Genomic DNA, 144,179 nt, shown 5'->3' with positions numbered 1-144,179 from the left:
AAAATTTGACTTGTTAATATTTAAGACATGGATTCTTCTTCTAGATACTATACAAAGACAAAGACAAATGGCATCTATTTTCATAATTTAATGATATCAACTTTATTACATATTTCTTAGAAAATAATAAAGTCTCTCTATTACACACTAAAATTTAATTTGATGTTAGGTCAAATTAAATTGATTAAAAATGTCGTTTGACTATATGTGTATTGATGGTAGAGTTATTCACATGTTGAATTAAAAATATATTAATGCATGTTTTTTTTAAAAAATAATTAACACAAAATATCAATTATTTATATGAAAATCAATAATAATTACATAATTTAAATTGAAATTGTTAACTTTTTATTATATTATAAAATTTAGGTTTTTAAGATAATGTAAATTAAGCTCATTTAAATAAAATAATAATAAATATCACGTTATTTGACAGCTTCAAGTGTAATGTAGAGATCAAATAAAAATGTGTAGTATAAAGATTCTTTCTCAAAAGTCGTATGCCTTAATAACGAAATATTCTAAACTGGTATCTTCTTTTATTTTATATTTATAATTCAGAATAGACAGCTCACCTTATCTCTATAAAGAAAAAACAATAGCCATCCATAAAAGTGGAGATAAACACTGTATGTCTCCACGCGTTTCGAGAACTGTTTTTAGTTTTAATAAGTTTGCCATAATGTTCTCCTAACATTTAAAATAATTCAGGAAATTTTATTTTTTTTAAATATTTAAAATTAAAGAATTTGTATTACAAAGTCAAGATGGATACACAATTGAATTATTGTGAACTTAACTAGCATTTGCATTAGAAAGGGTGCAAGGATCATAGTGATAGGAAAATATTTGTAAGTTTTGATTAGATTAAATTGTCAGGTTTATCTATTCATAACCGCTAAAGCAAAGAAATCAAGGGTCTTACAATGGACTATGAAAATAAGATATGTCAAAATGAAATCAAGATGAAGACAAAATTTTGTGGAAGAAAGAATACAGGTGCATAATAATGGATGCTCCAAAATGGGAGAGGGGCTTTGCTTAAATAGGCATCCTCAGGTTGTGCACTAAGTGGAAAGAAAAAAGGCAGTATGAAATGATAAATAGTAAATGATATAGGTTTGGGGAGTTTTAGAAATGGATGAAGGGGATAATAGGATAATGGTCATAATAATATGATAAATGGGTTAAATACATGATATAGGATAATATGGAAATAATGAAAATGGGTTTTAATATTATTTAATGGATTAATATAATATAAAGTGGATATTAGGATGTAAAGAAGCCTATTAAATTAGGATTCAAGTATGGGTCGGAAGAATTAAATTAGGAGGATCATTGCTTTAGAAAAAAATTTAGTGTCTACAAATAATGTTTGAATTATTAAGAAATGTAAACTTATGTGTAGTAGCACATTTTCAAATGAAAATTTGGAAGATTAAAGTTGCTTGGAATGGTTCCAAGACAACTAACTCTTAGATATTGGATTCTCCTTAGGTGATAGATACTAACAAAAAAAACCCTTATTCAAATTCTGCTCAAAAAAAAATTGGGTGCCTAAATTTACAAGAATATATATGTACATTTTGTTTATGTGCCTTGACAAACAAGAATAACAATTTACTATAGATTCTAAATATTAAATTTATTTGACAATGAAATTAATTCTCTTAGAGTGTAATATCATAACATCAAGTTCAATTTCAAGACAAATTTCAACCACTAACTATCCTATGATGATCCATGTCATTGTTATCATAAACTATGGTAGATATATGTCAAGTAATTATACTAAGTTATATACTTAAAACTAAGTTGACTTCAATAACTTGGAAAATAAAAGACTAATAGATGATATTTGAAACTTTTGAGGACAATGAAAAATGAATAAATTGGTTAACTAAAATTCTTGATTATTTTCTAAAAAATCCACACAAATATGTGTGGCTCCTTCTCATTAGCTTCATTTCACCACAAATAATTATAATAATTTTGAAAACCATGTTATAAAAAATGAATAAGATATCTTTATCTAGAGTTCTATATACAATAGTTTATAGTAATTGTTTACATGTACATTTAAGTTGTGCCCAACAAGTTTGGAATCAGTTGTAGAGAAGACAACAAAGAAAAGAAAAATATAGGAATGTAACCTTATTCATGGGTTTTCATCTCAATCCATCAAATTTTTTTATGAGTTGTTGGATTGATTTTGTACTCACAATTTGAAATTGTCCACTTCATATAGTTGAATATTGATGGGTAATAGTTCCTAACTATTTTAATGGTATTAAACAAAAAACCTAAAATAGTGTACATTTTGTGTAAAAACTAGATAAAATAGCTGATTAATTACAATGTTTATTTAACATCTTACAATCTAAAATTTTAAATCATATTAGATTTTTAAATAATTATGATAAAATATAACCACATTTTAGAAAATTATTACAAACCCCAATATTTTCAAAAAATGTTTTAGCTACTTCAAAATTACTTTTTCCAACAACAAACAAATTTTGGGAGAACAATTGACTTCATTTAACAAATAACAGCAAAATTGTTTTAGATTGAAAAATAACAAAAACAAACTTGTCCTAAATTGATTGTCAACAATCTTTATGTAATATTTGTGATTCTTTAATGGGCGATCGAGAAACTGCTTGCTTATTTATAGTTTGAATGCTAAAATCATTGCAATGTTATGTATGACATGTGACTTACCTCAAGGTTTGCACAAATTATGTCTATCAATTATGCCAATGAGAAAAAGTGGGCAAAGTATGTAGAAAAAAATTACAAACCCCTACCAAATATAATCACCCTACAGTTGCTACTTCAAGATCTATCAACACTAAACTAAAAGTGGATCTATAAATATGAGAGTTTTATGACTTTATTCTATCATACCTCATACACATAAGATACACATAGGTAGGTGAAACCATTGCACCTCCTATTTTGAAACCAAACTTTTATGGCTAGTCTTAAACCACACACACTAAGCAACATATTAAGCCTAGAAAATGTCAGTCAACTCTAAGTGTTTAACACTTTTAAGCCTAGAAGTGTATTCTTAGTCTAACCACACACCTTATGCAACATATTAAGCCCAGAAAATGTTAGTCAACTCTAAGTGTTTAACACTTTTAAGCCTAGAAATGTAAGCTTAGAGTGTGTGATTTAAGTTGTTCCAACTTTTATCTTAGATTCTATGTTGAAAAGAATATGATTCTCTCTAATAAACTACTAATGTTTACCTAAACTAGGCTTTTAGCATTCATTATAAGACCATTCCAACACCTCCACCTGCTCATTGGTATAACAAACATACTTTCCAATCCAACAAAATGGTATAAACCACAAACACTGAGCTTACACTTTTAGGCTTAAAAGTGTTAAACAATTAGAGTTGACTAACATTTTCTAGACTTAATATGTTGCTTAATGTATGTGGTCACACGAAGAATATACTTCTAGACTTAAAAGTATTAAACCCTTAGAATTGACTAACATTCTCTAGACTTAATATGTTGCTTAGTGTGTAAGGTTTAAGACTGACCCTTGGATAGCATACAATAGTGAACTTTAGTTTTGGAGCTCTATAACTCAGATAAAGCCCAATCAAGTTCTTTGATTGTATGTTGATCCCCAACATAATGGAAAAGTCAACTAGTTGTAAAGATAGTAACAAGGAACTGTTGGATAGCCATAAAAGTTTGGTTTCAAAACAGGAGGTGCAATGGTTACGCCTAGGCTTAATATTTAGTATTTACTTAAGTAAATAATAACAATATTTACTTTTAAGTGCAAGCCGATCATTCTAAAAATTGATTTGTAACAATCTAGCCTACTCTTGTACAATCGTATCCTGCACTCGTAAAGGACTCGCCATATGAATTTTTTAGAGTGAAGATTAAAGGAAGAAAACATATTTGCAAGCAGGAAAATTTGTAATCATTGATACATAAAATCTAATTCAAAACTTGTCAAGAGATCATAGGAACACCCTTTTGACTGAAACCATATCCTTGCTTGGCTTCCTTCAGCAAATGTAAAAAGAGTGGATGATTTAAATCAAAAAAGGGAATTACAAAGTGCGTTTGCTCTTCTTTCATGGCTCCCATGTAAACAACAATGAAACCTTTTGGAACATCCTTTGGAGGGCAACTGTTCTTATTATTACTAAGCTTGTTGCCCTCCTTTCTCTGAAAATATTGGTGCTTTAGGGCTAACCAGTATGAGATCCGAATTGACTTGGAGATCTCAACATTAAATACAAGTCAGAAGGCATAAGACAATGAATGTTTCAAATTTGCAAGATTTTCCTCAAATTTGATATAAGAGGTTTACCAGGAACGATGTATGATTAATGATTGATTACTAGCGATGTTTACCTCATTATTCAGGCTGAAACCTAATAATATATAGCCTATTAGTTAAATATAAATTAAATTTATTTTTTATTGTGATAATTTACTTATTATTGTGATTGTTTATTTATTATAAATTTATTTTAAAAATTGTTATAAAAAAATGACTTTATATATGATGATTGTAATATATTCAAACAATTATTTATTTGTAATAATGTAATAGTTTCAATTGTATTGATTTATGTATTTGTCAATAATATTATAAGTATTTATAATAAAATCCAATTTACTATAATATTAAATCTACAATCATTAACTTTCTTAGAATTATGGAAAACGTGTGCAATTTGAAGGAGTGATGATGAGGATGTTTATAGTTTTATAAAAGAGAAGAGACCTGCATCTATTATTGTAAAACACACAAAGACCTTGTCATTTAAAAAAATAAAAAATGAAATGGCATCCAAATCAAACCATGTCATTTCACAATAATAACAAGCAATATATTAACAAGTAATATAAATTGAACCAACTAATACAAACTATGTATGTATGTATGTATGTATGTATGTATGTATGTATATATGAATATAATGTTAGTATAATTAATCTATTCATCTAATTTATCATGTTAAAATCATCTCAATGGAAAATTCAATTTCACATAATATTTGATCTATAAAGTTGTGTAACCTAATTATTTTTCTAGTTTCAAGGTCAACCTCGTAGCAAGAATCTTGCTATTTCCTAAAATTAATGTTAAAATTAATCATTTTATCTAATTAGTCCCATTTTAAATATTGATTCCAAACTAAGAAATTTTAATTGTTTTCAATTTGATGTCGTTTTATGTATAAATAAAAATTCACTAAAATTTATTTTACACCACCTAGAACTTCATATTTGATGAAATCTACATGTAATAATCTACTCAAATTCAATGAAAGTGTATTTTCTAGCATATCACACACACTTATCTTAATGACTACGAATTACCTAACAATTATTTCAAGTGTTCATGTGCATGTTCTATTTTTTGTTTAATTCATTTAAAATGGTATCTAAAGTGTGAACCCTTTAAAGAAAGCGTGGTCCACAATTTTAAAAAATTAACAATTTCATCTATAGATGAATATTTCTAAAAATGTCAAATTTATCCCTACAAAATGGGCTTGCAGATATGAATATGATTCATATTGATTATTTAAATATTTTAAGCCAAATCCAAAACCAAAAAAATAGAATAGTATTAAACCAGAAAAATACCAACAACTAAATGGTGACAAAAACAAGGGAGACTGTTGGGAATTAGTGTTCACATAGAGTGTGTGAGGTAAAGTGAGTTAAAGTAAAACTCACTTAATATTTATGAGTGTTAGGAATATTAAATATTTGTTAGGATAGTTAGTCGTATGTATAAAATTATTTTGGTGTTTGTTTGAGTTGTTAAAGCAACTCATATAGTTAGGGAGTGGTTCCTATAATGTAGGAATCAAAACTCCTATAAATATGTAGTGTATTGAAGGATAGATGAGAAATGTGAAATATCAAATCATATTATTATTATTTTGTGCTCTCTCTCTTTGAAAATTAATAGAGACACCCCATAGAGCCCAACAAACTACAACAACAAAACCCTGGCAAGCCAACCAAAAAGCTAACTAAGAGCTTCCATAAGCTCAAAAATTTTCTCAATTATATTTTTGTTTATGTCTTCAAGCTCCTCCATGAGGGTCCTCATGGCACTTTTCTCCCAGTTTTTGCTCCTCATCCTAGTAGAAGGTCCAATAGACACTTGCACGTCCACTCCATGAGGATTTATATCCAGATTTTTCTTTTTAGAATTGGCAACTGATGGCAAAATATTGTTGAGCAAATGGGATATGAACTACACTTTCTCATTCGAATTTTTAAGACCTTCTGCACTGTTGTTCATATCCTCTTTACTAATCTCCACCAAACCCCTAAGATTACCCTTTAGTTCATCCATACCTTTCTCTGAATTGGCTATTCTAGCTTCATGCTCTATTTTCATGACCCTCACATCTTCAATCAATTTTTGGGTCATTTTCAGGAGCTTATCGATTTTATCAAGAATTGGGTTCTCATTAAAGGTGTTGATAATATCTTTAATACCTTTTTTGATGAAGAGAATTTCGTTAATCACCCATCAGAAGCACTTTTCCTAACTAGTGGTCAAGTTAGCGAGGAGCATATCAATATCTGCTTCATCACTTTTTCTATCTCCAAGGTCCACTTGGTCCACATTGAGGGGAATATCCAATTTAATCTCATATTCCCCATTGCCTTTTGTCTCCACCACTTTCCCCACCTTCTATTTTTTAGAGCTATTATGACCCATTTCCTGGGGTTTGGAAGGAGGCCTTTTGTACTTTTTGGCTGCAAGTCTAGGGTGGGGTTCACTCTATCTGTTGTTGTTAGTGTTAGGAGTGGCCTTCTGGGGGGTCCCTCTTTCTCCAAGGGCCAATATTTTGTATCATCATCAAGCACATGAAGGTCCTGTAAATCCATTGCCATTTCACCCGACGCCATCTCATCTTCAGTTTCAGTGTCTGACACCACAAGCACATTAGGGACAGTCCAGGGTTTAGGGTTGCTTTCAATTTTGTTTGTGTATTGATGGTGTATTTAGTTCACATTTTTCAATCAAATATATAATTATAAGTTTATGTTTTTGTTTAAGCTGAAAGAGATAATCGATATATGTTCCAAATAAAAAATCTATAATTGCAAGTTCAAAATTTTTTTTTAATGATAGATTAAATGAATATGTTCTAGTCAAAAAATATATAATTGTAGGTTCAAACATTGTTCAATACTTTCAATTAAAAACATACAATATTAAATTATTTATAATAATTAATAAAAGAGCATATCAATAATCTAAATAAAAGCTCTAATAATTACATAACTTAAAATAAAATCATTACATTTATCATGTTATAAAGTTCAAATAAAAGAAAATTTTTGCCCAAATAAAACAATAAATATCAAACTATATGGCAATATCAAATGTAATCTAAAGAACAATTGAGTAAAAATACAAAGCACAGTCAGATTTTGACAATAAAATATTGAAGCAATAATTGTTGGTTATGTGAATTCCCTCCATTCACATGACTGTTGGCATTCTATATGAACGCTTATTAAAATTCATATGGATAATGTAACTATTCATGTTGTAGAGCTGAAGTAAGTTTGTTGTTGTATGAAAATAAATTATGATAATAATATAGAGTTTCTCCCCTACTTCAAAGTAGATGTAGCCAATTTAGTGAACTACTATGAATTCTATGTTTTGTGTCTCATTATATTTATGACATCTATTCTTTATTTTCAATCTTGTTTATTAATTTGTTCACACTTCATACATCAACAATTGGTATCAAAGATCGGTAAAGAAGCCAATTGGAAATTTGAGAAGAATTTCCAAAAAGAATGCACAAAGTCGATATATAAATACAAAATTGAAACATTCTCTGGGCATAATTTTGGATTATGAAAGATGCAAATGGAATTGTTAACTAATTAAAGGAGATTTATCACTTGCACTAGAAGGGAAAGCCAAGAAGCCAAATTTGATGTCTAATGAGGAGTGTGATAAATTGGACAAAAAGGTGAGAGCAACCATTATACTCTCTCTATCTAGCAACATCTTATTTAATGTCTCATCAGAGGCAAAATCAAAAGGATTGTGGTATAAACTATCTGATATGTATGAAATGGCTTCAGCTTTGAATAAAGTTTTCCTCATGAAAGATATCTAATTTGAAGATGAGAGAAGGGAGAAATATATTGAATCATCTACATGAATTTAATACCTTGATTATCCAATTGATTTTGGTAAGCATAAATCTAGGTGACAAAATCAAAGTTATTTTCTTGTTGTGCTCTCTACCGAATAGACAACAATAATGAAAGTCAATAATTTAGCCTCTAACAAGAACTGATTGAAATTTGATGTTGTTGCAAGCACTCTTCTTAGTGAAGACATGAGGAAAAAAAATCAAGGAACCTCATTAGTGGATCCCTTGATTTTTGGTAATATGGAAAACAAAGGGAAACCAACTTCTCAAAGGTCAGACGTGACAAGAAGACGGTGCCCCTAGAGCTCATGCATTCAAATATGTTTGGTCCTATGGAGGTAACCTCTATTGGAGGAGCTAATTATTTTAAAAATCAAAGGTGTTTAAAAAATTTAAAGTTTTCAAAGCCATTATTGAGAATCAAATTGGGCACAAAATAAAGTGTTTGAAAATAGAAAAATGAGGGAGAGTTATTCACTTTGGAATTTGATAGTTATTACGTAAAAAATGGCATCTAGCATATAAAAGTATTTTCATTCACCTTGTTGAAACAAACAATTTTAGAGAGGGTTGCAATTATTCTCTTTAATGCAAATCTGGGCAAAAAAGTTTATGCAAAGGTAGTTAATAGAGTAGTTGTTTGATTAATAAAGGATCCTCATCTCAATTGGATTTTAACATTTTGAATTAGAGATGGATAAGAAGAAAAATTTCCTATAGTCATCTATAGGTATTTGGTTGCTAAAATTTATGTCATGATCCCGTAGCATCGTAAATTGTACACCCTTGCTAGGGTGGTAAAATTCCACGCTTGGTTTGGCACCCGCCTTAGTGTGTTTTGCATATTGCATTTTTAATTCCCTTTAAGCATTTAATTAATTAATTTAATTAGATCTAAATTCATATTTCATCACTTCTTAAATTATAAATTTGGGTCCTTTTACTTTAAGTGTGCCCCTTTTATTTTATTCCTCCAATAAATCATTAAATCATAAACCCTAATTATGTCTTATTTTGACCTTTAAGGCCTGATTTTGCATGTCAAAAAACCTTGAAATCAGCTGTAAATTTGGGATTCACTCTAATATCATCATATCTAACGACCCTAAAAATTTGGTGAAAATTTGGTTGGACCATGCGTAAGTTATACACAGTCCTTGATATTTTTCCCAAAATTTTGGGAGCATAATTATATGATATTATAATGCTCAACCCCAAGAAATTGGTAGAAAATAAAAATATTAGGTCAGCCTAAAGATGAAATTAAGATCTAGGGTTTCATACATAAGAGCTCTCTTTCTTCATTTGAAGGCCTAAGAAGAGAAATTTTTTGGCTAAGTTTTCTAGTGATCATAAGGAGCCTTCTATGCAATGAAAGAGAAAATCTTTTAGAGTCTTGAATAAAATTCAACAACATCTATCAAGAATTCATCATGAATTCTTCCATAAATTGGGGGATTTTGAAGATGTAGGATAGGAGATCACCAACTAAAGATTGGCTTGTACCTCTCCCTTGGGGTTGGGTATGATTTCATATTGTTTCCATGTCTTTGTATGAGCTTTGTTACATCAATTTGTAGATTTACATTTATTCTTTAGATCACTTAGCATCATTGATATAGAGAATTTACTTTGTCAATTACAGGCATTTAGGGTTTACTCTTTAAAACATAGGGTTACTCTAGATTATTTGCATTCATCATTTTAGGGTCTTGCATACACACAAGATTCCTGCACACACTATTTTACTATACAAATAGGCTATTTGTTGAGGTGGAAATCACCAGAAAAGGGGTTTGGCTAAGGCAAAACCCCATATAGCTACCCAAAACCCCATTTTCAATTATAGGTGTAGGTACAGGATTTGATTGTCATTACAAATTTCAGGTCCAACAGAGCACACAAACACAGTCTCAAGGATCAAATTTGAGCAGAAATCACTGGGATGTGAGTATGGTGCCCTGGTCCTGCCCAAGATAGGGGTGTGGCACCATGGTCCTCTCAATTTTAGATGGATTTTGGCAGAGAAGCAGTTCAGAACCTTCAGATTCTAGTTTGTCGGTTGCAGCCTCCTATTTGTAGAATCAAGATAGGGGCGTGGCACCCTTGTCCCGAACACTCTGGCTCATATTTCTGGCACATGTGCACCTCTGAACTCACTTCTTAATCTATACTTTTTAGTTTTACATCAATTAGTTTCAGTTCTACATTTTCAAATTAGGGTTGCTTGTCTATACTTGCATTCTAGGTTGATTATTCAGATCTGCTCTTTGCATCATTTCTACTCCTCATTTACATCAAAGGAATAGAAACCATAAGAGGTAATCATTGACTCTCTCTTCCTCACAATAAGTAGCCAAAGTGCATTACCTCCCTAGGCTCTTTTGTATTCCACAGTGTGTACATGAGAGTGAGATTAGGACTTGTTTGCTTAGTCTCACCTTTTACCCTACACATTTTGGTGAACCCAATGTGAAACTAATCTTATTTTGATTGTATTGTATTATTAGATATAGATTTAGTATCTTTTATTTTCTTTATAAACATAGAATTCAAGGAAAAAAAAAGTGAAAAATTCAAGAAAAAAAAAAGATTTCCTCTATTTGTTTGCATTGTGTGTTTAAATTTCATTCAATTTCCATTTCAAAATGTCATGTTTTTATTTGCAAGATGTTCATACTTTTGATGATGTATGTAGTTATGTTGATTATGAGTTTACGAAGGATGAATTAGATGAAGCTCTAGATGAATTTTTGAATCCTAAGCCTTCTAAACCATCATTTTGCCAAAAATTAATTGACCTTATTACTATGCTATTTCATGGTGATGAGAAAGATAAGTTGAATAATTCCTCTCATGGGTACATTCCTATCAACTCCTCCACTAAATATAGCAGCATGGTTGTCTACAATGAGGAGATGTCTCCTTTTGAATCAAAGGTAAATCTTTCAACCAATATGACCATGCCTTGTTGGATGATGCTCTTGATGACTTTGTGTCTTTGTCAAAATCTTCAAACAAAAACAATACATCTAAAAGATTAATCAACATGATAAATGTGAATGAACATAGCAAGACTCTTTTTTTATTCCAAGGTGCTTATCCTTCTTCAACTTCCCAATGAACCCCTATTCACTTTTCAAGGTGGATATAGTCATGATTTCTTTAGTACTCCTAACAAACCTGTCATTACTGTGCGAGGAGGAAATCCCACTAAGAGTCCTTATAGTTATGCTAAACAACTAACTAAGGAGAATCATAATGTAGTTGCCCACACTTATAATACAATAAATAATAGGCAACCTAATCCTCCTCCGGCTATCCCAACTTCCCTTCCTAATCTTCAACCTACTCTTCCTCAAGCACCTCACATTTCATAAATGCTTGGTAAAGAATATGATCTTATTGAACAACTCAAAACTACCCTTACCAAGATATCCCTTTGGGATTTGATTTAAACCTCTTCAGCTCATCATGGAATGTTACAATATGCCTTGAAAACTTTGAATGTCCCACCTGCAGTGACATCCAATAATATGGCTTCCTTGACTGATTCTATAACATCTCCTAAGGCTCAAATTGTGTTTACACAAGATGAGTTACCTACTAGTGAAATCCAACATCAATATGATCCTTTAATGATTATGGTTATCATAAACAATAGTGTGATAAGATGAATACTAGTGGATAATGGCTCTAGCCTCAATGTTTGTAGCATTAACTTGTTGCATAAAATCAATGTCGATACATCTCTAATTAAGCCCAATTCTCGTACTATTGGAGGCTTTGATAATGTTGCTAAATCCTCATTAGGTAGCATTACCTTGCTTGTTAAGGTAGGTCCTGTTACTTTATCTTCACCTATTCATGTCATCTCTAAAAATTTGGCGTATAACATGTTATTAGGGAGACCTTGGATTCATAGCATGAAAGTTGTCCCCTCTACATTGCATAGGCAAGTTAAATTCATTTACAACAATAAGACATATACCTTGCTAGGTGATACCAATCTCCAACCTTGTTTACAAGCATCAACATCCAAATCCTCTTCAACTGATTCTTCCCCAACTATCTCATATGATTCTTCCAAAACCTCTCCTCTTACTAGTGTGTCTATTCCCTTAAGTATACCCCCTACCTCTAGTTCATCTCCCATTGATTCCTCAAATAGTCCTACTCTTTCAAATGAACCTAAGGTTCCTGAAGAAGAGATTTTTCAACCTAATTCTACCACTGAAGATGTCTTCTCTCTTGAAAAAATTCTTGTAGAAGATGATTGGGGATCCCTTAACTTTAATCCTACTTTCATAGGAGAATACAAAATTCCCCCTAGAGAACCCAAGGTTGAAAAGAAGAAAGAAGAAGAAGAACCTAAAAACAGCCCACTTTATCCAAGCCATTGAGTAATAACTTTGTGGCGGCTTCTCAGACTTCATCTCCCCTAGTTTCCAACTTAGAGTATTTTGATCCCTTACTTTATGAAAAAACCCCTTCTCTTTCAGAAATGGCTAACCTTTATGGTCCTAGTTGTCACATCCTAGCTAAGTGTGGATATAATGGTAATGGTTGCGGTTCCCAAGAACAAGGGATAAAAGTTCCCTTGGAAAATATCTTTCATGATATAACATTTGGACCTAGCTATGATCCTTTTGAAGCTTCAATGAGACCATCTATTAGTATTAATGTTATCTCTACTTCTCTCTCAATAAAATATCCATAGTATATTGACTATGATTCTTCTAGTGTCTTCGCTTTGGATGTTTTTCCCACTAATGATTCCTTAGCTTAATTCCTAGGAGCCTATGACAACCTTCCTCATTATCACCATAACCGTGGATTTTCCTATTGTCTAAATACATGAGCTTACTTTGGGAAAGAAAGAAATAATGCTGAGATAGTTAATGAATTTTCTCAGTTGAAAGAAACTCCTCAACAAAGAAATCTCCTCATAAGTGACACTATTGATATCAGAATGGATTCTTATATTGAAGACAAAGTGATTAAGATACGAAAATGCTTGGATGAAGAAGAACAAAAACAATATTCTGAATTATTACATGAGTTCCCTAAAATCTTTGCTTGGATATATTATGATATGCCTGGCATTGATCCTAAGATCATAACTCATAACAATGTCCTAGTTCCTGATGTTGAACATGTGAAACAAAAGATTTGAAAGATGAATCCCAAAATATCATTGCTTGTTAAGGTTGAGATTTAAAAATTATTGAATGTCAGATTCATCCATCTTATTGATTATTCCCCATAGATTTCAAACATTATGGTCATGGCTAAATCTGATACAAAATTAGTATGTGTACAGATTTTTGAGATCTCAATAAAGCTTCTTTGAAGGATGACTTCCCTCTCCCAAATATCGATATGATAGTGGATTCTATAGCAGGCCATGCTTTGTTATCCTTCATGGATGGTTTCTTAGGATATAATCAAATCTTTATTAATCCTCAAGATCAATTCAAAATTGCTTTCACCACCCCATGGGGCATGTTTTGTTGGGTTATGATGCCTTTTGGATTGAAAAATGTAGGCACTGCCTATCAACGTGCTACGACCCTCATCTTCTATGATTACATGCATAAAATCTTAGAAGATTGCATTGATGACATCTTACCTAAATCCATGCTTCACATAGATCATTTTAAGATCCTTCATCAAGTCTTTAAAATAATTCATAAGTACAACATGCACTTGAATCCTTGAACATGTGTTTTTGGTGTGGATAGTGGAAAACTATTAGGATTCATAGTCTCACATCATGGAATTGAGGTGGATACCTTGAAGATAGATGCTATTGTTAACATGCCACCTCCTAAAAATGCTTCCCAACTAAAATTTTTACAAGGAAAGATTCAAGCTATTCGTAGGTTTGTTTCCCAACTTGTGGATCATACCCTTCCCTTCACCCAATTACTTAAAAATAATATCACCTTCAATGGAATGAGGAATGTCCTCAAGTATTTGAAGACTTAAGAACATATTTGGCCAACCCTCCCATGCTTCAACCCATTGACCCTTCCAAACCTTTTCTTCTATACATAGATGCTTCCTTTGATGCTCTTGTAACATTATTGGCACAACATGATAAGGATGATAGAGAATGTCTGGTTTATTACATAAGTCATACTTTACTCAATTACGAAGTTCGGTATTCTGCAATAAAAGACAATGTCTTTCTTTAGTCTTCGCAACCCAAAAATTAAGGCATTATCTTTTGAATGTTGAAGTTCATGTTATCATTAAATCCAATCCTCTAAAGCATCTTTTCTCCAAAACTGACCTTTCAGAATGCTTAGCCAAGTGGGTTATGATGTTGACCAAGTTTGACCTTAAGTTTGTTTCACAGAAGGCAATAAAAGGCCAAGCATTGACCGACCACTTAGCCGATGCTCCTTCGCCTTTCTCCATACCTAACCAAGAGTCTTTTCCCAATGAATTCATTCTCTCTGCTAAGGTTGATGAAACTTGGGAGTTATATTTTGATGGCTCTAGGTGTCATATAGGATCAGGGGCAAGTGTTGTCTTAATCTCTCCTAAAAATAAACCTATCCCTTTATCATATTGTCTCAATTTCTTGTGTACTAATAACATTGTTGAATATGAGGCTCTTATAGCTCAAATTAAAGAAGCCTTAGCATTAAATGTGAAACATCTACATATCTATAGAGATTCTTAATTAATTATAAGACAAGTGATAGGGATTTACCAAGCTAAGCAAGATAAATTATCACAATATATCTTTATTGCAAAAATTGGATTCCTATACCATGGAGCCTATTCCTTGAAAAGATAATTGACATGCTGATGCAATGGCATGTGTGGCCTCTCTTGTCTCTTTAGAGGACCCCTTGGTAGATCTCAAAAATTTTGTTCACAACCACACTACCCCAGCTATTGCAGACAATCCTAGTGATGTGGCATATTGTTGTGTTATAGATTCTGATGAATGGTACTTGCATATCATGAGATATTTGAATGATGGTACCTTTCCCGACTCTAAAAAAAAGAATACTAGGGATAGGATTCACAAGTTGGTTGCTATATGCATTATCCTTTCTAATGTTACTTATATAAGGGGTTATAATAGTCTCCTCCTTCGATGTCTCAACAAAGCTAAAATCCCTATTGCTCTCGAGGAAGAACATTTAGATGCTTGTGGGGTCCATTTTGGGGGTAGATCCTTAGTTCAAAGGTTGCTCTGAATGGGATATTATTGGAAAACCATGGAAAAGGACTCCTTTGTGTTTGTTAAGAAATGTCATCAGTGTCAGCAACATAATAATTTGATCCATGCTCCTGCCCAAGAACTTTGATCTCAAGAAAACGTCTTGGCCCTTTTCTACATGGGGTTTGGATCTCATTGGTAAAATATCTCCTCCCTCATCTAAAGGACATACTTTCATCATAATCACTACTGATTACTTTACTAAGTGCATAGAAGCAGTTCCTCTTAAATCTACTACCACCGAAGTAATATATCAATTCATCTTAGATAACATCATTTCTCGATTTGGAATACCTTCTTCTTTGGTTTTGGATAATGGAACGTCATTAAAAAATAAAGACGTGAATAAATTTCTCAAGAAATATCATATTCAACTTCGATTCTCTACACCCTATTATCCTCAATCAAATGGTGAAGATGAATCTTCAAATAAAATAATTGAATAAATTCTTCGTAAGACTGTGAACAAGCATGGTAAGGATTGGCACACTCAGTTAATCTATGCTCTTTGGTCTTACCAAATGAGTGTACGTATTGCTACGAGTTCTACTTCTTATAATCTTGTTTATGGTGTTGATTCTATTATGCCTTTGGAGTTATAAACTCCATCTTTAAGAGTTTATCTTAAGGGTATAATGGATGTTGATTCCTATTGAGAACAAAGGCTCCAACAACCTGAGATGCTTGACGAACAATGCATAAACACTCTTCAGCATATTCAAGCATATCATAAAACTCTACAATGAAGTTACAATGATAAAGTCATTCAACGTTCCTTCTTAGTAGGTGATTTAGTATTTTATGAGAATCAACGCAATGTGAATGCCTTACCTGAGGAAAAAGGAAAATTCAGTCCTAATTGTCTTGGACCATACATCATTGTTGAAGTCTATGGATCAAGTGCTTACAAGATAGCAGATGTGGAAGGTATGCCTCTCAAAGAACCTATAAATGTTATGCACCTTCGTATATACTATTCCTAATCTCTCTCTCTCTCATTCTAGCTTATTCTCTCTCCCTGTGCCTTTTCTTTCTTCAAACTGGATAATATGTTAGCATATCTTTATTAAAGTATGTAGTATTAAATGATATTGTATTATTTAGTATACATTTCTTCATTCTTGACAAGCATGTTTCTTCACCTTATGGTTTGTCTTGGATTCATTTAGTAAATTATAATAGATTTACATTTTATATGTGCTAGCATGTTCTACAATTTCTTATGTGTTAAGTAGGATTATATCATGTTGTGTTTAATTAGAGTTAATTAAATCACATTAGTCATATAGTTCTTAAACTTAGCACATTTTCTTGTACATCACCAAGGTAGTATTTAATTAAATAATTAGTTATTTAATTAAATCACACATGTATCAATTTAATCATGAAGCATTGAGAAATCAATCATGTGAAAATTAAATTAGACATACATGTTTGTTACCAAATATGTTACTTTCAATCAAAGCAATGCATAAATTGTTTCAAGAATTAAAATAACATGTTTGAGATAAAAGAATAATCATATATAAATCAATGAGTGTAACAACATATACATCACTATATATCAAAAGGTGACCCATACTAGAAACATAATCATCTCCTGTCTCTAGGACTAGTAGCTGGAGGTTGGTGACTGCATGTCCCCTCCTGATGTGGTCATAGGGAAGGACCCATGGGTGTGTATCATGATGAGGAACATGAGTGACTTTGTGAGGAGATCCTATGCTCCCTATCCATCATGATCCTGCGATACATGGTCGCCTATGCCTATTTCACTGCTAGATCATGCTCTATCTGCTGCAATCTCCCTAGAAAACTATTCTCCCTCTGTCGACTAACCTCTATCTCCACCCGAAAGGGGGTGAACAGATCCTCATGATGCCCAACACTCATTTGAGGTCTATGTACTATTTGTGAGGAGCTAGGACTATGTGTGGTGATGATGATATCTATCACTGTATTCTGGATGAGGGAGCACCCCTCCTAAACACCAACTACAGAGATGAGAAGAGATTTTTCATCAGTAACATTGTATATCATCAAATCTAAACACTTAAATGTGTAAATTAAATAATCATAAAACACCTTACCTGTATCTCCCTCCTACCAGTATAGGTCATGAAAAGAGACTGCCTATGACTGGGAACCAATGGGCTCTCCACACTCATAATGTCTTTGTACAGTAGGCGCGGGATGGTGGGGACTAGAATTAGGACCCCTTCTAGGGTCCTTCTCTCCTCGAGATGGTACGATTGGTGCATCTAGGGATATGGTGTCATCTTTAGAGTGATGTGGAACTGCATTTGACTCATCCTCCTCATCTTCCTCATCCTCCTCATCCTCCTCCTCCTCCTCTCCATCCTTCTCATCATCTCCATCCTGATATCCCTCTCTTGCATCAACATCATCTCCATCTACACTAACATCCTATTTTCTTACATCATCCTTCTAATCATCTGTATCTACCACACTCAGGTCCTCAGATGTATCATAATCATTCTTGCCACCTGCATGTCTCCATGGTCCAAGGTTTCCTCTAGGGAAGTCTACAGGAAAGATGGCTCCAGGGTATACCCTACCCCACCATGTGATTTATTGTCGGTATGTGCCCACATTATCAATATAGTCGCACTAACACATTTGGGGTCATTTTCTAATGAACTATCATCGTAATTCTGACATATTAATTTCGTAGATCCAAGGAAATGGCAAAAATATTTTCATTTCTCAAATTTCATCGGGTTATTCAACTAATAGATTTTAGTCGCTCAAATTTTGTTAGGTTATTCAACTGATAGATTTTCATCGGAATTCATATTCCTTCATTGTCGAAAGTTGACACATAATGTGGCGGTCTAATTCATTGGAATTTTGACAAAGTCGCTAATCTTCTGATGAACCATGCCTTGGGGTTTTCGTCAGAATTACAACAAAAAAGGGCATTATGCTCCGACGAGAATGGTGCACCTACAACAAAAAATTTTGTTGTAGGTACAACATTCCCATTGGAGCATAGTACCCTTTTTATTCCCAATTCCATCAACAAATGCAAGGAAGCTCTGACGGGAATGGTACACCTGCAACGAAATTTTTTGTCATAGGTACAACATTCTTGTCGAAGCATAGTGCCCTTTGTTGTCAAAATTCTGACAAAAAATGCAAGGAAGCTTTGATGAGAGTGTTGTATCTATGATGAAATATTCCATCACAGATACAGTACTCTCATCGAGGCCTATGTTGGGTATGTCCATCAAAATTTCGATGAATAGGCTATATTTAAAAAAAAAAATTGCCATCAGGGAATATAAAGCATTGCAAATATGGAATATGATTTGATAATCTTTCATCGATCAGAACACTATTTATGTGTTATCCCGACTTTGTAAGTGTTAGTGAACAGATTTTGTCTTTCTTTTAATTGAATTAATTCAAAGCTCTGTTACCCTCTTTTAAAAATAAAAGTTCAACTAAACAGTTGGGCAAGTGTGACATACAGCACTTTCCTCTGAATTTTAGATAGGTACAGCTCCCTCCATTAGTTATTCAGAGAATAATCTAACTAAATAAAATTGATATGCTTTTAACCTGAAAGCACGTAAGGTTGCCTACTTCATTCTTAGATGAGAGGCCGATAATATGCAAATATTTTAGAAAAAAAAAAAAAAACTTTCTTCAAGATGCTTCACCGCAAAAATCAGAAGTAATCAAAGCAAAGTTCAATAACACTAATTTCAGCACTTCATAAAAATAAATAAGAGAAACAAAGTCTTTTTTCAACCAAATATCTTTCTAAACAACACAAAAAGGAGCTCCAGATTAATAATAGCATTCGCCATCAAAAAGATAATCACAGACAATTTGACTGGATTAATATTTGCAAATAAACATTACTACATGGATTCAAACTCAAAGATTTAAAACCTCAAAATGCATATGATCTTTATATGTATATTCCATGCAACAAAGACATAAAGATACACACATAAGTTCCTTCCAATTTTAGATTCTAGAAAAACTGATCACTTCCTTCAGACAAACAAAATTTTCTAATCTCTAAGTCTATTGTTCCAACCCATTCTAAATATTTTTCATCTAACTTATAGTAGTCTTTTTGAAGAATAGAGGAGGTCTCCTTGAAAACCTGACCTCCTCTGAAATAGTTATAAAACTAACAGAGTATTTAGGGGATAGATGTCCTGAAGTAATTGCAAGGTTTTTGAAAAGCATTTAAAAATAAAAACAAAGCATAAGCATCAAATTATGCTGAATCATAGACTGACTCGGATTCTTCATGACATTAGTTTTCACCTTTGCAGCTTCCTTTTTCCACCTGTGTTTTACCATTTTCTCGACATGTTTAGGTAACTAATCATTGCTAATGAATGTCATGGATTTAATTTGGGCAATCAATGTTATATCTTCAGAAGTAAAGTTTCCTTTGGCCCTAATTTTCTCCATGTGCAATTTAAATGCCTTTACCGTGTCCTATGTATTCAGCCCATAAAGTCCTAGTTGCCAATCATGATCTGGGTTAACAACTTTATTATCATTGACCAAGCTATATTGAAGTTCCTAGAGCTCATAAATGGAGGCTTTGGCATCAAAGATTACAACCTTGAATGTAATTACCCGTCACGCTATGGTTTTCTTCAACACAAAGAGCTGGCACTCATCAATTACCAATTTTATTGAGTTTTATGTTAAAAACTCAGTGGCTCCATATTTTTCTATCTTGGCGAACATGGGTAATACGTTTTCCCACTTATGCTCCTCCTTTTCCCATTGCACAACCTAATTTTGGATCTCTGCAATGAGGTTTTGAATATCATCGCATAGCTTCCTGGAATCTGTAATATATTTTTTGCCATCCTTGATCACCCCTTCAATCTATTTTTCTATGGCCCCTGTGATGCTCTTGGCTCGCTGCACTTGATTCATCAGTTTCTTGTTATCTAGTGAAGTGGGATCAAATTTTTCTGAGGCTTGTGATATAGAGAGTGCTCCAAAATAGCCTAGGCTATCAATGAATTGGGCTAAACCCTTGATGTGTTATTTCAGTTCCTTTTTCTCTTGTCCATTTTTCTCTGACCTAGTGAGAATTTTCTTAGCCGTCACATTGAAAAGGTGGTTATCAGAATCCTTGCTCATGTTTCCTAGATCTACTTTGGTGACTTCAAAATTTTTTGCATTTATTTCTTTACTTTCATCCTTGGGTTTATAGGAAGCAATTTCAGCAACCCATCTCCCGGTCTTTTCATCAGTGTCCAACCTGGTGGTTGTTTTGAACTTCTTCTATTTAGGACCTTTTTCCATGTATTTGATGACCATGTCTTGAATTGGGATAGACACTAGGGTCGAGCTCTATTTCTTAATTATTGAAGTAGTTAACCATTTGGGAGTTGTGCTTGAACTAGCTATTCTTCTAGTTACTTTAGGTGGTGGTGTCATGGCTACAGTGATTGTATCAGAATCCGTGATGTTGACAATATCACTATCAAGGTCCTCGACCTCAAAAATTTGAGGATTGAGGGTCTTGTCTTTCACCTTTGTGTCTCTAACCAGGTCCATTTTCTTCTATGCAACACTTCGTGACCTTGTAAATCGAGGAGCAGGATAGTTCAAAGCAAGATTAGGCTCGTGCTTGGTGTGAGATGACTTCTTATTTTGACCTGCATGAACAGGCATAGAAGTGGGGTTAGAAAAGCTTTTTGGAGAACATAGAGAACCACATTATCTCTTGCAAGACCAATCTCGATGCCTGATTTCATTTCTCTTTTCTTATTAACCCAATCTGCAGTTCTCTCCAAGACTCTTTTTGTTCTGAGATGTATATCATCTTCTTCTTCCACATCCCAATTAATAGAGGATGTTTCAGGTTTAGTTTGATCTATATACCCAGGTTCAAATAGCTCTAGATTATCTTCTTTGATCCCACTTACATCAAGTTTCACCTATAGTGAAACAATCTATTCCAAAACCATTCTCATATTTTCTCTCCTGAACACTTCAAGTTAATCATAGCAATCTTCCCAAAAGTCTTCCAAGTGTGGGATAGGAAGGTGCAACATCAAACCAAGGCCCCATGAAAAAACTTTATTATCAAAGCCATTCCTTTCTTGATACAGTTTGAAATTAAAATTCTTCAAGTCAACTCCTATGCTCAACACATCTGACATTGAACTACAAGATAAAGTGCCCAATTGAACAGGGAAATGATCTTCCCATTTATCTTTGGTTTGAGCTTTCTTAATTATAGTAGATAATTTTCTACAAATCTCAGCAAGGACAAAGCAATCTGAACAAAAATGAGGAAGTCTAAAAGGTTCTTCTTCGAAACCACCTACCCTTATATAACATAAATGAGGAAATTGAACAAAGAAGCTACCATATCTTTTCACCAAGGCCTGGGAATCTTTAGACATTCTTTTTGATTTCATGTTCTTCAATTCATAGCACAGGTCCCCCAAGAAAGCATTATGCACTCTCCTAAACTCTTGTAATGCATTATCTCTTTGCAACATGGGGTAAAAGTCATATACAGAAACATCCCCTTCAATAGGTTGCTTAGGAATTCCCATTATTTCTTTGATACATGTCAAACAATATATCAAATAAGAACACATGAAGAAATTTTGTTTGAACTTCTTTGCCATGCTCAGTTGTTCTCTCATAGAGTCAGCAATAAGCTCTACCCAGTCAAGGAACTGCTTTCCCTCCAACACCAGTTGCACATAATAGTAAATCCAGTCATCAAGGCTGTAGGCTTCAGCTGAACCTCTAACTCAGTGTAACAACAACATAACATCATGAATATGGGGAAGCATGTTATTTTTGTTGGGGTTTTTAGGTAGCCTAGAGCCACCTTTCTAAGGAGCTATCAACCAATGCTTCGCTATATTGTTCCGACGTCCACTCTTGTCTGTAATGAACTTGGTGATTGATTGGGTAGGGGAAAATTTTGAGAACTTGTAATCTAGAAATTTGAAAACAGAAGAAATGACGTCCCTATTAATCACAAGGAGGGTTTCACCATTGTCCCTCTTGATAGTTTCAGAAATAAGGTCATATCGCACAATGCACTCCATAACTAATTCTGGGCAAGGAATAGCAAGTGGGAAAGTTGTTGCCTCTATCAAGCCACTACTTAGAATTTATAGACCATCAATACCTTTAAACGTCCTTTCCTTCAAGGCTTCCAAATTCTCCCCTTTCAGGTCTGTGTCACTGACAATGGGTTCTATGCAAGCAAGAATGAAAATATTTTTGAAAAGATGTAGAGTGGACTTCATAGTTTATAACCAACAACCCTTATCCCTCCAAGCAATTTTATTACGAGAGAGAAAAACAACTAAAAATCACTAAAGAAGATAGGAATCAAAACTCACCTTCACGGCTGAAACCAATCAAATGACTACCAGCAGAAAAACCTTCGACCAGACACTCCATAGTAATGAAGAACAGGTTTCAAAAATAAATCACTTCATACCTTATAACAAATGAAGCACCAAAAGCTCATTTAGTGCATTAATTTTGGCCATCAACTCAAATGAGCTGAGCATTGGGATTTGACATCATGCATGTGTATTGAATGCACGATAGCACTTGTCAACATAACTGTCAATTCCCAAAAATGATTACTTGCCTTCAAAAATCGACTAGTTGACGTCACTTGAGATATGGCCAGATCTTCATCACACTTAGCAATAAATGCACCATCACATCATTTAGCCTTTTCTATGGGACCCACCTAATTTGAACATTCATGAACCATTTGAACTGACTTCATGAGGGTTCAAGTAGTTCAAAGCATATGCTACGCCAAGGAGATTTTCCTTTGGAAAAGATTAACTCTGTTGATTGTCATTGGTCCTTTGAACTTCATCGAACATTTTTAACATCACTGAACTATTTGAACTAGGTTCAAACAGTTCAAAGTCTGGAGAAAGAGGATATGAAACATCATCCGCAACCATGAAATAGAGTTGCTGCAAAACACTTGATGTGAACGTTAGCTTGAAAATGTCTTAGACACAACTTAGAACCTGCGGTACCTAAATGAACACTATGAACTCTTTTCAGGATGGTTCGAGGGTTTCATGAGGTTACAACAGACCATTGAAGCATAATGCTAAGGATTTAGAAATGATTTATAGGAGGATTAGGGATTGAACCAACAAACTTTTAACAAGATTTCAGAAAAAGAGGGAGAAAAGGACTCAACTAAAAATTTTGCAAGGCGACTCACTCTTGTTATGAGGGACGAATGACAAGGTAATAGTAAGTTATCCCGAACTCCTCCTAGATAATATGTATCGGCATTACTTTCATCATCAATAAAGAAAAAAGGTGTTATTCAGTCTTCACAAATTATACCGATAGAGGTTTTGTCCTTGAATTTTCTATAAGTTTACACAGTCTGGATAGCATTTTGTACCTACCTCGATCTTATATGGTATTATGATAGGGCCTGCATCGTTACAACCTACCCCTAGATGTGTGTCAGGATAGCTATACTCTATTAGGATTACAAAATATTACTATTCCACCTTTAGTGACTATTCTAATAGGCATTTCATCATTTGTGTTCAGTATAACTATGTCAATAGCCATGTTCAATATCGACTTATTAAATTGGGTTGGCTATCTCAATATATACATATAATGTTACTTAATGAGGGTTATTTTGGTGGTCTTTCTTAGGTCTATTAGGGATTATTCTTATATTATTTTAGTTATAGTATGGGAGGTCTTGTATTGAGTTAAATAAAACTTATGTAGCTTAAACCTTTTACTTATGCCAAATACAAAAGCTTGGTGATGATTGACATGCCAGGGGTATTAGGTATTGTTACTAGATTTTGGGATATCAATAGCAGGATAGAAAAATGAGGATGATGCCCCCTCTAGAGGGTACTCAAGAAAAAAATAACAAGAGTGGTCTTTTGAAAAGAAAAACAAAGATAAAATAGGATATAAGAGAAAAATGAGAATATTTGACAAGAAAAAAAGTTTGAAAAATAAATGAATCAAATGAGAAGAAGAGAAAAGCGGTAAAAATTATCAAGGGGAAGAGTTGTGGCTAGATTTATATAAATAGGGATTGGGCTATAAAATATTTTATTTTTACTCTTAGCCTTAAGATTTCATAAAGAAAATAAAAACAAGGAGCTAAGGAACAATGAATAATGAAAATAGCATGCCTAAAGTACAAAAGAAAAAAGTAATATGGAGTGATGTCAATATTTTGTCATAAGAGATATTTGATGCACAATCAATATAATATTGAAGCCCTCAAGAGTCATCACCATAAATCTAATAGGAGCTCTCAAATGAAAAGGCAACAAATAGTGATTTTTTTCATTATCAAAACACAATCCTCGGACCCAAGAAAATAAAAAAGTGTCTCTGTAGTGAGAAAAGATGAATAGAAGGTCCAATGACCAGCTAAAGTGATATTCAATAAATCATAATAAAAAATAGTCCCAAGCATCAAAGAGTTGATAGTAGAGACACTGATGTGTTAAGGCAAAATGAAGAATCCATAATAAGCTCCAACGAATTCAAAAGTTCGTACTACTCAAAGGACATAGATGAAGTCAAAATAAGAATAGTAAAAGCAGTTAACAACTTTACCCAAGTAAGCATTTGATCCAATGCCAAAATAGCCAAAGGCAGTTACAATGATTTAGGGTTAAAGGGGTATAAGGTTTAGATGAATGAGAACATGATAGTATCATAGCAGCAATATGAATAAATATTTGATAGTCCCAAAGTCTCGTAGACTTACAATACACAATCAAAATAGTAACATCATTTAAACAAAAGGACAATTCATAGTTATATAGACTATCAAGAGTATTAGTCACAACAGAATGCAACCATTGTCACAAAATCTCAAATATCAAGCTACATTGATAGTTTAAAGCCTCAACATAGAACCAATATAAGCATTAAAGTAATTAAGAGGTGTATGAGAAACTTTGGTAGTTAGGAAAGAAAAACACAAAACAATGTATAGCATCACAAAATGTAGTCATATGATAAAGGCATTAGGGACAAATTTCAACATCAATGAAGAAAATGCCTTATCAAGGGACAATTATATTCATAAGATTGATAGTAGTCACTAGGATGAAAAGGTGACCCTTGGAGTTACCAACTGAGTTGAACATCTAGTGAACATGATGGAACCAGTTCCTAAACAAGATAGACTGAAACCTAAGATTGAACCTAATATCACCTTTACCCAAAGTGGTAACTCAAAGCATACACCTGATGGACCAATATACATTACCGCTATAACTAATGATAAACCCACATGTAGGGTGCTTATTGATCCACTATGTATGGTTAATATGAATACAAAAGAATATATTTTCACATATGCATTATATCGAGACAATTATGATAAATACAAAGTCTTGATTAAGGTGCATGATGGTTTCACTTTTCCCACCATTGGTTCCATCGCCCTCAAGTTAAAGTTGAATTTAAAAGCTTAGATGTTCCTTTTACCATTATTTCTACCTTAGACAAATTTCATGTGAAGGCTCATTTTTTAAGGTAGTTCCCTAGGTATTCCATTAAAATGTTGAAGTTCTCAGTTCAAGGACAAGTGTAAACTATATTTCATAGTGGGTTCTAGTCCTTGTTTAGATGTGGCATTCTCGTATTTGTATCTTTATTCTTCTATATGTTATATACATGTTGTGTTATATATGTGCTTTTGTGTTATCTTTTGGTGATGATGCAAAGCGTTGATGCTTTTTGGTCTCTTCCATGTTGACGTAAAAGGACCCTTTGCTCCTCATGTATTCTTCCTCTAATAGTTTTCATCATCAAAGTTCAGGGATCCATGAACAAAAGATTCAAGAAGTTGCCTCAAGAGTATAGGAGATATCTGAGAAAAAAAACATGAAGGAATACAATTTGTAAAGTGACTGATTTTGTGTCTCAGACTGCTAAAGACAACAAGATTGCTAATCTTTGATCTCAGACTTAGACAACTATTTGGTGTATTTGGTGACTGCCCTTTTAAAAATTTAAATGAATATTTGCCTATGTAATCAACAATATTAATATAAACAACAAAATCTATTTTCTGTAATCAACAATATGAATATAAACAACAAACTCTTAATCAAGAACCTTACCTTTGACGATCTCCACTAAGTAACTTCGTGTGTTGTTGTTCATGTTGGCTCTATTGGATACTACAATTAAGATTCAATACATATTATTCAATAATATTAACAATGGAGCATAATGAAATATTTAAAATTGTGTTACCTTATTGAGCTTCTCTTTGTTTCAAGAATAGTTTAATAGTCTCTACTTTAACAGGGCCAACCACGTGAAGGTGGAAGCTCATTTCCCCCCCCCCCCCCCCAACATCACTCTAAATTCCCTGTTAACATATAACATTCTTTCATCCATTAATAAACTATAACATTCATTCATTATCACATAACATTCATTAACATGTAACATTCATCAATATTCATTAACACATATCACTCATTAACATTTATTAACATTCATTAACATTCATTAACAAATAATATGATTACAGTCATTTTATTTTTATTTTTATTTTTTTGAAGATAAGTAAAGACAAAGTGGAGCATCGTTTTCTTCATCATTTTTCCCCTCTTCAATTCTTGTGCCCTATGCTCATGATCTTAATGTATGCCTAGTCATGTACTCATGACGAGGACACCTAGGCAAAGGGGGGTCTGCTGCAATAACAAAGAAATTGGTTAAATTCATAAGATTTTTTATTATTGTTTCAGGTATTTCATTAATTAAAAGAACATTATAGGGGTGCTCTTTACTTGATGGGGCCACATCATCTTCCTGATCATTTTGTCTAGCCTCATCCTTAACATGTTGAACACCCTCTAAATCCTCTGGAGTTGAAACACAAAAGGTTACATTAATCAATGCACAAATTGCAATTAAATTCATTTAAAGGATTAATAGTGGTCCTCTTTACCTGATGGGAGCACATCACATTCCTGATGTTGTCTACCCTGATCATGCTCCACTTGTTCACCATGCTCTACATGCTCTAAAATAAAAACAAAAAAATTTACATTAATTACTAAACCAATTTCAATTAAAGATGTTTAATTGTATTAATAATTACATAAAAAAAATTGTATAGCACATGAATACCTTGAGTACCGAGATGCAAACCACGACCTTCATCATGTTCAGGTTGTGTTCCACCCTTAGCAGGCTACATTCCAATTCCATGTGCATTGTTATCATTGCTTGCTTATTTAAAACAAATATAGTCACTTTATGTTGGAAATTAACATTGAATTGATTATTGCTCAAATACTCAATTTTAAATAATTTTCATTTAGCTTATTTACATATGTGATGAATTCATCAGAATCTTGTGTTTGCCCACTCAATTCTCATAGGCATTCAGCCACGGCTCCATAGTCTTGCTGGAAGGTAATTTTCATGTCATCTTCTATGGGCACTCTATTGAATTGAGAGCTCTGCATCTTTGCTTAATATCATGAATTTTTCTTCTATTATTTGATTAAAAAAATTATTTGCAATTTATTATTTCGATGCGATATTTCATTTATTGATACTTACAATTCGTACGGTAAATTTCATATGACCACTAGAGCCAAGTTTGTGTTGCTCATTCTTTTCTAGTCTTTCCTTAGTTGCCTTCAATGTGTTAGGTAGCCTATGAAAAGTTTAAATATATTATATTATATAAACATAAAGAGTAATTAGTACATAATTACATTGTTAATAATATCACATACCTTCCTTCGTTTGGTGGTGTATGTTCTTTTCTCTTTTCATCTTTCTCTTTTCCATCTGAAACTAGGTCCTTCCACTCCCTCTCTAGAATCATGGGGGGATGCTTGTACTTTCTATTCTTTTCTAAATGTGTCCTATATTGGTCCCTCACATACTTTAGATATATGCCATCATTCTGAAGGACCTTCATTTTATTGAATGTGTCATTTCCGAACAACACAGCCAAATGGTTTATGAGTTCATCTTTTAAGTGTTGATTTTGGGCATTCCACCGTGTACATATGGTGGGCTCGAAGATATCCAATGTAATATCATATATATGTTTATAAAAAACATCATTGCCTACAAAAAAATCATGGGATCATTAGTCCAAAATGACTGATCAGTAACTAAATTACAATTGGTCTATATATAATGATAATTTTAAAGTACCTGGAACCTTCTCTATCTTTGTTGGAACAAGATCATCGATCACCACAAATGTGAGCAGCAACATTCCCTTACTAGTAATACGGGAAGATCTAGGAAATTCTACTAAAATATCACCACTACTAGCCTCTGCATCCCCAAGTACATGTCCTGCTGCACAGGTCAACGCAGTACTGGATGACTGTATGTTGCGTGTTGCCGATATTGTAGTTGGCAATATAGGTGTGGATGATGGGGTCGGATGAGGTGGTGAATGCAGAGGAACATGGACAACACCTGAAGATTAATACATTAAATATATGAGCAATAACACATTAATGGAAGGACAGGAACATGTAAAAATATGATTTGGTGTATGCACAAAACATCGTCATCACCTAAACTACCTGGAGTACCCTAATCATGGCCAGTAGCTTCATGAGGACTCGAAAATTCTTGTAAAAACAACAAGTATATATTTTAGTTCATGACAGAAAAAAGTACAAAATATAAATCATGAATGAACTTATGTTATAACTAAAGATTTCATAACTGCTTACTTGCAAGTTTTGTGCTCTCTCTATCAATTGTTTCACCCTCTCTTGTATCTCAACAGTTTGAGGAACTATGAATAACAATTTAAGAATTTATTTATTAATTTTTTTTTGTGTCTTTCTTATCATTTCAGCAGGGTTTGTGGAATATGTGATGGCATCATCGCATAACAGTGAGTCCGCCTCTCTATCAATGTTCTCAGATACTGCAAGTGCCTTTCCCTGAACATCCATTTGTGACAAGAATATTAGTAACATTATCAAAATTAATCCAAAACCCTAAAGAAAAGAACATAATAATATATTATTTTTCTTGTATCTAATTTGTACAATTACTATGAGGTTTACCTACTCGGTAGAAGTGCTCGGAGCTACATCTTGGTCTATGCTATGTGTCAGATCAATGTCGCGCTATGACAAAAATTAAATATAAAAAAACATTAAAGCGAAATGAAACCAATAGACTAACCAAAAAAACTTAATAATAAAATGGTATATTGGAGTCATTAATTGGAGGTTGGTTTAAATGGTATATATATGTACGTACCACCCCCATGATAGTAACTTTGTTTGTATCTATGTGATTCAAATTGTCATCAATTAGCAGCTCTTCCCCTGTACTTATTGATTTTATCGCACATACAAATACACAGTTTCCCTCGCGCACCTTGAATATGGAATTGGGTTGCCTATAAGTTGACTGAGGTCATGTACTATTTATAAAACCTACAATATTCCTTTTTTCTTTTGGCCTTCCATCAATCTTCATAGCCACTCTTTTATTTTGATCATTATCTTTTAGTTGTATATAATTTGCTAACAGTGCATACCTACGCATACTTTGTGTATATCGAACCAACTTCATCCAATTTTTGTAATTGTAACAGGGCCCAACATACTCCATCAGTTCAACAACTTTGTTGTAATAGACCTTTATGTTGTCCATGGAAAGTAGGCCAAAACCATGTAATGACGATGGTGCTATGCGATATATCCTCGCATTAACACAAAAATCAGTTTTTATTGGAGGAAGTTCCTTGGGTACCCATTGTTTTTGTAGATGTTTGTACCTCAAGGGCACCGTAATGTCTCCTATGCTCTTGTCATCATAAGAACATGACCCCCCTTGAGCAAGAAAAAATTCTATGTGTTTATGAAATTTTCTTCTAATATTTTGACCTCTAGTTGATCTCCCTCTTTTACACCTACTACATGTCTCACTTTCCTCTTCTCTTTCTGAATTTCACTCGAGGAAGACACATCTAACAAATACCTATTTGGGGGTACCTACACTCCATTAAATGATAGAGATAGTTGTGAGAGGGTCAATTGTTATTGTGAGAGGTTCACATAAATTTATGATTCCATGGAGAGAGACGACAAGAAGTTGTTATAGATGGTTCACCATATCTTATTGATTTTTTGCAAATGTTGCAAATAGATTTGAGGGAGGGTTGTGAAAGGTCCATTGCATAGATTGATAAGAATGGCTCATTCTTTTTCCCCAAATTCATCCTTGAGGGTAATGTTGATGAAGAAGTCGGCCCTAAAGTTGATGTTGAGATTTAAATTCAAATAAGACCAACTAGGGCATCAAGTGTTGATAATTGTATTAGAGTTGCCGCTAATGTGGAGGTTTCAAACACTGAGCAAGTTTGTTTTCTTGGTAATTTTTGAGTTTCAAAAACTCAGAAAAATAGTCTTCCTTGTCACTTAAAGAATATAGGAGGGCCGAGAAAGTAGAATGAGCTATACCATGTGGATGTCAAGGTGGTTTAGGTGAGAAAAAAAATCAAAGTTTTGACAAAATATAGTTGCTAAAACCTAGCTTATTATTAAACCACTCCAATATGGGTCTAAAGAGAAAGAAAGCAAATAAAAAAATGGTTTCTATAGGGTGTATTGACTTATACCTACCTATCCATGAGAAGAATCATTTCCTTTCCTTTATGTAGACTGTGCAGGATCCTTGTCAAAGGGGTTCAGGTTCCTGCATATGTAATTCATTTATCTTATGTTATCTTACATCTTATATGAAGGTCAATCATAATCATATTTACATAAGTCACATGATACATATGCTAAAAATTACATAGTAGACAACATGAATAGATTTATTTCTTGTTACAGTATGCAATCATCATAGTTTATACAAATACTAGAATGAATGGTAAAGAGTATTCTTCGGGACTGTAAAAAATCAATCATTTCATCACACTACACAATACACAATTAGGGGTAGGTAAAAGTAACTTATTTACTGATTAGAATCAGGTACACACAACTAAATACATATTTGTCTTAAGCATTTTATCAAATGGTTCACTACCTTACATAGACAAGGCAGCAAACTATTTGAAAAAATGTCTCAAAGAAATGTGTTCTCATGGTGATAGAATGTTATGACAATCAATAGTAATTTGACTGCCATGGCATTCCATCACCATCATTGCATTCCATCACCATCATACTGCATTTCTTTAAGGCATTTTTTCTGATAGTTCATTGCCTTTTCTATGTTACCACATTTTTCATACATTGCTTATATTAGTCAAATAGTGCAAAACATATATTCAACATAGCTTGGAAATGTTCATTCGGATCACAAATTCTCTAACTACATATAGAAATGTTTAATATCCCATAGGTCAATTTTGTTTTTTATATACAATTACATATAGAAATGATAGTATCCCATATAATATCCCATACCTTGGCAATGTTTACTTATAATTTCATATAAAAATGTTTAATATCCCATAGGTCAATTTTAATTTTTACATATAATTATAATATCCCGTTTAATTATAATTACCCATATAATGTCCCATTTAATATCCCATTTAATTATGCAATTGAAATATCCCATTTACATATAATTATAATATCCCATAGGTCAATTTCAGTTTCAAATTACCCTACAAAGCAAAAGACTTTGAAAAACTTCATTCCCGTAAGGCAAAGCAGAAGACCATTGGCGCGCGCAGGAGAGGAGATTCGTAGGGTTAGAGACAGTGATGAATGAAGACTTTATTCATGTGTGTAGGAGGAGGAAATCAGTTTATAGGTGAGCAATCACTTAGCTTCATCTTATGTGCATTTTATAATATATATGGGATATTATATGCGATATTTCAATTTCATAAACATATGTAGATGGGATATTCTAATTATAAGTAAATGGGATATTATATGGGATATTATAATTATATGTAAATGGGATATTTCAAAACACAATATATTTTGCTTTGTATAGTAATTATAAGTAAATGGGATGTTATAATTATATGTAAATGGGATATTTTAATTTCAATTTTTACATATAATTATAATATCCCATATAATAGTTCTTAATATAAATAGAACCCTTTTGAAAGAGTGCAACTCTTCATTATTTATGCCCTTTGAAAGAGACATAAAATTTCATGATCAAGTATGCCCTTCTTATTTAAATCAGATGTGCACTTCTCATTTCCATTTATGACTAGACACTAAGGAACTAGACAAGTGTACTCAGGAACAGAAGATTTAAGGACAAAGGATGAGCAGCTTTTTGAGGCAATCTTGAGTGAGGATTTGGAACAGATTCTAGTGGATGTCTATGAAGCCTCGTGGAGGCAAAAAAAAAGGCATTTGATAGGTATGACTAAGGGAGGGTATTGACCTAGATTCCAAACCACAAATTTGGATCTGGATTGACAGAGGTGATCATGATAGACAAAAACAAGGCTCTGATTACCATGAATGAAGGGACATTGGGAGAAGGTGGAAAGAGATTAGGAAACTTCAAATCCAAAGATGGTTTGGTTTTCACTGGATATCAGATTTCCTTCTCTTTTAGACAGAGCTCGTTGTTTGATAAGGATAGGAAAATTGCATCTTGAAAATAGAAAGATCTAATTAGTCTTTTTCAAGATTCTTGGCATTTAAAGGGATCATAAGGATGAGGTTAAATAGGAAGGCAGATCGAGCAATGAATGTAAGAGGAGATATGAGGGAAAATGGTCCATTACTTTGGGTTGAGTTGCCTATGTGCGGAGGAGACATTTCAGCAGCAATGCATGAGACTTTTTAACTCAAATGAGCTCACTTGGGATGCATTGTGGCATCTGGACAGGGGTATTTTGGGTGGGGATAGGAACTTGTGTGATGGTTTTATTTATGAGGTGATTATGTGCCCAATGGTAGACATCCTTGATTCCAAGGAAGCATGCATATATACAGATGATTGATGGCTTCGTAAGATTGGTTGATGGGCAGGTCGTAGCAAGTGTTATTCTGGACTTGGATTCGGGTGGCTAGACTAGTGTTCTAGACGTGTACTTCAATATAGAACATTACATACTGGATCCACCAAAGGAAGAGTCTAATTTGGAGGACGAGGATTCTTGGGAGGCTAGGGTTGTGCGAGAAAGGAAGAAGAATTTCATGGTAGAGGCTTGGGGGTTATTCCGAGTGGGTGTCAGAACCATGACTTGGGACCCTTTAGGATATTCCTGAACTCAAATGATAAATAGCTTAGTGTGGCCTTGGCTGTGAATGTGGTGGACATTGGTGAAAGGCTTGCTATAATTTTCTGTTATTTAGAATAGTTTTTTCCTATTTCTGCTACTATGTATCCTGCATATGGGATGTAAGGGAGCTATCCCCATTTGATAGCACTTAATAATAATAATTATTATTATGTAATTGCAATACATGTTTGAGTTCTAACGTTCTAGTACACTTAAGGTTCCTAGTGACAAGACATGTTGGTCGCCTCGCACATCACATATGATGTCTTCCCCTAACATTCAATTTACTGTTGATAAACATAATAAGTACTCGGCACAATCCCAACATTCAAAGAACATCCTTCAAACCCTTCATAAAGCATACAAACCCTTAGAATACCAAGAACAAGTCCCTAAAAAACCCTAGAAGATCATTGAAAAGGGAAAGAAATTTTTTATTATGTTTGAAATGCACATAAGATGAAGCTAAGTGATTGCTCACCTGTAGACTAATTTCCTCCTCCTGCGAATCTCCTCTAATGCGCACGAATGAACTCTTCATTCACCACTATCTACAAATCTCCTCTCTGACTTTGCCTTGCGGGAATGAAGTTTTTAAAAGTCTTTTACTTTGTCTGGTGGGAATGAAGTTTTTCGAAGTCCTTTTCTTTGCAGAGTAATTTGAAATTGAAATTGACCTATGGGATATTATAATTATATGTAAAAATGAGAATTGACCTATGGGATATTAAACATTTTTATATGAAATTATAAGTAAACATTGCCAAGGTATGGAATATTATATGGGATATTATACATTTCTATATGTAATTATATGTAAAAATCAAAATTGACCTATGGGATATTAAACATTTCTATATTAAAAATTATTTATGATATTTTTCAAAGGTCTATTGCTGACAACCTATTAGTAAATTGATGCAATATTTTGTACCAATTCAATACTTTTGGGATGCAAAAAGGTGGTGATATGTCTTAGTAGGTGTTGGTTCTCAAATCAACAGATTGGATTTGCAACTAGACCACTATCTTATTTCCTTTGGGAAATAGAGTTATTCATTTACAAAACCTACGTATAACTCTGAGAGATAGTTTTTTAAATCCCCTTTTTGATAGATCTGTAAGCTACCCAACCTCCAATGATATATAGCTAAATGATACTTTTCACAGTTAGTTTAGTTGAATTTTAACTTTCCTTTGAAAGACCAATTAAACAAGACACAACAGGGAAAATGATTCTCAGATGTATCTTGATAATCCAACCATGTAACATCACATAACTTCTTTACATGGAGATTTAGAGCAGCAATTATCAATCATAGATAATAATAGCAGAGAACTGTTTTGAAAATGAAAATCCATAGCACAATTCCAAATAAGAGAATTGGCTTTCTTTGTATTAACTTGAAATAAAGTCTTTGTCTTGAAATACAACAAATGGTTAAAACTTTTGAACTGTAACTATCTATCTTCCAACTATCATAACTTTTTTTCAAATGATTACATTGAATATCTTATAATATATCAAAGGGTCATTCCCTTTGATTGAAGTCTTTTGAAAATAGATTAAAACCTATAACTAATCATCTAGATAGGCATAAATGCACATTAGTTAAATGTGCTAGATACTCATTGTATCTGGTGTCACAATCATGGGTTGTGTCTTTGGCTTGCACTTCAATCAGAACCATGCTCTCCATGAGATCTACTACCTTGTCAATGTCTTAGTCCTCAATAACTTTCAATTCACTTTTGAGTATGTGCTGGCACTCACAGGTACAACCCATTTTTTCTTTTGTCCTCCATCTTTGTTGAGTAGGGGCGGGATGTTATTTGTGTTGTCACTAAGGAAATTTTATCCCTTTCCTCTTAAGTCTTCCAGATACCTTTTATGAGCCTTCATTAGTTTTTCACAGTTCTGCACTGCATCTAGATGTGCTTCATCTCCACTTTGCAATTCCTGGGACCTTTCCTACAATCGTTTATCCAATCGCTCATGTTCTTCAATGATAGTTTGATTCTTATTGTATATGTCCCAATACTTATCCATCCATGTCATCATATTGGTGAATCTCTTTTGTATCAACACTGATATGGTTTCACTCTTTGTTTTTCTTAATTGTACCTGCAGGTGATAATTTTCTTATTTCAATTTGCTAGCCTTGGTCTAAGGCTGTGAGCTTTCGCCCTGTATCAGTAATCTCTATGGCTCTTTTTGTTTTAACATTTCTTTCAACTGATCAATTTCTTTATTTAACTTGACAATTTCAAGTCTACTAGATTGACCTTTTTTAACCAAAAATTGAATTTGTGCTTTGTTCAATTTAGCAATATTCACCCCTAAATCAGTTGTCAGCATCAGGTCTGTTTCACCAACATTTAGGGTCATGATGTGTCCAAAGGCCTTTTATGTATCAATGACCATAGGCTTCTTATTTGGAGGGTATAGTGACCATATTAAAATAGAATATTTGTTAGGGTTGTACAGTGATCCAATGTATAATTGGGTCACACCCTCAAGAGACAATTTGTGTTTACCATCAATGTCGTGTAGAAAACTATCAAATACTAGAGCTGAATTCAGATCCCATCCTGGAAAGATTAACAAACCTGCATCTTTAAGTAGATTCCTTCCTTTGTCAGGAGTCACTAGGCTCAATTCTTGTGCTTCTTCATTCTCTAGGGTGGCTGACAATTGTTGTTCATTTGAGGTGTTTACCTCTCCAACACCCTCTCTGATTGCTTTACCTTTCACTCTATACAAGAAAGACATAAATTCAAGAGTCATTATAAAATTATCATCAAATACAAAATCATTGTAGGCCAATTACCTCGGGTCATCCTCCACAGAGATTCCTTCATCAGGATCCCTATCAGGTGACACCTGCTCTTCAATTAGTATCGTAGAGAATTGTTCAAATAAAATCTCTTCTAATAGCTCTTCTTCATCTGAGTATGATATTTCAATAGTTTGCTTTTCTCTATCTTTTTGTTCAATCTCCCTGTTATGATTGTCATTGGTCAGTTTGGCCTCCTTCTCATCCATATTCCTTATTAAATTGTCCCTTAAATATGGGATGTGCTCATAATCACCAAGTTTCTACTTGTTTTTTATAGAATGAATATATCCTTCTGGATCAAAGTTATTTCTTGGAGCACCCAACTTCATATTATAATGGAATAATTTGTTCCATACGAGCTCTTGTCCTTCTCTTCCATTCATAATGAATTCTCTAACACATAGGGTCTCAAGTAAAAAAGATTGTTTGTCATGGGAAGCTAGATGCATGTGATTTGATTCTCCCATCTGTCTTATGATCTCCAAATATGTTATCCTGTCAAGAACCATTACATTGGAGAAACAATACCAATCTTCCTAGTTGTGTTTGATACTATCAGGCCCTCCAAAACTTGCAGGCATTAAAAATCTCTTCACATCTTCTAAGAGTGCAAAGTTATAAGGGTGACCAAAAAATTTGTACATAGTTTTAACAAAGAAATCCTCAAAATAAATATAACCAGACCTAACAAATGTGTAGTCCCAGATTGAGGTCCATAGTTAAATTGGCAGAGGCTAGTTATCACCATCATATTTTCTTACCCTCATTTCCTTAGTCTAGAGCCCCAATCCTTGTATGTAAAATAGCACCATATGCATGAGTAAAGAATAATGTGCAAAGTGAATTTTGGAAGAGCCCCTCTAGATAGCAGAAAGTCCTACCCCAAGTTGCTTAGCTACAAACATAGAAAAATCAAATTCTCTGGCCTTTAGGGACTAAATGTCTACTGCAATGATCATGGATTCTATTATCATAAAATCCAGAGTGCTCAACCCTAGAACTTGACCAACTGAGCAGTATGTATAATTAAAATAGTCTTTAAACAAATTTACATGAAATGTCAGGCCCTCCCTTGTCTCTAATGGTGCCTTAGGATTAAGCAAATGAAAGGGCAATATCCATCCAACGTAAGTGGTATCTAATATGTGATACTCTTCAAGAAAATCCCCAAGGATAATGGGATGATCATAAACCTTGGGTAAATCAAAAACTTCTGAAATTGCCTCCCATGATATGAAGAAATAAGGATTTCCATCTCGGTCACATATCGCCCTCTTTTTTGGATGAAAGTTTTGTGCCAACAGCTTTAGTAGATCCACATTGACAAAGACATTGGGAACAACAAGTTTTCCCATGCTCAACTTCCATGGATTGCAGATTGGGTTAGGCTTCTCACGCCTGTGGTAATGAAATAGGAATAGCTCATAGCTTCTAATAGTTGTGTACACATCTCCCACTTTAGCATATTTATCTTCTAATTTCCACTTTGCAAACCTCTTAGGTTTGGGGGTGAAACTTGGCAATTGATCTAGCAGATCATGATTCAATTTCCTTTCTTCTACCCTAGTTTTTGGACTTGTTTCCATCATTTTCTATTTCTTCACCTTACCCTTGCTTGTCTCCCCTCTCTGCCTTTTTGCAAAACCACTAGGAGTTTCCATTTTACAAGCAATTAAATGTATTACTTTAAACAATCACAGAGAAATCAATCAAAGCACTTTCTTTCTTCCTTTGTATTTTCGGCCTGCTTCAATGTCTTCTTAATTCATCTACAATCCTAGTGCAAAAATCTCCTGGATGTGTTTCTCAGAGAATTTTGTTTGTGCAACAATAAATGTTTCAATCTATAAATCAATGAGCCATCATTTCAAAATTTGAATTATCTAATGACGTATGTCATCGGCTTAACTCTCCCTATCACTGCCTCTAAGTTTGGTGCCTTTCTAACAAATAATTTGTTGCGGATAAATATGGAGATATCAATAACTATTTCATTTTCACATCATTTCAGCCTAAGTTATACTGATAAGAATTTTTTATGACATCCATCGGTATTACTTCCACTATTGGCATATCCAAAGATTGTTTTCCGAACTTCACAAGTCATTCTGATAAGGGTCTCCTCATTTGTTCTCCTTTTATCACTATTGGTTTCTTAGTTTATAATTGTTAAATCGGGCTAGTTCTCCCGATAGTACTCTATTTGTAAATCATTGGGATAATTTCATCGATCGAAACACTATTGATGTGTTATCCCGACTTTGTAAGTTATCCTGAACTCCTCCTAGATAATGCATATCAACATTACTTTCATCATCGGCAAATCAAAAAAGTGTTATCCCGTCTTCACAAGTTATACCGATAGAGGTTTTGTCCTTGAATTCGCTATAAGTTTACACTATCTAGATAGCCTTTTACACCTACCCCAATCTTATATGTTATTTCGATAGGGTCTATATCATTACAACCTACCCCTAGATGTGTGTCGGGATAGCTATACTCTATTGGGATTACAAAATATTATTATTCCGCCTTTAGTGACTATTCTAATAGGTATCTCATCATTTGTGTTTGGTATAACTATGTCAATAGCCATGTTCAATATTGACTTATTAGATCAGGTTATCTATCCCGATATATACATAGAATGTTACTTAATAAGGGTTATTTTGTTGATCTTTCTTAGGTCTATCAGGGATTATTCTTATATGATTTTAGTTATAGTATGTGAGGTCTTGTATTGAGTTAAATAAAACTTTTGTAGCTTCAACCTTTCACTTATGTCAGATACAAAAGCTTAGTGATGACTGACATGCTAGGGGTATTAGGTATTGTTACTAGATTTTGGGGTATCAATAGTAGGAGAAAAAAATGAGGATGATGCCCCCTCTAGAGGGTGCTCGATAAAAAAATAACATGAGTGGTTTTTTGAAAATAAAAAAAAAGATAAAAGAGATAAGAGAAAAATGAGAAGATTTGAAAGAAAAAAAAGGTTGAAAAATAAATGAATCAAATGAGAAAAAGAGAAATGGGGTAAAAATTATCAAGGGGAAGAGTTGTGGCTAGATTTATATAAATCAGGATTGGGGAGTACACTCTATAAAATATTTTATATTTACTCTTAGCCTTAAGAGTTCATAGAGAAAATAAAGAAAAAGAGCTAAGGAATGCTGGCATATGATGAAGCAATGACAAAGTATGTTGTCATTGATGTCAATAAGTGCTCAAGCAGATACACCGCTATGCACCGGTATGAAGATTGGAAGTGGTTTTGGTCAACCGGGATGGAGTGGACCGGTGTCGGGGTTCACTAAGTGTAATTACCGATTGGTAGTCTTTGTTCAGCTTTGGGGTTTCCAGTATGGCCTGTGCAGTGCAACCGATGGTGTTTTTTAAATGTTAAGGATAAGGATCAGGATGCCACATCAGTTGTGTGTATGTGAAGGATTTCCTTGAGGATTTTGTGTGTGGAGATCAAATGCATTGAATTCCTACCTTGAGAATGCGTGATTTTCTGAGCGGTGTATGAAGAGTGCATGATGGGTTACCATTTTCCAGATGCGATGAAGATCGGATGATGCACAATGACTTGTGATCTATTTGAGATTGTTTCATTCTATGCAAAGTGTTTTGAACAATCAGGATTAGACAGCCTATAATTGTAAACCTATAATGTTTAGGGTTCAGGGTTTATGCTACCAACCTAATTGTTATCTATAAGGTCGATGATATTTGTTATTGTTGGTGTTGGCAAATGTTGTGTTTGTGTCTGCATGTTGAGATACTTGCCAAACCAGAGTGTGAAACATACAAAGTGTGATTGTAGAGGAGAGGAGTTGAATAAGATCTTCCTTAGCAAGTAGTGTTGTTATCAAATCAAAGCTTTACCTGTTGACTTCTAACCATTTCAATAGAAGGAAAATCCCTTGACCGGGTATCTTTAACAAGCTTGTTGTAAATCCTCTAACCAAGTGACTCAAGTTCATTGAGTTCTTTAAATCCTCTAGATAGGTAACCTTTAACAAGGTATATAGCCATCCCTTAACTAGGTGATCTTTAATAGGATCGGTTCCTAACAGAACCTTATTGTAAAGTCTTTAATTGAACTAGGCTCCTAATAGAGCGAACTTCAAAAGAGTTCAAAACAAGCTTGTGGGTATTCATCCCCACCATGGTTTCTTCCATTTGGGTTTCCACGTGAAAAATTAGTGTGTTATGAGTTATGCATTTTTCATGTCATGACTGAGTATTCTTTGTTTAGGTGATTATGTATACAGACCTAATAGTTATGGTATTACTGATACAACACATGCATGTGTATATTGGTGAAGTAGTTATCAAGTGTTGAATTATATTTGAAGTATTCAGTTTTACTGGTTTAGATGTCTGAAGTTTTACTGTGTTTAACTGGTATTGCCATGGTTAAGTTCAGTGATGAAGACAACCGGTTATCATTGTTTTAACGTGATAAGTTGTTGAGAAATTTTTATCTGTACTGATTCACCCCCGCCCTCTTAGTACCATAGGGTATTTATTGTTCATCATTATTCATCAAGGAACAATGAATAATGTACTATTTGATCATCATCAAGCAAAGTGATTGAGGCACTATAGGTGGCCAAAAAAAGTAGTATAACCTATATATGTGTTAAAATTTTGAGCTTTGGGTGCTTTTGAGGGTCACTAATGGAGTAGAAGAACTAGGAAAGTATGTGTACTAAACTATGAAATTCACTATTTAATAGGAGGGTGAAATGTATGTAAAGTATTTTAGTGTGTATGCCATGAAACATGTGCAAAGGGTAAACATGGGTAGTGTTGGTGTTCCCGACTAATTGTTTGATTGTCTCTATAAAGTAGTTATATTTGAAATTATTAAGACTCTTAGATTAGTTGTTAATGAAAATGAGGTTGTGGCTTGTTCTCCTTTGCACTTTAGGCTTTGGTAGACGTAGGGGGTATCCATTACTTAAATATCTAAAATATCAATCTCTACACACTGAGATATTGATTAGAGCATAATGTTCCCCCATTTATACTAAGAATTGAATTGATCCTACCTAATATTAGTTAAATCCTTAATATTTATCTTATTCAATACCTTGAGAACATGGAAAATTTTGAACACAAAAACAAAAAGTAAAATGTTTTTTTTTCTGATTTTAGGGTTTTAGAATCTATGTTTTGAATAAGAAGGTATCCTCGTCATGTACATCATCTTCTAGTTCTTCTATATCTTCTTCTTCCATGATATTATACTTTACCGGCCTTCCTCTAGGATCATGTCTAACAATAAATGACCAACCCATTTTATGTGGAACCTCTGAGTAAAATACCTGCTCACATTGGCTTGGAAGAACATAGGGCTCATTTCCAGCTCGCTCAAATGACCTTGTGACCATTGTAAATCCATTATCATGTTCAATAACAGTTCTGTCAGGATCATTTTTATTCAATCGTAGCCTATACCATTGGATGACAAAAAGAACTAATTTGAAGGACCCAAAGTCACACTCAAGTATATCATCCAAAATCCCATAGTATCAATTTTTTGAGACTTCAGGATGTATGTTGCTTCTAGATGAAACATTAGTCACCTAAAATACTATAGTTATCCTAGAATCACAAGTTTTCTTCGTGTCATCCAACTTTTTGATGTGAAATTTATGATCATTGCACCACATAGCCTTGTGGTGTTTCACCTACAATATGTCAAACATGTAAAAATTATTGCATCACCAGTTGATAAACATATTTATTCTTGGTCAAATTTATGCAAAAAACAACATATATATATACATCATTACAATTGAAAAAAAATTAAATAATATGGGTGATTAATATATTTATACATACCTGTTTATCTCTTAAACCATATGCCAAATCAATTTCCGTTGGTGTAACATTGCAATCTCCATTACCATGAGCTTCTTTAACCAATGAAGCCACACCTTCCCATGTTAATGCACAACCAAATTTTTGACATAGTTCAATCCATACTGTCATCCAATCAAGATTGTTTGCAACATACAAATGTAGAGCATCCCACTCTCGAGCATCTGTAAAAAAAATAACTAGAAATTTACAACTAATGTATATTGAAGATTAAGAATTAATTAACTACAATATATATAAAAACCAAATGTAAAATGTATTCAGATTAATGTCCATGAACATCCATTAATTACTTCTCACTTTCCTCAATCTACCTTTCCCCATCAGCTACTCCCCTTCGAATTTGGTAATGCAGTTGGGATCCCAAATGCTATCTACATGGATATTTGCCGCAAACTTAGGAAGATATTCAATAATGTACACCATAGTCTAGTATACCATATATCCCTCCACCATAGAACCCTCAGGATGTGTTCTTTGTCGAACCAAAAACTTCAAAAATTTCAAGTTCCTCTCAACCATCCACATTGACCTTGTGTGTATAGTTCCACATAATTCAATCTCCTCAACTTGGTGTATGAGGTAGTGTTCTTGTGCATTGAAAAATGTTGAAGGTAGACACTTTTTCATTTCACACATTAGATGAGGAATTTTTCTCTTTCAATATTTTATATCTTCTTTATGGATCTCTTTAGATGACAACCATCTACAAGCAATTCAAGATGCAAATATATTAACGAGAATTAACAAAATAATATACAATACATTACATAGCAAATAAAACAAATGGCAAACATAATATCTATACAACAAATTGAACAAATAACACTACTTACCTTGTGTATTTTCCAAGATCATATATATAACTATTGGCAATTGACACTCATTGGAATCATATGTTGTCATTGATGGCAACAAGATTCTATTGAAGGCATATACTGGCATTTGGAGGCATACACCAGTGGATACCGACATTAAGTATTCAAGGTCATCACTGGCACCGACACCAGCATCTAGCATTTCAGTGAAGCCGACATCAGTTTGGATTGGAAAGATTATATTGTAAAATTATTTTGTAATTATTGTATTGGGCGGATATTGTATATCTTTTGTATTGTAAGCCAACATAAGGCATATTATTTATAAGGGTATATAAGTCGGTCTATTAGGTCACTTTGAGGAAGAGACAATAGGACAATGTATATGACATGGTAGCAGAACTATGTGATGTGAAGGATATGTATGAAGGTCATTTTGTATGCAAATGTAATATCATGCTATGATCAGTAGATAGTTTGCAAATCATTCTTGGAGGAAGAGGAGATACAGGTAGAAGGTTTAGGGTTTATGAACCGGTACACAACAGAGCTTTAACCAAAACTCTTTTTGGCATTGCAAATGCATTTTGTGATTTCGCCAGTACTGTTTTATTTCAGCAGAAGCTTGTAGTCAGTGACTCTTTTGTGTTGAGTAGTGTGTTCTAGGCAGTGTTCCTTCTTGCATGTGCATGCCCCCATGTGTTGGTATTTTCATAATGTGTAGTTGTGATTGTCATTGATGGACACACACTTATTTGATGTATGAGTTATTCTCAACCAATAGTTGTTCCAACCAGTATTGTATGTCATTAAATGTATAGTCTTTGTTTGTAGAAGACTATCAGTGTTTTGCAGAAGATGCTTACCAATCAAAGAATGACCAAAGACCTCGAGCAGTATGAAGACCTCAAGTGGAATGAAGACCCTGAGTGACAGTTAATCTTTTTGATCGGAACACTATGTTCTAGTTTTCCAGTCTTCATTTGTTAACTGGTAATCAATATATTGTGTTAAACTGGTATAATTGTAAAGTGTGATGAGTTATCATCCACTGACACTTTGGTGGTGTTTTGGTGTCGTGTTACCAAATGTGTCTAGATACACTATACCTAGGAAATTGTAGTCTAATCTTATTGGACTGACATGAAATCAGGTTCCTATATGAGCACATCATGTCTAGGGTTTTAAAGTTGTTGATGTGTGCGAGTGTTGTGGAGAAGATTAGGTCTATGTGAGAAAAGGTGTCTCACGACAAAGATTGAGAGTGAAAAATATAGAAGATTGAAGTAATGCTAGAATGCATTAACAGAGAGTTGTCAAGGATCTAATCAAGCATTCTATGCTACTGTCTAGATCATTCACTTGTTGATTACTAATATCTTTGACAAGTTTGAAACCCTTAACTGGGTAGGCCCAGCCAAGCCTATTGTAAATCTTTTAACAAGGTGGTTCATAGTTGTGGATTTCAAATCCTCTAATAGGGTAGTCTTTAACAGGACTTATCTCCTAACAGAGATCTGGATTCCTAACAGGATCTTTTCTGGTGAACATTGTAGGGCCTTAACAAGTCTGACCTTAACCAGTCTGGTTACTATTCTGTAGATAGTTGACTTGTGAGTTTTACTCACTGTGGTTTTTCCCATTTGGGTTTCCACGTCAAAACATCTTGTGTTATGGTGATTGTGCTTCTGTGGGTGAAAGCTTTATTTTCTATTTGGCTTGTTTGTGTTTCAATCAGTTTATTATTTAATCTACTAAACTGGTTTGTAGTTAAACTGCTTAAGAGTTTGGTTCAATTTTTGGGTATACTAATTCACCCCCCTCTTAGTATTCATCAATTGGTATCAGAGCCAACCTTTCTATAAGTCTAACCACTTGGAAGGAGATATCAGGGAATACATCATGAGGGAACTCACTCACTGTCTTACTGAGTCTAAGAGAGCCTATGATGAACTCAAAATCAAGTATAAAGCCTCTTTAGCCAAGAGAAGAGAACTTGTTGAGCAATTGATGGAATTTATTGAAAATAGCTCTTCTAATGAAGCAAACATGGAAGCCCTAGTCAGAGAAGTGGAGAAACTAAATGAATCCAAACCTAAGGAGGGAGTTGGAAGGACTAACTATTAGGATGAGTCAGCAACTAGAAAATAGAAGAAAAATTGAAGATTTAGTGAAGGACAAGGAGCGTGAGATCTCTAAGTTGAAACAAGAGATTGGAACCATCACCGCTCATTTGCAAGAGGGTAATGAAGAGAAAGAAGAAATACAAGGAGACCTAAATGCTACTATCTCTTAGAATGAAACCCTGATGAAAACCAATGATGCTCTTTCCAAGGAACTTGCTGAATCAAAGGAGATACTTGCAAAGTTCAACCGGAGTGCTGCTAAGTTGGAAAAAAAGTTGGAATCGGTGAAGCCATCAAAGGATACCATTGGACTCGGTTTCTCTGGATATGAGGAAGGTGAGACCTCTGGAACCAAGAGTGATGCACCAAAGGAGCAATCGGAACCTAAGAACAACAGCAAGGGTAAAGGTAAGAAAAAGTTTAAACCTGTTTGCTTTAACTATCTTAAGGAAGGACATACTGCCAATGTATGTAGGAGAAAGGTTTACAATAACTTTCCTTACATGCAAAACAATGTGGCTCAAACTGGTAGATTTAATGATCACTGTTATGCATGCAACAAGTTTGGGCATAGAGATTTTGAGTGCAGGTCAGTTATGAACAACTCTGGAAGTTTTGTACCAAGATCTAAAGGAGTTGTCCCAGAACCTCCTATGAACCGGAACCCAAACCGGTACAAAACCTATGGCCATTGATAAAATGGTTATGGAGCGGAAAACAATTGGAGAGCAACCTATTTGATCTATTGTGATAGCGGTCACACTGGTGCAACATGTAGAAGGAAGAATGGAAATGTGAACATTAGACCATGGAGAACACCAGGAATGGTATGCTATCATTGCAATAAACCGGGACACACTGCTAGAGCATGCAGACTGAGAAAGAATCCATCGGGAGACATACCGATCAACCCAAAAGGGAAGATTGATGTTGAAACCATTCAGGCAGATATGGATAAAACTTGGAAAAATAAATCTGAAGAGAAGCCACAAGATGTACCAGTTTCCGCACCGAGTGTGTAGGCCCCTGAACTGGTAAACTGAGCTTCAAAAAGCTTAGCCGGAACATATCGGTAAAAAAAAAAAATTCAAACCCCCAGAATATATCAGTATTTGTTGCCTACCAATCGACAGAAGAAATGAAGCGGTAAAAGGTAAAATTAGGGTTTGATCCCTAATGGTGATGCATTTATTATAGTAGGTGGGAGAATTTTTAAAAGTGACTTTTGTCATCATTTTTACTTCCTATTTTCAAAGAAGAATTTTTTAGCTTGAGCAGCGCAACTAGAGCGATTCATCTTGTATTCGAAAGAATTCAAAAAGGAATCTTGCACAAGATTTTGCAGCCACTTCAAGCTATCAGTGTGGAAGCCAAAGTGGTAAAAAAACTTCTGAAGAAGTGTGTTGTGCTCGATATCAGAAAACCCTATTTCAGAGTGTAAAGGTATTTCTTGTTGAAACAATCTTGTCATTTGGAATCTTCTAGATATGGCTTCTACATCTAAAATCCCTTCTAGTTCTACTGAACCTGAGGAATTGCCCGAGTTTCTTAAAAAGAAGATGAAATATAATGCCCTATCTCAAATTCCCATCAGAGTCATTGTCAAAGGGGATGTTTCAGGATATATTGATTGCAAACTAGAAGACCTAGGGTCTCTAGTGATTCACTCCTAGCTGAGTCTATTCTGTGGAGACGATAAGAAGATTAAACCTGAATACAACATAATAGAGAAGAATAAATTACACAATGCAATATATTTTCTTGAAGAATTTATAGAAGAACACATCGGGATTATTCTAAGTAGGGTTCATGGTGATAAGATGTACCTTGAGTGAACCCATGATATTACACCAAAGGCAATTCATGACGTGACTAGTTTCTGCAATGTTGGGGAAGTCCCTGTTCTTCGCAAGATCACCAAAACCAAAATGATAGAGCTCACCGGTTCTATGAGCGACCAATGGGCAATGATAGTTAACACCATTAAAGATGAATTTGTGAAATATGCATGCATGGTAATTGGGTATAGAGTATTCTATGCTAGTAGAATGAATTTCGTTCCTAGAGTTGCGGTGCATGCCGCTTATAGGATGATCAAGGAGAATGTAGAATGTGACTTATGTACCTGCATGCAGAAACAACTCATGGAGGACCTGAAGTCCATCAAAGTGGACAAAACTCTGAGGTTTAAGTTTGGTCAATTGCTTGTCAGTTTATTTTTCTATTTTCAAGGATATTTTCTTGGGGTTGGTGATGTTCAATGGTCGAGTGACCTACCGGTTTCCAGACAAATAAAGGAGAGTATGCAAGTAGTGGGAACTACATATTCGGAGACTCTAAATAGGTATTTTGATGAGTTTAGACTAAAGATGAACCAGAGAATGAGAATATCTAGTGATTTAGTTAAAAAATATGAAGATGACATCTGTTTCACAATCAAAATAGATCACTGCATAATGGAAGTGGTTGAGCCCAGAGAAGATGAAGTTGAGCCTGTGTGCTATGAAGTGGTAAATGATATACTGACAAGGTATGCCTCTACCCTACTTGCTTCACCACTGGATCCCAACATGAAGAGGACCGATACTTACTTAGAATGGGTCAAACCTATTGAGGTACCAAAGTAGAAAAAGAGTAAAGTAGTGCCATCAACACCAACACCAGTTACATCTGCTACCAACCCTAAAGTGACCAAGAGGTCACTAGCTAAAGAGAAACCGGAGGCTATTCCACCAAAGGTATTCAAAAGGAAGGGGAAAACCAGGAATAACTCACCAGATTCAAAAGGAATTGAACCAAAGGTAGAAATGAAGAAGACAAGGCAATCAAGCAAGAAGATGAAGTCAATCGGTATTGTACCAACAACCTCTACACTGGTAAATATATATATTTCCTCTTACAAGCCTATGACACATTGTTAAAGGACCATAAAGAATATTAGAAGGAAAGTTTTTGATGATTTAAAATAATATTTTGATGATTTCAATGATAGTGAAAATGAGGATGTTGAACAAGAACTTATTAAATATTTATGTGTTAATGATTGGTCACCTTCTGATATTAAGTCAGTTACTTCTAAATCTTTGTATGATTCTTTGGACAATAAATGGTGCATTGCCATTGAAAAGGAACAAGACATCGGGGAGAAATTTTTGCTCAATATTATCCAGATGCCTCAAATTCAGAATTGTTTGAGATTATTGATAAGTACAAAGGCATATTCTTCATGAGAAGAAGAAGACTTCAGCTACTCGGTGGCAAAACTTTTGAAGTGGAAAAAGACACCCATTTGCAGGTTAACGCAACTGTCAAAATGCAAAAAGTATCCGAAGCTAATCGACTAGCTGAGCAAGAGCCTGACCTATCCACAACCAAACCAGATGAAGTATTTGATAGTCTGGGTGAAAGAATTGCAAAACAAAATGACCCCATTGATGTTGTTGCACTAGATATTGAGGACACCACTCTAGATAAGGAGAAAGTTGAAAAGGAGAGGATAAAGAAAGAAAAGGATGAGAAAGAGGAGAAAGAGAAATAGGAAAAAGAGAAAGTGGAGAAAGAAAAACAAGAGAAAGAGAAAGCGGAGAAATTGAAGAAGAAGGAAGAGGATAAAAAGAAGGAAGAACAGAAGAAGAGGAAGGAAGTAGAGAAGAAAAAGGAAGAAGAGAAAAAGAGAGAAGAAGAGTGAAAGAAAGAAGATGAGAAGAGGAGAGTGGAAGAGGAGAAAGAGAAGGCCGCCAAGGTATCCTAGGAAAAAGAAGAAGAGGAGAAGAAAAGACAAGAAGAGATCAAGGCAAAGGAAGGAGGACAGACTCCTAAGGCAACCAGAGATCAAGCCAAGCAGGTTGATCCCATCGGTCCCACCGATTTGACTCTTACCTATCTAACTCAATTAGTTGATGAGACTGAGCTACTATGGAGTATTCAACTAGCATAGGAGAGATTAGAAGAACTGAGGAAAAAGAAAGAACAAGATGTCATTCAATTTGTTGTTGACACCCTTTCCAATCTAATCCCCGATACTAACCTCCCCAGTTCCAATTCTTCGCTAGCCAAGCTCAAACTTCTTTGCACAGTAGTGGATGATCAGGTACAATGTTTGGAAGATGTTACCTAGGCCACTGCAAGGAAAAACCATGAAAAGGCACTCAAAGTTGCCTTAGTAAAAAAAATGGATGAAGATAGGATAAAACAGCTTAAGCAAAAGGATGATATAAGTTCAGCTATGGGTGAAGGTAACCTACTCTTGAGCAAAATCTACCAACCTCACCTATTTTGTGAAGATGCTCTGAAATAGAAGACTCAAATCCTATCAGAGTTACAAAAGTATATTGGAAAATTCAAATTGCCCTATGATCTATTTACAGTATATGGATAGATTGTTCATACTCACCAGCATCAGGTTTCAAAATTTGACTCAAAGATCTGCACTCAAACTCAAGATTTGCAAGAGCTCCAGTTGCTTCTATTACCAAAATTGCAGGTTCTTCAGAACTGCTTCCTGAACTTGGAAGCTATTACTGTAACATAGAAGATGAGCACCATCGATGCAATGGAAGAATTAGCCTTCCAGATGAAGACTGAGAGTGAAATTGCTGCCTCACTTCTTGAGTCATGGTCTTTAGACATGAAGAATTTTATGCAAAAATTTAAATCTCTTTTTGAGAAGTTTTACTCTTTATTGTCATGAACATATACTCTATTTTTATATTATGCAAAAAGGGAATATTTTGCATTACTTTATCATTGTTGACAAAGGGGGAGTAGTGTATATTAAAATTTTGGGGAGTAGTATTAAAAATTTCATGCACATACTTGTAATTTTTGCAAAGGGAATAGTGTATATGCTTAGGGGGAGTAATTTTGATTATGGCATTTGTTTTTGTTTTGTAAGCACTTAGATGTCAAAATTTTCCTAAGTGTTGCCATCAATGCCAAAGGGGGAGATTGTTGGTATTTTGATGATGTGTAGTTGTGATTGTCATTGATGGAGACACACTTATTTGATGTATGAGTTATTCTCAACCGGTAGTTGTTCCAACCGGTATTGTATGTCATTAAATGTATAGTCTTTGTTTGTAGAAGACTATCGGTGTTTTGCAAAAGATGCTTACTAGTCACAGCATGACTGAAGACCTCAAGTGGTATGAAGACCTCAAGCGGAATTAAGACCCTGAGCAGCAATTGATCTTTTCGATCACAACACTATGTTCCAGTTTTCTAGTCTTCATTTGTTAACTGGTAATTGGTCTATTGTGTTAAACTAGTATAATTGTAAAGTGTGATGAGTTATCATCCACCGATACTTTTGCGGTGTTTTTGTGTCGTGTTACCAAATGTGTCTAGATGCACTGTACCTAGGAAATTTTAGTCTAATCTTATTGGACCGACATGAAATCAGGTTCCTATATGAGGACATCATGTCTAGGGTTTTAAGGTTGTTGATGTGTGTGAGTGTTGGAGAGAAGATTAGGTCTATGCAAGAAAAGGTATCTCATGATAGAGATTGAGAGTGCAAAATATAGAAGACTAAAGTAATGTTGGAATACATTAATAGAGAGTTGTCAAGGATCTAATCAAGCATTATGTGCTACTGTCTAGATCATTCACTTGTTGATTACTAATATCTTCGACAAGTTTGAAACCCTTAACCGAGTAGGCACAGCCAAGCCTATTGTAAATCCTCTAACAAGGTGGTTAACAATTATGGATTTGAAATCCTCTGGTAGGGTAGTCTTTAACAAGACTTATCTCCTAATAAAGATTTCAATTCCTAACAGGATCTATTCTGGCGAAGAACATGGTAAGGCCTTAACCGGTCTAACCTTAACTGGTCTGGTTACTATTCTGCAAATAGTTGACTTGTGAGTTTTACTCACTGTGGTTTTTCCCATTTGGGTTTCCATGTCAAAACATCTTGTGTTATGGTGATTGTGCTTCTGTGGGTGAATGGTTTATTTGTTATTTGGCTTGTTTGTGTTTTAATCGGTTTATTGTTTAATCTGCTACACCAGTCTGTAGTTAAACTGTTTAAGAGTTTGGTTAAGTTTTTGGGTATACTAATTCACCCCCCCTCTTAGTATTCATCACCATGCTATGTAATATATTTCATATGGCTAGTAAATTGATATTGTGGGTCACAAATCCCATTGTGGTTTTTCCTCTTTGAGGTTTTCCACATATAAATTCAGTGTGTTATGGTGTTCATTCATGTGGCTGGTTTATTTACTTCATGTTATATGTTTTTTCATTTACTAGTCTATATGTGTATGTTATTAAAGTTTAAAATCTTATGCTACTAGTAGAACACTAATTCACCCCCCCTCTTAGTGTTCTTATGTTCATTGTATTCCAAAAATTGGTATCAGAGCTTGGTACCTTGGAGGAAGTTTAACAGCTTGAGGAAGATCCTGAAACTAAAATCATTGAACATGGCTATAGAGAAGCAACTTGAGATGGCACTTGAGGACTATGATGCGGAAAGGATGAAGAACTTGAAACTGCAAGATGAATTGAATCCTACTAATGAATTCATTCTTATTCTGCAAGAAAGGTTATCATTAGCTCAAGCTAAGAGAAAGGAACTTTTGCAAAACCAGGATGATAAAGAGAAAAATGCACTTAAGGAACAATGTCAGAAGTTGATTCAAGCTATCGTGCTCATGAAGAATGAAATACAAGACCTGACTATGAGGTGATCAAAAGATATTGAGGACAGAAAGAAGGAAGAAAATATTACTATATCTCTGAAAAACAAATTTGATGAATGTGGCAGATTGACTCATGAGAATAATTTGTTGAGAACTGATTTGGTACACTCCTAGAATAATGAGCAAGATATTGAAAGACAAATAACTACTCTAAGAGATGATCTGACTACTGCAAGTGAGTATAAAGAAAAATTTAGGATTAGAGCTGCATAGTTGGATGATTTATTGAAAAGACAAAGGTAGAGTGAAGATTCTAGAGGACTTGGATTTGTACAAGGTGAAAGCTCTGGTACTACAAATGAAGATCACACAACCAGTATGCAAAACTCATCAGACCAGAGGAAACTAGTAAGGCAATCTAATGCTTACAAATTCAATAATAGATGTTTTATTTGTAATAAATTTGGGCATATGGCTACACATTGTAGAAATAGAGCAAATCAAAAATACAATTCAGTTCCCGATCAATGCACAAATTGCAAGAAATATGGTCATCAGTTAGAAGATTGCAAAATGAATGTCAAATGTCATGCATGTGGAAAGTGTGGTCATTTGGCTAATCAATGTAGGTCAAGGAATGACACTAGATATGTCAAAGAAATTCAAAAGAACAATGTTACATGTTATGCATGCAACAAAATAGGTCATATTGCTAAGTACTGTAGAAGCAAGACTGCATCGGTTAGCAATGATAAAGAAAATGAGAAAGGAAAGAAGAAGGTAGATGAAATACAACAAGATCACACCAAGAGATGGGTTATAAAATCTGAAGAACCAAGTGGAGATGCAATTACATAGGTAACTACACCTGTAACTCCATCGGTAGACTAGAGCATTCCTACATGCAGGAAATTCAACTAGTAACTAAGGCATATGCCTTAGGGGTTGGAAAATTCATTGCAAATCTTGCATATTTCCTGAAAGAGATCTGGAAGAGATATAGAGAGTGGTATTAATCATTGATGGAAGTTTATCCGGCATGAAACTATGAAACTAACATCCAGTAGGGCACATCGCTAAGTATTTATGATAGTGATGAATTAGGGTTTACTCACTGATAAAAAGGGAAAATGAACTCATTTTCACTCACCCATCACTTGAGAAAACTAAAGCAAAGCAAAGTCGAATCATAGGTGATCAAGAGTGAGCAAAGGCATTCCAAAGAATTTCCAGTAGTCATCTGAGAAGTAATCAAAACCCTTCAACCAACAACTATTATCTAGGTATTTCTTTAAAATGGCATCCAGATCATCATCTACTCCTACTTTCATTGTGAATCCCACTGTTGTTGAGGTCAAGGATAGGCTTAGGCCTATTTTCAAGGAAGTTCCCCAAATTGCTATGAAGGAAGATTCTACTGCTGTGTTTTTGAGGGTTCCTGATGGCGTGGTCTATGTGGAAGATGTTAGGGCCTATATTCACTACACCTTGGAGGATTTAGGCACTGAGTAAATCAAGGGGATGTATCAATCTATGATACTAGACAGCTCCAGTACAATCAAACTGAAATATCAAATCATTGAGGATCTAGGGTTAACCAAAATCCTGTATATTCTGAAATTCAAGGATGAAGTGATCATATATGTTCTGAGTAGGGTCCATAATGAATTCATCTGGCTAGACCAGCCCCACATGATTACCAAAGAGTCTATTCAAGCGGTCACTGGCTTATCTAAAACTGGATAGGAACCAAGAAAGAATATCTCCACCACTGCAGTTGAGAAGCTCACCAGCGCAACCCATGATGGAAGATCTATGAGGGTCAGCACCATCAAAGACACTGATGTGAAATTTGCCAGCATGATAATCGGCTATAAGGTAACTCAATCAAGTTGATTGAACTTTGTTGCGAGTTCTTCCATCCATGCTTCTTATCAAATGATAAAGAATAATGAAAAGTATGATTTTTGTGAATGGTTTAGGAGTGAGTTAATGATTAATCTTGGCAAGATCAAAGGGGTTAAGAAAGGAACTTTCATGTTTGGCAATCTTATTGTCTTCTTGATGATATACTTCATGAATGAGCTACTGGGTTTAGGAAAGAAGCGTTGGGCTCATGACATACCAATAGGTATGCAGATCAAAGAAGCAATCATCGGCCTTGGTAGTAACGGGGATGAGAAGCTATGGGGCTACTTAAAAAAAAATTAGGAAAATATGAGACTGGGGGAGAGAATTTCCAAACACATTGTGGAGAAATACTCCACTGATATTTGCTTTATGGTAAAAATAGATGAGACACTGATGGAAGTAGTGGAACCTAGAACTATATGGATCACTGAATTGGGTTATGAGGTAGATGACAACATATTGGAATTATATGCTAAAGTGTTGATTGATTCTCCTTTGGATGATAAGGCTAAACACTTTGGCACTATAGAGGAGAAGGATTTTGAAGTTAAAACTAGTTTCAACAGGAAAAGAAGAGAAAAGAAGATAGACAAAATGTCTGCATTTGTTCAAGATTTAATGCATATGATAGATACAGAACTAGGTTCTGGATCTAAACCGGTAGAACAATCGACAACAGCTAGTGCTCCTGAGGTGAAGAAGCCCAAAAATTTCATTTCTTCTATCACTTCTGATTCTGATCTAGAGGATAATCAACCTCTTGCATTCAGAAGGGTACAGAGGAAGAAAGCTAACAAGCCTCTGGTAGAGGAGAAGAAGGTGGAACCAAGGAGGAAGCTAGTTAGAAAGATAACAACTGCACCCACACCTCCGGCAAAGAAGAGGTAGCCTTTTCCATCCACTCCAACAACCCCCAGAAAAAAGAAAAAGAGTGTGATAGATGAAGCAATTGAAACTGGTAATGTTGCCATCATCCCCCAATGATTTGTGCGTAATTGATTGATGAGATAACTAAAGATGGAATGTTGAAGAATGTGTCAAATTTCTATGAAGATTTAGAAGATAATGAGAAAAATAAAATAAAATAGAAGAAGCAATTTTGTTATATTTAGACATATATAAAAAGGCTTTGGTAGAGATTTTGAAGGAAATTCCCTTATCATTGTACAATAAGTTAGATGCAAGGAGATGAGATGTAATCAGGAGGGACAGAGAAATCAAAGAAGTTGAACTTTTAAATATGTGTGGCTCTATAAATAATGACGAAATGAAAAGATGTATAGATGTTTCTAATAGAACAATCTTTAGCAGCAAAGCCCGACAAATAGGCCTAATGATGGGTAGAGTCAATGAGATAGTAAATGAGACCAGAGATGGTTGGACTAAATTCTTCCAAAAGAATCTTGATTTTCTCACCTCTCGAAGAATTTTCTAAGGAAAAATTTCCCACCATTCTAGACAAATCTAAAGGGAAAGGAATTTTGGAAAGTTCAGTTCAAATTTTGAGTGAACCGGTAGTTAAACCCAAAACTGATGAGAGTGTACAGACTAAACTGGTAGAGACTACATTTGTACAATCTGGGCAAGGTAATATAGATAATGTACAAGTTACAGATAATATTCCACTGGTAGTAACTGATACTGCACCAAGTGGCAAAGCCATCGGTGCATTAGAGGAGGAGAAAAGAGATTCATCAATAGAGGATAAGGAAGATAAGGAAAAGGAGACTGAACCGACAGTAGTTTCCCCAGCAAAACCTTTGGCAATTGATACTTCTCAAGTTGAGAAGAAATCAATTACAAAGACTAGTCCCATAGAGCTAATGATGATGGCTACTCAAAAGCTAATGAAGGAGGGATCTATAGACAAAGGAATAATAGTTCATTCAATAACAATTTTGCATAAATTGAATCTTGATTGTATAATTGAAAATGAAGCAAGCCCTTCTGGCAAGCTTAAGGCACTAACAGAGCATATTGTAGGAAAATGAACACTCTAATGAGACATTGTAGGTGATTGAAGGTTTTTTCATTGATGGCAACCTTACAATCCTATGACACTGGAAAGGCAATCCACCGGCACTAGCAAGATCAAACTATGCATCGGTGCACAGACCACTGGCACTGGAAGTGAAAGGAAGCATACCGGCACAGAGGCCGACAGGAATTTTGTTTGTAATTTATTTTGTTTATTATTGTAAAATTATTGTAAGCCGACTTGGAAAATTATAAAATGACTCGTATATATAAGAGATCATTGTAGAACAATTAGGTAAGAATGGAGGAATGTAATTAGGCGAAATAAGGCAGAACTATTATGCGAATTATAGGTTAAGGGTTTATGTATGAAGCAAAGCTATAAACCGGTGCTGGATCTAGCATTGTAGATGCTATTTTGAAGCAGTACAAGACACTGGATTTATATAATCCATTTTGTAAGTCAATGAGACTTCCCATTTTGTAATTGAGCAGTGAGCTCTAGGCACTTGGCCTTCCTGCATGTGCAGGCCCCTATTGTAGCAGTAATATTCTCTTATTGGCTAGTAACTGAATATTGTGGGTCAAAAATCCCACTGAGGTTTTTACCACACCAGGTTTCCTCGTTAAAATATTGTGTTATGGTGTGATTTTCATGTGGTTGTTTTTATCTCTGTTTATTGCATTACTTTCTGTTTACCGATATGCAGTATTAATATGTTCTACATGTTTTAAGTTAAGAAAATCTCATAACCGGTTAGATATTGATTCACCCGCCCCCCTCTCAGTATTTGTGGGAATCCTAACAATTGGTATCAGAGCTTGGTCCTCTATTTTCAGAAGCCTAATAGCTTGAGGAAGATCTTGACACAGGTAGAGATGGATAACTTGATGAAGCAACTAGAGGGAGCTCTCTCAGACTATGATGTAGAAAAGGTGAAAAATATCAAACTTGAAGATGATCTAAAAGTTGCACAAGATATTATTTAAGCACTTCAGGAAAACCTTACCATTGCAAGAAACAAGAGAAGAGAACTTTGTGAAAAGATGCAATTTCAGAATGATGAAAAGGAAACTCTTAATGATCTAATAAACAAGTTGAAACAAGAGAACATGGCAACAAAGAATGAGATGCAGGATATGACTATGAGATTTTGTAAGGAAATTGAAGATAGAAAGAAGAATGAAAAAGATTTGACTAGAAGACTAAGTGATGCTACAAATGAGAACACAAGACTTAGTTATGAAAATGATTTGTTAAAGACAGATCTAATGCATACATAGAATGATTCAAATGAACTCATGAGACAGATTGAAATCTTGGAAGGAGAACTGAATGCTGCAAATCAACATAAAGAAAAATTCAAGAAAAGCTCAGAAGAACTTGGTGACTTATTAAAGAATCATAAACCTAATGGTGACACTAATGGCCTTGGCTTTGCAGTTGGTGAAAGCTTCGGTACTGCAAACACATAGGATCATAGCAAACCGGTAAGACAAACTAATGCTTACAAATTCAATGGCAAATGCTTTAACTGTAATAAGTATGGTCATAAAGCAAATCAATGTAGATCTAGAAATTATCAAAATACCATACACCCACTAGTCAATGTTCTAAATGCAACAAAGTTGGTCATAATTCTGAAAATTGCAGAATGAATGTAAGATGTTATGTTTTTAGAAGATTTGGACACTTATCTAATCAATGTAGAACACAAACTAGCATAGGTTATGTGAAGGCTATTCAGAAAAATAATGTGACTTGTTATGCTTGTAACAAGATTGGACATACTGCAAAATTTTGCAGAAGTAAGGCATCACCGGCAAACAACAAAGGTTCTAGTTTGAAAGGTAAAGAAAAGGTTGAAGAGGTAAAACAAGAGTTCTCAAAACAATGGATCAGGAAATCTAAACTGAATGTTGATAGGAATACTCCTCCACCAGTAGAATAGAGTAACACTCCACCGGCAGGAGACTCTTCATCTAATTGATGAAAATTCCTTTGAGGGTTTGGCAATCAAATGTGAAACATGCTATTATTCCCTCGGTTGATGGTAAGAAGTTGTAATTACTTATATTCTGGTAGATAAGTTAAGTCATTACTTAACTGGAAAACATTAAATGTGGTGGCTGGCAAAATTAACATTATAAATCAGTGTTTTTGGCTCCATTTTCATTTCACTGAGCATTCAAATCTTCGAAGAGCGCGAAAAATCCTGAGCAAAGGCATTTCAAGCAAAGAAGCAAAGTAATTCATCAAGCAATCATTCCTAAGGCAGAGAAAGGTATTTATAATCATGGCTTCTTCATCTGTTCCTGAATTCATAGCAAACCTTACTATTGTCGAAGTGATTAAGCGCCCTAGACCCATATTTTAGTTAGTTCCCAAGATGGCTAAAAAGGATGATAATGTTGGTGCATTTTCTCAAATTCCCAAAGGAGTAGTTTTTGTAGAAGATCCTAGAATGTACATTCATTGTCACATTGAAGAATTAGGTGATGAAGAAATAAAGAACATGTATAAAACTGTAATTTGTGACGATTCCGATAGTGTGAAACCTGAACACAAAATAGTTGAAACCCTAGGATTCACCAAAATTCTCAGCATTCTGGATTTCCCTAAGGAAGTTATAAGGATAGTTTTGAGAAGGGTACATGGTGCATTGTTTTGGTTAGATTCGGTTCACAAAATTACCAAAGAGGCAGTAAAAGTTGTGACAAGGTTACCCTCCACTGGTAACAGACCTGATAAAACAAAGAAGGTCTCAAATGACCTAGTAATTAACCTAACCGGTGCAACATTTGACAAAAGATCCTTAAGGGTGAATGATGTAACTGACATCAATGTCAGATTCATTAGCATGATTCTAGGCTACAAAACAACACATGAAAATAGGATAAACTTAGTTTCTAGTTTATGCATAAAGAGTGCTTATGATATGATTAAGGACAATGCAAAAGTAGATGTATGTGAATGGTTAAAGGATAAACTGATTGATAATCTTTGAAAGATCAAGAAGGACAAAAAGGGGACATTTAGATTTGGAAACCTACTTGTCTGTTTAATGCTACACATTACAAAATAGGTCCCCGTATTGGCAACAAAAATCTAGGTTTTGACATACCGGTAGGCAAACAACTGTCTGATTTACTGAATAACATGGGAGAAAATAGAGAAAGGAATATAAATGAGTACTTTCAAGAATTGAAGGCCTAGATGAAGACTAGAGTCAGATTATCACAAGCAATTGTAGATAAGTATAAAGATGAAATATGCTTTGTTATCAAGAAGGATGAGATTTGGATGGAGGCAGTCATCCCAAGAACAATTTGGGTTACTAAAATGGGTTATGAAACTGATAATCTCATAATTGAAACATATGCAAAAGCCCTTCTAGAAGCACCCAAGGAACCTAAGGAAGAGGTGTTTGGTAGTGCTGAGACCATTAAAAAATAGATCCAATCAAAGAAAAATGTTAAGAAGGTTGAAGCAATGGTAAGAAGAGGATCTCGGCAGGCAAAGGCTATAAAGGAAGATGTACTCAAGAAAACTGGTATTACTAAAGAGGAGTTAGAAGCACTACAGCCAGAAACTCACCTTTCACTAGTAGCAACTTCTTCAGAGAGTGATATGCCAGCTACATTCAAAAGAGTTGTGAGGAAAAGAGAACCTTCACCGGTATCAACACCTTCTCCTAGAAGAACCAGACAAAAACAATAGGGAGTAAGGTCCCCAGCTAAGAAAATAACTCCAAAGAAGAAAAAGTTAACACCAAAGAAAAAGACTCAACAAAATATTGCTCCAATTGACAAACTTTTAGATGAAATAACAGAGGAAGGAAAGCTTAAGAACATCAACAAATTATATGATACATTATTAGTTGATGACAAAGAGAAAGTTGAAAACAGTGTAATTCTACACTTGGATATCTATAAGAAATTTTTTATGCAAGTTGTGGATGAATTACCGATAGAACTATTTAAGAGACTTGAATCTATAAGGCAAGTTGTTGTAGAGCTTGACAAGAAAATAAAAATTGAGAAACTACTTGTTGTTTATCCTATTAACTCACCAAAGGAGATAGATGATCTAATTGCAAAGGCTAACCGGTTAGTATTCTCAACTTCACATCGGCATATAGCACTTATGGTTGGTAGAGTAAATGAGGTTGTAGAGGAAACTGAAAATGCATGGGATATATTCCTTGTAGAGAAGGAAAAGCAAGAAGAGTATAGAAATCCCAAATCTATCAAAGTATATTAGAAAGATAAGGATAAAGGAAAAGGCAAGGTCGATGGACCCCCTAGCATAAAGATAAGAGATAATTTATCCCCACCGCCTCTGGATACTCCACCGGTAGTTACAACTGAAGATCAACCGGCTAGTGAGAGTATGGATATACCACAAGAGGACACAAATCCTAACTCTGAGGTGTTATACACAGTTGACATTGATACTCAGAAAGTTAACATTGTGGTAGATAAGGACACAACTGGAAAGATAGATATAGCTAGTGAGGCACCAGTAATAGGTAACACAGAAGGTAAATAGGTAGATGACCACACTGAGAAACAAATAGAGCAACAGGTTCCCTCTCAACAACAGGCTCATGCGGAAACAGTGCCACCGGCAACAAGAGAACAACAAAAACCTTTTCTTAAAGAAATGGAAACACAAACTGACCTACCAGAGGTCACCACAAGCAAGGATATTGCTCCCACCAATGGGATACAGAGTGTTGGCCCTTTAACTATAGATTTCAAATCAACTAATGTAACAAAAGTTCTTTTGGACTCCATAAAGAAAATAGCAGATTATAGCTCACAAGCATACAAGGCTATAGATGATACAATTCCAATTTTGAAAATGATAGCTCCAAAATGTAATATAGATAATAAGGATTCTTTGAGTCAACTTGACACTTTGTCTAAGTATATTACTGAAAACACTGTGACAATTGAACAAATAAAAGAGGAAGCATTCAAGGAGAGATTAGAAAAAGAAAAACACAAATTCTTTGAGGAAGAAATAAAGAAGTGTACAAAGCAGTTTGACACACTTCTACTAGAACTGTGTAGCACACTGAAGGAATTCAAAACTTTGTATAGAGACACATGCAAAACTAACTTTTTGACAGTTGATATAGACAAGAAAATTAGCAAGATACAAGAAGAAATAAATCAACTTGTTGACAATTTCATTAATTCATCTGATTCATTATCAGTTTTTGAGCAAAAGATAACAGGTTTTGAGGAAGAACTATTAAAGTTGGAAAGAGAAAAAGAAAGGATAAAAAGTAAGGCACAAGATCTTAAATGGAGACTAAGTCCAAAACTGGACTACCTCACCTCCTTAAGGAAGGAAATATTAGATGCTTTGGTTCAAGGACAGAAAACATTGGTAGAGCAAATGCAACACTTCACCAGTACAGTTCAGAGGATAGAGGCTACAATAAAAGATAGCAAAAAATTCCTTAAGAGCCTCAATCTACTTTTGGTGGATCTTTTTCAAATTGTAACCAACCGGTTACAAGGGTAAAGCAGCAAACTACACTCTATTGACACTTTGACAACCCTTGTCATTGATGCCAAAGGGGGAGTAGTAGTGGTATGAGAAAAATCCAATAACTTAGGGATCATCTGTTCAGGGGGAGGACACATTTTTGGTAACATTTTTTTGGACTTCAATTTTTGGATACACTTTTGAATTTTTTTCTTGAGTGTTCCCATCAATGTCAAAGGGGAAGATTGTTGGAAAATGCACACTCCAATGAGACATTGTAGGTGATTGAAGGTTTTGTCATTGATGGAAACCTTACAAACCTATGACACCGGCAAGGCAATCCACCGGCACTAGCAAGATCAGACTCTACACCGACACACAGACCACCGACACTGACAGGAATTTTGTTTGTAATTTATTTTGTTTAATATTGTAAAATCATTGTAAGCCGACTTGGAAAATTGTAAAATGACTCATATATATAAGAGATCATTGTAGAACAATTAGGTAAGAATGGAGGAATGTAATTAGGTGAAATAAGATAGACCTATTATGCGAATTATAGGTTAAGGGTTTATGTATGAAGCAGAGCTATAAACCGGTACTAGATCTAGCATTGTAGATGCTATTTTGAAGCAGTACAAGACACTGGATTTATATAATCCATTTTGTAAGTCAGTGAGACTTCCCATTTTGTAATTGAGCAGTGAGCTCTAGGCACTTGGCCTTCCTGCGTGTGCAGGCCCCTATTGTAGCAGTAATATTCTCTTATTGGCTAGTAAGTGAATATTGTGGGTCACAAATCCCACCGAGGTTTTTGCCACACTGGGTTTCCTCATTAAAATATTGTGTTATGGTGTGATTTTCATGTGGTTGCTTTTATCTCTATTTATTGCATACTTTCCGTTTACCTATATGCAGTATTAATATGTTCTACATGTTTTAAGTTAAGAAAATCTCATAACCGGTTAGATACTGATTCACACCCTCCCCCTCTCAGTATTTGTGGGAATCCTAACACATATATCTAAAAACTTTCAATCATTATAGCAGATTTCTAACCAGAAGGCACTTGAAAGATTTACTCTAGCCAAGAAAGCTGCTTTTGACAAGATTATTGAGACAGAGAAGAGGAAAGTTGAAGAGAAACTTGTACTCATTGAAAATTCTTTGAAACAGTGTACTAACATCAATAGTGTACTAACATCTACAGGGTCTGTTGTAATATACAAATTCTCACAGCTAATGTAGATCAGAGGTTAAAGGAATTACATGAAAAGATAGTTAATATTGTTAATTCTGTTGATGGACTAACTTCACTTACAACTTCCATTGATGGATAAATTTTTACTTTGGAGAACCAAGTTTTTGCTTTTGAAAAGGAAAGAAACAAGATCATTTGGAGAGCAAGGAGTCTTAGAGGTTTGGTGAGTCCAAGATTGGATTCACTTGGTGTACATAAGAGGGAATGTATGGATATGCTTGCAAAGCCCACATCGGCAAAAGTCACTGAGAAAGAAACACTAGCACATTTACTGAGTGGACTTGTAGCCATATCTGGAACACTCAAAATCGGTTGGGATACCTATTTACAGTTGCTAGAGTAAGCTTACCCAAAAATTATGAGATTGGTCAAGCTCCAGTATAGTATCTGTAATTATTCTTTCAATTCCTTCACCGAACTTTGGCATTGATGCCAAAGGGGGAGTATATGTATGTGAAAATAATGTATGTAATCCTAAGGGGAGGATAGGCAGAGTATATTGCTGATAGGGTCAATCAGCTCAGGGGGAGCATGATTCATTTTTTAGTTGAACTGACAGGGAATCCATTTTTCACATGAGTGTTGCCATCAATGCCAAAGGGGTATGTGCACCAAGTTGTGGTACCAAAAGGGGGTCTTAAGATGCCACTTTTTTTTTATATAAACAAAGTCTGAACTTCAATGATAAATTGAAGATAGTTACACTCCAAATTTGAAGAGACAACAAGAACAAGAGTCAGAGTGCTTCGAGTCTACTTTCTAAACTACTAATTTGTTTTGAAAATGGTGGAGATTAGGGGCTTCAAAAGGGGGGCCACAAAAATTGGTCCTATTTTTATGCAAAAAACATAACATAGCATCTGTTGTGCCCCCCCTAAAATGTTAACCTTTTTTTTGAATTTTAAAAATCACTTCGGTGATAAATTAGCTAACACCTTGTAGTTTATGCCAGATTTTCAGCTAATTTTTTAATGAGTATATGATTTTTTACTAATTTTCAAAGCGGACACATCCTGAAAAACAGAAATTTGAGCTTTCTCCCCCATAAAATCATTGATAACTAATAAAAAATTATTAAAAAAAAAAAATTAAATTGTGTAGAATGGAGTTTAGTTTCTAAAAATGTAAGTTTCTTCAAAATCCGATGAATGTGTAAAAAACTATACCCAAAATATTGCATGTTGGTTTTTGACCAAAAATGGACACACTAACAAAAGAAATTATAGAGGAAAGCCTTAACGAAATAAAAATGTGAAAATAATTACATGCTTGGATAGCTAAGAGAGAGATCAAGGTCTCTATGGTTTTTTTTAAGTTTAATTGAAACATGTTCAAACCTGATGGAGAGGACGGCCAAAAATATGTGAAATTTTCTAATCTTCTGTTAAAAACATGTCTCAGCCCTGAAATGGTCATCCAACCCTTTGAGTTGGATGCCCAAGTATAATCCAACCCAAAGGGTTGGTGGTTTACAATGCAGACATATTTGGCGAGCACCAAATGTCCTGCATTGTCCAATTTGAAGGTTTTGTGATGCAAATTTTTTAACTTGGGCACAAGTTATACCCATCCTGAGAGGAGAATATATACATGAAATATAACATTTAAGTATAAGTCACATTTCAATATGTCTTTTTCTTTCTTATATATTTCATGATATATTGGCAAGATGTTTGAGAGTGGTTTCAACTCTATAGGAGTTATAATGTATATTCTAGTTTTTAGAGGATCATATTGAATTTCATACTTACTCAAATTTCAGTAATCAACATGCTCCTATTAGCATTCTTTAGATCCGTATCTCACTATCTTTATCTTCCCTAAACTCTACACCTATCTCTCTCCCTCTCTTGTCTCTCTCACTTCTCTCTCCCCTCTCTAGGTATATCCCACCCTTTCTCCCTTTCATCCCATCCTTGTACCCTAATTTATATCCTTGACTCCTATCATCTCTCTTCTCTCTCACTCTCTTATTATTTATCTCCCCTGCCACTCGTTTCTCTTGTTCACTACCGATCCCTTCTATCCTCACTGTCCCCATATCTAGGGCTCTCCTTCCCTCCCTATTCACCTCACTAACTCTCCCTCCCTATATTATTACCCACCTCTCTCTCCCCCTCTAGTTTTATGACTTATCTAATTGTCCATCCTATAGTTCTCTCCCTCGCTCTCCACCTTTCTCTCCCTTTCCCTTGCCCCTATCTATTTATGAACACTCTCCCTCACTTCTCTCTCTCCAAACCTATATCCACCTCCTCATTCTCTAGGTCTCTCGCTCCCTCCATTTATACCTCTCCATCCATCCCCTCTTATTCATATCTTTGTTCTTCTATCTCTTCTCTTCTCTCTACCCACTCTCTCATTATCTCTCTTCCTATCTTATTCTCTATCTTCATTGTCTAGTTCATTAACTCTCCAACCCGCCCTCTCTCCCCTCTCTAGGTTTCTCCCTCCCTTCCTCTCTACCTATCTACCTTTGCATATAGGTCTTGTTACCCACCTCTCTTTATCCCCCTCTATCTATCTCACTCCTCTCTCACAATCTAGGTCTCTCACCTATCTATATGTCCCCTCTATAGTTCTCTCTCTCCCTCTCTATCTCTCTCTCCCTCCTCCTTAACCTTATCCCTTTATGAAAACCCTCCTCTTCTCTTCCTCCCCTAACCTCTTTATCTCCTCCTTCCATAGGTCTCTCACTTCATGTCTACCTCTCCATCTATCCTCTCTTAATCCTCTCTTTTTTCTTCTATCTCTTATCTTCTCCCTCCCTCCCCTCTCTAGGTATCTCTCTTCCTTTCTTCCCCTCTCCCTCTCTATCTCCCCATCCATACATACCCCCATATATATCTCACTCCTACACTTTTTTATTCTCTATTCCTCTTGTATTCTCTCTCTAAATTCTATGTCATCAACTCTCTCTCTCCCCTCTCTAGGTTTCTCACTTCCTTCTTCTCCACCTATCTACCTCTACATCAAGTATGATTACTCACCTCTCTCTTGTCCCCTCTATCTGTCTCAATCCTCTCCCTTGTTATCAAGGTCTCTCATCTCTCTTTTCCCATATATTATGACCCCTAACAACACATAATGGGTCATATGGTGTCCTAAGGGGTCATAGCACACCATATGACCCCTTAGGACACCATACGACCAATACTGACACCATATGGTGCCCTAATGGTCATAGGACACCATATGACCCCTTAGGACATAATATGACCCCTAACAACACCTAAGGTGTCATATGGTGTCCTAAAGGGTCATAGGACACCATATGACCTCTTAGGTTACCATAACGACACAATATGGTGTCCTAAGTGGTCATAGGACACCATATGACCCCTTAGGACACCATATGACCCATAACGATACCATATGGTGTCCTAATGGGTCATAGGACACCATATGACCCTTTAGGTGTCGTTAGGGGTCATATTGTGTCATAAAGGGTCATATGGTGTCCTATAATCCCTTAGGACACCATATGACCCCTTATTACACCATATGTTGTTGGTATGGTTCGTATGGTGTCCTATGACCCCTTAGGACATCATATGAACCTCTAGTACACCATATGGTGTCAATATGGTCCTATGGTGTCCTATGATCACTTAGGAAACCATATCACCCCTTAGGACACCATACGACCCATAATGATAACATAAGGTGTCCTAAGTGGTCATATTGTGTCTTAAGGGGTGATAACACACCATATGACCTATTAGGACACAATACAATCCCTAATGAAACCTAAGGGGTCATATGGTGTCCTCAGGGGTCATAGGACACCATATTACCCCTTAGGACACCATACGACCCATAACGGCACCATATTGTGTCCTAAGGGGTCATATGGTGTCCTAAGGGTCATATGACACCATATGACCCATTAGGACACCATACGACCCATAACAAAACCATATTCTATCCTAAGGGGTCACATGGTGTCCTAAGGGGTCATAAGACACCTAATGACCACTTAGGACACCATACGACCCATAACGACACCATTTGGTGTCCTAAGGGGTCATATTGTGTCCTAAGGGGACATATGACCCTTTAGGACATGATATGACCCCTTAGGACACCATATGGTATCATTATGGGTCGTATGGTGTCCTAAGAGGTCATTAGGTGTCTTATGACCCCTTAGGACACCATATAGTATCTTTATGGGTCATATGGTGTCCTAAGGGGTCATATAGTGTCCTATGAACCCTTAGGACACCATATAACTCCTTACGTGTCGTTAGGGTTCATATTTGGTCCTAAGGGGTCATATGGTGTCCTATGACCCCTTAGGACACTATATGACCCCTTAGGACACCATATGGTATCATTATGGGTCGTATGGTGTCCTAAGCATTCATGAGGTGTCTTATGACCCCTTAGGTGTTGTTAGGGGCCATATTCTATCTTAAGGGGTTATATGGTGTCCTATGAACCCTTAGGACACCATATGACCCCTTAGGTGTTGTTAGGGGTTATATTGTGTCCTATGACCCCTAAGGACACCATATGGTGTCATTATGGGTCATATGATGTCCTAAGGAGTCATATGGTGTCATATGAAGGACACCATATGGTGTCGCTATGGGTCATATGGTATGCTAGAGGGTCATTTGGTGTTGTATGACCCCTTAGGACACCATATGGTGTTGTTATGGGCTATATGGTGTTTTAAGGGGTCATTAGAGGCTATATTGTGTCCTATGACCCCTTAGGACACCATATGACCACTTAGGATACAATATGGTGTCCTGAGGGATCGTATGGTGTCTGATGACCCCTTAGGGAACCATATCACCCCTTAGGATACAATTGTTACTACTTATCAAGTTGCCATTAGTTTTATATCCAAAGTCATTCTATATACTCTAGTCGGTTACTACTACCGAGATGTTCAATCAGTATGCACAGTCCAATCGGTTATAGAAGAAAGTAGTCATAGAGCCCAGTATGCACCGAGTTGTCTACCGAGTATCATTCTATGTATACCGAGCAACAAAGATGATACACCGAGATGATATACATCGAGTGAAACGTGTTACCAAATTCATTGAACCTGGACAAACATATGAAAACATGTTACAAGATCGAGGAACATAGAACCATTATCACATTGGAAATTGCACTTAAAGATTGTGTATGATTTTGAGGTCATCTAACCAATGAAATATTATGCATGGTTATTCATTCGAGAAATCATGTTTGTAAGATTGAAGCAATGAATTAGATCACCGACATAAGAGATCTATTTATACAGCATGGATTGAAGATAAAAAGTATGAGACATGGATATACACAAGTGTATGAAGAAAGACATGTGTGATGCATGAGAAAGCACTAAGTGTAATGACTATTACAGAGACACAGAGGTCACCGAGAAGGATTTCAGAGAACAGTAAAAGAATAGAGTAAATAGAAGGGTTTACTGAGTTACTTTATGGGTTACAGAGGTATGCTATAGGCAAGGTAATCTTATTTTGAGCACATAGAATCTGCTATAACATTCCAGATGTAAAGTTGCAGATAGTTGTAAAGATTTTATTGAAAATTTTGAAGTTGTAAGAGAAACCTTTAATAGGGTAAAAGACTCTAATCAAGTCTATAAATTGTAAAGCCTCTAACCAGGTGCAACATTTAGATTAAGTGTTGTAAAATCCTTTAGCAAGGTAGATCTAATAGATCTTGATACTCCTAATAGGGTAAGCTATCAGAAATAGCTAAATATGTAGCTCTAACCGAGCAACCTTTATTATTGCAGTAGTGAAGTTGAGGGTGCCATCCCCACCGCAATTTTTTTCTCTAACCAAGAGTTTCTGCGTAACCAAAATATATGTGTTATGGAGTGAATCATGCATGATTGTTATTTATTTGTTTTAGCTTTATGTTATGTTACAATATTTTTTGGTTTATGAATAATAGTAAAGATATTGTTGATAAAAGGATTTGAAGTACTGATTCACCCCTCCCCTCTCAGTACATTAGGTTTCCATATTGGGCCTAACAATTGGTATCAGAGCTTGAATCTTGGAAAAGGGTTTAACTACCTAAAGAGAAAGATCTTATCAATGGACGTCGACAAACAATCTTAGAGGATTGTGTATTTGCAAAAAGAACTGGATCATGCTAATCAGGTGATTGCAGACATGCAAAGGCAAATGCAAAAATCTTTGAAAGTGAGAAGAAGATTATCTAATGATTTGCAGGAGTCTCAAGAGTTAGTGGAATAAATTGAGACATCATCTAAGAACAGTATATCTGAAGAGAATGAAGAAATGATTGGAGAATTGAAAGAAAAGAACAAAGCACTGGCTGATCAACTAAAAGCAATGAAAAGAGAACATGAACATTTGAGCACACAGATGACTAAAAATTTTGATGCATTGAGGACAATCGAGGATAAAGTAAGAGATATAGGAAGAGAGAAACAACAACTTGAACCTGTAGTATTTGATAAGAGTGATGAAATCATAAGGTTGACTGGGATTCAACAAAATCTATCAAATCAACTAGGTTATGCACATCATGAAGCAAATCTAAAAGATGGTGAGAATCAAGCATTGAAACTTGAAGCATCAAGGTTGACCAATGAACATGAAATAGAAAGGAAATCCAAAGAAACACTGAAGAAGAGTTATGAAGCATCAAAGATGTTGGATGAGCAACAGAATATAGGACGACCCTAAAAAGATGCAGGACTCAGTTACAAAGGAAAAGACTCTACCAAGAAGGGAATCTGTACTACCGAGAGAGGAGAATCATCAAAGCAAGATGGAATCAAGAAGAACATCAAAGCAAAGAAGCCTATTTGCAACTACTGTGGAAATCAAGGTCATACTGCTAACATGTGCCAAATTAGAAAAGGTAAGCAACCAAATGTCACTAAGTCCAATGGTTATTGTTACAATTGCAATAAATATGGTCACACATCTAATCAATGTAGGACAAAGTCTATTAACAATTATTAGAAGGCAAAATTCAAAGGGTTTTGTAAAAACTGCAATAGATATGGACATAGTACCGAGAAGTGTTGGTTCAAGCAAAAGAACTACATGTGGTCTGCACACCGAGCAAATACTAGAGGTTACCGAACTCACATAGATCCTTACCAAAAATATTCTGCAGTACCATGGGATTACAATACAAGGATATGGTGTGAATGTTGTGGAAGATATGGTCATATAAGTGCCAACTGCTTTATAAGGTTTGGAATGAACAATCGAAGATCATGGAGAAATCCTGGTATGGCATGTTTTCATCGTCACAAAGTTGGACACTTGGCTAGAGATTGCAAAGATCAACCTAGAAAAGGCACTGAGAAAATAAAAGAAAAATTAAAGATGATTTGGAAAAAGAAGGAAATTGTGCCAAAAGAAGAAAGCACCTTACCTACCAAGTTAGGTGCTCCTATTTAATCGGTAAAGGTATGAAGGAACTGCATTCTCTCAAAGTTAAATCTTAATAGTTCCTACTTTATTATGTACTTAATTCAAAATATGCATAGTTAAGATGTAGTAGTAAGTTTGAAATTCTATCAAAGTCTTTTGGAGCACTATACAACAAACCTGGCAAGTCAATGAATACAGGAAGCCTGTCAAGTCAGTAAATGAAGGAAGTCTGGCTACTTAGTTAAAACACAAAAAGGAAAGAAAGTTTAGTGGAACTGAGTGCATTTAATGTTTTTGACCTAACCTACACGAAGCCCGATAAGGTATATTGTGTACTTAAAGCATTTTCGCAGTCATTTTTCACTCACCAAGTTATTGAGAGAGTAGAGTAGAGCGAATAAAGGCAATCAAACCTCCTACAAAGAAAAATTCAAGGTATTTGCATCAATCTCATTGCATTGTTAAGCTGGTGTACCAATCTTATCAAGTTATTATTAATTGCTAAGTGTGAAGCGTCTGTCGTTTGTAAATTCTCAAACCCTAAGGATCTTCTGTTAGCTTTTATCTGGAACTTACAATGGCATCTAAGATCCAAGACCCCATTGTTGTCAAGAATGTTGAGAAGCCCTCACTAAAATACTCTTTAACTCCCAAAGTTGCATCTAAACCGGATGACAAAACCACATTTTCCCTCATCCCAGATAGAGTGTTATTAGTCGAGGATGTGAGATTCTTCACCAAATGTTGTGTTGAAGAACTCGGTCACGTTGAAATTAAAGACTCCTATGATGAATTATGCACTGATGGTAAAATGGGTAGCAAGTATGAGCATATTAAGATCAAGGGATTGACTGAAGCCCTAACCTATCCCCATGTGTTCAAACCCTAGTGGGTCAAGTTTGTTCTGAGAAGAGTTCATGATGACTTCATGTGGCTAGAAGAGCAACCATTTAAGATCACCAAGGAAATCATTCATTTGATCACCGGTTACCCTATTTATGATCATGCCCAAGCCTAAAAAATGATATCACAGAAGGAATTGATCAGTTTGACCGAAGTAGAATCAGATTGCAGAGGACTAAAATTAAACAATGTCACTGATGCATAACTAAAATTTGCCATTAGAGTAATTGGTTACTATTTCTTCCAATCAGCAAGGGAAAACAGTGTACCCTGTGCAGCAGTGGACTTAGCATATAAAATTGTGAAGAAAGGCATGAAAATTGATTTATGTGAGGTATTGCTAAAAAACCTATTTGAGAATCTGAACACAATCAGGAAGCTAAAGAAGAACAACTCGGCTAATACACAAAAATTTGGATCACTGCTTGTATGCATGTTTTTCTACTTTGAGAAGTTGTTTCCAACAGTTGGTAAAGTTGTTTGGGAACTACACCGACCAATCACCCATCAAATCAATGACTTCATCAAGAAGCTAGGTGATAATTTTAATGATATTATGGATGATTACTTCAGCAAGTTTCAAGAGAAAATGCATAATAGGTACTGGATTCCACCCCAGCTAGTGGAGAAATACAAAGATAACATATTTTTTGAAGTAGACACTGATTACTGCTATGTGAATGTTGTGGAACCAAGAACTCAATCTTTGCCACCTACAGGTTAGGAGATTGATTTTGACCTCACACAATAGCAAATAGATGCATTCCTTACATTACCAAGGCATGCTACTGAGCTGAGGTATGGAACCTATGAAGAAGTGAAGGAAAAGGTAAAAATGAGCATTGTAGTACCCAAAGCTACAAAAAAGGCAACAAAGATGATAAAGGCATTATCGGAGAAATTCGGAGAAGATTCTTCCTCCACACCTGTCAAAGGCACCATAGCCATTACCGAAGAGGAATCTGAAGCCCAAGAGGTAGCTATAACACTAAGCACTGAATTGCCTAAGGGAAAAGTGTTGAAAAGAAAGAAACAGGATCCATCAAAGGTCTCACCGACTCCTCCAGCAAAGCAACCTAACACAAGAGCATCAATAGCTTCACTGAGTAAGAAAACAAAGAATCTTACTATTCCAAAGGTAACCAAAACACACAAGAAATCTACTCGGAGACTCATTTTGTCAAAAGAGTCTAGTGACACTGAATCTGAAGATGCAACAAAATTTCAGATTGTCAAGAGCAAGAAGGTAAATGTACATAATGTTGAAAACTTTTGTACTAATCTGAAGGAATATGGTGGATTTGGAGGATTCAAATATCTTAAATATGAATCCAGATCTGCTGATGAAAAGAGACAAATTGAAGAAGTTGTCATCTGCACACTTTTGAAATTCTAATTGGTCCCATTAGAAGTCTCTAATTCTCTTCCCAAAGAATTATATGCACAAATTGATAATAGGTGGCAATATGCCCTAGACTCAAAGAAATAGATCAGAGAAAGAAGTCTTTGTTGAAATGTGGTGACTGATCAGCAAATTACTGTACACTCAGCACATATCCTCACTAGGGTCTGGGGTTGAGCTGGGGCCCGAGCAAGGGTTCGGGGGTGGCAGCCCCCGAGAAAAAAAAAATTGTTGTTTTTCGTTGATGAAAACCGACATTGTAATAAAACCCTAAAAAGGCTGACTTTGTTTGTTGCCCTAAAAATGCATGTTATAAGTGGCTGGGATGTTTAAGGCATTGTAAGGTTGATGTATTATTTTTGCTAGATAATAAGAAAGATTGGACGGCTGTGTATGGTGGACGTAACCCATTTTGGGTGAACCACGTTAAATCTTGGTGTTATCTGTCTCCTATTTTATTTCTTTATCTTTTGTATTTAAATCTACATATAATTGTTAGTTCATATTTGCTTTGGATCTACTTGAAACCCTAACAGTCTTGTACATCTCTTTTCTGACATGTCGGTAGATGAAATCAAGGATCATCTGAAAAACTGCTAGACACAATTCTTAGTCAAGCAAAAGGCCTTGAAACTGATGAATGGCCTATATATTGATGTAGAGAAGGAAACAAAAGAACAATGGCAGGGAATATTTTGACTCAAGGATGTTGGTGAACAAGCTGCACTTGAAATAGTTGATGTCACCAAGCAAAATCCTGATGTCACCAAGCAAGACCCTACTAACACCATTCAAATAGATGAAGATATCATGGATATAGAGGCACCTGAACAGGAAATGATAGAAGGCAATGCATATGCAAAACTTGTATCTAGTGAATCAGTTTTGGAACAAGTTTAGCCTTATCCACTAGTCAATCAACCGGTCTCAACCAAAGCCCCTCAGGATATGGAGAAAGGCACCGAAGGTCACAAGTCTACAGCAGAAGGTACTTCTCAAGAACATACCTCTCAAGACCTTCTAGCACTGAAAATGTTGCTACTGAGACACCAAGCACCGAGACACCAAAGGACGCTACAGAGGCTAAAGTAACTGACCAAAGTGTTGCCTCTACCGAGCAACCTACTGAGGGTCCTCAAGCCTCACAAGCCATTGTCGTAGTTCAATCAGTGAAAGGTAAAGAAAAGAAGATGAAAAAGCATAGTTTCAAAGTTGATTTGTCAAAACCAATAGTGTTGCCCAATGTTGATATATCAAAATTAAAAGGGCGAGCACTCATTGATTTCGGTGAACTATGTAAAGAAAAGATCGAACAAGAGAAAAAAATGGCCATACAAAAGAAAAATAAAGTACTTCAGAAGGTAAAGACACTACTAATAGATATGCTACCTACAGCTACAGTGTCAACTGATGCAGCCATCGATATTCAACTAGATGAACTCCTTAATCAGATAGAGACATCTGGAGTCTATGCATCTGAATATTTGAGCAAGCTAAAAGACAAGGAGCTCACTGCTAAAATGATAGAAGAGATACAGAAAGCTATAGCTATTGGCAAAGTTAAACTTGTCAAATTTATTGCTGAGTTGTCCCCTCAACTCAAGCACATTCTTTATTTATTTCAGAACCTTTGTACATTTTCTTTATTCATTAAAGACATCAAAAATAAAACTGAAGCAATTGAGAAAGAGATCACCAATCTCTCAAATAAGTTGACCCCAGAGCCCAATTGAGTTCAGAATTTTTATACCAAGCTACAACAGCTCATGGCTCCACAATTGGAACTAAGGAATGAAGAACACAACATCCGGATGGACATAATGACACTTCAAACATTATTCCTTGCTCATCTTTCATCCATCCAAGAACAGATCAACCGAGCCACATTTCTATCTACTACACAAGAGGGAAGCACCTTAGATGGCTTACTATCATTTTTGGCTGATATTCAAGCACATAATTCCTTAATGGATAGTGTAAAGGATGCACTCTCTGTCACTCTCACTAAAGCACAGACAAAGTACAAATCCATTTTTGACTAGGTGCCACCACCGAATGGTAACTAAATTTTGATGTTTGTCAAAAAGGGGGAGTGATATAGTATTAAAAGTATCAAACAACAGGAGTATAGTATACAGGGGGAGTATACTGAGCAGAGTGAGCAGAGTGAACAAGAGTAGTGAACCGAGCAGTGAACAGAACATTAAGCAAAGAACAAGAGTAGCACACTAATCATTGATCACCGAGCATACAAATCAGAATTTTGTATAGTATATTGATAAGGGGAGTATATCTGATTATACTATTTGATTGACTAATGTATATACTGTTAGTTGAGTCAAATTTTGTAAAGTATATAGATTTTTGAGTTATGACTTTGAAAGTAGTTTTGTCAAACATCTCAACTAATGTCAAAAGGGGAGATTGTTACTACTTATCAAGTTGCCATTAGTTTTATATCCAAAGTCATTCTATATACTCTAGTCGATTACTACTACTGAGATGTTCAGTTGGTATGCATAGTCCAGTCGGTTATAGAAGAAAGTAGTCACAGAGCCCAGTATGCACCGAGCTGTCTACCGAGTATCATTCTATGTCTACCAAGCAACAAAGATGATACACCGAGTGAAACATGTTACCAGATTCATTGAACCTAGACACACATATGAAAATGTGTTACAAGATCGAGGAACATAGAACCATTATCACATTGGAAATTGCACTTAAAGATTGTGTATGATTTTGAGGTCATCTAACCAATGAAATATTTTGCATGGTTATTCATTTGAGAAATCATGTTTGTAAGATCGAAGCAATGAATCAGATGACCGACATAAGAGATCTATTTATACAACATGGATTGAAGATAAAAAGTATGAGACATGGATATACACAAATGTATGAAGCAAGACATGTGTGATGCATGAGAAAGCACTAAGTGTAATGACTGTTACAGAGACATAGAGGTCACCGAGAAGGATTTCAGAGAACAGTAAAAGAATAGAGTAAACAGAAGGGTTTACCGAGTTAGTTTATGGGTTACCGAGGTATGTTATAGGCAAGCTAATCTTATTTTGAGCACATAGAATCTGCTATAACATTCCAGATGTAAAGTTGCAGATAGTTGTAAAGATTTTATTGAAAATTTTGAAGTTGTAAGAGAAACCTTTAATAGGGTAAAAGACTCTAATCAAGTTTATAAATTGTAAAGCCTCTAACTAGGTGCAGCATTTAGATTAAGTGTTGTAAAATCCTTTAGCAAGGTAGATCTAACAGATCTTGATACTCCTAATAGGGTAAGCTATCAGAAATAGCTAAATATGTAGCTCTAACCGAGCAACCTTTATTATTGCAATAGTGAAGTTGTGGATGCCATCGCCACCGCAGTTTTTCTCTCTAACCAAGACTTTTTGCGTAACCAAAATATATGTGTTATGGAGTGAATCATGTATGATTGTTATTTATTTTCTTTAGCTTTATGTTATGTTACAACAATTTTTGGTTTATGCATAACAGTAAAGATATTGTTGATAAAAGGATTTGAAGTACTGATTCACCCCTCCCCTCTCAGTACATTAGCTTTCCATATTGGGCCTAACAACAATATGATGTTGTTATGGATCGTATGATGTCCTAAGGGGTCATATGGTGTAGGACACCATATGAGCCCTCATATGGTGTTTTTATGGGTCATATGGTGTCCCAAAGGGTCATATGGTGTCCTATGACCCCTTAGGACACCATATGGTGTCATTATGGGTCTTATGGTGTCCTAAGGGATCATGTGGTGTTATATGACCCATTAGGACACCATATGACCCCTTAGGACAACATATGGTGTCATTATAGGTCATATAGTGTGCTAAGGGGTCATATGGTGTCATATAACCCCCTAAGGGGTTGTTAGGGGTCATATTGTATTCTAAGGGGTCATATTCTATCCTATGACCCCTTAGGACACCATATGACCCCTTAGGACACAATATGGTGTTGTTATGTGTTGTATGGTGTCCTAAGGGGTCATATGATGTCCTATGATCCCATAGGACACCATATGACCCCTTAGGTGTCATTAGGGGTCATATTATGTACTAATGGGTCATATGGTATCATATGATCCCTTAGGACACCATATGGTATCTTTATGGGTTGTATGAAGTCCTAAGGGATCATACGGTGTCCTATGATCCTTAGGACACTATGTTACCCCTTAGGACACCATATAGTGTCGTTATGGGTCATATGGTGTCCTAAGGTGTCATATAGTGTCCTATGACCCCTTAGGACACCATATAACCCCTTACATGTCATTAGGGTTCATATTGTGTCCTAAGGGGTCATATGGTATCCTATGACCCCTTAGAACATAATATGACCCCTTAGATGTTGTTAGGGGTCATATTGTGTTCTAAAGGGTCATATGTTGTCCTATGATCCCTTAGGACACCATACGACCCATAACAACACCATATTGTGTCCTAAGGGGTCATATGGTGTCCTAAGGGGTCATAGGACATCAAATGACCCTTTGAGGACACCATATGACCCATATTGACACCATATGGTATGCTAAGGGGTCATATGGTGTCCTAAGGGGTCATAGGATACCATATGACCCCTAACGATATCTAAGGGGTCATATAGTGTCCTAAGGGGTCATAGGACACCATATGACCCCTTAGGATACAATATGAACCCTAACGACACGTAAGGGGTTATATTGTGTCCTAAGGGGTCATAGGACACTATATGACCCCTTACAACACCATATGACCCATAACGACACTATATGGTGTCCTAAGGGGTTGCATGGTGACCTAAGGGATCATAGAACACCATATGAACCCTTAGGATACCATACAACCCATAACGACACCATATGGTGTCCTAAGGGGTCATAGGATACCATATGACCCATTAGTACATAATATGACCCCTAATGACACCTAAGGGGTCATATGGTTTCCTATGGGATCATAGGACACCATATGACCCCTTAGGACACCATACGATGCATAACAACACCATATTGTGTCCTAACAGGTCATATGGTGTCCTAAGGGGTCATAGAACACAATATGACCTCTTAAGACACAATATGACCCCTAACAACCCCTTAGGGGGTTATATGACACTATATGACCCCTTAGCACACTAAATGACCTATAAGGATATATGGTGTCTTAAGGGGTCATATGGTGTCCTAATGGGTCATATAACACCATATGACCAGCACACCATAAGACCCATAATGACACCATATGGTGTCCTAAGGGGTCATAGGACAACATATGACCCTTTAGGAAACCATACAACCCATAACAGCACCATATGAGGGCTCATATGGTGTCCTACACCATATGACCCATAACGACACCATATTGTATCCTAAGGGGTCATATGGTGCCCTAAGGGGTCATCAGACACCATATGATCGCTCAGGACACCATACGACCCATAACAACACCATATTGTATCCTAAGGGGTCATATTGTGTCCTAAGGGGTCATAGGACACAATATGACCTCAAAGAACCCCTTAGGGGGTCATAGGACACCATATGACCCCTTAAAACAACATATAGCCCAAAACAACACCATATGGTGTCCTAAGGGGTCACACAACACCATATGACCTCTTAGCACACCATACAACCCATAACAACACCATATGGTGTCCTTCATCTGACACCATATGACTCCCGAGGACACCATATGACCCATAACAACACCATATGGTGTCCTAAGGGGTCATAGGATACCCTATGACCCCTTACAACACAATATGACCCCTAACAACACCTAAGGGGTCATATGGTGTCCTAAGGGTTCATAGGACACCATATAACGCCTTAGGACACAATATGACCCCTAACAACACCTAAGGGGTCATAAGACACCTAATGACCGCTTAGGACACCATACGACCCATAATGACACCATATGGTGTCCGAAGGGGTCATATGGAGTCTTAAGGGGCCATAGAACACCATATGACCCCTTAAGAATAGAGAGAGAGAGAGAGAGAGAGAGAGAGAGAGAGAGAGAGAGAGAGAGAGAGATGGTGACCTTGAGAACGGAGAGAGAGAATAAGAGAGTAAGGAAGATATATATGAGGGTAAGAAAGGGGGAGACAAAGAGGGAGGGAGAGACCTAGGGAGAGAAGAGAGAGGTGAGAGAGGAGAAAGAGAGGAAGATGGAGAGATAGAGGGAGGAACAATTATGACCACTACCCTCAACCATATATTCCCTAAACTATGTACCATCAATCTTGTATCTTATACCATAAATCTTATATCCTACAACCCATTATCTAAATACTATATCAGGGAGGGAGAGAGAAAAGGAGAGTGGGAAGAATACAAAGAAAGAGAGAGATAAGAAGACAGGTAAATTTGGGTAGGGGGTGATTGAGAGACCTAAAGAGGGCTAGGGTGGATAGGTGATAGAGAGAGAAGAAAATAAGAGAGAAAAATAGGTTTGAAGATAGAGGTTGAGAGGGATAGGTAGTGATCAAGATAACAAAGAGAGAGTGGAGAGAAATAATAGGAGGAGAATAGAGATGGAGGGAGGGAAGGATAGGTATGGAGATAAGGAGGGAAGGTGAGAGAGAGAGGGAGAGAGTATAAGGGAGACCTAGAGAGGGGGGAGAGAGAGAAGAAATATAGAGAAAGGGAGAGTAATAGGCCTAGAGTTTATGGAAGATAAAGAGGTTATAGGAGAGATAAACTAAGGAGAAAGTTTATAAAGGGAGATGGGTAAGGGGTGATAGATGGATAGGAAGGGACAGAACTAGAGAGGGTATAAATAGAGAGATGAGATATGTAGAGTGTGAGAGAGAGGTTAAATACCTAGATGAGAGAGAGGGGGGTCATAGAGATGGGTTCCTAATGAGATATTGATGGATAGGTATATATGTGGAGAGGGAATGAGGGAGAAACCTATAAATTTGAGAGGGAGAGATGGTAGGAGGGAGAGGTGATGACCTAGACAATGGAGAGAGGGAATAGATAGAAGACTAAAGAGATGAGTAAGAGGGGATAGATGGAGAGGTCAACATGGAGGAATTCGAATACCTAAGGAATGATGAAGTAGATAGGTTTAGAGGGAGAGATTTCATAAATGGATAGGGGTAAGGGAGAGGGAGATAAATATGGAGATGGAGGAAGAGAACTAGAGGGTGGACAATTAGATATGTGAGAAACCTAGAGGGAGGGTGAGAGGTAATGAGGTGAATAGGAAGGGAGGGAAAGCCCTAGATATGGGGAGAGAGAGGATAGAAGGGATAGGTAGTGACCAAGAGAATGGAGAGGGAGGGGAGAGAAATAATAAGAGAATGAGAAAGAAGAAGAGAGAGGGAGGGAGTCAAGGATAGATATGGAGTTAAGGAAGGAACAAAAGATAGAGAGGCTGGGATATACCCAAACAGGGGAGAGGGAAGTGAGAGAGATAGAGAGGGATAGAGATAGGTCTAGAGTTTGGGGAAGATAAAGAGAGTCAGATCTACATAGCTAAAGAATGCTAATAGGAGCATGTTGATTACTAAAATTTGATATGCTGATTACTGAAATTTGGCTGTCTAAAATTTTATATGATCCTCTAAAAACTAGAATCTACATTATAACTCCTATAGTGTTGAAACCACTCTCAAACCTCCTGCAAATATATACATGAAATATAACTTAAAGTATAAGAATCTTCTTTCTTATACTTAAATGTTATATTTCATGTATATATTCTCCTTCCGGGATGGGTATAACTTGTGCCCAAAATGGGAAATATGCACACTCACAAAACCTTCAAATGCAAAAAATGACTTTTCACATTTGGCGCCCGCCAAATGAAAAAAATGAATTTTCACATTTGGTGAGCGCCAAATGTGAAAATTCAAAAATTTGAATTTGGCGAGTGCCATATTTGGCACTCACCAAAAGTTTTGCATGGGAAAATACCAATCCTTTGGGTTGGTTTTTCCTTGGGCATCCAACCCAAAGGTTTGGAAGACCTTTTCATGCCAATGATGCGTTTTTATGAAAAGGTAAAAAGTGGCACCTTTTTGGTACCACAACTTTGTGCACTTACCCAAAGGGGGAGATTGTTGGCAATTGACACTCATTGCAATCATATGTTGTCATTGATGGAAACAAGATTCTATTGAAGGCATCTATCAACATTTTGAGGCATACACCAGCTGATACCGGCATTGAGTATTCAGGGTCATCACCAGCACCGGCACTGACATCCAGCATTTCAATGATGCCGACATTAGTCTGGGTCCAAAAGGTTTTATTGTAAAATCATTCTATAATTATTGTATTGGGCCAACATTGTATATCTTTTGTATTGTAAGCCGACATAAGGCATATTTTTTGTAAGGGTATATAAGTCAGTCTGTTAGGTCATTTTGAGGAAGAGACAAATGGACAATGTATATGACATGGTAGCAGAACTATGTGATGTGAAGGATATGTATGAAGGTCATTTTGTATGCAAATGTAATATCATGCTATGATCAGTAGATAGTTTGTAAATAATTCTTGGAGGAAGAGGAGATACTGGTATAAGGTTTAGGGTTTATGAACTGGTACAAAATAGAGCTTTAACTAGAACTCTTTTTGGCATTGTAGATGCATTTTGTGAGTTCACCAGTACTATTTTATTTTAGCAGAAGCTTGCAATCAGTGAGACTCTTTTGTGTTGAGCAGTGTGCTCTAGGCAGTGTGCCTTCCTGCATGTGCAGGCCCCCATGCTATGTAATATCTTTCATATGGCCAGTGAATTCATATTGTGGGTCACAAATCCCACCATGGTTTTTCCTCTTTGAGGTTTTCCATGTATAAATTCAGTGTGTTATGGCATTCATTCATGCGGTTGGTTTATTTACTTCTGTAGCTAGGAATTCAGAAATCATCACAAGCAAATATCAAAACTAATCTAGCTCAATCACAAAACTAAAATGCAATGATCTATCCTAAACACACTCAATAAAGACATGAAAACAAAGCATACAAAACTAAAGATTATGCAAACCAATTGTAGATCTAAATGCTCCTTCATGTGGCTCCATTGTTCTTCTTTCTTCTCCAAATAGCCTTTGTTTGTGGATCTCACCTTCAAGTGCATACACCTAATGTGAAAGCAAGATTGATATTGGCACAAGAGTACTCAAAGTGTGATTGATTAGATAAAATGATTAGAAATTCGACAATCTTAATATTCTCATTCTCATTAGTTGGGATTGAAGAAATTCATCCAATTTATAGAGAAATTGGAGAAAAAGATCAAATTAGCATGATTCAATTCGAATGGCAATTGCAAATCAAACATGTCAATTATGACAAATTATGACAAATTATGCACTTTCTATGCAAAATTTGATTGATTGATAATTCATGACAATTTATGACAAATTTATATGTCAAAATTGATTGATTGTCAATTATGACAAATTATGACAAATTTCTATGTCATTCCCATGAAATTAGGAGAAAAATAGGAGGGAATTGAAATTAGAAATTAGAAAATTAGAAAATTGAAATTGATGAAAATTAGGAATTAGAAATTGATGGAAAATAGGAAATTAGGTAAATTAATTAATAATTTATCATTTATTAATTAATTCACAAAGAGAGGAATAATTAGCCAATTAAATGAACATTTAATTGCGATGAGAAGACTTAGGATAAATAAATAATTTATTAATCCTAGAGAGAGAAATGACAAATAGGGTTAAATGATTAAATCACGGAACCGTAGAAGATGAATTAGCAATGCGAGAATGAAAATTAGGTCGTGATTGAAGATAATTAATGTCAATCATGATTTTGAATTGATAAATGACCAATGCGATAAATGATTTGATTGATTGACAAACTAACCAAGATTGATAGGCGCCAATTGACAAGGAACAATGACTAATTGATCCAAATTGACATGATTGAGAAGGATGATGATGATCAATGACAAATTGATTGCAAAATGACAAAGCTAATAAGAGGACAAAGGACCGATGACAAAATGGATTGCAAAACGACAAGATTGAAAATGACCACGATCGATGACGAATCGATCACAAAATGACAAGATTGAAAAATGACAACGATCGATGACAAATCGATTGCCAGATGACAAGATTGATAAGAGGACAAAACCCTAATTAGGATTGACAATGTCCAAAATGATGACAAATGAACACGCACATTGATGCGATAGGATAAGATTGACCAAATCATGACTGAAGATTGTTGTCGACAAGACCAATTCTGGGAGCGAGACAAATGAAGAATGTAGAAGAATGATTCAATGCTCGCAAATGATAAAGAGAAAGTGTGAATCATAGAAGAAATGTTAATGCGATGCAAAAACCCTAAAATAAGGCAATGCGCAAATGTTAAAGTATGACTCCGTAAGCGTTGACCATTTTTAAGTGTCTACATTTTGCCCCTCTTTGAGACAATGCGATTTTAAGCGTTGTTTCAAAGAACAATAATGAAAATTCCCCAGACAATAATAATGGCATATGCATGCCTCCTCGAGGAATTGGCCGGACACATGCAAAAAAGAGGCCAATTGATCGATAAAAATGATGAGATCGAACGCACTGACAATCAGAGATCGGATGCAAAAAGGACAAGCAATTTAAGGTGCAAAAGAATGCGACCAACATAAGATGGAGAGAGTGCACGTCCATCTATGCACTGACAAAGATCTATAAATGAGACCAAGAGGGTGAAAATTGCTCATTTGCACTAGCCAAAGAGGAGGATTTGTTGCTCTCGACAAGGACAGTTGCAAATAGATGGTGAACATTCCAATGGTGGATCACCTTGGAGAACATGTATGTACTTACAGATGACCGGATGATGCAGGAGCAGCGGTATGGACCTCAAAAACCCATATTTCCAATTTCATGAATTTTGATCGCTTGCGGGACATTGCAGGGCCCACAGGGGATGCAGAAACTGACTTCTACGCTTGTGTAGGGCAAATTTTGTGCTTATGTAGGGTCTTTTGCACTTGTGTAAGGGTACACAGGCATAGGTTACATGACACAGGCGCAGTTGTGCATTTATGACTCAATTTTGGTTCGAAACTACATGCAAATGATCCGAAAAGGGGGGATAAGGGTAGGATAGGTCAAAATAGATAGAGAACACCCTAATTTGGCCATGAAACAAGAAAATGCAGCCTGTAGGAACAAAAACCCTAATACTGACAAAATGTGCCCCAATTGTGATGCAGAGTCGACAGTATCCATTGATTACACGAGAGAACCGACCATACTATTTCATGCTATGACATAGACTCAGGAGCATGGACAGAGATATCCTAGCAGGACTTGGGATATATTATGTCACATTCATGCCCAAAATTAGGGCAAATACAGGATTACTTACCGCATTGGCAAAGCAATGGCATTCAGAGACCTCCTCATTCCATCTAGCGACTGGCGAGGCAACTGTGACACTAGAGGATGTATGGCGCATCCTCCACATTCTGATACATGGGGAGATGGTGGAGTATGACTCAGTGATAGGAAGAGATGCGTTATGCAGGTTATTCGAGTGTGACGCAAATGATCTGGATATCGTTGAGAGGGAGATCCGCTGGGAGACCATGGCAGTAGAGTATAATTAGCGATATGTGGTGATAGCAGTAGTGATAGCATGCCTACTAGCAGGAGATAGACGAGGACATGGATTCCCTATTGGATGGGAAAGAGTGCTAGAGCGGATGGTGACAGAGGGAACGGTGTACGCATGGGGACCATGTGTGCTTGCGATGCTGTATTTTCAGCTACACCAGATAGCATATCAGGGGGTGTAGACTTTGAGCTGTGCAGTCACATTGCTATAGGTATGGGCATTTGAGCACATAGCCATATGTCGACCGATTACAGAGAGACAGGTGGTACCACACCGACCATATGTGTACTGCTATGGGGGAGCACTAAGATAGGGTCCGTTTGGATACATATTGTACTGGCGACATGAGCTAGACAAACTGAGAGAGTTCACATGGAGACCATATCTTGATTGCCCTAGATGGTTAGGTGATCATGAGGAGCTACCATATTGTAGATAGGAGAGGTACCTGATTGGGTGACCAGTGAATCGCTAGAGAGTGATTGAGATGTACCTGCTAGAGAGAGTTAGATGACAGTTTGGAGAGAGGTAGGATGTACCTAGGAGGACTGCTCACTTTGCCCGATCGCATAGAGAGACGAGTCAGTGGGGGAGTATGATTCAGCCACACATAGCATATGCCAACTTTGCACAGTTACACCAAAGACAGTGGGATTGGAGGTTAGATGTGGTGGATGCCGAGATGACAGAGGAGTATAAGATATGGTTTGCACGACGATGACTAGTGCCATTGACTGATCCTGATTTTCTAGTACCGAGGAGACAGGAGGACTTCCCACTCATAGGAGAGGAGGAGGGAGATGATGAGGACAGAGATGAGGATGAGGACGGTGATGAGGATGAGGGGGATGATGATGACAGAGATGAGGAGGAGGATGACGATGATGAGCCAGACTCAGCTAATCAGGAGACATTATAGGATATTCCCATAGACCCGGAGACAGCTAGCATAGAAGAGATGGAGATGTGCAGGGTTACTATAGCAAGTCAGCAGGATCATATTGCGACATTAGAGAGACAACAGGATCAGTTCAGAGTGGAGATAGCCAGACTCACAACAGCTCGAGATATAGCAATAGCTCAGGCACAGTGAGAGGAATAGAGAGTCACTGAGTTCATTGGGTTGATTAGAGATGCCAGTGCACGGGAGATGGCACAGATGCTGGTAGAGACTGGAGAGGAGATACGCCATTGGAGGATACTATATGAGGGCGTCGTTCCACTAGAGCAGAGAGTAGTGTCATATCAGGCACGATCAAGGATAGAGAGTAGGGCACGCTCTCAGAGGTCATTGAGCAGCATGGGGGTGAGTGGACCTATGAGACCACCACAGCCAGAACCAAGAGGGACATCATCCATGAGACATTGCAGGGATGAGGAGGATAGAGGGAGCACCCAATGACAGAGGCACGTACTCCTTATGACAGACAGATGACATATGTAGCTTGATATTATGTAGTTAGCCTGTGAGCCATACTTAGGACAGACAGTCCGATTTTGTACTCCGATATTATTGTGATATGTGATATGATATGCATCAATATGATGGGATGCAATGTGTTATGATTTGTAGTTATTTTTTTTATGTATGGATGACTTATGCACTATTTATGTACCATTGTGGAACGTGTATGGATACATTTTTATGTATTTTTAATGCATTTATAATATGAAATGGATAAAATCCTTGATATAATGCGTGATACTCGATGTAATGCAAATGTACTAACCAATGAATGCAGGATGCAGCATATGTGGATTGGAGATCAGAGCACTAGACTGAACTGACTATCCAAACTGACGGAAGAAATGTTAGTAAGAAGAAATGAGACAGAGGATAGTTAGAGATGAAGAAAAATTTGCTTTCAATAATGCACTTTATAGGTGAGAACCTTTATTTTTATGTAGCAAAATGGATGCGTAGCATCATGGCATTGAAGGCCAGAGCTGAAATGTAACCCTTTTTGCAAAAGACAGACACATCACAGATAAAAAAGCAATCACAACAAAAATGAAAGGGACCATGAACCATTCCGGTCACTCTAAATCACTTAGTGACATCATCGAGCAACATAGGAACATGATCGAAGCCAAAGATAAATCAATAAAAGGATAAGAGGCACAAATTCAACCAAGTCAAACAAACATCTTGATCTTCATTGTCAAAAGCTGAAAGTGCTGATAGGACGATCATGCTGTCAGGTTTCAAGACATGTGGTACCCCATCTAAGACAGGACACAGTCTAGTTTCGAGTATACCACACCCTGTATAAGACCCATAATATCAGTGACAAGGACAAATTATTTTGACGGAAATATTTCATTAATATGACAATGGTGATTAGTTTGAATGTCTGGTTTGATCAAAAAAGTTCATCTGTTAATGCATGATTTCATTAAAGCACCATGTGTGATTGCGTGTCATTGGAGGTACGCTTAGCGAGTTGTCGATGCATAAAGGGGATTTATTTTTGTTTTTATTTTGCTTTTCGAGTTTTACAATTTTTTTATTTTTATTTTTTTGTGTTCATTTTTTTAGGACTTTATTTGACTTTTTAGGGATTTTTTCAGGACATTATTTTTCAATTTTTTTTGGATTATTTCAGGACATTTTTAATTTTTTTGGATTATTTCAGGACTTTTTTCAATTTTTTTGGATTATTTCAGGACATTTTTCAATTTTTATGAATTATTTCAGGACATTTTTCAATTTTTTTGGATTATTTTAGGACATTTTTCAATTTTTTGGGATTATTTCAAGACATTTTTCAATTTTTATGAATTATTTCAGGACATTTTTCAATTTTTTTGGATTATTTCAGGACATTTGTCAATTTGAAAGTTCCGGTGATTGATCATGACAAGGGTAATACACCCAAAACATATACAAACCGGGACCAAAACATATGGACAAGAAACTAGAGTATGCAAGACAATGATGCTAACCAATAACAGGCCTGAAATAGAACATTGGGTCAAGAGAAAGATAGACATGATAGACCGGTCGAGAGAAAGCATAGCTAGAAGTCATGATAGATGACGAAGCGATGATCTCATTACTCATGGCACCTGATTGCTAGGTTTTCACCATGGTACTTTCCCAAAGCGCTTGTTTGCCAGGTTTTCACTAGAGGGCAAATCATTTTTCTTTACTCTTTTTGCTCTTTTTCTTTGCTTTTCACTTTTCTTTTCTTTTTTGTATTTTCTTGATTTTTTTTCATTTTTTTTGTATTTTTTTAGGATCATACTTGAAGAAGTGCTGATAGAAAACTATGCCCAATACTTGCGAAGGTGCATGCTATTTATAGGATCGGACAAAGGTTCACCTTCTAGAGTGGCGAGCTGATATGCCCCCGAGCCATAGGCTGTAGTCACTATGAAAGGCCCAACCCAATTAGGTTCAAACTTGCCCTTGATGATGTCAGTAGACTATGCATTCTTGGGGTTTGCCTTTAAAACCAGGTCTCCCACTTCGAAGTGTCTCCCTTTGACCTTCTTGTTATAAGAGCGACGGAGACGGTTTTGATATGCTTGCAAATGTGTCAGGGTTGTCTAACGTTTCTCATCTAATATTCCAAGCTGGTGGAACCAAGATACTCTGTGTGTCTCATCATCAATCAGAAGTTGCAAGGAAACCCGCAAGGAAGGAATCTCCACTTCCAATAGTAAGATGGCTTCCGCACCATACACCAAGGAATAAGGTGTTTCCCCAGTAGGTGTGCGGATAGAAGTGTGATAGGCCCATAGTGCTGGATTCAACTGCTCATGCCAATCTTGACCAGTGTCATTGACGACCTTTTTCAGGATCTTGATAATGGTTTTATTTGATGCTTCAGCTTGACCATTACCCTGTGGATAGTATGGACTGGAGAAACGGTGTTGGATATGAAACTTTTCATAGAGTTCTTTGACATCTTTATTCTTGAAGGGTCGACCATTATCTGTGACTATGGCAAGGGGTAACCCATATCTGCATATGATATAATTCAGCAGGAATTTTGAAATTTGGACACTAGTGATATAGGTGATGGGGATAGCCTCAATCCATTTTGTAAAATACTTTGTGGCTATAATGATGAACTTGTGTCCATTTGCAGATGTCGGGTGAATCTTGCTAATAAGATCCAATCCCCACTGAGAAAAAGGCCATGGAGATATGACAGAATGTAGATCTTGGGCTAGTGCATGAATATAATTTCCATGGATCTGGCACTTTTATCACTTCTTAACAAAATTGTGAACATCTTTTTCCAGAGTGGGCCAATAATACCCAGCACAAATAAACATTTTGGCTAAGCTTAGACCATTGAAATGGCCCCTGCATATACCATCATGAACCTCGTGTAAAGCCATTTGTGCTTCATCAGAATCCAAACACCTGAGGAGGGTATGGTCAAAGGAACGGTGGTAAAGGGTGTCGGCAATGATGACATATTTAGCCATCTGTTGGATAAAGGCTCGGCGTTGATTAGCGGAAAGGTTAGGTGGTAAGGTCTGGGATTTCAAATATTGATATATATCATTGTACCACGGGGAGTTAGGACCAACAAGAATGCACATCACATCTGCCATCAGAAGGTCAAAAGAAGGGACAAGCAATTGTTCGACCAAAAATTCACACTTTTCCATATTATGGGGCATATTCAACATGGAAGCAATTATAGCCATCGCATCTGCCGACTTGTTTTGCATTCTCAGAACTTGACTGAAATGGATAGCTGTGAATTTTGTCTTGAAAAAATCTACCATGTGCTTATAGGGAATAATCTTTTCATCTTTTGTTTCGTAGTCATTATTGACTTGTTGGATGACTAACTGAGAATCTCCATAGACTTGTAAATGAGTGATGTTCCAATGGACCGCTACTTGAAGTCATGTGACCAGTGCTTCATATTCTGCAATGTTATTGGTACAATGGAAAGTTATTTTGTAAGACTTAGGAATAGCATCACCTTGAGGGGTGACAAACAATATGCCCGCTCCGGACCCGAACTTGGTATGGGACCCATCAAAGTATACTTCCATTCATTAGAAGATGTAAGAGCAAAGGTAGATTCATCTGGAAAATCAGTCAACATGGGATGATCATCATAAAAATCAGTCAACATGGGATGATCATCATAAATGGGAGCCTCTGCAAGTTGATCAACTATGACTTGTCCTTTTATTGCCTTTCGCTCCATATACTCAATATCAAATTCACTAAGGATCATCACCCACTTTGCCAGACGACCAGTCAAAGCTACTCTGCTAAGAAAATATTTTAAGGGGTCAATTTTTGCAACCAGCAATGTTTGGTGATTTAGCATATAGTGTCAGAGTTTTTGTGTTGCAAATACCACTACTAAGCATGATCGTTCAATAGTTGAATAATTCAGCTCATACCCTACGAGTGTCTGGCTAATATAATAAATAGCCCGCTCTTTGCCATTATCATCTTGCTGAGCCAAGAGGACTCCTAGTGCCGTTTCAGTTGTAGAAATATACAATATAAATGGCTTTCCTTCTATAGGAGGCATTAGGATAGGCGGCGATAGCAAATAGTCCTTGAGAGCTTGAAAGGTTGATTGACATTGCTCGGTCCATTTAAAAGCAACTCCTTTATGCAATAGATGCTGGAATGGATGACACTTGTCTGCCAACTGAGCTATAAACTGCCAGATTGATTGGAGCTTTCCTTGCAGACTTCTTAATTGCCGGAGATTGGAAGGAGGAGGCATATCCATTATTGCTTTAACCTTGGTCGGGTCGACTTCGATGCCTCAGTGATAAACAATGTATCCTAATAATTTTTCAGTTGTGGCACCAAACACACACTTCTTTGGATTAAGTCTAAGCTTGTAGGTCGCCATTTGGTCAAAGATTGGGCCCAAGATGGCTAAATGACTATCTCTTGTGACAGATTTGCATAACAAGTCATCAACATAGTCCTCCATCAAAGTATGCATGAAATCATGAAAAATTATCGTCATTGCTCTTTGATATGTTGCGCCTGCATTTTTAAGACCAAAGGGCATCACATTCTAGCAATAGGTGCCCCAAGAATAGGTGAATGTGGTTTTATGCTGATCTTCAGGAGCAATGCAAATTTGGTTATAGCCAGAGAAACCATCCATCAATGAGAGAATCTCATATCCAGCAGTCATGTCAACTATGATGTCTATGTTTGGCAATGGAAAATCATCTTTAGAGCATGCTTTATTGAGATCCCTAAAATCTGTATAGATTCTGATGCCCCCAGTTACTTTGCTAACTGGTACTAAATTGGAAATCCAGTCTGCATAATCAATGGGTCTGATAAAGCCCACATCTAGTAATTTTTTCAGTTCCACCTTGACCAAAAGAGCCACCAGGGGATGCATCTTTCTAAGCTTTTGTTTGACGGGCTTGGCATCTACTTTCAATGCAAAGTGATGAAGGACTAATTCTGGATCAAGGCCAGGCATATCTGCATAGGACCACGCAAAGCTGATCTTCTTCTCAAGAAAGAAATTGACAAAATCTATCTTTTCTTGTTTTGATAGAGAGGCAGCAAAATGAATGACCTTAGGGTTGTCAGGTGTACCCAAATTGATTTCCTCGGTCATTTCCACAAGCAATGTTGATTTTTCTTGACTTGATAGGGGTATGTCCACTCTTCCACCTTTGGGCACCTCAGAGAGGTTTTCACCCGCAGGTATGTCTTTTATTTTTACTTTTGTATGATCAGAGAGTGCCTTATGGTTTTCACTCAAAGACCTATTCTTTTGATTTTTTTCTTTTTCTTTTCCTTTTTTCATTTGATGATTGGAAGAGGGAGTTGACTCCCCAAAATATGTTGTGGAATCCAAATCAATAGCAAATCCTGCCTTATGATCACCTTGTGGTATGCCTTCCTGTAGTCCAAGGAATTCTGCAATTGCTTCATCATTTTGAAAACAATCCAATGTGAGTGGTTCTTGTTGGTCATGTTGGATAAGCTGGGGATAGATGAGGGGCACGTCATCATCAGTTTTAAGGAGGGAGAGGACTGAGATGGTAAAGATGTAAACATCTATGATATCACTATCTGAGCTACTAGAATCCGATTCGGAGCTTGGGTCCCAAAATGACTCTATCCAAGCATGAGGACATGCTTTAGGAAGAGAAGTTATTTCATGTTTGTCTTCCATAGGCAAATTATCAGGGTCAAGGAAAATATTGTCAAGGGCATAGGAGCTAGAAGAAAAAGAACTCCACTCCCATTTATTGGAATCAGTTCGGGTCGGGTATCCTCAGGTGTTATTTCATCATCAGAGTTATGCCCTTTTCCACATGTGGTCACTTTAGTAGATGAGGATCCAATTCACAATGGTACAAAACCTAACCCTAAAGTTGGAGGTCGCATCTTGGGTATAATAGGTTCTAGCCTTCTCTTCTTGTTCGGGCCTAAGCCACTGCAGCCATCATATCCTTTCTTCTGTAGCATAGTAAATCCTTTGTCGTATCGTTCCACTGGTAGCTTGATAGGTGGGGTCTCGGTTGGATCCTTATAAAGCCAGTCTATGACATCATCATCTAAAGTTTCTTTGTCAAGTTCACCCCATCTTGTAAATGTAGTGGGAGGCTGATATTGAATAACCACTTTAGGTTCTCTTTGCAACAAACTGGGTTTGCCATATGATTTTGGAGATATTGGTAAATTCCCAATGAGGAACATTTGATCCATTGAATACTCTCCACATCCTTGGTCCTGTATCTTCAATTTTCCTTTGACAGCATCTAACAATTCATTAGGATCTACATAGCTATTTGATTTGGCTTCTCTATTGACTGGGACTTGCTGTTGCGGAGAATCCTTTAGGGCAGTGCAAAATTGAAATGGATTAGGATCTCTAGGAATTGTTATCTCAATTCCATTATAAGGATATTTTAACATTGATGATAGGTGGATGGAACTGCTTTCATTGCATGGATCCATGGATGACCAAGAATCATATTGTAAGGGAGATCAAGGTCTAAGACTTGCAAGAAAGTGTTTTCTGTCACTGGACCGACTCTGATAGGCAATGTAATTATCCCTTTAGATGGACGCTCAGCATCATCATATGCTTTGATGGTTATTCTTCTGGAAGCATCAATGTCATTTTTTGTATAACCAAGGTCAATAACCACTCTCAAGGTACAAATATTAAGACCCACTCCACCATCTATCAAGACTTGTCAGATTTTACAATTATGGACAAAGACTTCAAGGTGTAAAGGATCATTATGAGGAAGCTTATCGGGTGAGATATCGTTATCAGAAAATGCAACATTTTGGGAAATAGCTAAATGTCCAATTCGGGCTTGAAACTGGTCAACATCAATGTTTGTTGGGACAATGGACTCAATTAAAGCTTTATCTAAGACTGCATGATGCATAGGGGACATTTTCAACAACTCAAGGATGGATATTTGTGCAGGTGTCTTTCCTAGATGATCCAAGAGGTTATACTGACTTGCATGAGTTGGCTTGGGAGGAGCTGTGGGAGCTCCTTTCAGGACTATTTTGGATCGACGAGTGGTGACCACACAAGAAGGATCTTGTTCCTTTATTCTTAGAGTAGCAACATACTCATCTGACGCTCAAAAACAATTAATGACATTGTTATAACTAGTGTTTGCATAATTTGCTGTCTAGGTAGAGTTTGAAGAGGATGCTTTACCCTTGTCATGATCAAGCAAAGGAGTTTTGAAAATTGTATGATCAGTGTTAGAGGTCATGTTGGGTGGATCTATCTCAATTACTCCTTGTTCTAACAAGTCTTGAATCATATGTTTCAATTGAAAACATGACACAGTTTTATGCCCTTTTGATCGATGGTACTCACAATATGCATTATCATTCCACCAATGCGGCTTTACTGCTGGTTCTGCCTTGATATCTGGTAGCTTGATAAATTTGGCTTGTATTAATTGTTTCATTACTGATTCAATGGGCTCTCCCAATGGCGTAAACTATCGAGGAGGTCCATCTCTTGATCGGAAAGGTTTGCGTTGTTGGCTTTGTTGCTGACCTTGTTGTTGATTATATTGTTGAGCATGTTGTTGGTATTGTGGCTATTGAGTAACATTGCTCATTGATGTTTGATTTTGTTCCATAGTTGACATATTAGGAACACTCAATTTCTTGATTGTGAATGGGGGTTGATTTGCATTCACCGCTCTTGCGTCAACAACACCATCATTAGTGACATTCTTGTTTTTATACCAAAATCTATTTCGATCCCCTGAATTATTTGTGTTGTCACTGTCTTTATTGAGCTTAATAATTCCCTTAGCTACAAGAGCAGTTTCAATGTTCATCCCTTTCTTAATGAGCTTCTCAATAGTACTGGGACTTTTCAATTTGAGCTCATACATCATTTCTGGGACCAAATTTTGGATAAATAGATTCACTTGTTGTTCTTCAGGTATATCTAGGGAAGAATGACTATACAAACTTCACCATCATTGCAAGAAAGTCACTAATGGTTCACCTTGCTTTTGCTTGGTGTTACATAAATCTGACATAGTCACATCACTATCGATGTTGAACGCAAAATGAGATATAAACTTTTGAGCCAGTTTCGACCAAGTCTTTATATTTCTTGGCAGATGCGAATACCAATCCATGGCTTGTCCCATGAGACTTCGTGCAAATAAGCACATTAAATATGTTTCTTCATAGCTCACTTCAGTACATGCCATGAAAAATGCTTGAATGTGATCTTTTGGATTGCCATTCCCTTTATATTTCTCAAAATTTGGTGCCTCAAAATGCTTAGGGAATGGAGGCATGTATAAATTCTTGTCGAATGGATTAGGACATAAATCTTGATCTGTATACAGCTTCTTTGTTCCTTTAGTTTCCAATGCGTCAACTTGTCATTGCAATTTCTCAAGTTGTTGTGCAATTGTATCAGATTTTGGAGGTTCATCATTAATAATCCTAGTGGGTACTCTTTGCCGATACATCGTGTTTCCGATCGGTTGTTGATACTCTGAAATTGCCGTCTTTGGTGTCTCCGGCATATAATGTTCTTGGTACACCTCTTGTTGTTGTGGTTGTGCCATGCCTTGATATTGACCATGTTGTTGTGCTTCTTGTATCCTAGGTTGATATTGCAATTGAGGACATTGTTGATATTGCATAGGCGCTGATTGCGGTTGTGGAGCATGATAACTTGTTTGTCTTGGCACACATTGAGGCACATGTTGTTGATGCTGCCGAATCAGAATTTTCTGACCTTGTGCCAATTGTTGTCGTCGTGGTGTGAATCCCATCATTTGCAAAAAACTTTGTTTAGGTGGTTTTTGTTGTTTCTCCTTAAGATGGGGTATGGCACATGCATTAACTTGTTGTGTTGTTTGTCCAATCCATTGTGGTGGTTGCAAGTTTGCATTAACTTGTAATGAGGTAGAAGGCGCCGCAATTTGTTGTCGAATGTGATATGGTTGTTGTTGTGCATTGTTTGTTTGCACATTCGATTGTACCGTTTGTGTATTACTCAATTGTTGCAACATTTGTTTTTGGTGCAAACCACTATCCATAGCTCTTTGTGTTGCCATTATTGAAGGATATGTCACAATAGTGTTTGGAAAATATATTGAGCTTAATGGGACATAAGAACTTTGTTGCATTGTGGAATTAATTTGGACATTGGTGAGGTCTGGCATTCTAGTCATGAAGCTTTCTTGCATCTTGGATTTTGATCCAACTTTATGCATGTGAGGAACCACTTCTTGTTGAGGAACCATTGTCAATATTTGCATGGTCTTCATTTGATCTTGTATTATAGGCGTTGTATTGAATAATGGATTATTTATTGTCTCAAACGGTGACTTTTGAGGAATATTCACTATCAACGCCTTCGAAGCACGTTTACTCATCAAAGTAGGTTGAAGTTCCTATTGCACATTTTCTTCATTTGGATGCGAAGAGAAACTTAAAAGCTCACTGCCTTGTTGTGTTTGCACATTAATTTGTTCATTCAAGGAAGCCACATTGCTCATCATGTTAAGATATTTTTGAGGGAACATCTTAAAGACCTTGTTCAAGAATTTATCCATCTTTTTTGTCAACTTTGGATCTTGGAGGAACATATCAACATCATCAAAAGCATCAGAATCTGATGAAGAATCTAGTTGGACATTTGGATTTGTTTCTTGTTGCATGCCTTGGTCTGAACCAAATCCTTGTGAAAGAGTTTGTTCCTCATGTAATGTTTGAGTTTGAATGTCATGTTGCAGGTTTGGTTGATTCCAATTGAAAGGTGCATTTCCTTTTGGTGTTGGTGGAACACTCCCATGTCCTGGTTTCATAGGTACAAACACTAGTTCATATAATGGAGGTGGTCCAAGTTGAACCATTCCATATGGTGGTAATGATGTGTTTGATGAACCTTCAACTTGCACTATTTGACTAGTTTGAAACTGCGAATTTTCTATGTTGTCCATGGGTTGATACATTGGTTCGCCCATCTTCTTAGATTTTGACCTTGTCTCAACAGGCATGTCACTTATGCAAATGCAATATTTTTGGAATTTTTCAAAGATAATATATGATATGCCACTAAATGCAAACTAAATAAATGAAAATGCAATCTATGGGTAGAATGCAATCTATGTTTTTGGTTGTTTTTGAAAATTTTGACAAACTTTTGAATGCAAATCTAAAAAAGACCTTTAGGAAATTGAAATGATGTCTAGACCTCAAAGGAAAAAAGGACCAAGTGACAAAAGGACAAGATGACAATGTCTCCCCTATATGCTTGGATACTAAGCTAGGTTTGACAAAATGATATTGATGACAAAAAGACAAAAGGTTTGATAAGGTCTAGACTTCCCAACAATAACTTAGGGTTTATCAAAGATTTGGATTACTCAAGTATGACAAAACCTATCTTTGACACTATATGCAAAGGGACAATTACTATGCAAATGACCCTAATATGATATGATAATGACCTAAGCTTAATGAAGAGACCTAGGGTATGCAAATATGAATTATGACAATGGTATTACTCTAATGCAAGAGGACACATGCAAATGGATGACTCTTATTGATATGCAAAGGAGTATGACCTAGGTGGAACCTAACCTTGGTAGTTGAAAATGAATTTGCAAAATGCAAACCTAAGATGAACCTAAATCTAAGTGACATGAATGTTGAGACAAGATTTTGAAAAATGTTTGACAACCATGTTTGAAGGTGTTTTTCAATTTTGTTGGATGAAACATTCTTGTGTTTAACCTTGTTTTGAATCAATTTGTCTTGTTTTTGAAATGAGATGCAATTCAACTTTTGACAAGCAAAGAAGACAAGATATTTCAACTTAGACTCAAGACAATCATGCTCATTCATACATTTCTTATGGTAGGCAAGGACATTAGGTACTTGAGAGGTAGACTCATTATGGGATTCAAGGAGAATACATAGATGCTTGACCCCACGGGCTCCCCTCCATGACACTCACTTCTCAGGGCAGCCAAGCATCAGTCCCCATGGAAATCTCACCATGGCGAACTTAGTATCTCTTCCAAGTATCCGAACTTGTCCTTCTCAAGCAACTAGAAGGGTTTTTGGCCTCTAAAAACAAGGTGTTTAGTAAGGATTTATGTTAAGTGTTACTCCTTGATGTCACGCAAGCATGACTGAGACATTAAGCCCACCAAGATACCAAACAAATGTAGTCGTGCAAGCATGATTTAGACCTTGAGGCCCTACTTAGATGTTGATATGAGAAAGAGTTCAAGGGTCATCACTTCCCCAGTAACTACAATTCCCACGTAATGCTTCCTTCAAAGCTTTCACTCATCAGGTATTTGTTTATAGTGAGTTAGAATGCCAAGGTATTCTAGCCGTACTCACTTTGGGTCATTCCCTTCTCATGATTATCACTTTCTTGCAAAAGAAAATGGTTGGGAAGGTAGGCTCTCTAAAGGTGACACACAATCAAAACAATGAGCATGGTATCGAAGATCTGGATTTCTGATCACCCTAAGAAGGATGAGAGCATACTCTCCTACTCCAATGTCACACTCAACAATCAAAGCAAAAACATGTTCATTCCAACCTATTTAGAAATCATACTAGGTGCCTAAAACATTAATTGCAAACACAAAGTTTAGTTGTTTCTCCAAGGCAACCTGCAAAACCCAAGTTAGAAGTTTGAGGTGTTTATTCTTTGACTATCGATTCTACATAAAACATGTTAGTAGTTTCATTTGTTGTCTTTGCCATGTGTATGCCAAGATGCTGCACAGATAATTAGTACCAAAAAACAAAAAACAAAAAATAGAATGCAAAAACAAAACAAATTTTTAAGCAAAACACCACCTTTTTACCTCTGTTCTGGACTTTACACAGGCGCAGAACTCATGACACAGGTGCATAATGCATGACACAGGCACAGGTTGTCTTTGACATAGGCGTAGAATGCATGACATAGGCACAGAATGCATTACACAGGCGCAGAAGTCCCCAGAAAGCCCTGCATTACTCTGTTTCTTGGGTTTTTGACCTGCAAATCAACTCAAAAGGCACTCAAGACATAGTTAGAGGGTTAGTTCATGTCGGGTTCACCAATTAATGTAGCTAGGAATTCAAAAATTATCACAAGCAAATATCAAAACTAATCTAGCTCAATCACAAAACTAAAATGCAATGATCTATCCTAAACACACTCAATAAAGACATGAAAACAAAGCATACAAAACTAAAGATTATGCAAACCAATTGTAGATCTGAATGCTCCTTCATGCAGCTCCATTGTTCTTCTTTCTTCTCCAAATAGCCTTTGTTTGTGGATCTCACCTTCAAGTGCATACACCTAATGTGAAAGCAAGATTGATATTGGCACAAGAGTACTCAAAGTGTGATTGATTAGATAAAATGATTAGAAATTCGATAATCTGAATATTCTCATTCTCATTAGTTGGGATTGAAGAAATTCATCCAATTTATAGAGAAATTGGAGAAAAAGATCAAATTAGCATGATTCAATTCGAATGGCAATTGCAAATCAAACATGTCAATTATGACAAATTACGACAAATTATGCACTTTCTATGCAAAATTTGATTGATTTATTAATTCATGACAATTTATGACAAATTTCTATGTCAAAATTGACTGATTGTCAATTATGACAAATTATGACAAATTTCTATGTCATTCCCATGAAATTAGGAGAAAAATGGGAGGGAATTGAAATTAGAAATTAGAAAATTAGAAAATTGAAATTGATGAAAATTAGGAATTAGAAATTGATGGAAAATAGGAAATTAGGTAAATTAATTAATAATTTGTCATTTATTAATTAATTCACAAAAAGAGGAATAATTAGCCAATTAAATGAACATTTAATTGTGATGAGAAGACTTAGGATAAATAAATAATTTATTAATCCTAGAGAGAGAAATGACAAATAGGGTTAAATGATTAAATCACGGAACCCTAGAAGATGAATTAGCAATGCAAGAATGACAATTAGGTCATGATAGAAGATAATTAATGTCGATCATGATTTTGAATTGATAAATGACCAATGCGATAAATGATTTGATTGATTGACAAACTAACCGAGATTGATAGGTGCCAATTGACAAGGAACAATGACTAATTGATCCAAATTGACGTGATTGAGAAGGACGATGATGATTGATGACAAATCGATTGAAAAATGACAAAGCTGATAAGAGGACAAAGGACCGATGACAAAATGGATTGCAAAACAACAAGATTGAAAATGACCACGATCGATGATGAATCGATCACGAAATGACAAGATTGAAAAATGACAACGATCGATGACAAATTGATCACTAGATGACAAGATTGATAAGAGGATAAAACCCTAATTAGGATTGACGATGTCCAAAATGATGACAAATGAACATTCACATTGATGCAACAGGATAAGATTGACCAAAATCATGACTGAAGATTGTTGTCAACAAGACCAATTCCGGAAGCGAGACAAATGAAGAATGTAGAAGAATGACTCGATGCTTGCAAATGATAAAGACCAAGTGCGAATCATAGAAGAAATGTTAATGCGACGCAAAAACCCTAAAATAAGGCAATGTGCAAATGTTAAAGTATGACTCTGCAAGCGTTGACCATTTTTAGGTGTCTACAACTTCATGTTATATGTTTCTTCATTTCCTGATTTATATGTGTATGTTATAAAAGGTTGAAATCTTGTGCTACCAAAAAAAAACTGATTCACCCCCTGCTCTTAGTGTTCTTGGGTTCATTTTATTCCAACAATAACTTGTTTGACATTATTGTCGAAGTAGTCTGGGAGAGATAGAGGCAGAACGCACTGCAACAATTATAAAATGATCTTTTGATTGTTTTTCTAAAACTAGTACTAAACATAATACAATGAAAAGTACATTTAGTATACAAATATATAGAAAATATACAAGAACATGAATTACCTTAATGAAGGTATTCCAATCATGTGTTTTCATCCCTGGACCTAATTCACTTTTCTTTGTTATGAGATTGTTTATGTTCACAGCAAATCCTATGGGAAATCAAATTTTTTGTATGACCTATTTTATAGCATTTATTTGCTGCTTCATTAATAACTAAGGAAGGGCACTTATATTAATTTGGTCTCGATCACTATTTAATTGAATGACATTTTTCATTGCATGATTGGAATCCTAAATGTCACTACAAATTTTGACAATTTTTTCTTTGTCATGCCTGCCATCCAATATTTTCCATAATGTCTCTATTATATTCTTTCCAATATGCATAGTATCAAACAAATGTATAATTTGTAGCTTCTCATAGTAGGGAAACCTACTTAATTGTCTGGGATAACTTTTTAGTCCCTTTGGAAGGTGGTAATTAATGCCTTGATGACCTTCATGAAGCATATACATTTAAAAAGTTAACAATGACAATCATCGTCAATTACAACATGAGTAAACAAAACACAATATAAAAGTATAAATTCCAAAAATATCATATATGATAGATAAATAATTAGATTGAATGACATTACCTTGATGATTAATTTCATTATATTCCAACTTCCATAGAGGATGTGTCATTCTTCGTGGTTCTAGTGTAGTCTCTTCTTTCCCATTGAAAAGATATTTTTCAGTAGTTCGATACTTATGATTTTTGTGGAGCAAGTGCCTATACTCATCAAACACCTGCTTTCCTAAACTTGTTGAATGATGAGATTTCATCTTTGGACCACAAACTGGACATGCAAATTTTTCCTTTGTTTGAAGACCTACAAGATCATGTATAATTGGATTATATATAGTTAATTTTTATAATTATATATATTGAAAGGATTATTAAAAAAATGCATGATTTATACTTTAAAAAATTAAACATTATTAAAGTGCACAAGTTTAACATTATAACATACCACAAAAATGTGTTAGCCTTGGGTCATCATGAATTGTCCATACAAGCATTGCATGGAATTAAAATTGTCTTTGTCCTATTGGTCTAGAGACATCATACATAGTGACACCATTCCATAACTCTAGCAACTTGTCTATAAGAGGCTCGATATATACATTCATATCTTTAACTTGGTACTTACCTAGTTGAGTGAACAAAAACATTACATAATTATTATAACCATTTTACTACAATATATATAATTTAATTTACATGACTATTAAATGAAAAAAATACCAGAAACAATCATTTCCAACATTTTGTGCTCCCTCTTTATTGACATCCATGGAGCAATATTATTGTTGATAACAAATATAGGCCACATTGAGTAAATAGATTTCAGCTCTCCAAATGGATTGACACCATCTGCTGCCAATGAAAGCCTAAGATTACGAGGTTCTTCTTTAAAGGGTGGCCATTTTTTCTCTATGTCCGTAAATGCAGAACCATCCACAGACATTCAAAGAATGTCATCTCGACTTCTATTGTGTGCATGCTAATCCATAAATTGCGCCAAGCTTTCGCACCTAAATAATCGTTGCAAAAGTGGAATAATGGGAATATAACGAAGAACCTTGCAAGGCAACTTTTTTGTTAGTTGATCTATTTGATATCTATTGATATGACATTTAGGGCATTTTGTTGCAAATTCATGTTGTTTATGATATCTAATATGATCATTGAGACATGCATCTATTGCTTGATACACCATTCCAATATCTTTCATAATGGCAGATAATTCTCGATATGAGTGAGGTAGAATATTTGATGGTGGTAACAAAAAATCACGTATCAATCTAAAATGAAAAAAATAAGTTGTTAATATAAAGAATATTAATGGTACATATTTCACCTTTTATTGACTAGTGATGAAATAAGAACAAAATAAGATGAAAAAGATGACATATATGACATACCTTAACATACGTGAGATTGTTATGTTGGATAAACCATTCATAACCTTCAAGTTCACCAACAACAATACAACAGAGAGAAGATTTGTTGGGAGCCTTCGTAAAGGGGCTCGTATGCCTTCTCAAGTACAAGTAAATCATGAACAACATCAAAGTCATCTTGATCATCATGATCAGCTGTGCTAGTACTAAATGTGTAATGGATCAATGTATTTGTACCATCATCTTCAACTGTGTTTTTTGGCGCATGATCATATTCTTCCGTAGGATCATTATCTTCAGCTTTGATATTCACACCTCCATGTTCCTCCACTTGGAAAACCACATTCTCTGGGTCGTGGTAGTCCATATCATGTGCCCTAGGGTGCCCCACCTATATAAAAATGATCACCATAAATAAACCATGATCATGATCTCATTAACAAGTGATTTTTTATGTATATAAATTGTTAAAATGATATAAAAATTTAAAAATGCAATCAATATAAACACATATAATGAACAACTTACCAAAGGATGATAATCATGCCCCCCTTCAATGTGACCATGCTGCCTACAATGTTTCTTAGTTTTTGTGATTAAAAGTCTTCTAGTCTTTAATCCCTTACAATTTTTGCAGCGACAATAACATTTCCCATCACCTTTTATATTCAAGCTAGACCATAATCTATCAATTGTCTCCTTATTTTGTTCTTCGCTAATATTATCTGACATGATTTTTCTTCACAGGCCAAAAAATAGGGCTATGGAAAATTTGGTCTATAACCTTCACAAACCAAGAAAAATGATGTCACAAGTACGGAAAACATTGTCCGTGCAATTTTTAATATTATTTACTTGACTAACCCTAAGGGTTGTTTTTTTTTTTACTTTTTCACTTTTCTGTTTTTCGTCGAAATTCCGATGAACATCGAGCAAGATTCTGATGACAGTTGGTTTTGTTAGAATTCTGACAAACTTCAAGCAAGATTTAAAAATAAAAAAATTTGACACAGATTGCCTCCTAATATCCGACAAAATGAAAGAAATCCCATAGTTCGTCAAAAAATTTTGTCTAAAAAATGCACCCAAATGAGTTAGTGTTAGCTGTGACATCTCAATCCGACCCATCTAAATCTGTCATATCAATCTTGTCACTGGTAGGCCTCAGAATAGGTCTTGGCCTATGGGTCACATGTGAGTGTTGGATATAAATGGGCACATCTGCAGGGACACACTACTCAAACCCAAACTAGTGCCGAACTCGATCAAAGTAGAATGGGACTACAATGTGGCTATGTCATCCTTCCAGAAGATGGTTTCTCTGCATGAAAACCAATTTCCTATGCATACCTACCCACGTGTGAATCCTGAGGTAGGGCCTCCATGTGATCACATCCACTGTCAATCTATCAAAGGTCACTCACCAATAAAGCAAGTCTCCAAACTGCCACTCATGGGTAAGGGGATACGCAAACACCCTAGGCTACTATAGAACCAAATCAATGGGAACCTCAGCTGGTCTAGTGCATGTTATGTGCTCAAGTATTAATACCCGTAGAAGTGTGCAAGTCATCAAGTTGCATCCCTATCCAAACACGTAGTATCCTATGTCATGATAGAGGTGAGATAGCATGCTCCACCCCCAAGAGAATACCCTCCTATCTCTCTCCATCACTCTCACCGCATAAGTGATACCTCCATGCATATGGGAGCCACGCCCACTAGTGCACACGTCTAATGCTATGGTAGCTATCATAAGTCATCTCACTAACGGTACCTCTCCCATGGGGTGTAGAAGCTAGTCGATCATGATGCAACCTCTCATCTCACCGGGCATCTGTCTCCCAATAAAATATATCTTCTCCCTCCTGTAGTGGGTAATAATGTGATTGGATCGATACCTCACTGTCTCTCCTCTGATAAGTAGATAGAGTATGTGGTACACATCCTCTAGGGTGACTGTCATGTCTCCCACTGGTAGGAGAAAGGTGGAAGTGTCTGCATCCCATCTCTCCATCAGTACCATCAACATCATGGGATGGAACTTGATGGATGGCATGATCATCACATACCAAATCCTATTGCGTGTAGTATATCTCTATCCTTTGGCAAAAGCCTCAGAATATGATTCCAAAGGCTATGAAATGTATGGCCAGTAGTATGCTCTCACATGTAGGGGAGTATCTGCAAAATGAAATAATGCAATCATCAGTAATTGTTCACCAATCATCATCATCTAATCAAAGCCATATACTTCTACACATTAGCTACCTAATCCCATCCAACCCTCATTCATCTCGAGTAGGGACTAGGGTGCCCCACTAGAACTAGGGCACTTTGGGAGGACCAAGGTACCCAGGGTGGACTAGTGCACCCTTGAGGGACCAGGGTGCCCTATGGGGATCATGGTGCTCCGACAAGGGACATGTGCACAATCAGGGAAGCTGACATTGTCATTCTAAAAGTCAAAGTCAACAAAAAGTCAACTCACTTGTCGAGCGGACTATCGATCAGCACAACCCAACACAGGATCTCCATCCACATAGGTCACTCAGGTCAATGTTGAGGCATGATAGTCATCATGTGGGCTCCTCTACAATGAATAGTGAAAAAAGTCAAAAAGTGACAAATGAAGGTGTCACTTTCATACTTATGAGGTATGCACTTTTTCACTTTTTCTAATTTTAAGTTTAAAACCCTAATTTAGTTCTTTTCACTTAATCTATCATAACTTGAGCTTGGGAGCTTCATTTTTTGTACCATCGACAGTGTCAGGATCGTGAAGTCACTCTCTTGCTCCACAGTTGTTCCATAAAGCTCTTTGATCGAGCCTTATTGTGAAAATTTCTCATCAAGGTCTTTATCACAATTTATTGTGGTAAACATGATACCTTGTTTCACCTCACTAGTAAGCAAGCCGAAACAAGGGGGGCATATAGCTACCCATGAATTTCATCACCTTCCTTAGTAAGCACTAGGTGATTTTATGATCTAACATGTGGTTTTGTAGGGTTCGGTTCCTAACTGTGTACTGCAGATATCGTTGAGGGATTCATCCGACAACTTATGGATATATCTTTTTTCAAAAAATGTTTACTTTTCTATACTTTATCTTGCATATGCACGTAGTGTCATATGACCACTAAAGTGGGGGCTAAATGTAGCATCGTAAATTATACACCCTTCTAGGGTGGTACAATTTCATGCTTGGTTTAGCACCCTCCTTAGTGTGTTTTGCATCTTGCATTTCTAATTCCCTTTAATTATTTAATTAAATCTAAATTCATAATTTATCACTTCTTACATTATAAAGTTGGGCCCTTTTACTTTAAGTGTGCCCCTTTTATTTTATTCCTCCAATAAATCATTAAATCATAAACCCTAATTATGTCTTATTTTGACCTTTACGGCCCAATTTTGCATGTCTAAACATCTAGAAATCAGATGTAACTTTGGTATTCACTCTAATATCATCATATCTAACAACCTTGAAAATTTGGTGAAAAGTTGGTCGGACCATGCATAAGTTATACACGGTCCTCGATATTTTTCCCAAAATTTCGGGAGCATAATTTTATGATATTATAATCATTAACCCCAAGAATTTGGTAGAAAATGAAAATCCTTGGTTGACCTAAAGATGAAATTAAGATCTAGGGTTTCATACATAAGAGCTCTCTTTCTTCATTTGAAGGCCTAAGAAGATAAAGTTTTTGGTTAAGTTTTATAGTGATCATAAGGAGCCTTCTATGCAGTGAAAGAGAAGATCTTTTGGAGTCTTCAACAACATCTATCAAGCATTCATCAAACATTCTTCCATCAATTTGAGGCTTTTGAAGATGTAGGAAAGCAATAGGAGATCGCCGACTGAAGATTGGCTTGTACCTCTCCCTTGGGGTTGGGTATGATTTCATATTGTTTCCATGTCTTTGTATGAGCTTTTTTACACCAATTTGTAGATTTATATGTATTCTTTAGATCACTTAGCATTATTGATTTAGAGAATTTACTTTGTCAATTACAAGCATTTAAGGTTTACTCTTTAAAGCATAGGTTTACTCTAGATTGTTTGTGTTCATCATTTTAGGGTCTTGCACACACACAAGATTCTTGCACACACTATTTTACCATACAAATCAGCTATTTGTTGAGGTGGAAACCACCAAAATAGGGGTTTGATTAAGGTAAAACACCATATAGCCACCCAAAATCCTATTTTTAGTTACAGGTGCAAGTACAAGATCCAATCGTCACTGCAAATTCCAAGTCCAGTAGAGCACACAAACACAGTCCCGAGGATCAAATTTGAGCATAATTCACTAAGACAGGGGCATGGCGCTCTTTTCCTACCCAGGATATGGGTGCGGTGCCCTGGTCCTCCTAGTTTTAGGTGGATTTTGGTAGAGTAGCAATTCAAAACCTTCAGATTCTAGTCTATCAATTGTAGGTTCCTGTTTGCAGAATTAGGACAGGGGCGTGGCACCCCTATCCTGGACACTCTAGCTCAAATTTTTGGCATAGGTGCACCTCTGAACTCACTTCCTAATCTATAATTTTCATTTGTACATCATTTAGTTTCAGTTCTACATTTTTCTATTAGGTTTCCTTGTGTATACTTCCATTCTAGGTTGATTATTCAGATTTGCACTTTGCATCATTTCTACTCATTTACAGAAAAGGAATAGAAAACCTAAGAGGTAATCCTTGGCTTTCTCATCCTCACAAGAATTATCCAAACTGTGTTACCTCTCTAGGTTCTTTTGTATTCCACAATGTGTAAATGAGAGTGGGATTAGGACTTGTTTGCTTAGTCTCACTTTTTCCCCTACACATATCCTAAGGAGAAGAGAACGAAATTGGATCCCAAATCTAAGTGGTGTATCCTTGTTTCTTATGGAGAGGATTAATATGGTTTTTAGTTATGGGACCAATTAGCCAACAGATAGCATGCAGAAAGGATGTCATGTTCAATGAGAAAGTGCTCTTCGGTCTACAAGTACAATTGATACAAATAAAATAATAAATACCTCTCTCTAATATTATAAATGATAATAATCATGGCCAAAATTATCGTGCAAATTAATTCTCTATTCAAAATCAAGTGGGAGTTACACAAGTTATCTCCTTGCCTACTATGACATAGATTATAGGAGAAATTAATCCTAAAAATTATCCATCCTCTGTGTAAGCTTTAATTACCTCAGCACCATTGAAATATGCCACCAAAGCTCGCTATTCTCATTCTTTTTGTCTCTCATATCAATTCTCTTCTCCATGGTTTGTAAGTGGAGGTAATGTACCATGATCTACTTCTTTTGACATGCCAACAGAAACATTTCTAGCATGTTGGTGTTTCCAACTAATTACTCCAATGCTCCTCTATGAGTGGCCAATCTCAATCTTCAAGGCCTTGGATCAATGGGCCAATTGATAGATTGATAATTAGGGATAAGGAACTAATTACACCTCTCTACACTTCAAGATTTGTTAGACCTAGGCAGGTATCCCTTACAACAACATCTTTAGAATTCTCATGGCTTGTATGATGCTACAAAAAATAGGTTCTTGAACTACTATGTGAGTCATTGATCTTTAAACTTCATGGGATGCGGCCTTCATCCTTATATCATTCTGATCACAATGAGAATTGATTTTCCTATGCACTTGAAAGCGAAAGTGAACAAACTTAAAATGTTTATTGTATTTATTTTTGATAAATCCTTCTTCTTCCAATAGTTAAAAATGCATTATAATGAGCAGTGCCATATCCATTTGGTCAAGCACTAGATGAATTATTATTACAATACAAATTATGCATCCATGCACCATTTTTTGCCTAGTATGATTTATACCTAATATCAGTCATAGCATGAATTTTTTTTCATAATTTTATCTCAATTTTCACTCTCTACATAGATCCTCTTTGAAAAAGATTAACAAACTTAATCTCCTACTTTAAAAGAAACTAAAAATCATTCAAACTGATCAACACGGTGAAGAGACATGAACCAAAAACCCTTGATTTTATTGATTCATAGAAGACTTGATAAAAAAAGAGAGAAAAAATCACAGAAATCATAGAATTGGATTTTTATATGTTTTCATTATGCAAAACATTTGTTCATATCCTTTGCAAATATTTACTACAAATGGAACATGGCACAAAATCAGAATATTGCACTACAAAACATATGAACACTCTTGCATGCTATTCACCCTTGGTAAAAATAGTACTAGAGCCTCAAGTTGTATGAATGTCCTTTTTCTTGAGGAAAAAGAAGAAAAAAAAATAAGGCCTTGAAAATCCTCTTGTAGAAAAATTGAGGATGCAACAAGCTACGAGCCTTTTACAAAATTAAAAAATTAGGTGACCGACTAACAAAAAACTTTTATCTTTCTAACAAAGATATTATTTTTTCTCCTCTGCAGGTGGTAGTTGTTAGAGATGATTTGGGATGATCTGGAATCCTCCCTTTCTTTGTGCAAGCTCCCTTATCAGATTGAAAAGTGTAATAATCTTGCAAACCTATTTAATACATAGTGACAAAGAGAATCTTATTAGCTCTTCCCAAAGATATGAAATAAATATGCAAGATAAAGATAAAGATATTTGAGGTAGAGGAAAACATAATTGATTCAACCCAAAAATGCACCATCAGATATTGTCTTAATTGAAAAGAAGAAAGAAATAAACAAGATAATAAAAAGGCGGGAAAGTGAGAATTTGAAAATTCAAAATTTCAAAATAAAAAAAACACAAAAAAGAGAGGAGGAAGGGATTAGAAGTCATCAAATCCATGTTGTCTGAGGTCTTGGAGAGCCTTGAGATGCTTCTAGTAGTTGTTGTCTTCAATTTATGGTCTGATCACCTCCATTCTAGTCATACCATTGTCTAGCCTTGAGAATGCATCCATGTATGACCCTAATTTATTGATGAACTATGTATCTTTTAAAATTAAATCTAAAAACATCTAGTTCTAAATTGTTTTGATGTCATTTTTCTATTATGTCTTGGACCTCAGGACCTTTTCTTCCGCTGTTCTTCTTTTCTCTCTATTGAACAAAGTAGGCATGTGACTGGTGACCAGGAAATGGAAGCCTCTAAGTTCACTATCAATTTTTTGCATATACACCTTGTGAATAGTAAAGAGTTGTTTCATCATCTCAAACATTGTCTTTAAACCCTCAATCATGGCATGTAAATAGCTTGGGAGAGGCTTAATCAATGAAATATATAGTACTATAATTGTTTATCTCATTTGAGACAATGAACAAGTCATAAAATGTTGCCACTTCAAATGCTCTTGAAAAATACTTAGCAACTCCCTATGCTCATCCCATGTTGCATCAACATGGTCCAAAATTTCATTGATCTTTGATTCAAACAATGATCTTTCCATGTCTATCTTTATTATCTTATCCATCTATAGAGAATCTTCCTTTAGCACATCCTCCTCATTAGTTAAACTATCTCCAATCTTGCCTAAGATAGATCATTCCTTAATCCTATAACTTCATCAAATATGTGCTCAATCCTACCCGGATGTGTGCGTAGGTTCTACATATAGTTGTTCCTGCAAAGTAGTCACCCTTTTCCCTTAGAATGGTAACCTCATTCTTTACCTTAAAGGCCACCATGTGTGTAAACTTGGCCACATTTAGATTCAGACCTATTGCCTTTGTGATGGATGTGTCAGCCACTCTCTCAACTAACAAACTTCCAAATAATTTATAAACTTCATAGCTCATGCTAGGCCTTTTTGTAACTCTATGGAGGCACCAAATAACTAATTGATCAAGGCAATCATCAAATAGTACTCCTGAAAGTAATTTTTCCCTTTGTGTTGGATCCATTGAATCCAAATCTATATCATGCCTCTTCCTCAATTCATGAAAAAATATGGTAGAGGAAAGGTCCCATCCTTCCAAAAGGAGTACTCCATTCCTTTTCACAATCTCCCTTCATATCTCTGGAGTCATAGTTGCAAATTGCTCCTTTGAAGCCTTCAACATTTCATCCTTCATCCTAAACCTTTCTTCACCCCCCAAATCATAAAAATTAGCGCCTCTTCTCTTTTCCATTTCTTATGACAAATTGCCTAAATTCTCTAGTATTTATGAAATCATCATCATTCATGAACTGTTGGCAAGCATTCAATCTCACATCTTCATTAAGATCCCCTCCAATTTTGAATGCATCTAAGGCCCACTCCTTGGGAGGATCTTGAATTGTAACCCATATCCTTGTATGAAATATATGAGATGGAAGAGGCTCACCACCTTGGAATTCAAAACCCCTGTAGGATTGAAAAGGGCTATCCCTTACCAAGGGCAATGATATATGCAAAGTGGTCATTGCTCTTGGGCTCTCTGATACCTGAGAGGGGGCCAATAGAGAATGAGGTGGCCATAGATTTCTTCTTATCAACTTTTGTAAAAACCCTTTCTAAAGGGTCAAGGTGTGATGACTCAGGGTCAATAGTAGATGTGGATGGGAGGACTTAAGGACTTAAGGGAGGGAAAGTAGGGCAAATGGGGGAGCCAATTGACTAAGGAGATTTTGGCCTCTCTTGCTCAACTACTTGCATTGGAGGTACAACATCCAAGTAAGGCCTCTCATGGATAAAATACATACTATCCAAATATACATAGGTAGCAAAGATTACCTTCATTCTAGCTTTTGGCATTAATAATTATTTCCAAACAGAAGCATAAGAACCATCATCCTTCCTTCTTCTATTCTCTTCATATTGGATTTTATACCATCTTTCCTTTGTTTTCAATAATTCCTCATCATTATCTACATTTCTTATGACATCTTCATCATCTTCCTTGTCCCATTGGTGTTCTAGTGTCCTAGGCTTGCTGAGCTTTTTGATAGGCCATTCAAAAACATAAAATCTATATTTGGGGAGCAAGGAAGTATATAATTATTTAACATAGAATCAAGGATATCATCTGCCTTTTTGTTCAAAAAATGATACATCCCAATAAAAACTTGTGATGAGATCATTGATCCCTTCTTATATGACCCCCCTATCAAAGACTTGTCAGCCTCAACTAATTGATGCAAGCTATCTAAGAAAGCCACCCTATCCTAAATAATGATAGGTAAAATCCTAGGAGTGCCAAGACTACCAAAAATCCTTATTATTGTATGGTCCTTAAAGTAAAACCATGACCTCAAATTGTGAGTGATACCTAACTCAAGCTTAAGGTCCTTAAGTCTGAGAAATTCCTTATCCATTGGGCTTAGACCCCACCTAACCTATTTTTGCAAAATACTTCAAAAAATTTCTTACAAAGAAATTTTCAAAGGCCACATAATTTGACTAATCCATATGTGTGTCCAAAATATAGGTCCATTCCTGAACCAGAAGCTATTTTCCTTTAGCCATGGTTACAATCTACAGATTAGGATACCATACCTTTAGAGCTTTATATAGGAATATATGCATTAGGAGAGAGTAATACCTGAAAAAACTATTGATTTGCCAATTTTTAAATCACATAGGGCATTATGCAAACCCTCAACCACTAGAGAAGCATAATCAAAAGGCCTTTGGTATCCCTACTTTGGATATCCAAACAAATCACCAACATCTAATTTAGAATCAGGTTCCTTGCATCTACAACACACACTTGACACAAATAATACTATGTGTCTAAGAAATAATTAAGAAATAAATCTGTGTTGTACTAGGTAGTTTACCGTGGTGTCAAATTTATATCATTCCCCTTTATGTTTGGAGGCCTGAAAGATGCCAATTTTCCTCTATGCAGGAGCTCAGTCTTCTTATCCTCCATATCTAACTCTTGTGGATTAATAGCCTGATTTGTGTTAGGGTTAAGCATAAAAACTTCATTGATGATATCTCTTGTAATCTCTATTAGCCTGCCACCTTCACTAGATACAATTTCTCTAGTATTAGGCTTATAATTTGTAGTGAATGCAGCAATCAATTTAGTATTCACATAGACATTTGACACTACTAGCCTTGCCAAATTGCAATTCCATATGTTGGACATTGGCACTCTCTCCTTCTTATTTTTATACCCTTTTCTCTAGAGGTTGAAACCCCAAGGTGGAACGAGTGCATCTTTGATTCTTACAGAGAGGTCCAAAATGAATTCATCCTTCTTGGACCCTGGCTTTGACCTCTTATGTGTCTCTATTGATCTAGGGAGTTGGATAATATTTCTTCAGAAAACTTCCTCTTTCCCAAACTAGAGGACTCTTTAATATCTAGGGTTATGGTTTTACAAATAGACTTAATGAAATAGGAGTGAGAAGCCTTTAAAATTCAGCTGAAACTAAACCCTTTGTACTCAAACAATAATAAGCAATCTAGAATTATGCAGAGAAGGTCAAAAGCTAACAGGCATGCAATGAAAATATAGGCAACAATTGCTCATCAGAAAACTTAATTATGAAAGCACTGAAAACACAAGACAATTTACCACATATAAAAAATAGTGTAAGTGCAAATTAGAGAAAGATTGGTGCTAAAATAGTAAAAAATTTCAGATCATAATAGGCAAAATGGATTCATTAACTATGGGCACGTATGCAAGTGTGATGGTGAGAGATAAGCGTTACATTCGTATTTGAATGTTGGGGCCCCCAAAAAAAATTCCTGGTCAGTCAACAATGAATGAGGAGCGAGCATGTAGGATATTTAATATTTTTAATTTAACCTTTAACCCTTAAGCCTCCATGACATTGCTGAGTTAGACCTTGGATGCATAGATTCGATCAATTGTGTAATCACGTGATCACCCTAGCCATTGATCTTTTCTGAAATATTTTCTTCATAAGATGCAGAGGATGCAACCATACCAAGCCTACCCTTCCTCCATATCAACCTGTTCTAAATGTGATACTTGTTAATTATCCCACATATGTGCACAACAAGCTCTTGAAAGCAGTTCCCTCTTGCCATGTAAGCGATGGGGTTGCAGAGTTAACTTTAATAACCTGTTTCCATCAATGGCCTAGTTTGCAACAATTTGGGCTGTCAGATTTCCAAGAATTGACCGATACATATCACACAGATTTTGGGCCCACTTTTGTTTACAAGATCACAATTGGTGATCTAGCTAGGGTTGATTTGTCCATGCGGAATATAATCTATCCAAATGGGACCTAGGTGCCAAGTAGGAGGGTGGGGTTGCAGAGTTAGCACAAGCTAGCCCATTGATCTAATCACATGCAAATACTAGTCCTAGATTTGATCAGATACAAGGGACCTTTATACAATGCAAGAAAAGGAGTCAACCAGATAGATAACACAACGGGCCAATCATCAAAATAGCATTAAGGACTTAAAAGATAACTTAAATGACTGGAAATCAGTTGTCAAATATCATCACTAAAATAGAACAAAAAGAGAATGCAACATGGCTAGGACCTAGGGTTTAGGGTTATAGGCTTAGAACTTTTAAAACATAGAAGATAAGCCGTAAACCTTGTGACACGAATTTTTTTTAAAAGAACCCTAGTACATAGTAGTGGAGGAAACTTCTCCATACAACTCCCACCCAATGCATCCATGTTGCAACCTATTGGGATTAAGGTGTCTCAACCTTAGAGTCTTGATATGTTGAATTATTTAATTAATTATTGCCTAATTGATTTATCCTAAGTTATTAACTTCTGAAGTTGTCATTCACTTTGTGGGACCTCTTGGTGAGGTGGCATCCTACATGGTAGGTGATGAGATGGCATATTCTTTATTTTTTAGGAAGTTGGCACCCACTTGGAATATGCTATGTTTTGGGAAGATATTGTCATATATTTTCAGCAATTTCCTATGTTTACTAAAGAATCTTGGTTTTTGACTTTTATTATGTATTAAAGTTGTATTTTAGCCATTGGCATTTATTGTGGAGTTCACTTTTGACAAGTGGTGTGAGGTAAGAAAGGTGGCTATTCTTGGTCATAGTAATTTTTTATGTTGTACTTACATTGTATTTAGCAAGATGACCGTTATGGATGGAATAGGTGTTGTTTTCTTTGATGTTGCTATGAGTAACATGTCATGGGATTAGAAAGATGTTGTTAATGACACAACTTACCTCTTAGGCATTTAAGATGGTTTTGTAAACCATGGGCACCTACCTCTTTTTTGTTGAGCTCTATTGATATTTTGATCATGCCTTAGCTAATTTAGGAGAGGAGAGGAGTTCATTTCATAAGGGTTGCATTGTCAATTTTTCTTTAGGATGGAACATGATGTAAATATCTACATAAAGGCTTAGAGCATGTAAATGTATTGTAACTTGTTGTTGAATATACATTGGCTTGATGTTTTGGAGTGTGGGGTTTCTTACCCAAAAGGGTTTTCCCCACATATATATATGTGTTCTTTCTTCTACCTCATTCTTCTTGTTTCATGATTCTAAAGTATTAAGCCTATATGTCATAATGTTGCTGAAATTTTCTTAGATATGTAATTTGAATCATCTTTCCTTTAAAGTTTAATCTATGAAAAATCAACTATGTCTCTTTCCGCTTTTATGACATAACAATATATTCTTGTATCAGTGTGTTATAATATGTCTTGAAGAAACACATGATACTGAAAGTGCATATTGATCACAAAAGTTTTACTAGGATACCCCGTTTAACTAGACTGCAAAGTCCATGCTCAAAATTTATGTCAAGTGGCCTTGTTACTTCCCCTTGGGTCATGTTTTCCTCATGCAACCATCAACCTTGTCCCAATGCATTCAAATTTTTCCATAAATTATACTTCCAATAAATTTAAACTCATGACCCAAGTTTGGTAAAGTGGCTCCCATGCAACTTAGTCTCTCTTTCTCACAAAATATGATTCAGCCACTAACATCCTGCTTTATCTCTTGATACTCAATGCCAAGAAATTACATAGTGGGAAATAGTGTGATTATTAATGTAGTGCCCCTCCTCCCTGATTCATATTTCCTTTTGTGCATTGATAAACTATATTGAGATAGCATAGATTATTTTTGAATTCTTTTGATAAGATGTTTATGGATGCACTTATGATTTGAATGCTTTATTATTGATGATAGACATATTATATTGCACTTGACATTATGGTTTCATGTGGATGATGACTTTTCTAGATTATTATGATGATGGACTCTTATTTGATGACCTATATGCACTCATTTTATATGTATGGTTTATATTTGTTTATGGGGATTTGATGATATCTTGTTATCTATTAATCTTACTTCATGGCTGTAAATGATGTGATAACTATGATAGTGTTTGGCTGTTGTGACTATCATACTAGTGTCTTTGTGATAGAGATTATGTCATATCACTCATTGTGGGCATGATATGATGTCGTGATTCACCTCATTTTCTTGATCATTTATGATATATGCTATTGTATACGTTGTACGTATATTGGTTGTGACTGTAAGGAAAACACAGTGTGGAAAAATGCTTCCCTAATGTCAATTTGCAAGGGAAACAAGACTAGTATGTTTTAAAACTTTACAGATTACTAAGATTAGAATATACAAAACATAGACAATGCCAGAATTCAAACACACACAGAGATAAACACCATTAATTTATGTGGGAAACCCTTTTCAGGAAAAAACTCACCACTGACAACAAGACCACTTTATTCTCAGCAAAGAATCTTTATAATAAAGTCTTTTATCATAGCACAGGTGTTAACTCTGATCACTTCAGCTACACAACAAAGTATACAGCTTATCATCAAAACAATAGCCTTGTTTGAGTTTCATCTTGGTTTCATATACATTTTCAAGTCGACTGTTCAACTGTCAATTTGCACCAATTGGTTAGACATCTAACTGTCTGCATCGGTCTACATTCATGAGAAAACAACTATCCCACATGCATCCAGGAATCAAACTGATTTGTATTCAAATACATCGGTCCAAATGAGTCAACTCCATCGGGTATCGGTGTAACTTCAAAACTACATCTCCGATGGCCGATGATAGACCCAATAGCTGAAGGTGATTCCATCTGGTCATTAGCAAGATGAACTATCATCTATCTTAATCATCTAATCTACTTGATCTCTCTTTCTGCGCTCCGCCACATGGCACCCTCTGATTTTCTCTTTCTGTCAAGCCCCACCATGGTTGCCAAGTCGCATAGGATAAACCTTATGCATCTTGCCATAGCAGTATAGAAATGACCATCCGATCATCCATCTGATAACCAATGCTACTCTGATGACCAAAAATGACTTCGTCAGGTATTAGCATAACACGAAACAAGTCTACCCGATAGCCGATAGCGCTCAAATGACTCAAGGAGGATTCATCGTGTATCAGCATAACATAGAACAAGACTATCTGATAGCTGATAACACTCTTAATGACCAAAGATGACTTCGTTAGGTCATCAGGATGACTTCAAACTTGCTACTCCGAGCTCCAATATGTTTAGTTCATCGGCAAAAGTTATACCGATAGAGTTCACACATTTCCTTCACACTATTTCATTGGCTAGAGTCAACCCAATCAATATGAACAAGGGTCAAGTGAATTAGAGGCACATTTCCAACAAACTCCCACTTGACGAGAAATTCACTGGACTGCTTGAGCACTTTTCCAAACATTATAGAGAGGGATGGGTATTGAGACCCATCGTGTTAGAACACCACCTAAACTTGTGAGTGCTCACCAGTTTTTTTAATGCATCCGCAACATTTTCTTTAGTGTCTACCTTGTTCAGATTAACCTTTCCATCTTCTACCATGTCACACACAAAATGGAATTGTACATCTATGTGTTTAGACCTAGCATGATATGTAGGATTATCCGCTAAACATATAGCACTCTGACTGTCACTTCGCACTTCAACCTGCCCTGCATCAAAACCAACATCTATACTCAAACGTCTGAGCCAAACAACTTCTTTACAAGCATGTATGGTTTCCATGTATTCTGCCTCTATAGTGGACAAATTGACTATAGACTGTCACTTGCTCATCCAACTTATTACTCTACCATTCAGAACAAAAATGTATCCACTGGTGGATCTTCTGTTGTCAATCTCTCCTACCCAATCAGAATCTGCATAACCATAAATATTGAGAGTTCTCTTTGAATCATTAAAATTACCATGATAGCATAATGCAAAGTCTAAAGTACCCTTCAGATATCTGAAAAATCTCTTTACAATGTCCCAATGCAGTCTTCCTGGGTTTAACATAAATCTTCTTAGTCCTCCCACTGGCTGGGCAATGTATGGCCTTGTACAAACCATTGCATACATCAAGCTACCAATAGAACTTGCATAAGTTATACTCTTCATGTCATCCATCTCTTGTGGAGATTTTGGACTATCATGCACAGATAGTTTGGTTCCCTACAAAATAGGAACAACCCATTGTTTACAATCAGATATCTTAAATTTATCAAGAACACTAGTGATGTACTTTCTCTGGTTGAGCCAGAGTTTTCTCTTAGACCTGTCCCTCTTGATTTCCATTCCCAGAATGTAGTTTACTGACCCCAAATATTTCATTTTGAACTTCAAGGATAATTGGGACTTCAAGTCTGAGATCATACCTCTGTTATTTCCAAAGAACAACATGTCGTCAACATACAAAGCAATAATAAGTATCTTATAATCTTCAACCTTGTAGTACACATAATGATTGTCTTTCGATCTCACAAATCCCAAAGACAACACAAACGTATCATATTTTTGATACCACATTCTGGGAGACTATTTCAAACCATAAAGAGACTTCTTTAGTTTACATACCAAATGTTCTTTACCCTTTTTCACAAAATGCTCAAGCTGGGACATATAGATTTCTTCTTCAAGGTCCCCATGAAGAAATGTTGTTTTCACATCCATTTGCTTGACTTCCCAATCATATGCAGTTGCAAGTGACAAAAGAAATCTAATAGATGTCAGCTTAGATATAGGAGAGAATATTTCTCCATAGTCAATACCTTCCTTTTGAGGATACCCCTTCGCAACCAATTTGGCCTTGTACTTGTCAATGCTGCCATCTGGACCATACTTCCTTTTGAAAACCCATTTACAGGCAACTGACTTTCTGCCTTTAGGCAAGGATACTAGATTCCATGTTCCATTCTTGTCCAATGATTTTATTTCATCATTCATGGCTTCCAACCAATAATCTAAATCTGACATATCCATGGCTTCTTTTACAGTCCTAGGCTCATCAATATTAGAAAGTAAAGCATAGGCACAATTCACATTCAACATTGAAAAATTATACCTATCTGGGGTAAACCTATCAGGTTGTCACTTCTCTCATGTGGATCTTCTTAACACTTATGGTGAGACTTCATTTTGTTTTTCATCTGAACTTTCAGAGCTACTTGAACTCTCTTCATTCTCATCTTTAGGTACATCTAAAGTTTTCACTTCTTCTCCTAGTGGAAATTCAACCACATCCTTCTCTTTTTCCTTCTCTGTTGGTTTATCTATAGACATAGGTTTCAGCTCTTGAAAGATGACACTTTTTCTATACACAACCTTTCCAGTCTCAGGATTCCAAAGCTTGTATCCTTTAACTCCAACTCCATATCCAATGAAAATACATTTGACTACTTTGTTATCCAATTTAGATCTTTTAACATCAGGCACATGTGCATATGCCTCTGAACCAAACACACGAATGTGTCTTAGAGAAGGTTTCTTACCAGACCATGCTTCCATAGGTGTCTTGTCTACTAATGCTATTGTAGGTGACCGGTTCAACAAGTAACATGTTGTAGCAACTTCTTCTGCCCAAAACTTCTATTCCAGCCCAACACTACTCAACATGCTTCTTGCTTTCTCAATCAAAGACCGATTCAACCTTTCAACAACTCCATTTTGTTGTGGAGTATAAGGTGTAGTTCTATGTCTTTTGATTCAATGGTCTACACAGTACTTGTAAAAATCTATATTGCAATACTCACCACCATTATTAGCTCTTAAACATTTTATTCTTCTTCCAGTCTAGTTTTCAACTAAGTTTTTAAATTCCTTAAACCGAATAAACACTTCTGACTTACTGCTCATAAAATAAACAAATGTCATTCTTGAATAATCATCAACAAAGGATACATAGTACTCTGATTTAGACAAAGAAGGTACATCCACTAGACCAAACACAATAGAATGCACATAGTCCAAAATGTCAGAAGATTTATGAGGACTTGAATAAAATTGAACATGATTTTGTTTTCCATATATAAATGTTCATAGAAATCAAACTCAAGGTTACAATCAGTAAGTCCTTCTACCATATTTTTACTCTTTAAAGTTTTCAAACCATTTTCACCAATGTGACCAAGCCTATAATGCCAGAGCATTGTCTTTTCTGCAATAAGTTTAGCTTCCATAGAATTTACACCATATGTCAACTTGGTAGTTCTATCAGATTTCTTAGTGACTATATTACAGTACACAGGTTCAACATTTAACTTGTATAATGTACCAATGTGTTCACCCTTAGCCAAACTAATAGACCCTCTATTCATCTTACAACCACTAGACACAAATGTTACCTAGACTCCAGCATCATTCAGCTTCCTTACGGAAAGTAGATTTCTTGCCAAACCTGGTATGTATAGAACTCCATTGATTCCCTTTATTCTCCCATCAGGAAATTGGATTTTAATTCTTCCTCTCCCAACAATCTCTAGTGTTGAATCACTTGCTAAGTACACCTTCCCACTAGCATACAGTTCATACTTTGAGAACAACTCCTTGTGAGATGTCATATGGAAAGATGCCCCTGAGTCAATCAACCACACATTGTCAAAACCAAGCACTGCCAGAGCTGCTACAAAGGTACCTGCATCACTCTGAAATGATTCATTATTAGAAGAGTTCATTCTCTTCTTCTCCTCTTTGCATTCCTTTCGAATATGACCCTTTTGTCCACAGTTCCAGCATTTCACCTTAGACTTCTTTCCAGGAGACTTGGACCTCTCTTGAGACTTGGACTTGGACTTCTTTCCTTTCTTTTTGTCTTTGTCCTTTGGTCTGCCTCTAATAGAGAGTGCATCTTTTGTCATCTCAGAATAATTCTTTCTCATTTCTTCTGACAAAAGAGTATTGACCATAGTGTCCATCTTGAACTGGGTCGTAGTACTGCCAATGGCCATCACCAAATGTTCCCAAGAATCTAGCAATGAGCATAGCAGCAACATGCAATGTTCTTCTTCTTGAATAGATACACCAACTGATGTTAATTGAGCAAGAACCATGTTAAACACATTCAAATGATCTACCAAGGGTGTTCCTGCATCCATTTTTAGAGAATATAACTTCTTCCTAAGGAAGAGTTTATTCACCAAGGTTTTGTCCTGATAGATGTCTCCTAACTTCTTCCATAAATCATTTGCTATCTTCTCCTCATGAACGTTCAACAATACTGAGTCTGCAAGGCTTAGTCTTATGAGTCCTTTGGCTTTTCGGTCTGCTAAGTCACAATCTTCTTGCCTCATGCTTGAAGGCTTTTGTCCACTCACTGCAATCCAAAAATATCGGTCAACCAGCAGGTCCTCAATTTTAAGTTTCCATAACTCAAAATTGGAGCCATTGAACTTCTCAATATCCATTCTTCCAGAAGTGCTTGCCATCTTAATCTATAAACAAGTAGGCACACTAATAGACTCCCACTGAAAAAAATTAAAACAAAAAACCAACCCTACCCACAAGGATAACACAACTGGCTAGGCTCTGATACCACTTGTAAGGAAAACACAGTGCAGAAAAATGCTTCCCTAATGTCAATTTGCAAGGGAAACAAGACTAGTGTGTTTTAAAACTTTACAAAATACTAAGATAAGCATATATGAAACAAAGATAATGTCAGAATTCAAACACACAAAGAGATAAACACCATGAATTTACGTGGGAAACCCTTTTCTGGAAAAAACCCACCACCGATAATAAGAGCACTTTATTCTCAACAAAGAATCTTTACAATAAAGTTTGTTATCACAACACAGATGTTAACTCTGATCACTTTGGCTACACACCATAGTATACAGCTTATCATCAAAACAACAACCTTGTTTGAGTTTCCTCTTGGATTCATATATATTTTCATATAGACCGTTCAACTGTTAGTTTGCACCAATCGGTTAGACATCTAATATCTGCATCGGTCTGCATTCATGAGAAAACAACTATCCCACATGCATCCAAGCATCAAACCAGCTCGTATTCAAATACACTGGTCCAAATGAGTCAACTCCATCGGGTATCAGTCTAACTTCAAAACTACATTTCCGATGGCTGATGACAGACTCGATCACCGAAGGAGATTCCATCGGTTCATCAGCAAGTCGAACTATCATCTATCTCGATCATCTGATCTGCTCGACCTCTCTTTCTGTGCTCTGCCACATGGCACCATCTGATTATCTCTTTCTATCGGGCCCCACCATGGTCACCAAGTCGTATAGGATAAACCTTGTGCATCTTGCCATAGCGGTATAGCGATGACCATCTGATCATCCATCTGATAACCAATGCTACCCCAATGACCGAAAATGACTTCGTCAGGTATTGACATAACAAGAAACAAGTCTACCCGATAGTTGATATTGCTCCGATGACTCAAGGAGGATTCATCGAGTATCAACATAACATGAAAAAAGTCTATCTGATAGTTGATAGCACTCTCGATGACCGAAGATGACTTCGTCGGGTCATCGAGATGACTTCAAACTTGCTACTGTGAGCTCCGATATGTCGAGTTCATCGGCAAAAGTTATATTGATAGAGTTCATAGATTTCCTTCACACTGTTTCATCGGCCAGAGTTAACCCGATCAATATGAACAAGGGTCAAGTGAATTAGAGGCACATTTCCAACAGTGACAAGTTTAAAGGTACTAGACATCGACCCCACCTAGCTCTACAGGTCTAAGAGTGTCTTCATCCCAATGGCAAGTTGATCAGAGGTGACATGGAATCCCATTCTACACTCTAGGTTTAAGTTGATTTCCCTTGTTCATTTAGTGTCTTGGTGTGAGTTGTTTAGCATCAAGGGGTCTCTTGAGTTATCCTATGTTGGATTCCTTTGAAGTGATTTGATTATTGGTTTCAATTAATTATTAATTAATTAATTGACTCATATAGTTTATAATAATTAATTAAATTAATAATTGGCATTCATGTTGATTATATATTTATTAATGATTTTATATTAAATTATTATTTATTATTTATTTAATTATTAAGTTGTGGATTTCATATTTATTTGGAATCTATGGTTTAATTATCTATCCAGGACATTATATTTTACTGTGCCTTGGTTATTTAATTAATTGATAGTTGATATTATTTTAATCTCTTTTATCCTATTGGGTTATTTGATTATTAATCTATCCTACCTACCCTATTTCGCTATTGGCTGGATATTTTGGGGTAAGTTAATTAAATAATATTTAATATTCTCACCTTGGTATTTGCATAAGGATTGGTAAGGAATATATTTTAAACTATTATTTTCATTGGAAGACATTTTCTATAGTTTGGAATTTCTATTTATTGAATTTCCTGTGCAATTGTCAGGGTTGGCTTCCCGGAGAAATTTGTGTTGCTAAAGATTTGAATTTGGATTTTTGAGCTTGGATTGGAATTGCATTGTGATTCTTCAGATGTATTGGATTTCTTAAATTTTTCGATTCAGGTTGGAGGTTTAATCCCTTTGTTATTTGCATTTTGTTTTTGAAAGCATTGTCTACTTCGTGACTATGAGAATGTTCATTTGCTGGGAGAATTTGGGATTAATTTTGCAATCTGGTACATGTATATGAATGTGCATACAAATCTTGGGCTAAATAGTTTATATAGTTTATTTTGAAATGGGAAGATGGAACGGGATTGCATATGTCGTGAATGATTGGAATGTATTTCCTGTGATGTGTACAAAGCATGTCAAGCTTGATTTTTTATCCTTTTGTGTTTTTCCTTAGTTTTCATGTTGCATTGTGCCTCTTTTCATGATTTTCACATTGATGGGATACTTATGTATTTTCTCGATGCAAACATTTTTTTTTTTTACATTTTTTCAATTCTTTGAGTTTAATGCATTGAAAACATTGTCAAATGCACTATTGTTTTATTTGTAAGTGCTATTATTTTGTATTTATGCACTACTACTAGTACATGTGTAAGCTCTAGTTCATATTTTATTTATGTTGAAACCCTATTTGAATGTGTTGTTTTACCTGACATAGGCACTACAAAATAGTTTATATGTGCCAAACTATGAAGCATATGCGCTAAAAGTTTTAATTAAGGCATTGTAATAGTTAATAGATGTACTACTCTGTGGAGCAAAGGTGCTAAACTACCTTATTTGGTTTTCTGTGTTGATTTTGGTTTGTGGGTCTATGTTCTTTGTATTTAGATTTTGAGTATCCAAAGGTTGTCTTTTTGTTCCCAAGTTATTCTAGGGTTGTCTATTTGATCAAATTGTATATTTTTGTTGATGTAAGGTCTTAAGAAAGATGTTGTGTCATGTTGATATATTTCCTTGGGATCTTGTTGAGTTTATTTTGATATTATGTTATATGCATGATGTATGTTCTCTAATTTTTATAAGATTGTTATGATGGCATATGTTATTCATGTCCCTTGAGTACTACATGGATCAAGTTACCTTGGTTATCCGGTTGTGATGTATTGTTGAGAGCCCTCAGTTATATTATTATGTTGTATGTTCTTGTCACCCTAAGGTCTAGGTGCATGCTAAGGGGAGTGGGCTTCCAAGTGAGTGATTGGGGTTGCGAGTAGACATCCATGCTACCTGGGGTCTAGACCACCAAGATATCTCATTAGGAGTTTACCTTGTAATCAAGTGATAATCTAACTAATTGATTCTATAAGGATCGAGTAATAAAAATTCATCTTAATAAGATAAAGAATGGACACGGTGTCCCCATTGCCTTGCCCAGGGGTGCTAATTTGAGATAGGATTGGGAAGGCCTTGGTGACCCAGTTAAGATAATATCCCTCACTCCTTCAAGGTTGAGATGGGTCCACATGAGCATCCTGGATGCTAGGATAGGTGCCCAAGTTCCCATCATGGTTACATGCAATGACATTCTTTCCCCAACATGTAGGTCCTAGCACTTTGAGTCTTGATTTGACATGTTGCCTCTGGAGGTCTTGTGGTTGTATCTTTCTCTTTGAGTTAGTCTTATAGTGTTGTATCCTTTGGTTGTTAGGTGTCAACCTAGATCTAGAGTGTGAGTGGGATCTTGTGTCATCTCCTAGCATGGGGAGTGGTTCCTTATGGTTCCCCATGGTGAGGTGGTTTGGCACCTTCTTCCATTGGGATGTTTGTCATTCGATGCTCTTGTGCGGGGATGTGGATTATTCTCATTTCAGCTTATGGTTGGATACTTGTAGCAGATTGATGTATGATTCATATGGCATATGTATGTGTAGAATTCATGATGCATTTGTATTATTATTTGAGAGCTATGCTCCTTGATGTAAATGGTTGATTTATATGTTATGGTAGATGACATATTAGGTGAACATATTGATGTATCTTGTCATATCTTGAATAATGCTTATTAACAGAAATGATGAAGTTAGATTTATTAATATTCTCTTAGTGATATGTATGTCTATTGTGGTTGAAATGGATTATAGATAAGGTAGATAATATTTTGAATGGAATAATGATGTTAGACATTGCATAAGTAATTGGGATTAAAAAAATTTAGAATTGGTTCTTTAAAATGAGTCTAAGGGGGGTATTGGCATTTGCATTATTAAGAATGGAATCATGATAGATAGTCTAGCAAAGAATCTTATGTATGCATGAGAAGACATATTGATAGTTGAGTTAAAATGCATTAGATGATGGTAGTGATCATGATTATGCTATGCTTAAGATGGTATATTCTTGATGTTGTTATGCTCTATGGATAGATTAGGTAATGCCATTGAGATACCTCAGGGAAGATTAACTGCAAAGTTGTATTTATTTATGCTTGTGTATAGTACTTTAGTGAATATGTACATGATGGTTAATTATTTATTTTATTAATGGATGTTAAATTCATATAAGTGGTTAGTTGTATATGTTGTATTAGTAGATGTTTTAAAAAAAATTTATCTCTATTTACCTATTAGATGGTTAGTTTCTCTAGGGTATTTTGGTGGGCATTATATCTGGTATCAAAGCCCATGTTCATATACTAGGTACTCTAGTTAAATATGAGCCTATTGTGCATGGTAGTACTATATCTTGGGTTAGCCACATGGATATTCATGCTAGTTTTTTTCTTTGCATTAGTTGCTCTAGATTTTAGCTTATAGTTTATCTACATCTTGCTTAGACAAGATGCCAGCTAGAGGTAGAGGTTATGGTTGTGATAGTTGTATGAGTACTTGACAGAGCCCTTGTCCTGAGTTTTCCAAAGAGACACATCATGAGCAGCAACAACATGATCAACAAAGTGGTGATGTAGTTCTATAGTTGATTAATGTGCTTCAGGAGCTTCTCGGTCATTTGGGATTTAGGTAGGAGGTAGATTAGTAGGAGTCTTGACATTCTCGTTGTCAGGAGCGAGTGAGGGAGTATTCACGTTCACCTCAGAGGAGTGTTGATGTTGTATCAGATCAAGATGTGATTACAGTAGGTCACTTGAGAGATCCTTTGAGGTCTCATCCTCCACTTTTGATGGCTCTAGTAGTGGTATGGAGGTAGAGACTTAGCTCTTGGATATGGGTAGGTTTTTTTCTATGCATCCGTATAGTAGTAAAACCAAGGCTAGGTGTGCGATCATGCATCTTTGTGATTTTTCATACATGGTGGTGTATGTAGGAGTAGAAGTTGCATTTTGATATTGTGACAGTTTCATGGGAGTCATTTTTCAAACTGTTTCATGCTCATTTCTTATCAAATCATTGGAGGAAGAGGAAGGATGATGAGTTTCATGACTTGATGTAGCAGGATATGACAGTGGAGTAGTAAAAGCATAAGTTCTTTGAGCTTAAGAAGTACATAGGGATCAAAAACAATGAGGCTATCTTGGTACAACATTTTGTTAGAGTTCTTAACAATTGTATCAATGGTGGTGTTTTGCTTCTTAAGCCCAAGACTATGGAGGTATCTACAGAGAAGGCATGCTTGGTTGAGGAGAACTTGACTTTGACTTTGGGAGGCATGCCTGGTGTGCAATTTGTTAGTGCTCTAGTTTCAAGATCAGGTGTGAGAGGCACATAGTCATAGGCATCAGGATTTATGAACATTTTCAGTAAAAGGAGAGCTCTAAGAATCATAAATTTACCCATAGACATAGATCACAGGGTGATAGAGAGCATAGTAGGAAGCGTGATATTCACTTTCAAGAGTCTCAGTTAGTATAGGGCTCTTACGAGAACTCTACTAGAGGTAGTTTTCATCATCCTAGTGCACCACCAGTTAGTTGTGGTTTTAGCAAAGGAAGTTGTTTTACTTGTGGCTACAAGGGATATTTTATAGTGAATTATCCTCGATGATCTACTCAGATGTCAGTTCAAAGGCCAACAGCTTTAGAACCCACACATGGTAATGCAAGGAGGTCTCATCATACATTTTTAGCAGTGGATAATCATCAGGAGTATTAGGGTGCAGCCGTGGAGACTAGAGGTCAAGGATGAGTAGCTTTCTTTAGTACCCATGTGCATTCTACAACATCAGGAGTTGATCCTCAGGGGTCATGACTTCGAGTAGGTAAGGGTCCAGTGGGACCCGAGTGATGATATTTTAGTGACTTCAGAAGATGTAATGTGGATAAGAGATTTATTTCCCTATTTTCTTTCAGGCTTCCAAGAGTAAACTTGAGATAAGGGGGGGAGGATGTAGTGCCTCTCCCTGATTCATCTTTCCTTTTGTGCATCGATGGACTACATTGATATAGCTTAGATTATTTTAGGATGATTTTGATTAGATTTTTATGGATGCACTTATGATTTGGATGCTTTATTATTGATGATAGACATATCCTATTTCACTTGACATTATGATTTCATGTGGATGATGAATTTTCTAGATTATTATGATGATGGACTCTTATTTGATGATCTATATGCACTCATTTTATATGTATGGTTTATATTTTCTTATGGTTATTTGATGATATCTTGTTATGTACTAACCTTACTTCATGTATATAAATGATCTAATAACTATGATAGTGCTTGGTTGTTGTGACTGTCTTACTAGTGTCTTCGTGATAGAGATGATGTCATATCACTCAATGCAAGCATGATATAATGTTGTGATTCTCTTCACTTGCCTAATCATTTATGATGTATGCTACTATATATGTTGTTGTATGTATATTGGTGGTGATAGGTTTGCAAGTACAAGACATTGACTCCACCTGGCTCCACAGGTCTGAGTGTTTCTTCATCCCAATGGCAAGTTGATTGAAGGTGACATGGAATCCCATTTTGGACTCTAGGTTTAAGTTGATTACCCTTGTTAGTTTATTTTCTTGGTGTGAGCTATTGTTTAGTATCAAGGGGTCTCTTGAGTTATCCTATGTTGGATTCCTTTGAAGTTTTTTTATTATTGATTGATTTAATTATTAAGTTGTAGATTTAATATTTATTTGGAACCTATAGTTTAATTATTTATCTAGGCCATTATATTTTATTGTGCCTTGGTTGTTTAATTAATTGTTTGTTTAATTTATTTTAATCAAGCTTTTATCCTATTGGGTTAGTTGATTATTTATTTATGCTACCTATGATGGTGTAATTTTGAACTAGGGTCACACCAAGTAGGTTAAGGCCACCAATTAGCCATTTTAATCATAACATTAAAAGGAGAATGAACCTTCAATAGATCCAACCCCAATCTATTGGGAAGAGGGTTGAATGCTGATTGAGGTCATGTTTCCCATTTTTTTTGAGTTGAAATTTTGTAATTTTGAATTAGGTATGGTAATTGTGAATACTAAATCTATTGGAATGAAATGATAAAAATGCAGTGTTGCAAAAATTAAACAAACCCACAAGATAGGATTAAAGCTACAAAAGAGGATCACAATCCACACATGAAAAGTTAGGAAAATTTGTCAAGACCAAAAGGTAGCACCCTGGTCCTTGTCAAGACCAAGAGGCAGTGCCCTGGTCCTTCTCTGGCACTCTGGTCCCTCTGTAGTGCCCTAGTCCTAGAGGGTCTTTGGAATATCTGCAAAAGGCAGTTCACTTTGTCTCAGTCTCCTCTATCCTTCCCAACCCTATATGGCTCCTGAATCTGCAATTTACACACCAAAAGAAGGGAAATTGTGTTGTAGGTGGCTCTATAGGGATTTGCCTTAGTCAAAACCCTTGTTTTGGTCATTTCCACCTCCACAAATAGCCAATAATGTATTGAAAATGTGTTTGAAAGATCCTAAATGAACAAGAAAGTAAATCTAGAGTTCTATTTTAAGTTTTGGAGATTAAACCCTAAATGAGTGTAAATGTAAATGTAAATGCTTCAAAGCATGAATGTAAATCTAAAAATGATTGTTATGAAGCTCATAAAAAGACATGAAAATAACATGAAACCATACCAAACCCTAAGAGGGAGGTACAAGCCAATCAATAGTCGATGATCTCATATTATTCTTCAATTCCTTCAAAGCTCCTATTGATGATGTAGACTTGATAGATGCTTGATTTGCTGATTGAAGACTCCACATAACCTGCACTTTCACTTCATAAGAGGCTCCTTCAATTTCTTGTAGATCAATCCCTCAAGTGAGGAAAGGAAAGGCTATATGTATGAAACCATAACCTTTTTTTATCATATTATAACCTAGAAGCAATATAATTTTGCAATCTCTTGGATTCAAACATTGAAATACCACCAAATCATGCTCCCGAAATTTGAGGAGACAATATCTAGACCAAGAGGCTGCCTCTTGGTCTGATCAACTTTTTCTCAAATTTTTGAGGAAGAAAGATATCATGAATATAAAGTGAATTCTAGAATGATGTGGAGATTCAAAGTGTCTCGATATGCGAAATCAGGCCTTGAAGGTCGAAATAGGACATAATTAAGGCTTTTGATGAAATAACTAATTGGAGAAATAAAATAAAAAGGGGCACACTTAGGGTTAAGGGCCCGATTTTATGATGTGGGGAGTGATAAAAGATGACTTTAGATTTAATTAAATTAATTAATTAAATGCTTAAATAGAATTTGAAATGCAAGATGCAAACACACTAAGGTGGGTGCTAACCTAAGCATGGAATTGTACCACCCAATTAAGGGTGTACAATTTATGATGCTACATTTAGCCCCCACTTTAGAAATCATATGACACTACATGCATATGCAAGATAAAGTACATAAAATTAAACATTTCATGAAAAAGGATATATCCATAAGGTGTTGACTGAATCCCCCAACGATATCTGCAGTACATTGTTAGGAACTGCACCCTACAAAAACAGTTTGGTAGATAAAATCACAAAATCACCTAAATGCTTACTAGGGAAGTGATGAAATTTGCAGAAGCTATATGCCCCCCCTGTTTCAACTTGCTAATTAGTGAGGTGAAACAAGGTATCATGTTTACCACATCGAATTGTGAGGAAAAATTGATGGAAAATACTCACAACTAGGTTTGCTACAATATCAAAACCAATATAGAGAAAAATTTATTAAGAAAGAGAACCAAATCACAATTCCCACACAACCAAGAGTGTCAGGATTGGAGTTATCTAACATAAGATGAAAGATGAATTGGAAAAATGCAGAATTAGGGTTTGGAGAAGAATTACCCTTTAAAAAAAAATTAGGGATCTTTTTGATAAATAAAAGAAGGAGGATATCCTTATCCAAAGACATCCACCTTTGAGAATAGAGGGGATCTTTTATAAGGATAACATCTTGAAGGAGAGGAGAAGGCAAGTAACAATACACAACTTCTTCAATATGTAGAGAAAGTGCATTCTTATTGCACACATTTCACTAAGGAGAGATTTTTCATGAAAGATGTATTATTTTGAACAAAGAATAGGTCCTAAATAAGGAAGACACATATTCTATGCAACAAATGATATCAAATAAAAAATGCAACTCCACAAAGGAAAGGTGAACATTGGAGAATAGAGGATTGAAATATCACCCTTAATCCCCAACCATAGAGGCAAGGACATCAAAGAGGGATCATGTATAAAAACACTATTCTAAAAGAAGAAAAGAGATTTTCATCAAGGATACGCACATTCACAACATAGGAGGGTTCATTATAAAAGATATCATGCAATACTTTGATGAATGATTATAGACTTCCACACCAAGGAAGAGGTCCCAATTAAGGATATGTACCTAAGATCCTCATCAAGGATACTTGTTCCAATATGAGAGAGGGAATTCCCAATAGGAGTATACACCTCTAAAATCAATAAGAGGTCCTTATAGAATACACTAATTCACAAAGGGAAAGTTTTAATCTTAAAAATGAGATATGTTTGAAATCACTCTTGTCCCCACTGATCGAGACAAGCAATGAGACCCAAATAGGGTATTATGTTGCTTTGAAATTATGATTGCATGTGAAAATTGTACTATCATTAATGATAATGAGCCCCCAATAAGTGAGCTACCAATATCACATAATGATGAGAAACATAATAGCCACTAATGCTATTTGAATAAATGATGGATTGGATGAAAATTTTGCATATGACATGTGAAATTCTCTACACTCAATGAGACCAAAAACATGTATAAGATGATGAGTATTAAAATGTCTTGAGCAAGAAAGTAGTCTCTGGTATGAGAATAGGCCACTAAGTAATGTTCCTCTTTCACATAAGAAATCTTAGGAAAGGGACAAGCATAATGCATTAGGGCCTTATTTCTAGAAAAGAGAAAATTAAAATGAATAGAAGATAAAACCTCATAAGTTGGATTGGAAATCTCTTAAGGAGATTTATAAAGAGACTTGTCAATCACCATAATTTCCTTACAAGTTGGATAAGTTTTGAGAGATATAGAGGATGATCCAATTGAAGTGAAGTCATCATCACTACTAAATATAGAATTCACATTGAGAGATGGTCTTTTAGATGCTTTGGTGGGCTTTGAAGGATCACATCCAATTCCAAATGAAGCTTCATGTATGTTATTTTCAAAAGGAACCTTCATCCCTTGTTCATTTACACCACAACCATTGCCATTATATCCACTCTTAGCTAAATTGTGAAAACCTAGACCATAAAGGGTTGCCATATCAGAAAGAAATGGTGGGGCCTCATAGGTCTCAATGCCATAATTAGATGAACAAGAAGAAGAGTTTGAATTAGAAGCAACCAAAAAATTGTTACTTAGTTGTGTAGACAAAGTGGGTTGCTTTTTAGATTCATCCTTATCTTTCTCCTTCTTAATGTTATATCCTTTCAAAGAGACCCTAAATTCTCCCACAAAAGTAGGGTTGAACTATAGAGATCCCCAATCATCATCTGATAGTACCCCTTTGGGAGAAAATATATCTTAGGAAAAGGATTCAGATTGAGTAGAATATTTTTTAGGAGTCTTTGAATCACTAGAGGGAACAAGGGTATTCAAGGAAATAGGCATACATAAAGATGTAGGAGTATTTTTAGAAGAATTCAAATTAGTTGAAAAAGAAGATGAGGTTTGCAATGGAACTTTTAAATTGGTATCAACAAACAAAGTATACATCTTATTGTTGTAGATTAACTTAAGTTGCCTATGCAAAGTGGAAGGGACAACTTGCATTCAATGAAGCCAAGGCCATTCTAATAGAAGATTATAGTTAAGATCGTCATGCATGACATGAATAAATGTAGGTAAAATAAGAGATCCCACCTTGATAGGCATGGTTATAATACCTAAAGGAGTTATAGAAACATTATCAAAGCCACAAATAGGAAGAGAATCTTGTTTAGTAAAAGATGTGTCCACCGTGATTTTATGCAATAGGCTAATGCTACAAACATTAAGGCCAAAGCCATGTTGGCATTATGTGAACCGGTATGTGGATATAACAACATTGTATGTTGTCATTGATGTCAATATGATGAAGAGAAGAAGAACCAATATATGTCAATATGATGAAGAGAAGAAGAACTAGTATAACACTATGAACCGACACTCACTGTGAACCGGCATTCACTATGAACCGGCATTTGTGCCAAAGTGAAGCAGCATATTTGTTTAAAGATGAACCGGCATAAGGTTATGGGAACCGGCACATGGAAGTAGTGTATGACTACCGGTTGGTGGTCTCAACTTCAGGGTTTCTGGTTTGAGTGCTTCAAGCCTGTGTGGTTCAACCGGTGACTTTGTGTGATGAGTTAGCATGGTAACAATGAACAGATTGTGTTACCACATAAGCTTTGTGCGCGTGAAGGATCTTGCATGAGGGAGATTGTTCCTACCTACCTCGGGAATGTGTGAAGTCTAAAAAATGGTAATAACATGTAATGGGTTATCAGCCGCCATGAAATCGATGGAAAACGAATGATGGAGAATGTCTTGAGATTGGATCAAGACTATTGCATTTAATGTTGAATGCTCAATGGTCAAGATTGAACCGTTTGAATTCCTTAACCTAACAGGTTTAGGGTTTAGGGTTTATGCTACTAACCTGCTTGTTGTTCTATAAGGTCAATGTTGTGATTCTTCCAGAGGTTGTTGGCAAAATTTGTGTGTGTGTGCAAGAGAAGAGATACGTGATTCTTCCCAGACCAAAGGAGAGAAGTCATATCTACAGAGTGTAAGAGCAGAAGGTGAAGAGGAGTTTAAGTGGATTTGCATTGGCATTGAGTGCTATTATTAGGTCATTGATATACCTGTTGATCTTTAACCACCTCAACAGTTGTGAAATCCCCTAACAGGGTAGCCTTAACCGACTTGTTGAAAATCCTTTAACAGGGTAACTCAAAGCTACTGAGTCATTGATATCCTTTAGCTATTGAGTTCTTGAAATCCTCTAATAAGGTAACCTTTAACAGGGTTTAACCCTCAACCGGGTATTGTAGCCATCCCTTAACCGGGTGATCCCTAATAGGATCAATTCTTAACAGAACCTATTGTATCTATCTTTAACCGAACAAGGCTCCTAACAAAGTGGACTTCTAAAGAGTTCAAAAAGCAACTTGTGGGTATTCATCCCCACCGTGGTTTTTCCTAGTTGGGTTTCCACGTGAAAAATATGTGTGTCAAGTGTGATGTTTTCTTCATGTGATGATTATGATTGTTTTCTATTAAGTGGTGATGCATGTTGATCTTGCAGTAATATGAAGATCTGATGATAGATTACCCATTCATGCATGAGGGTGAAATGGTAGTATAGTATTGAGCTAAGAGGAAAGCTAAGTGATTAACTGGTTTATGATTGTTTTAGTTGTTTTGAGTTTTACCAGTTGCACTCTGCTTCAAACCGGTGTCACTGTTTACCAGTCATTTGAAGTATCTGCTGTCAAACTGGTTTAAGACTATATTTTTGTCTATACTGATTCACACCCCCCCCTCTCAGTACCGGTTTGGTACTAGTTGTTCATTATTAATTTATCAATTGGTATCAAAGCGTCCTCCAGGTCCTCTATGTTATAAGATTAACTGCTTGAGGTAAAGATCCCAGTCTAATGATGAAGAGGGAAGGTCCAAAGTTTAATAGAGAAAACTTCAGTATATGGAAAGACAAAATGAAGATATTCATCAGAAGCATGGGTGCTCAACACTGGAGCTATGTTGAGAATTCCTATGTTGCCCCTACCGGTACTCTCACCAATGATCAAAAGAGAGAAATACAGGAGAATGGGCAAGTCATGGAAGCCCTAATTAGCAGTTTATCTGACATTGAGTTCATTGATGTCCAAGATAAGGTAAATCCCAAAGAGGTATGGGATACTCTTGAAAATATCTATGATGGTGATGAGCATGTAAGACAAGCTAGGGAAGAAAGCCTTAGAGGGAAGTTTGAAGACATGTGGATGGTTGAAGGTGAGACCATTCAATAATATGGTATAAGAATCAAAACTGTTGTTGGAGATATCAAGAGTGCGGGTGGTAAAATGGAAGATTCCACTATGGTAAGCAAAGTCCTAAGATCCCTATTGCCGCCCTATGCAATAAGGGTTGCTGCTATTCAGGAGTTGAGATCAATAGACAAGACTAAAGTATCCCTGGACTCCATCATTACAAAGTTAATAGCTTATGAGCTAAATAGTTTTGATGGTAGTGTTCAAAAGACTGAATTAGCTTTTAAAGCTTCTGCTGCACCATCCAGAAAAGGAAAAGAAGCAAGCACCGGTGCGGAAACAAGACAAGATAGAGTAATGGATGATGAGGAATTTCTTATGGAGTTCGAATCTCTTCTTGCAAGGAAACTTCCTAAAGGAACCGGTAAATACAGAGGTAAGCTTCCTTTGAAATGTTTTTCTTGCAACTGAATAGGACACATTGCTATGAACTATCCTAATGGTGATAACAAGGAAAAACTAGAAAGGTTCAAGAAATTCAAAGGAGGAAACCGGAGAAACTATTTTGTGGCAGTTGATGAAGGTGTCACAGATGAGGAATCAAAGGATGAAGAATATGAAGACATTGTGTTTGTTGTTGTCAAGGAAGATGTGTCAGACAAGAAGGCTCTTGTCTCCTGGTTTGATAATTCCAATGAGTGGATCATTGACAGTGGTTGTTCTCACCATATGACTGGTGACCGGAGCAAGTTTCTTTCCTTGGAAGAATATGATGGAGGTGTGGTTCACTTTGGAAATGATGCACCATGCATGGTCAAAGGCAGAGGGTCCATCTCTCTGAATGGAAAGAGTAGTGCTGACAATGTATATTGGGTTGATGGTCTCAGACACAACCTTCTGAGTGTTGCCCAACTGAATGATAGTGGTCTCACTCTGGAATTTAGGAATGGAGTGTACAAAATCAAAGGAAAGAATGGTGAACTAGTGGCCACTAGCATGCAGACCAAAGGTAACTTATTTCAGCTAAATGCAAATATAAATACATGTCTTATGGCTAAATTTGATGAAATCTAGATATGGCATAGGAGACTATGTCATGTAAACTTTGACAACATTGTGAAGGCTAGGAAGATCAAGGCAGTTAGAGGGTTGCCGGTACTAAACAAATTGGATAATACCTTGTGTAGAGAGTGTCAATTGGGGAAAATGTCTTCCTCAACCTTTAAAGGTAAACCTTTCATTGCTAACAATTTGCTTGATCTTGTGCATACTGACTTGTGTGGTCCTATGAAAACTAGAAGTGTGCAAGGTGATAGGTACTTCATGATTCTCACTAATGATTGCTCAAGAATGATGTGGGTCACATTCTTGAAAGATAAGTCTAAATCTTTTGGGAAGTTCAAAGCCTTCAGAGCATTAGTGGAGAAGGAAAGTGGCAAAAGGATCAAGTGCCTGAGAACTGATCAAGGAGGGGAATTCACTTCCGGTGAATTCAACAAGTACTGTGAAGAACATGGCATCAAGAGGTGTGAGATTTTTCCAAGATCAAGAGGCAATGGAAAGCACAAATAAGAGAGAACAAAATAGATGATAGAAATAAACTGTATTCTATCAAGAGAAAATACTGATCAACTGGATCATCAATCGATACATACAATGAATATGAGCTTGCTTATATAGGCAAGGCTATATGGATATGTGAGCACACAAACATGACATGTGGCTCAATAAGAAACAAGGGTAGGTAGGATAAACAATATAATAGTCCACATGAGGTGGATCACCCACTGAATGTGGAGTGTAACAACAAGATCACACCATAAAAGGTGGAAATTCTCCTACACATACTATCCCAATGTGGCACAAACACCCAAGTGTCTCATACCCAAACTACTATGAAATGCATTTCCTAAGTAAACTTAAGTAAGGTGTAATAATATCCATGCTGAATAATTATTTACACCAAAAACCCCCCTTAAGTGCAACTTAGGGGAATGCACTAAAGTCTACAATGCAACTAAGAAATGCAAGATGGGTCCCAGCTACTAGGCCATGTTAGGTACCCATGTACAAATGCAAATGCATGAAAACAAATGCAAGGAAATCTCTCACAAAGCAGGGAAAGAGAGAAAAACCCAATGGGAAAAAACCCTCCCCCAAAAGAGAGATGAAAACAAGATACAAAGAACTTCATAGAAGTATGTGAAGGACAAAACCACATGTGAGGAAAAAGTCCCCCCATATGAGAGAAGAAGAAGAGAGACTAGGAAGCCCCCCCTCAATCTAGAATCTGCACAAATGATAGAAGCCCGAAGATGAATGAAGAAACTACTTCATGAATGTCAAACAACATTCCTCCCCTTGGGAAGAAACAAAACCAAAGGTGTATCCATGAAGTCTCCCCAACCATGAAGGGAAGATGAAGCAAAAATACTCATGATGAAAGGAATCTCTAAAAACTGCTCAAGTGTCCCCATGTCGATGCTGAAAGGTACCCCCTCCAAAGGTGTTAAACTATGCCACACTACTGAAAAAGGAACTCCAAGATCTAGTGGAGATGAATGTAGAACAATATCCAAAGACTCATATGTCTCCTCAAAAGATAAAGAGACCTCCTCCAAGTGTTGTACAAAAGTATCCACAATCATGTCAACCTCTAAAGATTGATCATGTAGAGAATTCACAAGAGGGTCAGAGTGATCCCTCACAACAATCAAAGAAGGATCATCTTCATCAAAGAGAAGATGAATGTCATGAATAGTGTCTCCCAAATCTGCAATCTAGGAGTCCACAAACAAACCTGCAATGTCCGTCAAGTAGGCATCCCAATCAACTGAAGCTGGAAGACATGAAATATCTTGTTGCACTGAATCATAAGAAGGCAAAACTGTCACACTAGTTGCATCATTAGGTGCAATAGGTAGTGTGATATCAATAGAAGGAGATGAAATGCAAGGCTCAAGAATGGGGTCACATGTGAGAATCCCCAAGTTCAAATGCCCAGAGTTCTCCTCAAAATGTGAATTATCAACATAGGAAGAACCAACTTTATCAATAGGACCAAAATTTGAAAAAGAGTATAACCGAGATGCATGATCAACCACCCCAGTCACAATGATAGCTCCACTCTCCAAGTCTCTAATGATAACTGAATTAGGTGTGAACTCCATAGTTTTCCTAGTTACCCCATGTGTGATTTGATAGATGGAAAAAAGATTATTTGTCAAGTGGGGTACACACAACACATCATTGAAGGAGTTATTCCCAATGGCAATAGATCCTTTCCCAATCACATCCATGTATGTACGATTGCCCATCAAAATCTATGGCATGTGGCAAGGCTCAAATGTAGAAAACATAGACTGTGAAGATGCCATATGATGAGAAGCCCCTAAATCTAGAAGCCATCTCCCTGAATCATGTCTTGTAGTAGTACAAAGAGCTTGTCCCTTTCCTTTATCTCTCCCAAAAGAGTGATCCTTTCCTTTATCCTTAGAAGAAGAAGCCGATGTAGACATTCTAGAAGGCAGGTTGATTCTATTCTTCTCAAGAAGTTTCTTCAACTCATCAATATCCTTCTTATAACAATGATATTCATCATGTCCTGACTTCTTGCAATATCCACAAAAAAGATTGTCCTTATATGATTTCCTCTTAGGTGATAACGGTGAATCACCTTGTTGTGGAGAGGAAGATTGTGCTCCATCTTGTTGTGGTTTAGACTTAGGTTGCTTTTGATTCTTGCCTTTTCCTTGATTACTTTGATTCCCTTTTTTAGCCACCAAAGCTTGTGACTTTGAAGATTTGAGAATCCCCATCGCGGTCAACTTAGATTGCTCAAGTATCAACATCTCCGTGAATGAATCAAATGAGGGAGAAGTGTATGAGGAACCTTGAGCTAACATATGGGTGTGAAAGATAGATAAAAAGGTTGCATACTCTGAAGGAAGCTTGTCCAACAAGTTATAAACCAATTGAGCATCCTTTTTGTCAATTCCAAAATCCTTTAGCTTTGCTCTTAGCTCAATTGCTTTTGTGACATAATCTTGGATTGTATCAAAATCCTTGGGATCCAAAGTTGTGAGTTCACTATCAAGCTTGTAGCCCTTAATCTCATCAACTTGACCATACAATTTCTTAAAAATATCCCAAGCCTCTTTAATTGTTGTACACTTATCAATGTGAAAAATGAGGTCATCGGATACATACTTTCTAAGAGTTCCAAGTGCCATAGCATTCTTAGTAAGCCATTGAATTTGAGCATTAGGATCAGCCTTAGGATCAAGTGGTGTTGTAATAGTTTCATTTACATAATGAATGAGTCCTTTTTCCATTAGTTTACTCCATGCCTTAATTTTCCATGATGCATAATTATGAGGAGTTAAAAGTGGAAATTTAGGATAACCCATAACACCAAAATGAAAAAATACAAGATAGAGAGAGGCACAATCACACAAGACACCCCCCCAAAATACTCAATCAAGAAATCCCCCCAAAATGGTGATTTTGGCAATTTATACTTAGTGCATATACAATGGGCCACTTGCAAAACAAGGCAAAGTGGACTTATGATTTCAATTTACGACTTCTCAAAATGAGATCTAAGAGACTTCAACAAATACTGCTAGTGATCTAAACTGAGATCCAAGCAAAATGCAAGTACTAAATATACCAAAAATGGTCAAATACTGAAAGTACAATTTCTACTTAAAATCACTACAAATAGATGGCAGATTATGAAAGTAGATGAAAAAATATGCACTTTAAAAAAAATGGCACCTAAAAAGGAGTCCATATGAGCCCAAACGAAGCCTCCAAAGTTGTAAAAATCAGGATTTCACAATTTCCAAAAACCCTGTATCCGAAAATCAGAAAATTCTTGTACCACTGTACAGATCATGAAATTCTACCCAAAACAAAAAAAAATGCTCAAAAAAATGAGTCTAGATGAGTGAGATATCACTATTTGAAAATTGCCTGCAAAATCATAATTTCTGGAAAATTTCCGTCGTAGCGTCAAACTTCAAATGCCTCTAGATTTGGCCTCCGTAGTCTGATTTGGATGAAACAAAAGGCAAAACTTACTTTCTTGGAGCTCCTTAATTTAATGGTATCCTCATATTTGACCCATCAAGCTTTAATAAAAACCTACAATAGAAAGATCCAAAATGCAAACCCCAAATAGCATCAAATTTCTCTTAATTAGCAAACCAATGACACTCTAATGGCTCTGATACCATGTGAGACATGGACCAGCTCTGATACCATGTGAGATTTTGCCAAGATCAAGAGGCAATGGAAAGCACAAATAAGAGAGAACAAAATTGATGATAGAAATAAACTATATTCTATCAAGAGAAAATACTGATCAACTGGATCATCAATAGATACATACAATGAATATGAGCCTGCTTATATAGGCAAGGCTATATGGATATGTGAGCACACAAACATGAAATGTGGCTCAATAAGAAACAAGGGTAGGTAGGAGAAACAATATAATAGTCCACATGAGGTGGATCACCCACTGAATGTGGAGTGTAACAACAAGATCACACCATAAAAGGTGGAAATTCTCCTACACACACTATCCCAATGTGGCACAAACACCCAAGTTTCTCATACCCAAACTACTATGAAATGCATTTCCTAAGTAAACTTAAGTAAGGTGTAATAATATCCATGATGAATAATTATTTACACCAACAAGAGGCAACTATCTGCTCCTCGGACTCCATAGCAGAATGGCCTAGCAGAGAGGAATAACTGGACTGTGGTTGAAGCAACTAGAACCATGTTGATTCAAGGAAAGGTAGCTCACACCTTTTGGAGAGAAGCGGTGAGCACTGCAGTCTATACAATGAACCGGGTACTCATCAAGAAAGGTAAGGATAAAATGCCTTTTGAGTATTGGACCGGTAAGACACCTGTTGTTAGCTACTTTAGAGTGTTTGGTAGCAAATGTTACATCAAGAGGAGTGAACACTAGATTAAATTTGATGCAAAATGTGATGAGGGAATATTCCTAAGATATTCTACCAAGAGAAAAGCTCTCAAGTGTTTTAATAATAGGACTCAAAGAATTATGGAAAGTATCAATGTAAGTTTTGATGAAACCTCTGAGAAAACTGAGGAAACCGGTAGTGAGCAAGTGGTAAATGAACCGGCTGTAACCTTCTGGGAACCAGTTGTTAGTCAACCAAGTACTAGTAACAGTGTTCCTACACTGGTAGATGCAGATGCTGATACTAATGGAGATGAGGATGAAGAAGAAAAGAAAGAGGAATCTGTTAAGACCATTCCTCGATATGTTAAGCTGAATCATGATCCTAAGCAGATCATAGGAGATAAGGATGTTGGAATCCTTACAAGAAGAAGAGTCAAAAAGAGCTCATGTTTGATCTCTGAATTTGAGCCTAAGTCATTCAAAGAGGCACATAAAGATGAAGATTGGATCAAGGCAATGGAAGAGGAACTTGACCAGATAGAGAAAAATGGTACATGGTCCCTAGTACCCAGATCGGAGCATAAAAATGTCATTGGTACCAAATGGGTTTTTAGAAACAAGCTGAATGAGGATGGCATGGTGATTAGAAACAAAGCCAAACTAGTGTGTAAAGGATATGCCCAAGAAGAAGGAGAAGACTATGGAGAAACCTTTGCTCCTGTGGCCAGATTGGAAGGAGTTCGTATGCTTCTTGCATATGCTACCTTTAAAGGATTCAAGGTATACCAAATGGATGTAAAATCTACATTCCTAAATGGTGTACTTAAAGAGGAGCTGTATATAGAGCAACCAGATGGGTTTGCCCTATCAGAAGATAGTGACATGGTGTGTAGGCTACATAAAACCCTATATGGTCTAAAGCAGGCACCTAGAGCATGGTATGAACATCTGCACTCTCATCTTGTGCAAATTGGATTTGAGAGAACAAGTGAAGATAGTAATATCTACTTGAAAACTAAAAGAGATCAGATTCTGATCTATGAAGTATTTGTTGATGACATTATCTTTGGTGGAGATGACAAGATGAGTCATGAGTTTGCAGATGAGATGAAGAAGGAGTTTGAGATGTCACTCATAGGGGAGATTAAGTTCTTCATTGGACTGTAGATTCAGCAGATGAAAGATGGAATCTTTATCACTCAGTCCAAGTATGTCAAAGAGGTGTTGAATACCTTTGGCATGGAGGATAGTAAACTAGTTGGTACACCGATGGTGACTGGTTGTAAATTATCCAAAGAGGATGACTCAGCATTGGTTGATGAAAAGGAATACTAATCAATGATTGGTAAGTTGCATTATATAGTGCATAGCAGACCAGATATTGCACATGCAGTTGGCATTACTGCAAGGTTCTAGAAGAGTCCAAGAGAATCCCACTTGGTTGCAGTTAAGTGGATTCTTAGGTATCTAAAGGGAATAGTTGACTATGGATTGTGGTACCCATATAGCAATGGTTTCAACCTGAAAGTGCTTACAGATGTTGATTGGGTAGGTAATGTAGATGACCGGAAGAGCACAACCGGTGGTGCATTCTTTCTTGGTGGTAGACTGGTCTCATGGATGAGTAAGGAGAAGAGTTGTATCTCCCAGTCTACAGTGGAAGCAGAGTATGTTGCAGCTTTCATGAACTGCACTCAGACAATCTGGATGAAGCATGTATTAAATGGCTTCAAAGTTCCTGTATCTGAATTGGTAAGCATATTCTGTGATAACACAAGTGCTATCAATATTTCAAAGAATTCGATTTTACATTCTAGAACCAAGCACTTTGAGCTTAAATATAATTTCTTGAGGGAAAAGGTTCAGAACAAAGAGATTACACTAGAACATGTTTCCAGTAAGGAGTAGTTAGCAAACATATTCACCAAGCCTCTCCCAAAGACTACATTTATGTATTTAAGAGGTGAATTAGGGGTTCTACCCCTTCAGGAGGTGAACTAAAAGAATTTACTCCATATCAATCAGGTATTACAATAGTAATTTCCTTTTGGACTAATGTGTTGAAGGATGCTACTCCTTAGGGGGAACAGCATAATGGAATAGGGAAGCTTGTGCCTCCACTTTGGCATTGTTGTCAAAGGGGGAGAAGATGTGAAGCAGAGAGATGTCTTTATATATTGCCATCAATGCCAAAGGGAGAGATTGTTGGCATTATGTGAATTGGTATGTGAACCGGTATGTGGACATAATGACATTGTATGTTGTCATTGATGTCAATATGATGAAGAGAAGAAGAACCAGTATATGTCAATATGATGAAGAGAAGAAGAACCAGTATAATATTGTGAACCAGCACTCACTGTGAACCGACATTCACTATGAACCAACATTTGTGCCAAAGTGAAGTGGTGTATTTGTTTAAAGATAAACTGGCATAATGTTATGGGAACTAGCACATGGAAGTAGTGTATGACTACCAGTTGGTGGTCTCAACTTCAGGGTTTCCGGTTTGAGTGCTTCAAGCCTATGTAGCTCAACTGGTGACTTTGTGTGATGAGTTAGCATGGTAACAATGAACATATTGTGTTGCCACATAAGCTTTGTGCACGTGAAGGATCTTGCATGAGGGAGATTGTTCCTATGTACCTCAGGAATGTGTGAAGTCTGAAAAACGGTGATAACATGTGATGGGCTATCAGCCACCATGAAATCAGTGGAAAATGAATGATGGAGAATGCCTTGAGATTGGATCAAGACTGTTGCATTTAATTCTATATGCTCAACGGTCAGGATTGAACCATTTGAATTCCTTAACCTAATAGGTTTAGGGTTTAGGGTTTATGCTACTAACCTGCTTGTTGTTCTATAAGGTCGATGTTGTGATTCTTCCAGAGGTTGTTGGCAAAATTTGTGTGTGTGTGCAAGAGAAGAGATACGTGATTCTTCCTAGACCAAAGGAGAGAAGTCATATCTACAGAGTGTAAGAGCATAAGGTGAAGAGGAGCTTAAGTGGATTTGCATTGGCATTGAGTGCTATTATTAGGTCATTGATATACCTATTGATCTTTAACCACCTCAACAGTTGTGAAATCCCCTAACAGGGTAGCCTTAACCAACTTGTTGAAAATCCTTTAACAGGGTAACTCAAAGCTACTGAGTCATTGATATCCTTTAGCTATTGAGTTCTTGAAATCCTCTAACAAGGTAACCTTTAACAGGGTTTAACCCTTAACTGGGTATTGTAGCCATCCCTTAACCGGGTGATCCCTAAAATGATCGGTTCCTAATAGAACCTATTGTATTTGTCTTTAACCGAACAAGGCTCCTAACAAAGCGGACTTCTAAAGAGTTTAGAAAGAAGCTTGTGGGTATTCATCGCCACCGTGGTTTTTCCCAGTTGGGTTTCCCCATGAAAAATATGTGTGTCAAGTGTGATGTTTTCTTCATGTGATGATTATGATTGTTTTCTGTTAAGCGGTGATGCATGTTGATCTTGCAGTAATATGAAGATCTGATGATAGATTACCTGTTCATGCATGAGGGTGAAATGGTAGTATAGTATTGAGCTAAGAGGAAAGCTAAGTGATTAACCAATTTATGATTGTTTTAGTTGTTCTGAGTTTTACCAATTGCACTCTGCTTCAAACCAGTGTCACTGTTTACCAATCATTTGAAGTATCTACTGTCAAACCGATTTAGGACTATATTTTTGTCTGTAATGATTCACCCCCCCCCCCTCTCAGTACCGGTTTGGTACTAGTTGTTCATTATTAAGTTATCAAGCCATTGTCAACAAGGGTTCATCTTATAGAATTACCATTGATGAGAACAACAATCATAAGGGGATAATATTGATGTTTAATCTCATGGGAGGGAAACTCATCTTGTGTGAATACAATTTGAGCTTTGGTTTTGTTTATAGGATCAATCAAAGAAGCCATATTATTAGGTGTCATTAGTGGTGGGGCATCTAAGTTCTTTAAAGCGTCTTGTAATATTCCATGATATATGGATGAAGTTTTAATCAAATCCCAAAGAGAAATTTTGGCAGAAGTAGCTTTAAGTTGTTCAATAAGATCATACTCCTTACTAATAGTTTGAGATATACGAGGTGCTTGTGGAAGAATAGGTTGAGAGGTAGGAAGTGAAGAAGGAATAATCAGAGGGGGGTTAGGTTTCTTGTTGTTTCACATATGATATCTGTGGGCAACTTAATTGTAACTCTCTCAAATGATTTGTTTAGCATACTCATAAGGGCTCTTAGTAAAATAAGCTTCTTGCATAGTATTAATTGGTTTGTTAGGAGTGCAAAAGGTATCATTAGTATAACTACCTTGAACCACAAAGTGAGGCTTGTTAAGAGGTTAAGAGTTTGGAGGAATAACATATTTAACTATGAAGAGGGATTTATTAGCTTTTTCATAACCATTCACATGTATCATATTGATTGAAGATGGTTTAGGAATATCAAAGCCTTGTGACCTAAGATCGTTCTCTTGCTCCAAGGTAGCCTTATGAATTTTAGAAGAAGGATGAATATCATTCTAATGATAAAGATTATTGAAAGAAGTGGTGATAGCCTCTTCTTGCACCAAAATGTTATCATGGATAGGATCAATTTTGGGAGATAGACTAGAACTAGGCATTAATGTTTCATCCCTAGAGGTAAAGTTATTGAAAGAGGGTATAATCTCCCTAGGAAATGTATCCACCATATCATCCTCTATCGTGAAATGATCCACATAGGGGAGAGACTCTCTAGGAGAAAGATAAATATTACTCTTCAAAGCTTCATCCTTGAGAGGGCGATCTTCGAGAGAGGTGTTAAAAATATCTTTTTGTACCATGATGTCCCTATGCAAATTTGTGGAGAGGCAATAACAATATTTATTAATTCTTCATCCTTATAAGAGAGAATTAACACATGTTGTTGAAAT

The sequence above is a fragment of the Cryptomeria japonica genome, chromosome 6 (assembly GCF_030272615.1).
Source record: "Cryptomeria japonica chromosome 6, Sugi_1.0, whole genome shotgun sequence".
NCBI lineage: Eukaryota > Viridiplantae > Streptophyta > Pinopsida > Cupressales > Cupressaceae > Cryptomeria > Cryptomeria japonica.
The sequence above is the reverse complement of the archived record's forward strand: the minus strand, read 5'-3'. Positions refer to the sequence as shown.